Below are 144,179 nucleotides of genomic sequence, written 5' to 3' on the forward strand. Positions count from 1 at the left end.
ATTCACCTTACTAATTATAAGAGGAACGAGTGTCTCCTTCCAGTAGCGCCTGTGCCACTATACATTGAACAATACATATAAAATGTGCCAAATATCTCAATAAAAAGGGTAGCAGTTAGGAGGAAATCCCAAAAAGGGGAACTTCTCCTTGACAGTCTTGCAGTTTGGGATTAAATATGGGGATTAGTATTGGAGAAATCGGCAGGGCTCCAAACTCCTCCTGACATCAGGAAAAACAAAAGAGCCAGAAAGAACTCAAGAATAGTGTAAGAAATTGGGTGATTTGTTGAGGGGGGTGGAGGCCCCACTCAGGCAACAACCACAATCCTTAACAGTGTGAACCATAAAAATCACTAAATCAACCTATGCTTAACCCTCCAGTAGATTGGCATAAAGCAGTCAGGCTTAACTTAGAGGCACAGTGTGAGGTATCTATGCTGCACACAAGCAGTAATGAAGTGAAAACAAAACACAAGAAAAATACCAAACCAATTTATGAAAATAGAATAAAATGCAATGAATGAAATGATACTAAAATAAATTATATCCAATCCGTATGAACAGAGTTATCAATTATACATGCTTTCAGTGCAAAATTGTGACTAAAAGATCAGAGCAATAACTGTGGGTATCTGGTTATGAGTGACCGGGGCCTAGATAAAAGTTAAGGCCTACTACAATGGAGTGCGGGTTGGATACACAAGGCAGATTGAGTCTGTTGTCAGCTTACCTCCGTACTTAGAAGAAATTTTGAAGAAACGTTCCTGAGAAGGTAAAGTTCTGCAGTGTGAGGCAGCAAGCGGTGCCATTGTGGAACCACTGGTTGAGGTTGCAGTGAAGATTGTTACCTTCGGACTTTGTCACTTTTTGGAAAGTCAAGAATCTCCAGCTGAATGAAGCAGCAGGCTGTAGCCAAGAAGGGCTCCACGAGGCTGAATACTTTTGCCTAAAGGTCTCACTTACCAGAATTTGCTGCTGCAGAGAAGAACGCGAAAAAGGAAGAAAAGAAAGAAAAAGTAGCTCTAGCAGGACAAAAAATGCAGTAAATGTATCACTCCACTTTTTATTTGTAGCTGGCGTGTGATAACTCGCCTACTGTAATTGTTTATATTGTTTAAACAGAAAGAGGGAATGAAAAGGTGATTTTCACTCAATGATAAAAAAGGAATTGCTGAGCCAAATCTAGGGATTTACATGTTTGCCTTGTCTATTTCAAGCATGCCCTCGCTACACAAACGCTGTATACATGTTGTGCATGTGCCATCACTCCTGTGTGGCTAGTTTCAAGTAGAGTCACATGAAAATCATGTTCATAGCTGTGTCTCATGCAGAGTAGGCCTGGGCGAAGCACTGCGCTACGCTCGCGTAGTTTGCGAAGTTCGCGCTACTTCGCACTACGCGAACTGCACGTAGCACAGTGTGAACACGCGTAGCGTAGTGTTGCGTAGTGCTGCGGTAATTTTTTGCTTGCTCGCGGTCCTCAACGTCAAGTTGGCGACCGCGAGCAAGCAAAATGACATCCCGGCGAGACTTTTTCCTTGTTCGCGATCGCGAGCATGGAAAATAAACCTCCCGGCGAGATTCCCAACGCGAGGAGGTCAGGTTTCTCATTGCGAGGGGTCGCCTATGCTCGCGACCGCTCACGATGAGAAACTACCAGTTCGCGTTGAGAAAGCTGCCGCTCGAGTAAAAATCTACTCGAGCAGCAGAAAACTACAGCTCGCACTGTGCAAGATGCCATTTTCAATGATTGCACAGTGCCGGTTGCTTGTCCGCACTGTGCAATCATTGAAAACAACATCTTGCACAGTGCGAACATGTTACTACGCAGTTCGCAAAGTGCTACGCGTAGCTCGCGTAGTGCGAACTTCACTTTGCGTAGCTACGCAAAGTGCTACTTCGCGAACTACGCCCACCCTTAATGCAGAGTAAGGCCTTTTTTCGACCTTGTCACAACCCTTGGTTTTTTCCATTACATTTTTTGGGGTACCTAAGCATGGCTTACATCACTGCGATTTGTGGAACTGAACGGCACTTCGAACAGTGTAACTGGGATTGAGTTATTTAATATGATGCACGGCTAGCAAACCTATTTTCTTGACCTCTTCTCTTATGAAATGTTGCATTGCTTACTTCATCGTGCATTAATCATTATGCTAAATATATTGTGTGCTTTCTAAAGCAGATATCGAGGGCAATGAGCATCACTGAGACCCACTTCGAGAGTGGCCCATCTGCTTTGATCTTGCCCCTGACAGCTGTTTCTCCCTGACCACGAGGTGCATCTTTGCACACCCAGCCCAGCCAACCAAACCACTCTACTCCTGGTTCCTCCGGCCAGGTCGTGACGAACCGGCTCTGTTCCCATGCTCTAAGACCTGTTGTGACATTAGCCCCCATTTAGGAGTCTTTGGACTTGCCTGCAAGTTCCCTGTGCAGCCTCTTTTCAGATGCCCCCCCATTCTCTGTAGCGCCAGCTACCAGCCTCACCAGCACTCTGCTCCTGGTAGAACCCGGGAGGTTCTCAACAAACTGCTGGTTGTACTTTGAACCTTGACCCACAACTAGTCTGATCCCAGAAGGTGAACCCATGAAACCGACTGTACCTACCTTTATGCATCTGACTTTTCCTCAAAAAGGATTGCAATGTGCGCAAAAGCGCACTGGTTTGAAACGTTTACTTACCTGTGTATATTTTTATCGAAAACTGTATTTACGTTGAAACAAAGTTCTTGAGTTTGAAATATATAAAAAGAAGTGATATTTTTCTAAATTGGTCTCAGATTTATTCTTTGAGTGTATGTCTCATTTATTGCCTCTATGAGTACAATAAATGCTTAGCGCTACCCACTGATAAGCTTAACTGCTCGCCTATCCTACCACAAAATAGAGAATTTGTATTATCTACGTTAGCCTCTGTAAACCAATTGGGGACCCACTGGACTCTCTGCACAGTGTACTTTGGTTTAGTACACTATTTAGTGATCCAGCTACGTACATTACCTCTTTTTAAAGGCGGAACATTTGTCAGCACAAGAACATAGGGTGTATAGGCAGGGGGCAACTGAATAACCACCTGATAGGGCTTGGTCCCTCTGACTCCGTTTGAAGGGAAAAGGCGGCACAGGTTACCCCCTGAAGAACCAAGAACTGTACTCTATTTATCAGTTGGTGGGGTCTAGAGGGCAAACCATTACAAGTTCTCTGCACAGTGGTCTGAAAATCTGTCCACTTATTATTTATAAGAGGAGAAACCACCAATGGGGCTAAGGAATGCCTCCTATGTTCCCTGGGCTCATTGAGAGAGCAGAAGATTTCTCTATAGGGGAGTTCATGCACAAGTGCAAACCTTGGAATGGGGCAATCACCACATCATGATAGGTGTTGGGCTAGGAACCCATACTAAGCAATCCATTTTCACTTTTTCTCGTGATCGGGAGATACACCCCGAGGTCTCCCCCAACTTCCCCACCATCTCCTCTAAATTAGATGAACATGCGTTAAGCGCATCAAAGGTTTATAGATTTTTTAGTCCAACTCTAGAATTTCACATGACTGTTACATTTATAAGGTTTCAGAGGTGTGACTGTTGTCTGATATAAAGTCCCTTTCTTCCCCCTTTTCCTGGCTTTCCTTCTGGATTAACCCGACAAGATGCAACAAAAGTCTTTTTTGTCACCCTAATTTATTCTTTGGGAAATCCAACCACACAACCACTAAGGGTTTCATCAGAGTCATTTAGTTGCACTCCTGCAGCTTTCTTTTCTGTTGATAAACCATTATAATTATCATTTAATGTGGCTTGAGATAGCATGGCTCTGGACACGACCTCTATCTGTGTTTCCCTCAGAATGATTAAGTGCCAACTGATCCTCCACATTGATGATCACTTCCAATATTACTCCCAATGCCTTATTAAAAAAAGTCAATATTGGGTTATGGGTCCTTGGTCACTTGTCAGCCATGTTGCTTTTCTCTCATTTCCTTTTCCACATATCACTGGCCCCGCAGACCACACAGTGGTGGAGAATATTAACCTTGTGGGACAAGGTGAAATCGTCTCAAGAGATGTAAGAGGAGAAGTCGGTCAGGGGCAGCAAACAAATAAAACATTGGGGGGCCAAGTGTCACGCTCCCCCATTGTTTTTATCAGCCAGACTCTGGGGGATAGCATCCTCAGGCCGAAAGTAGCCCAAGGAAGGGAGTTGTGTGTCTCCCTCCCCCTTAGTATTTAGCGGCTGGGCCCTGGGGATGTGTTCCCTGGGCCCAAAAGTGGCCCAGGAAGAGGGCTGCATGCCCCCTCCGCCTTTGTATTTAGCAGCTGGGCCCTGGGGGTTGGGGTCAATGGAGTTAGAAGCAGCCCATGGAGGGGCCCTTGTGCACCACCTCTCCCACAGTATTCCCTGTCTGGGACATGGCCTATCAGGGGCCTTAAAAAAATAAGCATGGGAGACCACGCTTGTTTTATTTAATTTTATGTTCCTTGGATCCACGGATCATCTTCAAATTTACTGCAAAATTTAAAACAAAACATTTTTGGCCCAAGGTGAGGTTCCTTTGGGATGTCACTATCAAGCCTAGGAGGTCAGGTTATTCCTACCCTGACCCTTTGTTTTTTTTTTTTACCTTTTTTCTTGAGACTTGGAGTCTGAGTCCCAAAATGGCTGCCATCACTTCCTGTTTAAAGTGGTGGCTGCCAATCACGGCATTGCTGTTGACGCTTGGATCCACGACACTGCGGTGAATCTGCATCGCTTGATATCCGTAAATCTTTTTTTGTAACAACTCCAAAACTACTGAACATATTTTTAATCATTACAAAAAGCATTTATATCAAATTACAAAAAGCACTCTTTCTGGACCAACATCTCGTTTTCTGCCAAATGTGTTGTAATTCCGTTCAGCAATTTTGGGCTGTTGTCGCGTCCAAAATACCAATTGGAAATTGAATGGGGAAAACGTGTATTGGAACCCCCCTTTTTATCAGCCCCCGATTGATGAATCATCCCAAAACTTTCCAAACAGCCGCTGAAGAGAGTGGCAAACTAGTTTTGAAAATGTCATGAAGATTCTTCAAACGGTTATAAGGTTATTAGCAAAACAAAAAAAATTTTTCCTATGGAAACTAGGTCCTAACTATAACTACCTTCTGGCTACTGCCAGTAGTTAATACACATATATATATATATATTATTATTTCATATGTAATTTAATAGATATATATAGTTAGGTCTACCTTTCCATGTGAAGAGCGTTTTTTTGCATGCATGTAACTGTGACACGGTGCAACGAATCTTCATGAACCTTTCGCAAACAAATGTTTATCCACCATAGCGCCTACTTGGAAAGTTTGGGGTGATCCATCGAACATGGTTCGAGAGAAAAGGGGGTCCTAAAACCAAATTTCCCCATGCACTTTCCATACACTTTATTAGGCACTGATGCCACAAAAACTGCTCAGCGAAATTGCACCAAATTTGGGAGGAAACTAGATCTTGGTTCAAGAAGTGTGCTTTTTGAAATTTGGTGTAAATTCCTTCAATAGGTTTTTGACATATTGAGGTAGAAATTATTTGTATATCTGGATGGTTGGGTTTGAGGGACTCTCACAAGAGTCCCTCAAACCCAGTTTTAAAAAAAGGGCATTCTGATTAGACAAGGGGTCTTTTTTCCCTTGAGCCAATTTGGAACTCTCCCATCTTACTGAGCACTCTGATTGACTGCCACCCACATAAAGAAAAATGTTTCAGGCAGCCACTACAGGACTCTGCGACAGAGTGCACTGTCCTCCCAGAGGGGGCAAAATATATTTAAACATTTTTTTAAAGCTGCAATACAGCGGCTTTAGAAAAAAGGGAAATTGTGAACAGAGGATGCTGTGGAATATGAATGGGGCGGTGTGCAGCCACGCTCCCTGAGCCTCATCAAGGCCGAGGAAACCCCACTGCAAAGGGCTGAAGTTTAAACATAAGGAAGGGTGCATCCAGCCCACCTTCCCTAAGCCTTAAGAGGCCCCAGGGTCTCCCTCCCATGAGGGTCCAGGGGAGGCCACCTCCGGGATACTGCCAGGTGGAAGTAGACTTTTGCTTCCTTGCCCACACATCCATTGGCAGGGAAAATCAGATTGCTCCTAAAGGGGGGGGAGCAAGCAGAAACAGCTTGTCCGGGGTGGGGGCGGCAATCCTCTTCCTTTAGGGCCCCAAGAGATGGGGTCCCTGGGGCCTCAAGAATGTCAGGGAGGGTGGCCTAATGCCTCTTCACCTTGAAAAAATAAAGGCCACAGGGGATGAAGTCCCCAGGGCTGTAAATGAGTGGATAAAGGGCATGAGTGCTTACCTTCCCTTAAAAAAGGAAAGGCCACTAGGAGCCCTAAAGGCTTCAGGGAGCTGCATGCCCCTCTCCACCTAATAAAAAAAAGCGGGATGGGGTCCCTGAGGTGCATTGTGGATCAGGAAGAGAGGCCTCATGTCTCGTTCCCTTAATTAAAAAAAGGCTTGGGCAATGGGCTTCCCAGGGCCTGCAAAGTCTCTGGAACTGGGACAGTGCACTCCCCTCTCCTTATGGAAAAAAAAAAACACCACCGGGGAATGGGTCCACATGGCCTGCAAAGGCATATTCAACCATTCACAGGCATCCAACCCCGAAAAATTGTCCCCACGCGGTCGGGTTGGATACCTTTGAAAGTTTCAACGCAGGTCCTGCCGCAGGTCGTGTGCAGTGGACGTTGGCTGCATGCCGGGGGTTAGATGTGGGGACTTGTCGCAGGCCATATGAGGCTTGGTGTTGCTTGCCTCTGAGGGGTTGGCCACATCATGAACGGCCTAACCTAAGCAAAGCAAGGTTTAGGCTTGTGTCAATCATGTTTGCAAAGTATAACTTATCCAGAACTTGTTTGATTATTCACACCTAATATGTCCACCAGTGGTTGGTAATCCATCTGAGATTTACAAGCCAATAGTTTTGCCTACATTAAGATGATATACTACTTCCAAGTGATTTTGAATATGTGTCAGCATTTTGGTTTTGTTACTAAAAATATCAAATTTTTTAAAGTATAGTTAAATGATTTCCTACATGCAGTTTCATGTAAAAATAAATGCAATACCATTACATTTTGCAGTTTAAACAACCATGGACTGCTGTTTCGGGGCCTTCATATCAATTGCTGGTAGTCATCTAAACAAACATTTTTCTGAGCTGCTAAAAGTAATTTTGGTTCATGTTCTCATATCTTTCAAGTACACAAAATAGTGATTGATGGAATGCTTGAAATAATCTCGGCCACTGGTATTTACTCTGGCCGCACCCAGTCCATTATTATTTTGCACACCATACCATTTCAATTTGGACCCAGCCATATGCAAATCAGGCTTAATCCTATTCCGATGAGGACAGTCCAGCCCATTTGAGAACAGTAGCTGCCATTTGAGAGAAAGCCTTATATTTTAGTTCAACATGTGTTATATGCACTTCACAAGCTGCTTGGAATTTCAATAAAGAGACTTTATGCATAATGGTAGCCTCTGATCTTGACCTAAACTTTCAGGTTTCTACTTTTTAATCTTTTCAATATATGAAGGTTCTTGATAACTGTCTGTTCACAGCCAATTAGTTTTAAATACATTTTTCTTAAAACACGTGTAAGTCTATAGATGGCAAAATAAAGTTAATTGTTGACATTATTCCATATTAGATGTTAAGGTTTGAGGCCATCTTGCAGATGAGGTTATGTTGTCCTACTATTATCCTGTGTGAATTAAAATGTTTTATGAGTTATACATTACTTTCAATTAATTTGTGGAGTTTGTTTTTTCTATTTCTATAATATTTGACAGAGATATACCATGAAACATTTGCATTTGGAACCAACTCAATGTGCTAGGCTTTCGATTTATGTAAAAATATCTTTCCACCTAAAAACTATAAGGATTGAGTTTGTACATTAAGGGAGATATTCTAGAGAACGTGTGATAACTAGTGCAAAATTTGCCTAACGCAACTTTACACATCGCAGTCTATCGCAAGAAAATAACACTGTGTTAACGTTGTATTATCAAGCGGGCAGCACCAAGTGATAGGCTCACGAAAACGTGCCAAATGAATGTGTTAAAATGAACTTGACGCCGAATAAACGAGAAACACGAACGCGAAAAAAGTTGCGATGTGGCCAATCGTGTTACAAAACCCAGCGATAAACAGCGACAGGCCTGCAATTCCCAAGCGTCATGCGGGAAAATGCACTATAAAAACACTGAAAAACACAAACAAAATAATTTAAACTGCGTAGCACCATTGAGGAAGCCGGAGCAAGTACAGAGGATGACCAGAACCCCACAAGCCCCCAGGAGGACCTGTCTGGGACCTCGAAATCACGGAAGGGCAATGAGAAGAAGACGAGGAAGATGAGGTACAGTTCACAGGAAAACAGGATCATCATCATGGAGGTGATAGAACACCACCAACAACTGTTCGTCACCTCCAACGTCCCTTGGCAAATAAAAATGCAATATGGCAGGCCATCCTGGACAAGGTGAATGCAGTTGGAGTGAGTAAGAGGACAATTGGAGAGGTCAAGAGGCGCTGGAATGATGCGAAGCGCAAAACCAAGAAGTAACTCGCTGCCAACCATCAGGCAGCAATGCAGACTGGAGGTGGCAGTCTAGCGGAACACCAGGAGCTGGATGAGATGGAGGAAATGGTGTCTACAGTCATCAGTGGGGAGACAGTGGCAGGACTTGGGGGTCCGGACACTGCCCGACATGACCTGATACAACAGCACCAAGGTGAGTACCGAACAGGGACTGGGGGACGGGGGGAAATGGGCACAATGGCACAAATGCACAATTAAGTAGAGCACACTGCACACCCATAATGACTCTTGACCATGTCCCTGATCCCCTTGGCACACTGCAGCACACATACAAACAGCAAGTAGGCCCACGTCCACTATGGGCATGAAGGTGGCCCCCAAACAGCACCAATCCCACATCCAACCCATGCACATGTGTGAAAAGCAGCAAATCTGCGTGTCCGTGAGTCACACAGACAATGCAAGTGACACTGCATGACGAATAGCATGGCTGCAGTCCAATAACCATGACATGCTGCACACAACAACACTGAGGTGGCTGAGTGTGGAACACATCCAGAAAGGATCAGGTCACACCCTGACACATCCACGTGCACACACAACCCCTGACGGCAACAACTCATCTGCGGATAGACCATGCTCAAGAGCCCAAATCAGCCAAGTCTGCAACATCTCATCACTGTAGAAGCACAGAAGTCAAAGGCACACCGCCTCAAAGGGATAAGGGGCAGCAAAATCACAGCTGCAGGGGCAACTCACCCACAATGCAGAACACACACATTGCAACAACAGCACATCAACATTGACGACAATGTGGTACGAAGTGCAACACTTTCACTGCAGAACAGAGGACACAACTGGTTCCGCTTGTGCGTAGAAACTGGTCAATCACAACTGGCTTAGCAGGAAACTGTGAGACGAGAGTGTACGCGTACAACCTCACATCCCCGATGTAGTTCAAATGTCCACTGTCCAGCATGAAATAGTTAGCTCCTCCCAAAAAGTCACAATGTACATTGTCATGCAATCTGTATGTAAACATGTACAATGCGTCAACATACATGGAACACACTGTCAACCAGCATCTCCCCTTTACTTTGCAGATGGACAATCAACACCTCCTGCAGAGCAGACCAGACATCTCTTCAGTGATGATGAAGAGGACCCCCTGGACATTTGCCCTGACACCTTCCAATGGCTCGTGGACAGCCTCCGCACCCCACCCCCAGGAGCAGTGCAGGCGAGCTGCATCGAGGTGACCCCACCCCCTGCACAGACCACACAGCAGGAATCACCCACCACCACGGCTGGCTCCCAGCACCTCACCCAAGAACATATGGCATTCCAAGGCCAGGTGTTAGACTGCCAGAAGGAGGTGGCTGAACATGTGCGGGTGGGGTTCGACAACTTGGCAGCCAAACTGGATGACATACGTGGGTGTCTGAGTCACATCAGGGAGCACTTACACTCACTACTGGACACCCACAGCTCACACCATGATGTCCAACAATCCATGCCCGTCACCGCTGGAGACATGCCTCTGAGAAGAGAACAACTGCCTACTCAGAGTGGCCTCAGCGATGTCAACCAAGAGTTGGCACAGATGATGAGAATAATGAAGAACATGCAGCATATGTATGCGGAAAGAATGGCTACCACGGATGCACACCAGCAAAAAGTTGTTGGTATCTTCCATGCCCTGCAGATCCTCATTATGGCATTGCTGCCACTAGGGCAGTCCCAGATGAATGCTGCTGGTACTTCCACACACACTTCTCCGGCCCCTGATGTGTCAGTGGCACACAGTGCTGCAGACCAAACATCAGCACCCACATGTCAGACAGATGACATAGAGGACGAAGATATGGGTGATTCCACCTGTGTATTAAGAAGGAGCGAGTAGCAATCCTCTCCGCCATATGCCCTGTTTCATCTTTGTGCTGTCCTCTGCATCATGTCCTGTGACAACACCTCCCACTGTCCCCCGGAACACTCCGGGACACTCACCTTTGACCTCGACATGGACTGCCATGCTCAGTTTGTTCTACAATGACACAGCAATCACACTGCGGACTGTCTTCTACCTCTTCCGATGTACTTGTCAATCCCTAAATGACTGGCCCTACCCTGGTCTACAATGTCATGTGGTGTTTGCATTTCCATGTACTGCTACAGCTCTGAGAACCCCAACGAATGTGAATAAAACATTCAAATTGACACAGATGTGTCGTGTCCATAATCGATCAAGTTTGAAAATATGAATGAATGTAAGGACATTGATTGAACAAAAAGGTACACCCTGGGAAATGAGAGCAATGCGCATGTGTGACCGTGGCACACATAGGCCGTGAGATGACTGTGAATGTGTGCACTAGCTGTAGCCTCAATGCACAGAAACAACACTCGCGCACTTTCACAACTTTGCCCCATGCAATGTTAGGAATAGGGCTGTGTGTGTAATGTCTGAGTCGTTGGCAGGCCTAGAGTAGTGTCCCCCATCACATTTGACAACAGAACATCTTTTCCCATTCCTACTCACACCAACTGGGTGGATACAGCCTGTAGTATTGGATCACATTGATACACATGGCAAGAAGTTGGACACCATACTCACATTGCTGAAGACACGTAGGGACACAGGTCTATCAGCAACTATATCACCCACAATGTCTGGCTCACAGAGGTGGAGCTGGCAATAGGGACTCACCCTTCAGTGAAATGCGTCAGTCAGTTCCTCCCTCTGTACGGACAATGCTCATTGAGGCACACGCTTTGTCATTCCAATCAACACTCATCACAAATGAACACTAGTGAAGTTGCCTAGACTTAATTTGCATGTGCATGTCAGTACGGGCAAGACAACGGCCAAAACATGCAGACCAATGCAACAGACACTAACAGGCAGCATTTGGTCACGGTACAGTTCCACATGACAGCCGTTGTGCATGTGCCCGGGATGTTCGGACAGTGCGTTGGTGGCTCTCGTATCACCAGCACTCCTCAGGCCTGCGGCAGTTATGTGGATGATATGCCATGGCTCGGAGCAATGAGTCGTATGTGTGTGCAACGTTTGGACGTATGGATAGTTGTGTATGAAAGGGTCAAGGGCATTCCACGCAAGAGTAGCTCTAGACAGGACTTCTGTGTGTGGGGTGTGGATACGTTACTCTTCCATTTGCGATGTGCGTAATGTGGGAGTCATCATCATCTGCTATGGTATCTCTCTCAGGGGTGCCGGCAGCATGCAAGACCAAGGTCGGAGGTGCAGATGTCCTTCCACAATATGTATTGTGACAAAGGTGCTTTCATCCCTGATGTTAGTCTGACAACTGCTTGCATTCTGGAAATGTGATGTGGCTTTCGCGCTGCAAAAGAGGCTAGGCCTTAGGCTTATGATGCACCAATGGCGAAACACACACAACAGTTGGCATGTAAGATCCAAAAGCCCAAGAGGTCTTGTGCTCCTTTTACAATCCCTTTGTGTGCAGCCGCCCTCCGGGTGCATGCAAAATTGCAACATTGTCGATTGCAGGCCGTGTGGCGCCGACACTGGGACAGAGACACACGCATCAGTTGGTTTCCCGTCCATCCCAGAAATTAACCACGCCCAAAGCCCAGGGATAATTATTCAGACCCCTACGCTGGCCTGGTTTATGCCGACCCAACCCACTCGGCTTACGTATAAAGGGGGAGACAACGTCGCTACGTGTCCCAGTTCTTCCCCACTGCCGGAGGTGACATGACTGCATCCGCCTGGCATATCACGGGACTCAATCATAGAGGGGCCATGATTTGCGTTGCACAGAGTTGGTGGCACTGGATACACTGCGGCTGGCACAGGCCTACCGCCATGGGATGGTGACTTTAGGTGCACTGAGGTAGGGGTACCGTAAGTGTTGAGTGGGTGTGCAGACTGAGATAATGCGCCATCCTGGCAGTCCGGACTGGTAAGGATTTGTGTGAGCCCTGCTGGACCGCAGTGTAGGCCCGAGCCAGGGGCAGCGCGGGCCTACCGCCACGTGGCGTTGCCTCGCAGTTCACAGAGTCAGTGGAAGCCTAAAGAGCTGGGTGAGTGTGCAGCTTGCGATGATGCCCTGTGCACTGATATGATCTCTGTCATTGTTTAATAAAGACCCAGAATCAGGCGTGTGACCTTGTGGCCTGCGGTGCGGGGCTGATGTGGAGGCTGTCAAGGTTGCGGGACCTGGGCTTGGAGCTTGTACCGGCACGTGGTGGGCCCTCTTGGAGACACGCCGGTGAGGGAAGGAGAGCAGTAAGGCCTGGTTGCGCAGGGGTGGCTAATCACCGCTGGGCAGCGGGAGGGGCTGGTGTGCAGCAGACTGTGTGCGCAGGTGCGGGTAAGAGCTGATGCCGTGTGCAATGATGTAGACTCTGCCATTCATGATTCGGGTATCTGTTTCAAATATGGGACCTGGTGGACTGCAGTGTATACCGGCAGGTGGTTGGAGACACACTGATGGCAGCAGGTAAGCAGTGAGACCTAGGTCCGCAGTGTGAGCACACTCTCTCCCTCTCCCCCGTTCGCTGTCTCACTCTTTCTCTCTCTTTCTCTCTCTCTTTCTCTTTCTCTTTCTCTTTCTCTTTCTCTTTCTCTCTCTTTCTCGCTCTCTTTCTCTCTCTTTCTCTCCCTTTCTCTCTCTCTCTCTCTCACTTTCTCTTTCTCTCCCTTTCTGGCTCTCTTTCTTGCTCTTTCTCTCTCTCTTTCTCTTTCTCTCTCTTTCTCTCTCTTCCTCTTTCTCTCTCTCTCTTTCTCTTTCTCTCTCTCTTTCTCTTTCTCTTTCTCTCTCTTGCTCTCTCTCTCTCCCTCTCTTCCTTTCACTCTCTCTCTCCCTTTCATGCTCTCTCTCTTTCTCTCTCTCTTTGTACTTGGATGAGCACATGACACACCTTCTCCTCTTTAATTTTTGTCTTGCAGCCTGTGACTTACAGATTGTCCAGAGAAGACCCAACATGACTCTTCCACATAGTTGTATTTGATTTAATTTGAATAAATTGTTTTTTTTTAAATTCAAAGATTAATGACTGATTCGCCTTTTTCTGTCCACACATGATTGTTCATTGTTGTGATTGTGCGACATAAGGCGAATTGTTTTGTTCAGGATTTTGTGCAGTTGATGTGATATCCCTTTGTCCGTGTGGGGGTTGGAGGGGGAGCCCGGGGGTGGTTGAGGTGGGTGTTGTGGCCCTCTTGGGGTTCCGAGTTGCATGATCAATGGCTCCATGGCATCTGTCATTCTGCAGGTTTGGCTCTGGGCTGGGCTCACTTTCATGGTGCAGGTTGTCGTCTGACTTAACACCAGGTAAGAGCCGGTGTTAAATCCCTGGTGCTAAGGTGCCTTATCACATGTTTTGGGAACTTATCACCGATCTGGCTGGTCGTGGAGAATGTTGCGAATTGGTGTTGTCCCGGCTTTTTGCACGGGAACGCCTACTGTGCATCTCATTAGCGTTAGTTGCCGGTGTCATATGTGGCAATGTTTTTTGCGGCTGCTATCGAGGGAAAACTGGTTATTTCAGCTGTTAGCACCAGCTTGTGAATAGTGCGATGAATTTATTGCCACTTTGGTGGCGATAAAGTGCCACTAACTCGGTGATAGGTCCTTGAGAATATGCCCCTAAATGTATTGTCAAGAAAGAGCCAAATTAAATTTGCTAGAAAGTATTGCTTTCTGCTCGTTTTGTATTTCTGATTGAATGGATAGATTGTTTTTATCCCTTTTCCAGTAACTTTTTCACAGAAGTTCATCGCATTTCTATTCAGTTTTTTTAAAGTGGATTAGCATCACATACCCATTGTTGTATTGTTGTATTTTTTAAATGCGGCAGCTGTATTTTTCGAGATCAAATCTGAGAGGAAAATATAATCTGGGTTAATTGTTTGTCAAAAATAGACAGTTTGCGAACAATTAAAATGTAATCAGGTCAGTTTTCTTTAAGTTTAAGTTTGATGTATGGGCTCACTAGACGCTTTTCTCTTCTTACGACATTCAGTAGGCTAACTGATGCCTTTCAGAAAGCATGGTAGCTCCTGATATAAAGCCATAGCATGATTTCTTAGCTGACTAAAAAAAACATAATTTTCGCGCGATTCCAACAAATCGGGGAATCATTTGTAAACATAATTAGAACATTGGAATGTGGAGCACTCCATTGTAGACAATGGAGTGCTCCGTGCTTCTACGGGCCGGTAAAGGCCCGCAGAGCAACATTCCAATGTTTTACAAAAGCCTCTCGAAGCTCGAGGGGATTTAAATCTCCTCGAGCTCCGAGAAGCCTTTGTTTAATTTGTTAGAACATTCTGCCCTCTAGTGGCAGAATGTTCTAATAGCCTTATAGCCCTTCGTAGCAGGGCTATACCGCTATTAAAGTCCCGCTGCTTTTGTTAAAGGCACTCGCCTTCGGCTCGGGCCTTTAACGCTGCAGCGGGCCTTTAACAGCCAGTATAGCCTGCTACGGCGGGATATAAGGCTCTATTAAACACTGAAAATGTCCTTATATCAAGTATGAAAACATTTGCTTACCCATGCTTACAAAATATTTCTATTTCTAATTCCAAAGGACCAACATTTACAACTGTGCACTTTAGATCATAAAATGGAAAGTATTTGTATGAAAGATATTTAGTGTCATTAAAATTACAAAATACACAAGGGCATTTTGAATTTGCTTTTGATTAAGGGCCTAATTACTATCTTTGCGGATGGGATACTCCGTCACAAAAGTGAGGGATTCTCGCCCATCATATTACAAGTTACATTGCATATAATAGACTTGTAATACAGCGGACAGGTATCAGTCAGGTGTGTGATGGAGTAGCCCTGTCCACCAAGATCGTAATCAGGCGCTAAGCAGTAACATGGAAAAAAAATATGGGTACCTTAAAATTGAAAAAGGTTCATTTCAATTAAGATAGAGAAAATTGTGTTTTGGCCTATTATAATACCTTTGATAGCGAATACACCAATGTGTGAGTAATAAGCAGGAGCTAGCAAGACTTACAATGCTTAATAAAATCATAATAGCACACATTGTTTCAGAGCATCAGCCGTTATAAAGAAAGGTTGGTTTTCATGCTTATAATATTCTTGTGTTGTAAATACATCAAATTAAAAGTATGTGTAATCAAAATGACAAATATCATACTATCACAATGATTGTGGAAGCCAACTTACAAATGAATTAAATAACTTATCTGACAAGTATTTTTATTATATAAGTGTGATAAAAATTGAACAAATAAAAAAGTGGTGAATTTTCATAGTGAGGAATACTCTCTAACAAACAAGTGATCAACAGTGGAAACTATGGCATTGGATAGGAGCTCCAACCTAGATCACAAAGAATTCAAGTGGGTGGAGGAGAGAATCATGCACCGAAAGTTGCTGACTCTCATCGCACATGTGAGAAAAGACTAGGTAGAATAGCATGGCCTATTACCCTAGATGTGGGCCTTCTGATAATTTTTCTGATGTAATTATATAACGTTGACCTAGCCTCTGAGACAGAGGAGTGCTTTACAACACATTATTTATTGCACTTCATTCTATTTATAGTATTACAAAGCACTGGCACAGGCATCAGATATCAGAACTTCGTTGTTTAGACATACATAATGGAGAAAAAAAAATATTTTCATATATTTTTCATTTTTAAAAGTGAAAAATTGGGCTACGTGTTTTTTTTTTTTAGTTGGCTCCCCTTGTTCGAAGTCTAGCTGCTTGGATTTACAGTATAAGGACTTAAATAACAGGAATAGATATACTACCGCAGCATAGTGGCACAGGTGCTTGTACTGCAACACATTCTCAAATATTATGGTATTGTTATATTGATTATAAATCCCTATAGCACTAAACCCCCTACAGATATCATCAAATCAAAGTCAAATGCATGTGGAGCATGCTAGGTGCAGACAAAAAATTTCACAGAACGAAAAAGAAATTCTATGCAAATACACACGGCTAAAATTAGCAAAAATAAATATAAAGACAAAAGGAATCGTAAAATCATACCAAACAAAATGGAAATCCTAATGGTGATCAGCTAGAAAGCATGAATTACAAGCGCAGAGTTGCATAGAGCAAAAACCTTTCTGATTGCGTGTAGTGTACAGGCTGAAAAATGTCAGAAAATTTGGGGGCAGATTTATGTTCCCTGGCGCATCCCTGCAAATCAGCATGAATGCGCCAGGGAAGATGCGTCACGCAAGTTTACCCTTGCGCCACAATAGATGCGCCGCATTTACAATGCAGCGCATCGTGGAGCAAGGATAAACAGATGCGTGATGCATCTGGTGGCGGACGGGTGGCGCATTGCTGGAGTTGCGTCGCAAGCGCGACGCAGCTCCAGCAAGACTCGGGGGTGCCCTATCGGTACAATGCTGCGTCAATCCTTACGCCTGCTTCAAGCAGGCGCAGGGATTTGACGCCGCATGGCCGGAAAAGTGAGTGAGTGAAATCTTGTAGATTTCACTCAGCCACTTTTTGGAGGCGTTCCTGCGCCGGAACCCCCCCCCCCCCCCTTGTGAAGGTACGCCCACATGTGGCGCAAGCTTTACAACGTGACGCATCTCCCTAGATGCGTCACATTGTAAATCTGCCACAGCATGGCGCTGGCTTTGCGCCGCCGCTGCGTCACAAAAGTGACGCAACGGCAGCGCAAAAGTGATGCACAGGGCTCATAAATCTGCCCCTTGGAGTGCTGAGGAAAGGGTTGCTTTGGGTTCCTGCGGGAGTAAAGGTGCCCTAGAGGAGCATGGCAAGATTGAGAGCTAAGCAGATGCGGATGGGAAAATAGCTACACAATCATGGATCATTTATCATAGAGAGACATCTCAGTCGTAGGTTCCTCCTAAAATATAGAGTCTGACCCTGAACATGGACCAGTGCTGGACCAAAGATGAGATGATGTTGTATAACAATAAATAATAAAACATAACAAAAAACATAATTAAATAGCAAACAATATGCAAGTAAACGCGTGATAGTATATCCATACTGATGTCTTCAATATGTTCAATGAAATGCAATATTATAATATCCCAGTGATGCTGTCAATGTTTTCATGTATTTTTTATGTCATATAGAACATTCCTTGTGCTCTTCCTGCGTAGTGAATTGAGGTAAGTTATAATTAAGTTCAACTGTGTTTTTTCAACTGACAGTCGTCACCTCATCGAATATCTGTGACTTTCGTACACATGTTTTATGAACAAGATTAACCATAACTTACTTCGACCAATGTTTGTTCATTAAAACTGGGCGTCCTTGTGAAGCATATTGAACTGATATTCTCTCTTTATATAATGTAGTGGTCATATTATTCGGACATGCTCAGTGACCTGTGAGTGCAGAGTTTTCCTTCCAGCTAGGCCCTACATTAGCCCCCATGCTGCCATTGCCTTTGTCTGTACGAGGGGTAGTTTTGGTGTACGACCCGGCCTGTGTCCAGGCCCCTTGTCGGTCCTTGTGCCACTCTATGGGCTGTGGCTGACTTTGGTGTGCATAATGGGCTCCTAGTACTGGGCCTGGCTTCTGGCCAAGCCCTGCCTCAACATCTGTGCCACCCCACCTGCTGTGAATGGCCTTTCACCATGTGCAGTAGGCTCTGGACATAGGGCCAGGCCAAGGAACATGCCCATTTGCCAGCCCTTGTCTATTAGAGTCAGAAGCATGTGGCCTTTGCTGTGCACAATGGGCTCTGAGTCCAGTGCCTAGCACAATGAGATTTGGGCATAGAACCAAGGCTTCTGAAAGATCCAGCACCACCCCTTTTGTTCTCAGCCCTCTATGCATGGCTTTAGCCTTCCACGGTTGGCTCTGGGTGCAGGGCCTTACCTGTGGTCCGGCCCTGCACCAGCCCCTCGCCTCTGCAACCGCGGCACATGGAACTCAAACTGCTGCAACACTATCTAGGTACGGAGACTGCACCTGCCCCCATGCCTTTGGCAGTGCACAGCCTTCTCTTGACCCATCTACCATCAGCATGACCAAGGATTTGTAGCAATGTGGTGTCAACACTGGCTGTGACCAAAGAATACCTCCTGCACCCACTACCCTCTTTTCACTGCTGAAATCCATGCACAGTGAGTTGTGGGGATGCCCAGTTGAGAGGTTTAACAAGAAAAGGTGAGACAGCTGTACAGGGTTATGTGCAGTTTCCTTAGAAAATGTAATCTCGCCCTGCTACACTATGCCAGTGCCTGTGAACAGTTGCTTTAGGATGCCCTTGGGCTGGTTGAAAGGTGTAGCAAAAGGTTCTGTGCCGTCAGCTCAGTGCACTTGTCATTTTGGGTGCATCATATATGTGCTTTCACACATTTTATTTAGTTTCAACTGCATATAGCTCTGTGTCGTGTCCAATGTCATAGAGTGAGAAAGTGTTATCTTCAAATACCTCTTGTGCTGTCTTCAAATGAAGGCACTATGCAAAATACATTATCCTAGCATATGTCGGTGATGTCATTCATGATGTCAGGCAGTCTCATCTCTAATGTTATGTGATGCTACGAGCAGCACATCACAGCGGTGTGTTATAGTTCTAAGAGCTTACTTTAATAGATGAATTTCAAAGGCTTATAAGTTTTGCATTGTTACCATAACGATAATATTGAGGAAATAGATCAACAGTTTACCCCACCAGACCAAAACGAAGGAGTACATCCTTTAGCCATAGAAAGAAGACTTTGTCTTAGGGCCTGGAGCTGGCTGCAGCCTCTGCCCAGTTTCTATTCTGTCACTCGGTGCATGGTGTTCAGGTGTAGCCCTTTGTAAGCCCAGTGGCACACAGCCGAGCTACACACGGGTTTTGGCCATACACCGACACCTCCAGGCTCAGGGCTTGGCCTAGGCCCTGCACCTGCATGCTACACGTAATCAAGATGCAGCCATGCACATTGGGCCTTGGACACCCCTACCCTTTCCACCAAACTAGCTGTACACAGTCTTTGGCCATGTACAGGGAGCTGTATCCAGAACCTTATCTGTAGGCAAGCCAATCCCACCAGAGCCGACCGAGCACAGGAATAACCCATGCATAGAACACTCTGGGCCTCATTTATGAAAAGTGACGCATCGCTGTGTGAAAACAGCGATGCGTCACTTTTCATTGCACCCTCCTTGTGACACCAATGATGCGTCATATTTACAGTTTGACGCATCATGTGGCAAGGAGTTACAGATACGTCAGTGGCGGTAGGAGAGACCGACCGCCACAGATCCGTTGGAGGGTCCGCCATCCTTACAATGGTGGTAGTGCCTGACAAGCACCTCCGTAGGGTTTACGATGTCCCTTCCTGCCGGCCGTTTCACAGCGGTTTACCAGCCATTAAAAGGCAGGCGGGAGGGTACATTGGGGGCCCGTAGCGGCCCCCCAACATGGGCCCTGGGGGGTCATCCACGCACCATGTGACATGTGGTGCCTGCCACATAGTGCAGGGATATGTACAGAGTGTATTTTTGTAGTGCAGCATGTGCTCCAGGCCGCAGCACACACAGCACTACAAAAGATACACATTGCGACCACCGTGAAGGCGGTCGTATCATGATTCCAGTTGCAGGACCGCTGACAGCTATTCGGGTGGTCCTGTTTCTAAAGAAATCGGGGTCAGACATAAATCCCACCAACATCCTAATCAGGCCCGTAGATACAAATGCAATGCTAATAATGATGCAATTTGCAAAATGTTTATAACCCTCAAGTTGCTGACAAAGTGTTTTTGTTATGAAAGTAACGTGTGGATCCTGCTTGTTCTTTTGAATAAGTTTCAAATATCGTAGTAACTGCTGAACTATTTGAATTATTTTGAATGTTGTTGTTGGAACCCTGTTAAACGTTTCACTTGCATATCACTACCAATACAGTCTTCCAGCATTATTGAAGGTTGAAAGTTTGCAACAAACAACAGATTCAGAAGTGGTGAAAGGAATGCTTTAAACAATCTCAACCAAAAGTGACCAATCTATACTACTTTACAGTCCATCCTTCCTGAAGTAGATGCTGTATGCATAACAGGAATGACCATACGTGGGTCCCATGCGTACTGCCCTACAGCACTCCAGCTATATTTCACTGGCAAGGCAAAGAAGCCAATCTAACAAGACAAGGAAATCAGTCTGGGCTTACTTGTGTTTCCTTCTGGAGGTGCCTGTCAGTTTGGGCTTGACTGTTCCTGTTAGAGCTGAAGATAGACGGATTTGCTTGTGTTTGGTCTTTTTTCAGAGTGGCAAAAAGGGCAAACAATAAGGTACTGGGATGCAGCCCTGGTCTTTGTGTAGAGTGGCATAGTGGGCAAACAATGGTGGTCCAGAATGCAGCCCTAAAGGGATCGCCAATGGCTGAGATTAATTCAAACATCACATTCATCACCTTGGTGATCGTTCCATATGTGTGCGAAATCCATGAAAATAATCTTAAACCTAATAACAATTATTCTGGTGGACTGAATATGTCACAGTCATGTTAGATGATGAACTGAATTTAAGAGATTGTGTGCTCCAAAAAATCATTACTTAGGAATCCTACGTCAAGATCTTTGAACGAGTTAATGGGCACTTTGTTTAAGAGTTCCGACCTGCTGATGTTTATCGGGAAATACACTAGGACTTTACAGGAGCATGCAGATTTTGACGTGGTATATACCAATATTTTCTTGTTATTCCACAAAACGTCGTATTTGTGTGTGGTCAAAAGCAATGCAATTAGAGAGGGATTGGTGATAGATGAATTGCTAAGCACAACAGAATTTCATTTCACTATCCTCACAATGTCCTATTGGCTGACATTTTATCATGGAATTCAAAATCTTTAATAGCAACAATATGGCTATAATCCGTGGGAAAATCCAATTGTTCTATCACCTTTAAATGTGGCTGCATTTGATGAATCTGTACTAAAGTTTTTAAAAAAAGAACACAGACATTTATTTTTTACTTTGGACAGTGTTGTGCCTATTACTGAGGAGGAAGTCATGAAGGCATTTCACATTTTTCTTCGAAAAGAAAGACAGAATAATAACCTTTTTTTGCCAGAAGTTAGAACTTGTTCTAACTCGTTACCTCTTTTTGGTTTGCTGTGAATCAGTCTATTGCTGTCTGAAAATAACTCAAAATATGTCAGAAACGTTATAGAGATAGTTTTGTTTTTGTGCAAACCAAGTAAAAAGTCGAAATTGATTTCCAGGTGAGAATTTAATTGGCTGCAAGTGATGACCATTTTTTCAAATATTTTATTGACATTTAAATGTTAACATTCCATAATCGTGTAAACATCTCATAATTTTGAAATCAGTTGCACTAGTGGTCATTTTGCGGCACGTAGAGTAGCAGGTGGCCCGTCAGAGTTACCTCAAAGGGATTCATTTGGAGTGAGGGTCCCTGAAGGGAACCATCTCCGATCATTAATCAGTTACATTCAATTTCGGGGAAAAGGCGGGATAATGGGTCGGTTAGGTCCTTGACGAGATAGCTTTTGTGCAGACTTGCCTGGCAGATGTGTCACCGCTTCACAGTGTGCCTTGTGTGTGGGATTATGTCAATGCTATTCCAGAGGGGCAAATTTTGAAATAGTGTGTGTGCTGGAATAGCCTACGATTGGTGCCCTGTTTGTCTTGTCAGCCTACAATGGTCTATCTTTCTTGTTTCTCAAAATACTGTAGTAAGATGCTATACCACCTGGCCATTAGGTCTGGGACCTCGTCAGCTCTTTGTGACAAAGGAATAGATGTAATTTGCACCTCAATCGATTTGAGTAAATCACTCTACCATACTGTTATTGATGGAACATCACTAGACTTCCAGGCGATGGACAGGTGCTTCCTAATATGACAACAGGCAGGTCTGCAAATTTGCATTCAGTCTTGATCTTCTTCCTCAGAGGCATTAGGCCAGCAATCCCTCGGTTTACACGTTACACTATTTCCTATTAGACTTTCGACCATGTGGGTGATATTTGCCCAATATCGCCCCAATTATCGAAAAAGCTCCAGAACATGTGCATCAAGTCACTTTTCTCAGCTCTACACTTGGGGCAGGCTTTGGGCACCAGTGGATGGTTAGGGAGGTATTGTCCAGAAAGCTGATTTAAGTCTAGCCCTTCTAGATATCGATTTGTGTAACCTATTTTTCATTAACAATCTAAATCCGTCATGTCTTTCTCCATGTCTCCAGCCTATCTGTCCACAGTGGTTGCAAGTCAGTGCAGATATACCAATCAAAGAGGATTACAGTTGCATCACCATGTTCCTGCCCTCACACAGTGGCCACAATGTGTCAAGCACTATGTCTCACCTTTGGCAGTGGTGGACAGGAACAAAGGGCTCACAGTGGTATTGTACGCAGACAATACTCAGTTAGTAGTCGCATGTCATGGACGAGCATGTACGAGATGCTTGTAAGTTTCGGAGTGACCTCGGGGCTGTCGCTGAGCGGAGAACGGCTAACTGTCTCCAGCTCAATGCCAGCAAGTCGCAGGTCTTGTTGGTAGGGCGAGATCCTGAGCTGTGGAGCAAACGCTGGTGTCCAACCACCTTTGGAGGTGCAGGTGCCCCTAAACAGGTGGTAAAAAATGTAGGTTTCTGGGTGGACTCTGCCCTTACCTTTCAGACCCAAACCAAGAAAAGGGCAGGGAACTGCTTTGGCATTTTGCATGGGTTTAAACCGCTGCTGGGGTTTTTTGACCTCCCCATTAGGCAGGTTATTGTGCAGGCTTCCATTCTATCACGATTGGATTACGCTAGTTCACTTTATTTGGGGACAAATAAGGCTGAAATTCTGAGACTGCAGAGGGTTCAAAACACTGCTGCCTGAACTCTTCTTGGCTTGCCCAGAATGTGCTCAACGACTAACGCCATTCGTCAACTACACTGGCTGCCCGTGGCCAAATGGGTAGATTGCAAATCCCGCAGTATTGTTTTTAAAATTTTAATGCTCTCTTGGCCAGGTATTCTGGCCAATTTATTTGCACCATACATTCCTGCTCGCCAACTTCGGTCGATGGGGCAGCATCTGGCGGCTGTGACTCGGGTGAGGAGGGTGAATGCAGGCAGACGTTCCTTTTATACTTTGGCGGCTAAACTTTGGAACAGGCTACCTTTGCATATACGTGGAATGGATAACTATTTGTTATTTTGTAAGGCAATCAAAATATACCTCTTTCCTCCGTCCTAGGCTTTCCTTCTGGTAGCCTTGCAGTTTTCTGCTGTCAGCGCTGGGAAACCACTTTGCTGGGGAAGCTGTCTGCTTTAGAAAACGTTATAACATAACATAACATAACATATGTTGGTCTTCCTGACTTGTCTAATCCAGGTGTTACACATCAGGAACTGACCAATTAAAACAGGTTGGACCTGGGTTTTAAATGTGTGCAGTTTTTCTCTGAGCAATGACTATATTTGATCTGGCAACCCTCTTGATATTTGTGTATCACTAGGCTAATTCACAACACGTGGCCCAGATTTATCAAAGGACTGCATTGCCCTTGCCTCACACAAGATAAATCTGGAGCAGTGCAAGGCAGAGTAAATTACAGCCTTGCGTTACTATGCCCCGGGAAGGCGCTACATGGGTGGAGAGTGGGTGTTCCCATGCATCCACCCATGTATTTTGGTGCATTCCCAGATTTTTCAAGACAGGTAAACCTGAAAATTGTATGCCTTCCCAGTACTGGCGCAACCAGGAGAAATATCCTTATTTCTCCTCATGCGTTCCTCTTTTTAAGTGTACTGCATTCTGCAGCACACTTAGAAAGAGGAAAAACATATAAGGATTGTTTTTGTGTTTGCAGGGGTCCCTTCCTGCATAAAAACAATCCTGTCTGCAATGCAGGCACCCTTGCACCATGGCTCAAGGGTGCCTGCGTTGGCACTAGGCAGCACACAAACCTCCCAGTTGAAGGACGGGGCCCTCTACTGCCAAACGGGTTACTTACAACCACCTGCTAGGCCTTCCCAAAATGAAGAGTCGGTCAGACAGTAGAGAATACAGACTTACATTTATTCAGCATATACTTTGCAGAGGAATCCAATCAGACCTGCACCCTAGAATGACTGCCGAGGGACTGACCCCCCAACAATCTGCGGTGGATAATCATTCCTCTCGTGAGGACCTCAGCCACGTCCATAATGGAAAACTACCGGCCTGAGTCGAACATGAACAAAGAGGCAGAGTAGGATAAGCTAACACCTGCCAGTTGGGTACATGTTATCAAGTCCTCAAGGCCACGGCACTTGGGTCTCAGCATCTCCTAACATGGGAGCAGAAACTACACATTCAGATAAGCATTGACAGGGCACAACGGCCTATTCATTAGCGGGTTAGAAAACATCCTTAAGCAACAGAAAAATAATAACGAAATACAGCGTTCTGCTGAGGCAAGCAACATGAGAAACGAGGTCTAACTGGGGCCCAGTCTAAGCAGCCAAATAGGAATTACGACATACAAAATTGAGTCACACTTGCTAAATGAGGCCTGCACATTATGGGGATAACTCAGCGGGTTGCATAGTGTAAATGCAAATGGCGTCTATTTAGCCACGCACTGCTAACCTAATATGGCATAGAACAAGCACATTGCAGGATGGGGGATTTCAAACCTAACAGAGTGCAAATGGGTAACTATGACACATTCCTACTTTCTGCATTTGACACAATAATGATAGATCTGGCCCTTTGTTTTTTAATCATAATTTGGGAACTTTAAACGGACATACTGAAGAAACTCTTTCCCGTCATACGGTAAGGGAATACCCATAGCAGAATATCATTGTTCTTCACAAAACAAAAATATACATGAGATTTAAAAATGGAAAGTTTGCTTTACAATTCCGAGACACAAAAAGCGAATGACAATCAAACTATACCTCTAACTCTAATTCTACACCAGTACCAGCTTGCAGTCTAATCACTAAGTACAGTATGCAGGTCATAAACGTAAGCCATGCCTTGCTCCAATACCAGGAATCAATGGCTCATGATAATATTGTCACTGTTCAGATAAAGCATTTTCTGGCTAGTGTCAGAGTGTACTCCTCCAACCTGCAAAATGCAAGAACTAGACTCCAAAGGGAAGCTCCGATGGCAACCTGCTCTTTGCATCAGCCACGACCACCTGTGTCTCCTGCCAACATGAAGCACGGATAGTGACCTGCTATTCATGCCGAGAATAATCTGCTTGCTGCATCTGCCTGTACGAACCTCCCGCTGAAACTCCTCACTTGGTAATGGACTGAGAGAGCAGGAAAGCTGTCCTAATATCCAACCATTACTCCATTGCGGTCGGCCTGAAGACTGGATCTTCGATGGTGTATAAGGGTTATGCAAGGATTGCAGGACCTAGTGGTATGACTGAGGGCAGGCTGAGAGTCTATTATGGCATGCTGGTGTTTTGTAGGGACACTCCAAGAGTATGTGATGACATTCCAGTGGTGTTCAAGTAACCTCTGTAGGTAACTGGAAACATTGTGGAAGTCTCTAATGAAGTACTTAGGGTCTCTGAAGACAGGTAAAGAGCCTCTGAGTGGTGTTTAAGTATTAATTGGGAGTACGTGGAGGCTGGATGAGAGTCCTTGGTTAAGTTTAAGGACCATCTGGGTATTGTTGAAGATGGATAATGGGTTGACTATGAGCATCTATTGATAAACACTTGTCACAGTGCTGACTGTGAGTCACTGAGGCGTGAGGAAAGTGTCCAAAAGTATGCTAAGCATCTCTGAGAGAACCCTGGAGTTGGTGATGGAGAGCTGGTGATGTTTAATTGTGAATTATGGGCTGGCCGAAGAATCTAATGTGCAAATGGGTATTTTAAGGCTAGCTGAGTTTCTGGGATGGCATAAAGAGTTTGGGGCTCATTTATGAGCCCCTGCGTCACTTTTGCGCCGCCGGTGCGTCACTTTTTGTGACGCACCAGTGGCGTAAAACATGTGCCATGTTGCGCCATATTTACAAAGTGACGCATCTAGGTAGATGCGTCACTTTGTAAACCCCTGCGCCACATTATACCTGCGCCAGGTATAATGTATGCAAGGGGGGCGTTTTGACGCAACAAAGGGTCGTAGAAGTGACGCAGTGAAATCTACGAGATTTCACTGCGCCACTTCTAGGGTGCAAATGCGTCAATTTCTTGCGCCTGCCTCACAGCAGGCGTAAGACTAACGCAGGCCCTTTCACATGGGGCTTGCCCCATGTGAAAGGACACATTGCTGGAGTTGCGTCACTTTTGTGACACACTCCAGCGATGCGTCACTTTTGCGCCTACAGATACGTCAGAAATACTGACGTATCTGTGACTCCTTGCGACATGATGCGTCATACTGTAAATATGACGCATCACTGGAGTCGCAGGGAGGGCGCAGTGAAAAGTGGCGCATCACTGTTTTCACGCAGTGATGCGTCACTTTTCATAAATGAGGCCCTCTGTAGCTAATACTCCGAGGTACATTGGTGATTTTTAATCATTTACACAATTCAATAGGTTTGGTTGATCAAAGGCATTTTATGTTTTTTGCAGAGGTGTTATTTCAGTGAGATAAAAGACAGTGCATTTCTAAAGTAGTTGATTATTTCAATCTGATTTTTTATAGTCTCCTCGCAGATCTGCTCTTTTAGTGCCTTTTCTGTTGCTCAGTTGGATGGTGATCGTCATACATGCCAGCACTCTCAATTCCGGTGGGAGAGTCCACATCTTTAAGCTAAAGATGATCTGATTTTAGCTTTGGTTTAACTGACATGGTACCAAACATGGCTTAGCAGGATTTTCTCTATATGTTTCTTTCACACCTGAAGGTATATCAGTTCATTTTGTGTGTGTTATTGTTTGTGATGCTGGTGGTTTCTTGTGTGGAAGCTGTCATGTGTATAAGTACCAAGAATAGATGTATTTATGGAGTGGGTAAGTCAGTGTTTGTGGGAGTATGAGACCAGATTTGAGGCGTATGCGTTGCATTCTCCCTGCCGCTCAGGTGAGGTTTTATCTGCAGGTTGAGTTTTGTTGTACTATTTATTGTGAAGGGCAAATTTGTAATGTTACATAACTTTACATTAGTTTAAATGTATACTTTCAATCTTTTTACACATCATAAAAAGAAGACGAGGTACATAAAAAGAAAATAGTGTACCTTAAATTAAGCTAAGAAATGAAGGGGATTCTTTTTGAAGTGCTGGCAGAATAAAATCAAAGATTCAGGTCTAGTGCATCCATAAGTATTACCAAAGTTGCTGCATTATGGTGTTTGCTGGGTCGCACCAAATTACAAGAAAACATCTGCCTTCTTGGGTGTACGGGGAGTGCTCTAATAACAACATATTATTGTGCCTGGAGTATTAAACACCCATCACCGTTTCTGGCAAAGTAAACTGGGCTGCTAATATATCCTGATCTCTCTCATTACTAGGTTGATAGACTATTGTGCAAAGTAGGCTGCCAGCGAGTCTCTTGCTAATGACACTTACAACTTTATTGAAAAATCCTGATACTCTTAGAACCAATAGGAAATATACCACACCACATAAAGGCCAATTACAGTCATGTGTCCCAGGACACTGACAGAAAGGCACATTTGGTTTCGACATGCCGTTCTCAGAAATAGCAGTCTAAAATCCAACTTTACTGTTAAATATGATCTTCAATCACAATTCAAATAAGTGGAATAGTGTTTCTCTACCTGTTGCAAAACTGAAGGTGTCACTTAGTAAGTGTACAGAGATAACCCAGTGTTAGTCTATGGGAGAGTTAGCCTTGCTACAGTGATAAATGACTTTGGACATTTTTCACTGCTAGGAAATGTAAACGTAAAGGTACACATGGCCACATTTTTAAATTCCCTGCCCTGTGAGCCTTTAGGGCCTAACTTAAGGGTGACTTATAAATATTAAAAAGAAAGGTTTAGGCCTGGCCAAAGGTTCATTTTGTTTGTAAGAAAAGGAAGTTTAAAACTGAACCACAGCCTGCTGGCGACAGGCCTGAGATACTGTACAGTGCTACTTTAGTGGCGGGCATAATGCGTGCTACAACCCACACGCAGCATTTAATTTACAAATCCTGAGTACATATAGTACAATTTATTAAGGATGTGTAAGTTAATTAAGTATACCAATCAGGTGTGAATCATTTGTACCATGTTTACAAGAGAGAGCACAAACACTGGTTAGAAGTGGTAACGTATGCAGAGGCCTAAAAGCCAACAAAAACGGGTGCAGTAAAGGAAGACAAAATCTGGGGTGACGCTGCAGAAAGGGCCAGGTCAAACAATCTCCTTACCGTGTCTCAAATGCATACTACAGGAGAGGCAAGAAACACTGTTCATAGCATGTCGTTTTTTAATTCCAGATATAATAGTGGATGATGAAGTACAATAATGAGGTGCACCATGAGCGCTGTACTTATTAATCAGTATTGGTATAGCTGTAGTTGATGGTCAGAGTAGACATAGGTTATGAGAGCTCTCTGAAAGTATCGCTACTGGGCTTTGTGAACAGAGTGCAGAAAAAATCAAAGGATATTGTGGCTTCTGTATGAGGTGTCCTCATTCACGTCTAAATAGTTAAGACATTGAATATTCAATGCTACTAATACTGTAATTACTGAAGGCATTCCTATCATATTTACGTACTACAAGAAGTACATTTAGATTTGTAAACACAGGTGGGCTTAAGGGTATGGATACATTTTCATACAAATGTTGGTGCTCCAGCTAATAGAGAATAAGAATATTTTCATTTATATAGCATACATTGGAAGCTGAATTGTCTCTGTGATTAAAAATAGCTTTTAAATTAATGTAATTTCCTTTCCGCAATTAGTTTGATTGGTTAGGTTTGTGATTTAGGTTCAGCGTGTTCACTGTATAAATAAATCCAATCACATTATTCTATTATCTCTGGAATAAATGTTAATTTTATTTATTCACCATTTATTTGATTAGATGAATTCTATTGTGCTACATTCTTCCCTCACTGCCACTCCAGAGAACCTCCATAAATGGGGCAGGCATAAGGATTTGATACAATGGCGTCCTAGAAGTGGCGCACTGAATTGTTATAGATTTCAATGCTCCACTTCTAGGAGGCTTGGATTCAGGGGAACTCCCACCCTGCATACATTACTGACGCAGGTATAATGTAGCACAGGGAACTGAGAAAGAATGGAGCGGTGCACTACCCTGGTCTTCTGTTTAAGTAACACCAATTAGTCAATTTCCTTTAGTGAAAAAATATTCTTTATTCTGATATTCCAACAAAATTGTGAAAAGAGTCTCAGCCAACGTGTTTCGTTCAGCAGAATGAACTTCGTCAGGGCATGTGTAATAAGGAATATTGACTCCAAAAGGTTCCGTGTTGATGGAATCTCCTGTTAGGAAATAACCAAATGTCGCTGTAGTAGCAGTCACGTGTCAAATGGCGGGTCCGAGGACAGAGAGAGCCTCCTTGATAAGGGCCCAATGGTGAGTTCTGGAGCCGTAGAATGTCCGTGCTCCTTCCTCGCACCGCCTCTGGATGATAGCACAGGGTTTTACAAAGTGACACATCTGCTTAGATATGTCTCTTTATAAATTGGGTGCAACATGGTGCATTTTTTACGCCACCGGTGCGTCACAAAAAGTGACGCACCAGCGGTGCAAAAGTGTCACAAGAGTTCATAAATGAGCCCCTGAGTCTTTTGATGAGTCTCCCCAGTAATCTTGATGGGGCCCATAACACCAGTTACCTGTCCTATCAAGTTTACAAGCAACCCTTAAATACCACAGATATGGAATTTTGCCTCTGGAAACTTTGCGTACCAAATGCATGTGAAACCTCTAGGTTAATCTCTGGGTAAAAATGGCTTAAAATGACTGAATTATTGAATTGACGAGGAAATACTGAATCTCCTATTTTGTGTTCCATTGAATTGTCACCTGAAGCAAATATTCCCCTTCCACCCATGGCTTATTGGTAGTTCTGGGGAGGGAGAAATATCATGCAGAATTCTGACCGACTTGTAAAGGGCCTCACAGAGGAGCGACATGTTATATCTTGGCTACTAATGTTCTATGTTTACCTGCTGTGGGTAAGTCATACCTCATGTAATTTAGAACATAATCCTGTATAAAGGAGGGCACTGTGTGGTAGTAGATCCATGAGTAGCCATTGGAAGGTCCGTTGATGATGAAACTGTAAAATCAGAAGCAATGTCAAATTTGACTTGGTCGCCCAAACTTAAATAGACTTTAACTCCTTTCTAAGCAATGAAAGGCAAGTCGAGGAGTACAGGCGTATAATTGAGAAATTTGATCAAAGATGGATATAGAGGAAAAGCCATGTGCTGAAGGGAATTATTTTCTAAGACAAGAAGGTAAGATCACCTATTGTATGAGCAGGAGGGTTAGTTGTACTTAGAGAAATATCAAACATAGCAATGTATTTTGGACCAATTTCTTATTCTGCTGATATATGGATGTTAGACCTGGCACCTTGGCGTGAGTTTCCCTTCCACTTTTTGATGGTGTGCCTCGATTGTTTTGCTGGTGTTGTCCGCTCAGGGCACTGCGCCACGGCTAATCCGTGCCGCAGTGCAAGTGCTCCCTAGGTAAAGTGTACCTGTAATTGATGTTCATGATTGGTTTATTGGGTTCACTGTCAGTCCCCAGTAAAGGGCACCAGGGGTGCCAGGGCTTGTGAATGCCAATGCTGCTGGTGGGCTTGCAGCGCTGGTTGCGCCACCCACGGAAGCGGCCGTGTAAAGTGTGTCTAGGGTCTGCCACCGCAGACCCTGTGCGCGGTCCGGGACCGTCGCACTGACTGTGCAAGTGTCCCCACTTGCCAGTCCCTAAACCTTCCCTTACCTACATATTAGCCACCCCTCTGGTAGGCCCAAGGGCAGGGTGCATTGTAGGCATAAGGTAGGACATGCCCTGATGTGAGTGGCATGTCCTAGTAGTGAATTACCGCCCTTTCCGTTTTTCACTATTGAAGGCTACCTGCTCTCCATAGGCCAGAATGGGCTGCCGGGATCACGCCAACGCTGTGACCCCAGTGGACTCAGAGAGCATGGTAGAGTGTCAAGTTTGGTATGCCTGAACTCAGAATAATAAAATACTTCTTGTAGTCAAGTTTATTTTAGTATCCTGGGTTTGTAAATACTACTTTTAGAAAGTTAGTATTTACTGACCTGACCATCTCAGTCCGCCTCTGCTGTGTGTGTGTGTGTGTTCTGCCTAGCAACAGTAAGGAGCAGGGTGGGGGGATCCCCAGAGACAGGTTGGCTGCCAGGTGGTGGGTAGAGAGATTACACCTGGATGGGTGGGAGGAGTACACCTTGACTCTTGAATAGACCTGTGCTCTGCCACCACAAAGCCGGCGCCACCCCCTGTGGGGCGGCTGATGTCTCTGCCCTGCTGCTGAAAGGAAAGAGCAGAGTCACCATAACCGAGTGCTCCAGAACTGGACTGAGCCAGGCCTAGGCCCCCTGGCGCTAAAGAACAAAAGAATTGGTGTATAAAAGTAGGAGCCTGGCTCCTAAGAAATCAGAATCCTGTTTACCACAAAGGACCTCTGCCCGACTAGAAGGAGAAGAAGACGCCGGAGGAGCTGGCCTGCTGCTTGCCTTGCTGAGAGAGGAGAGGAAGAGACTTACTGAAAAGACTTTGCTACTTTGTGCTTGAACATTCTCCAAGGGCTTGATCTGAGCTTGCCCCCTGAACTGAACCCCAGGAACAGTGGGTTCTCTGTGCTTCTTGCTCGTCCTCCAATTCGAGCCGTGTGTGCATCCCGCTGGAAAAGAGACTGCGCCCCTCATCGCCCCTCCTAGGGCCGTGACACTCAGAAGCTCGCCTGCCTCCAACCCGTGAGAGCCCCGCTCCGTCCCGAGCCGCTCTCTGTCCCCGGGCCAGGCCGCCTGCATCCCTGTCACCGCCTGCTACTGGAGCGCGCTGACCGCGCTATCACCCCTCCTGCCGGAAGCCGTCCGACGACTGTGATCTACGCCGGGTCACCCAGCTGCACTGACTGTGCCCTGTGGCCCCGCTTCGCTATCCTCGGACATCTCAGGCCGCGCCGCCCCCGCTGTGGAGACCCTCCTGCACCGCCGTGCTAAAGGGTCGCGGGCCGCGCCTGCCTACTTGCCCACACCTGCTGATTGAGGACCCAAGAACACTTCCCAAGCTGAGAGTCGCACCGACCTGTGCCGACTCTCCACATCACGAAAGAAGTTCCAGTATCGGGCTCGGGGCCCGCAACGCCTTATTTCCCCGTTCGCAGGAGTCGATCTCTGTGAGTACTGGAACTACAAGTAAAGAGACTACAAAGTATCCATTTGGAACTACGAACCCAGAACATTTGCCTGCTGTATAACCTGGTGGCCTAGCGAAAACGTTATTGGTCTTGTGATAAGTCTGTTGAGATATATATACCGTATTTTTACATAAAGAAGCGTATTTTTATATATATCCAAGCCTGGTGTCCGTTTCTGGGGGGATTGATGTATTTACTGTGTGTATGATTGTAAGTGCTTAACCAACAACGCCTGAGGAATCGCCTTGGCTGCTCACGCCACGCACCTAGAGGGTGAGCAAGGGTCATTCGCGAGGGGTTATCCTGCGCCCTGACGTGGAGGAGAGGGTTCCTGCTTGACACAAGGGCAACCTTGCGCCAAACAGAGATCCCCGACTCTAACATTGTTGGCAGCGGGTGGGATTTCGGATTTGCACTTGTAATTTGCATACAGTGAATTATTAATCACCAGATAGTGAGAGCAGACCAAATAACGCAGCCACAGGTTTGTAATTGTTGAACTTTGTTGAGACATCTGCCATTACTGCAACCATGCCTGGCTCACACTCCGCTGGGAGGGCCCTCTCTGTGATTTCTGGAATCGATGAGGTGGATTGGGAAAGACTGGAAGGCTACACGATGGAGCAATTGAAAGGCTACAGTGTACAATTCAGAGTCCCCCATGCTGGATGCAAGAGGAAGCCCCAGTACACCAAGGCGTTGAGAGCCTGGAAGGAGTCACGAGACCTACGGAATGCGGGGGACATCGTTCCACCCGACAACCTTGAGGAGCCCAGCAGAGTCCGGTCACCAGAGGAGCTGGCAGACAGGGCAGCAGACAGGGCGCATGCAATAGAGATGGCAAAGTTGGCAGGACAGATGGAAATGGAAAAGCAGAAGTTGGCCCTGGAGGCACAACAACGCCAAATGGATCATGATATCAGATTGAAGGAGTTGGAGCTGAAGGCGAAAAGTTTGGACACCGCTCCTTTTGGTGGCAGCACTCCACCAGCGCAGGTAGAGTCCAAGGTGTACATCCCCAAAGATGTAGTAAAGGAGTATTTCAGAAAGGATGACATAGGGCAGTGGTTTAGGGCCTACGAGGTGGCCATGTCCTCACACCGGGTCCCTGAGAAAGACTGGGGAGCGGGGTTGTGGGGAAGGTTCCTTGCTGAAGGGCGTGACACACTGTTAGATTTACCCTTAGATCTCCAAACCTCATACCCCCATATGAAGGAAGCTTTAATGACCAGGTATGGGTTAACTCCTGAGCTATATAGACAGAGGTTCAGGGAGACCAAGAAGATCCCTGAGAGTACGTATGTGGAATATGTGACCTTTTTCTGCAGAGCGCTGGATGGTTGGGTGAAGGGTAGCAAAGTGAGTGATTATCAAGGGCTGCTTGATTTAATTGCATGGGAGCACTTGTCCAGTCAATGTTTTCCTGAGCTACGCCAGCACCTGATTGATAGCAAGCTGTCCAACCCGAGGAAGCTTGCTGAGGAGGCGGACCGCTGGCTCAGCACCAGGGTCCACAAGGGTCAAGTGGGAGACTCCGCCAAAGGTGGGCAGGGTCCCCAGCAGAAGAGTGGGGGGGACAAGGGTAAACAGAAGGGGTTCCAAAAAGGCCCCCAAAGTAATTCCCAAGGGAACCAGCAGAAGGGTTCTCAGCCTCCCCCACCCTCGCAGCAGAACGGGGCCCCGACAGGTAGACCTGTTCCAAAGGGGCCCTTCAATTGTTATAAGTGTGGTGACCCGGGTCACATTGCCTCTGATCCTAAGTGTCGCCTGTTTGGTAAGACCGCACCCACTGGTGCTCCACCCCGGCAAGTAGCTAGTGTTAACTTTGGGGAGGAAGTAGCAGTCCAGGAGGGTGGGGGTCCCGGGCAGATGACCCTAGTCTCGCTAGGAGACAGTGAGATGGTCCCTGTAACCTACCTGCCCTCTAACACTAAGAAATATGGGCAGGTGGTGACCATCAATGGAAAGAAGGTTGAGGCTCTTAGAGATACAGGAGCCAGCGTGACCTCGGTGAGGCAACACCTGGTGTCTCAAGAGCAGATTGTACCCAATGCCTACTGTAGGGTTGTCAATGCTGACAACGTAGAGAGTCGTTGTCCAATGGCTCAAGTTCCCTTTGAGTGGGGGGAGGTCTCTGGTACTCTACAAGTCGCTGTGAGAACTGACATGCCTGTAGACTGTCTGCTAGGGAACGACCTGGAGAGTTCCCCTTGGGAAAAGGTGGAGAAGACCACGCATCTGAGGATGGTGGGTCTACCCGACTGGGCGTGCGTGACCACCCGGTCCATGGCAGCCAGTAGGGGTGTTGAGAGGGTCCTGGAACCTGAGGGAGAGGTCCAGGGACCGGCCTTAGGGAGAAGGCGCAGGAGGCGCGGGAAACCGGCCCCCGAAGTTCCCACGGCCCAGGAGGAAGTAGACCCTGAGGGGGATGCTCTGGAGCCTACCGGGGAACAGATTGCCGAACTGGGAGATCTGCCTGAGCTGACCCATTGGCAGCAAGAAGGAGGTCCCTCCAGGGAGGAATTCTGCAGGGAGCAGAAAGAATGCCCTTCTCTCGTAGGTATGCGGCAACAGGCTGCAGACCAGGCCAATGGTGTTCAGGCCAAAACACACTACGTGTACTGGGAGAGTGACCTCCTGTATTCCGAGCCTAAGGCTGCTGAACCTGGGTCAGCCCGTGTGCTGGTGGTACCCCAGAAGTTCAGGACCTTCCTACTGGGGCTGGCTCATGATGTGCCGTTAGCAGGACATTTGGGGATGGACAAGACCTATGACAGGCTTGTCACCCACTTTTACTGGCCCCAAATGCACAAGAATTCCGATTCCTACTGCAGAACCTGTCAGACTTGCCAGGCAAGTGGTAAGAGCGGAGGGAAGCACAAGGCTCCTCTGCAACCTTTCCCTGTGGTCGGTACGCCATTCCAACGAGTGGGTATTGACATTGTGGGGCCTCTGGACCCCAAGACAGCCCTGGGCAACAGGTTCATCCTGGTCTTGGTGGACCATGCCACCCGGTACCCTGAAGCCATCCCTCTGAGGACAGTGACGGCCCCCGTGGTGGGACGGGCACTGATGGGAATTTTCTCCCGAGTGGGATTCCCTCTAGAGGTGGTGAGCGACAGGGGGACCAAATTCATATCCACATATATGAAATCCCTGTGGAAGGAGTGTGGGGTAACTTACAAGTTCACCACTCCTTACCACCCCCAAGGAAATGGGTTGGTTGAGAGATTCAACCGAACCCTCAAAGGCATGATCATGGGCCTGGACGGTCCAATGAGGCGTAAGTGGGACGTCCTCTTGCCATGCCTGCTCTTCGCTTACCGAGAGGTGCCGCAGAAGTCTCTAGGGTTCAGCCCCTTTGAGCTTCTGTATGGTCACCCGGTAAGAGGACCTCTAAGTTTGGTAAAGGAAGGCTGGGAGCAATCTCCCAGGAAACCTCCCCAGAATGTATATAGTTACATGCTGGCCTTCCGAAACCAGACTAGGCGTTTCAGGCAACTTGCTGAGGCAAATCTGGAAGCCAGCCAGGAGGAGATGAAGCGGTGGTACGACCGGAATGCCACTCTGGTAGAGCTTCAACCTGGACAAAAGGTGTGGGTCTTGGCCCCAGTGGAGCCTTGTGCACTTCAGGATAAGTGGACAGGTCCATTTGAGGTTGTGGAGCGCAAAAGTCCTATCACCTACTTGGTGGACATGCAGACTCCCAGGAACCCTTTGAGGGTCCTACATGTTAACCGCCTTAAGCCCCACTTAGAGAGGACCGAAGTGGGCATGCTGCTGGCCACTGATGATGGAATGGAAGAGGAGACCGAGCCTCTTCCTGACCTCTTAGTGGCCTCTGAGAAAGATGGGTCAGTGGATGGAGTTAACCTCTCACCCACCCTGACGCCCGAACAACAGGAAGACTGCCGCCACTTGCTGGGACAGTTTTCCGAAAGATTCTCCCTGGTTCCTGGTGTCACAGATTGGTGCGTCCATGATGTGGACACAGGAGACAGCTTACCCGTGAAGCACAAGGCTTACAGGGTAACTGACAGGGTCAGAGCTTGCATTAAGGAGGAGGTCTCCAAAATGCTTGCGCTAGGGGTGGTTGAGTCCTCCAGCAGTCCTTGGTCCAGCCCCGTGGTCTTGGTCCCAAAGGCTGCTGCGCCGGGAGCCACACCTGAACTCCGGTTCTGTGTGGACTACAGAGGACTCAATTCAGTCACGAAGACTGACGCGCACCCCATCCCCAGAGCTGATGAGCTCATTGATCGGCTGGGGGCTGCCCGGTTCCTCAGTACGTTTGATTTAACGTCTGGGTACTGGCAGATCGCCTTGACCGATGGGGCCAAAGAGAGGTCAGCATTCTCTACACCAGATGGGCACTTCCAGTTCCGAGTCATGCCATTTGGGATGAAGAATGCCCCTGCCACCTTTCAGAGGTTGGTCAACCAGGTCCTGGTTGGGCTGGATGCGTTCAGTGCCGCCTACCTGGATGACATCGCAGTGTTCAGTGCCACCTGGCCCGAACACCTGCGCCACCTCTGGGAAGTGTTGATGGCGCTGCGCCGAGCAGGCCTCACGATCAAGGCAAGCAAGTGCCAGATCGGGCAGGGTTCCGTGGTGTACTTGGGACACCAAGTGGGGAGTGGCAAGGTGGCACCCTTGCAACCCAAAATTGAGACCATCCTGGCTTGGGAACCCCCCAAGATGCAGACCGCAGTGAGGGCCTTCCTGGGGCTCACTGGGTACTACAGGAGGTTTGTCAAGGGCTATGGAACGATCGTTGCCCCCTTGACAGAGCTGACTTCCAAGAAGCAGCCCAGGAACGTGATTTGGACTGACACCTGTCAGAAAGCTTTCGACACCCTGAAGACTGCCATGTGCACGGCGCCCGTGCTCTTGGCCCCCGACTTCTCCAAGGAATTCCTAGTCCAGACAGACGCTTCAGAGCATGGTGTAGGGGCTGTTCTCTCACAGATGACTGAGGAGGGCTGGGACCAACCCGTAGCCTTCATCAGTAGGAGGTTACTTCCACGGGAAAGTAGGTGGAGTGCAATTGAGCGAGAAGCATTTGCTGTGGTCTGGGCGCTGAAGAAGCTAAGACCCTACTTGTTTGGGTCTCACTTCCGGGTTCAGACGGACCACAGGCCCCTCAGATGGTTGATGCAAATGAGGGGTGAGAACCCGAAGCTGTTGAGGTGGTCCATCTCCCTACAGGGTATGGACTTTACGGTGGAACACCGTCCTGGTACAGATCACGCCAACGCTGACGGTCTGTCCAGGTATTTCCGCCTTAGTGACGAGGAACCCCCTGGGCAAGGGTAGTTCTCCCCACATTTCAGCTGGAGGGGACACGTGTTAGACCTGGCACCTTGGCGTGAGTTTCCCTTCCACTTTTTGATGGTGTGCCTCGATTGTTTTGCTGGTGTTGTCCGCTCAGGGCACTGCGCCACGGCTAATCCGTGCCGCAGTGCAAGTGCTCCCTAGGTAAAGTGTACCTGTAATTGATGTTCACGATTGGTTTATTGGGTTCACTGTCAGTCCCCAGTAAAGGGCACCAGGGGTGCCAGGGCTTGTGAATGCCAATGCTGCTGGTGGGCTTGCAGCGCTGGTTGCGCCACCCACGGAAGCGGCCGTGTAAAGTGTGTCTAGGGTCTGCCACCGCAGACCCTGTGCGCGGTCCGGGACCGTCGCACTGACTGCGCAAGTGTCCCCACTTGCCAGTCCCTAAACCTTCCCTTACCTACATATTAGCCACCCCTCTGGTAGGCCCAAGGGCAGGGTGCATTGTAGGCATAAGGTAGGACATGCCCTGATGTGAGTGGCATGTCCTAGTAGTGAATTACCGCCCTTTCCGTTTTTCACTATTGAAGGCTACCTGCTCTCCATAGGCCAGAATGGGCTGCCGGGATCACGCCAACGCTGTGACCCCAGTGGACTCAGAGAGCATGGTAGAGTGTCAAGTTTGGTATGCCTGAACTCAGAATAATAAAATACTTCTTGTAGTCAAGTTTATTTTAGTATCCTGGGTTTGTAAATACTACTTTTAGAAAGTTAGTATTTACTGACCTGACCATCTCAGTCCGCCTCTGCTGTGTGTGTGTGTGTTCTGCCTAGCAACAGTAAGGAGCAGGGTGGGGGGATCCCCAGAGACAGGTTGGCTGCCAGGTGGTGGGTAGAGAGATTACACCTGGATGGGTGGGAGGAGTACACCTTGACTCTTGAATAGACCTGTGCTCTGCCACCACAAAGCCGGCGCCACCCCCTGTGGGGCGGCTGATGTCTCTGCCCTGCTGCTGAAAGGAAAGAGCAGAGTCACCATAACCGAGTGCTCCAGAACTGGACTGAGCCAGGCCTAGGCCCCCTGGCGCTAAAGAACAAAAGAATTGGTGTATAAAAGTAGGAGCCTGGCTCCTAAGAAATCAGAATCCTGTTTACCACAAAGGACCTCTGCCCGACTAGAAGGAGAAGAAGACGCCGGAGGAGCTGGCCTGCTGCTTGCCTTGCTGAGAGAGGAGAGGAAGAGACTTACTGAAAAGACTTTGCTACTTTGTGCTTGAACATTCTCCAAGGGCTTGATCTGAGCTTGCCCCCTGAACTGAACCCCAGGAACAGTGGGTTCTCTGTGCTTCTTGCTCGTCCTCCAATTCGAGCCGTGTGTGCATCCCGCTGGAAAAGAGACTGCGCCCCTCATCGCCCCTCCTAGGGCCGTGACACTCAGAAGCTCGCCTGCCTCCAACCCGTGAGAGCCCCGCTCCGTCCCGAGCCGCTCTCTGTCCCCGGGCCAGGCCGCCTGCATCCCTGTCACCGCCTGCTACTGGAGCGCGCTGACCGCGCTATCACCCCTCCTGCCGGAAGCCGTCCGACGACTGTGATCTACGCCGGGTCACCCAGCTGCACTGACTGTGCCCTGTGGCCCCGCTTCGCTATCCTCGGACATCTCAGGCCGCGCCGCCCCCGCTGTGGAGACCCTCCTGCACCGCCGTGCTAAAGGGTCGCGGGCCGCGCCTGCCTACTTGCCCACACCTGCTGATTGAGGACCCAAGAACACTTCCCAAGCTGAGAGTCGCACCGACCTGTGCCGACTCTCCACATCACGAAAGAAGTTCCAGTATCGGGCTCGGGGCCCGCAACGCCTTATTTCCCCGTTCGCAGGAGTCGATCTCTGTGAGTACTGGAACTACAAGTAAAGAGACTACAAAGTATCCATTTGGAACTACGAACCCAGAACATTTGCCTGCTGTATAACCTGGTGGCCTAGCGAAAACGTTATTGGTCTTGTGATAAGTCTGTTGAGATATATATACCGTATTTTTACATAAAGAAGCGTATTTTTATATATATCCAAGCCTGGTGTCCGTTTCTGGGGGGATTGATGTATTTACTGTGTGTATGATTGTAAGTGCTTAACCAACAACGCCTGAGGAATCGCCTTGGCTGCTCACGCCACGCACCTAGAGGGTGAGCAAGGGTCATTCGCGAGGGGTTATCCTGCGCCCTGACGTGGAGGAGAGGGTTCCTGCTTGACACAAGGGCAACCTTGCGCCAACCAGAGATCCCCGACTCTAACAATGGAATTTTGATTCTTTTTCAAAAACATCATGGCAACACAGGTATTAACCAATGCAAGTAGGGATTAGGAGGTATGGCTAGGAAAGGAGACTGGTTAGCAAGATTTGTTGAGATGCAAAGCAGAATGTATCAGTGCCCATTATGAGGATGGGGAACCTTTCAGCGATAATATTAGCAGTTATGTTATAATATTATGAATAGTTTCACTATGGAGAAAGTATTTACTGTTTTGCTTGGTTTTAGTAATAATATATGTTATGCTTTTGCAAAAATGACTGGACAGTTATCATTGTAAATATTTCTGCTCATTATTTTTTTTCTTTTAAAGCAGAGCTATTCTGCATCTAAAGCTAGATCAACTGAAAAAGGTTTTATGCATGAAGTCTTAATTATTAGCAGAATTAAAGCTGATGCTTGTTGCATTTAACTCTGTGAAGGACCTTGCCAACCAGAATGTAATAAAAAATCAAAGTTACTGTAACATCTTTAGAATCAATTTCTAATACACATTGTTAGAGGCTTATAATCAAATACAAGACTAACTCTTCTTTTTGTTTGCATAGTATAGATGTGCATGTGCCAGAAGTTGATTCTCATTTTGTCAAGGCCTCACAGGTGCAACAACCCACCAGAATTCCAGGTTTCAGTAAAAGATGCATAAGGCGCACAATGAAAAACAGTATGTGGTATGTAGTGGTCTGCGCTAGAAAGTAAGTGTACACGAATCACTGTATGTCAAGTACAAACGCAAGTCATATCCCACTGCTTTAGTTAGCAGAGGTGTGCGCCCTGTCCTAGTAGGCACTCTCCCTTCTATTTAGGGTAGGAGAGTTACACACTCAAGATAACCCCTGCCCACCCCCTTGGTAGCTTGGCACGAGCAGTCTGGGCAATGTGGAAAGTATTTGTACATAACACACAGAGTAACACAGTCTAAACAATACAAATGGACACCACACCAGTTTAGAAGAATAACACAATCTTTATCTAAACCAAACAAGACCAAAATGACAAAAATGCAACATACATAACCTCAAAATATAATTTTTGTAAGGTTTAAGCAATTCTGTACATTTAACTCTATGGATGCAGTGATTTTACACAAAGTACATTGGCTGTGCAAAAATCCGCAAAGAAAAATAGCCACAGAGGAGGGAAACGTCAGAAAGACAGCGTAGCATTCTTTTTTTAGTCTCTGCGGAAGCGATGCACCAGTTCTGCTGCACGCAGGAGAAGTGTTGCATCGGTTTCCAGACTGTAAGGGGAAGCGATGCATCAAAATCCAAAGACGATTCTGGTCTGCGGGTGATGCAATGTAAAGCTTAGTGCACAGGTGTGATGTGCAGAAATCCGGACACACTAGAGGTCGCCACAGCAACAAACAGGTGCTGCGTCGATTCTTTCAGCTGCACAGCAAGGCCTGCTTTGGAGTCAGTGCGGTGGCCAGTGACAACTCCTCCCACCACTCTTGCTCAAGAAGGCTCATCAGCCTGATGATGGGCCACCAGAATATGCAGAACACACCTCATCTCCCTTTGTGTGACTGTCTAGAGTGAATGCACAAACAACTCATCTGTCAGTATAAACCAAGCATTGATTCCACAGGCAGGCAGAGACACAGGATGATAAAGCAAAACATGCCCATTTTCTAAAAGTGGCATGTTCAAACCCAAATTAAAAATCATCTTTCCTAAAAGATGGGTTTTTAAATCCTAAGCTCAGAGAGCCCAAATTGCTATCTCTTTCCAATTGAAAGTTACACTTGAAAAAGGTTACAAGTCAGCTCCAATGATAACCTATGGGAGAGCTAGACCGTGAAAACCAAAATTGGCAGTATTTCACTGTCAGGACATGCCAAACACACCAGTGCATGTCCTACCTTTCACATACACTGCGCTCTGCCCATGGGAGTGCTGTGGGCCTACCTTAGGGGTGCCTTACATGTAGATAAACTGAAGGTTTGGACGTGGCCAGTGAGTGCACTTGCCAGGTAGATACAGCAGTTTAAAACTGCACTCACAGACACTGCAATGGCAGGCCTGAGACATGTTTGCAGAGCTACTCATGTGGGTGGCACAATCAGTGCTGCAGGCCCACTAGCGTTTGATTTACAAGCTCTGGGCACACACAGTGCTCTTCACCAAGGACTTACCAGTAAATCAAATATGCCAACCATGGATAAACCAATCACCATTACAATTTACACCAGACACCATATGAACTTTAGCACTGATTAAGTGTCCAGAGTCCTAGAGCCAACAAAAACAGGTCAGAAAAAATAGGAGGAGGAAGGCTTAAAGTTTGGAGATAACTCTGCAAAAAGGGCCAGTTCCAATAGTACGCATGCCTATTTATGTTGGTTATTGGTGGCGTTTTTAAATCTAAAAGTAATATTCTGCATTATTTTTCTACTTAAAACATTTTTGAGGGAATAAAAAAAAAACTCCTAAATCCTCGTGTTTTGCTCATGTTTACTTACTTCCAGCATGAGTTTGCAAGTTTTTGGTAGATTAATTCAAATCAACATAATTTTGCAAATTTGGAGGTTTTAAAAAATGTTTGTAAACAGCTAACACCAACAATTCGTACAGCAATACAGTAGAAATTTTTAGAGAACCTTGGCACCTTAAAGAAAAAGTGTTCGGTCTCCGATTAGAGCTAGGCAGTATTAGGCCATAATGAACAATTGACGGATGTCTGCCTGACATTCATTTTCTAATTGTGCCACTACACCACCTCAATTCCAATAGTGTCAGGAAGACGTCCATGCTTACCTAGGCCCACTCAGCACGGTTTTCTCTTACGTGACTTCCAGGCACAGCAGGACCATCTGTGAAAAGGTAGAAAGCAACAATAACTCTCATGCTACAGGAGAATTCTACAACATTACAGTAACATCGCTATTTTTCAGCCACAACACTCTACTTTGGAAAAATGTCCTCTGGACAGCTGTGACAGGGAGGCACATGGAGGCACAACTGCTGTCTTAGTTTGGCCAGACTTATGCCTGCTGTCTCGAGGGATGCACTTTAAGTGAAAATGCAATGGCAACATAACTGAGAAGTCTACGCTTAGAGGGTGAGTCTCTGTGGGTTTGGTAGAGGTGGGGGCTTTTTCTACTGCAAGGGTTGGCAATTCGCCAAATTCTAAATGGGCTCTTACTTTGCATGACTCCAATATACAAAGGGCCTCATTTATGTGCTTTTGCTGTAGGTTTCCCTTCCTGCAAAAAAACAATCATCCCCTCCACGTAGGAACCCTTGCAACATGGTGCAAAGATGCCTGCGTTGGCACACGGCAGCCTATTGTGCACCGGCGCAGGGGAAAAGGACAGGTATGCGTCGTATCTCATAGATATGGCGCATTCCTGACCTTTTTTTTTTGCCATAGGGCAGCGCAGCAGGAAGGCAAAACACATAAACGAGGTCCTTGGTCTCCCTCCTCTCAAAAAAGAATAAATAAATAGGTTATTAGAGAATTAATGTAATTTGAAGTCGCTATTAGTAAAATAGGACCACCTGAACACCATACAATTTGAATTGAAGGTACCCGAAAAACAAGTTAAAATAAAAATATCTTCAGTTCAATATTGTAACAAATAATTAACTTTATGTTTAAAGGACAATGGCATAATGATGTATGTTAGAAACTGTCGTAAACGCCCGACATTCTCCCTAGGAGAAACCAAAACTAAACATGTGAGCGGCTTGCATATAAAGGTTATTGGTGAGTATGATTTGAAGGGACGTTGGCATAGGTATGTACACATGTCCACCTGTATAAGCACGATAAGTCAACGGTCTGCTCTCAAGAAATCTGTGAAAGTGAGAAAAAATCCCAACTTCAATTTTCTTTGATCAAAGGGAACTGGTTCTAATTGTATTTAAATATGTTTTCTTCATTATTAACGTTTTATATAAACATTACATAGAACTAAGATGCTCTGTTGGTATCTCAAGCCCTAAAGGAGCATACCCTCTAATGATCTACATCTGAAGTTTGGTTGCAGTGCACCACATTTGCAGTATCCATCATAGGCGCCCGTTCTGTGTTTGTGGACCATCTTTCATGTTTATTTGCTCCCACTCACTCCCCTTTAAGTTGATGTTGCTTTGCCTCAATGTCGCCTTCATGGTCATGCGCCTCATTATCTGGGCCTGCTGCGCGAGCCCTGCTACTGATGATGATAATGATAATGTAGTAGTGAGGCTGACAACTGTGGCATATCTAGGCTTGCAACTCTGCAGTTCACACTCGACCCACAATTATAATTGCACAGGTGTTTTGGTCTGCTGGCTCCCTGCTTATGGAGACAAATTTGGTCAATCTAACAGGAACTATCAGGGATCCAGTAGAAACAGCTGAGCAGACGAAGGGACCGCTGCTGCCTTTACATTCTGACAAATGTGTGCTTTAGAAAAGGTAACACATCACATAAATAAGGCTTTATTTAGAGTTTGGTGGACAGGATACTCTGTAAACAAAATGGTGGATTTCCAGTCTGCCATTTTACACAAGTCTTCCAATTAATAGAACTCTGCATACATTGGATGGGACATTCTACATAGTGTGACTGAGTACCCTGTCTGCCAGACGCTAAATAGTGCCCAGAGCTATTTCTTGCTTACCTCTGCCAGTTTGAATAGTAATGATTAATTATTCTCCCTGAATATTACTAAATGATATTTCCGACATGATAGAATGACAATTTCAAATATTCCCAATAAATAAACTGGCAGCAATGCTCATGTTTTGAAGATTTGTCAGAACTTAGTAAGGAGTGCAGCAAAGAAAGTTCCTTTTGGCAGTCCGAAATTATACTGAATGTAGTAGAAGGAAAAGGAGAGATGACCAGAAGAAGCTTTTTATGATAAACTAAGGACCTGATTACAAGTGACCGTATAGATGCGATAATTATCGCACTGAACAAATTACGCAACAGAGGTTTTCGCAATTTATTGTGCACCATAATTTTTACCTTCCTGGGAAACAATATGCTGGTTTTGGTGCGTAATGCACCAAAATCTGAGGGGGTAATTTATGGGCACTTGCGTCACTTTTCGCCGCCTGTGTCACTTTTTGGGACGCACCAGCAGTGTAAAAAATGCACCGTATTTATGATGTGACGCATCTCAGTAGATGCATCACTTTGTAAATCTCTGAGCCACATTATACCTGGGCCAGGTATAATGTATGCGGGGTGCGTACCGATGCAAGAAAGGGTCGTAGAAGTGACGCAGTGAAATCTATGAGATTCGAATGCACCAATTGTAGGACGCAAATGCGTCAATATCTTACGCCTTACTCAAGGCAGGCGTAAAACTGACACAGGTACATTTAACATAGGGGTTGCCCATGTGTAATGACCCGTTGCTGGAGTTGCATAACATGTGTGACACACTCCAGCAGTGCATCATTCATCATTATTGCGACTACGGATACGTCAGAAATACTCACGTATCTGTAACTCGTTGCGACATGATGTGTCATACTGTAAATATGGCGCATCATTGGTGTCGTATGGAGGGTGCAATGAAAAGTGACACATCGCTGTTTTCTCTCAGCGATGCGTCACTTTTCATAAATGAGGGCCTGAGAGTCCCAGAAACTGGCATTTTCACCATTAACACTGGGAAGATTGACCTGCAAAAATGTAATGAAGGGTGCCAACTTTAACGGAACCAGAAATTGCCGGCTGCTCTAAAACTCGCACCGCTTATAATGGGGATCCCTGTGCAAACAGGTGTTTGCTCGCATATGCATTATCACGGGCCATTTGAAACCAGGCCCGAGCTGTGTAAATAAGTTCAAGATTAATTTTATGCAAATTTGTGATTATGATTATTATGTGGATTTCAGAAACTGCAGCATGGGTCCAACCCGTTGCTAGAGACCGACAGCTTATTTGTGTCTGTTTTTAGCACTGCTTCTCTTCCAGCATGCTTTTATTATATCTGCTTTACAATCTCGGACTTTAATGTTATTTAATGATTTCTGCGATTCTTTTACTGATGAATTGCACAACCATGGAATACTATGTCAGATTTGATTCAAATTGGTTGAATTTTATTTGAAATCACGGCGTGATGTCGATCGATCTCCTTCCTTTGCAAACATATCCAGAGGAACGCAGTTTGGGTGCTATCGTTCTGGTTTTCATTTGGTTTGCCTCTGACATCCCAACAAAACTTGGATTTGTATTAATTGTAGCTGGGAAGCTGAGCAGAAACCTTGGGACTGAGTATATCCATTACCAGATAAGTACTGACATTAGGAAGTTTCTAATTTACTTGACCACAGCCATGAATATTGTGTACCAGAGTTGTTTATTTTCTTTATTTTTCATGAAACAGACCTCAAACCACTGTGCATGTTATAGTAATCTGATGAGCTCCAAACACAGCAAAATATGTGAAAATATTTGCTAAAGGAATTCATGGAATGAACTAATGGAGTTATAAATAGCATATGTAATATTCAACTAAAAAACATTCATGTTTATAAAATGTACAAGGATTATAAGAAAGTTAAACCTACTGGGAGTCAAACGTATCTCCTTTCAGGTACCACAAATCCCTGCAGTGGGTGGATGACCCCTCTGTGTTTTACTGTAAGCATACCTAGTCATAACTACTTAGGTTTTCATTATGAGAGGCCAGGGAAAATGACTGGATACTACCCACTTTAGACTTACTTAGACAAGGAGTTCTGGAAATTTCAAGGATGGGGAACACTTGTGAGAGGGACCCTAAAAGCCAACTAAGACATGAGGAACTACTGGTGGAATCTGCGATTTCTCATTTTATGGTTGACTTTCATCTTGCGATTTCAACAGCCAAATTTACCCGGTGAAAATTGACAGATCCGCACAGTTCTCATAGATGTCATGATTCCTTTACAACGGTAACAGCTCTTACCAGCCCCTCTGAATTAAAGGATTACTCGTAATGAGATCAAAGTCTTTCCAAATCCAAAGAGGCACTACAGATTAAACAGCAGATACACCAAGCAAGTTGAAACCTTGATTTGACCCTTTTGATCATTCTTAGAAATATTCACATCCATTCTTGCTCATCCGTAGTTGTGGACAGAATAATGAACAAATGCACACTTTGTGATATTCATTGTACTCAATTTGCGACCCCATTGGGAATCGGAAACAGTCTTGCCCAAGATTAACATGAAAATGCAGTCACATATTGATAAAGTTAAAAGTGAATAATACAATGTTAATTTTCAATAATTTGTCATTATAAATTAACAAAACATTCCTCAAAGGGCCATCCAGTGACTAATATCACAATTAACCTCAAAATGCAATAAGACGTGGAGTGCATTCTGAATATAGAAACCACAATATTGATGGGATATAATATTGAGGACAGAATTTCGAAAATAAAATATTGATAGGAAAGTAACCCTAGATATTCAGTACCTAAATCCACAAAATTGCACCTATGTGGTAAGTAGGTACGTATATGTGGAGTTTGGAATACAACATATATGCTTCCGTATAAGCACTTACCTATCGATATTTTGTCCCTCAATATTTGTCTATCTTGATATTGGTGGTGTCGATATTCAGTAGTACAATCAGATATCATTGCACTAAGCAATACTTATTGCTTGTGATTGCTAGTCATGTTGGACTGGATACAGAGAGTGCTTAATTCCCTTTATGAGATGGCCTCTTTATTTATTCAAATAGAGATTATTTAAAAACTAGGAACATTGAATGAGACATAGCATTTCAGATATTCTTCTAGATGCTCAGATAAAAATGACCACTTCACTGAGATTAATACAGATACTTAATTGCAACTTGTAGATATTACAGTTATACACTACTGGCAGTGGAAATACATTACTGAGGCTGTAACTAATACTGGGCATAAATAATAATGCTGTAAAATCTACATCCAGTGAAAAACATATTCCCATGTATGCAGCAGCTAAACCAATGCTGATAGGTGGCATGCACAGCATACTCCAGTCTAGAACTTAATGCATTCATTGCAGACCGCAAACCACTATCAGATGGAAAGGGCTAATATTTATTCATCATCTCATGTTTCACCAAATGCCATGTTCATGTGACTTGAGGGGCAAACATCTGCCATCTTGGAGCTGGTCGTTTAGTTCTACCAAAGAAAGGATTCATAGTGAGCCTGCTCTTGCATGGGCATGTCTTGGACAGCCAGGATGGTGCAGCATTTTAGACCGGCTCCCACAAGCCCCATGACTATGCTTAGCCATCCTTGCCCAACAGGAGGATTCTTTGCCTCCCTCAATGTGCAGTGTAGTGGGGAAACACTGGGGCCCTTGATTGACCCACTGGACTGGCTCCAGACATGCTTTTGTTCCAAGACAGAAGCTTACTGTGAGGCGTGGGATGGTGGCTGCTTTCTAAGTCACCAAGCTGTGACAACGGCAGGCCTTAGGGGACTAAGACTGAGTGGGCCCTGAGCGCCGCCCTTGGATCTTGGTGGTGCACTGTATTAATGCATTGATCAGCACTGGTGCTCTAGAGGGATGGCATGGCTGCCGGACATTGTGGCACTCTTCCCTACCAAACCTCAGGCCTTGATGCTTTGGGCCTCACACCACCTGACTTGCTGCCACCGAGTCCAGTGGACTACAGGACTCTTGACCAGGACCTCACATTGCCTGTGGGCTACAGTGGAGCCCACGCCTGGAGGTGAGTGCTGATGAGGTGAGAGCAGCTTCCCTGGAGTGTGGGAGTCAGCGATTACCTTGCCTAAGTGGTGGTGCCCTCCCCGGGACACCCGCCACCGCTACCATCTCCCTGGAAGGTGCTGGAGCCTGGGGCTTGTGGGATTCGAGGTTGCTGCCCCCGATTTGCTTTAGTGCGGTGTTCAGGGGTCGTGGGGACCTATCTGTTTCAGACTCTCTTATGGGAGTGAAGAATGACCTTGAGGGTGGAGGACCCAGTCCTGGCAGCACTGGGGTTTGGGGTGGGGATGTTTGCTTCTGGGTATGACACTCCATCATCACCCTCATGCTCAGATCTCTGCTGAGAGAAGACCCCACCTACTACACTGTAACAGAGAAGACTGGACTGGTCCGTGCAACTCTCACACATTGGAGAACCTTGATTGTCACAGAGAGGGTTGCAGATACGAACATGTCTGCACTAGCGGTGCGTCACACTTTCAAACTCTCTCTCTGTATGCCTGAGTGAGGTAACGGGTGACTTACCAATGGTGTAGGCTGCTGATGCTGAGCTTCTAGGGTAAGCGGGCCACTGGTGGTACAACCGCTGACTTCTTCCACCATTATTGGCAGCAGAAGTGGAGATGGGATGGGACAGGCCCATCCTCACCAACACTGGCACAGAGAAAAATGGATCAGTACACAAGGCCTGCCTCTTGAACCCATGGAACTGATGGTTGGCACCCCTCTCGTCGGCCCCCCTCTTTGCAGGCAGATCTCAATATAATCCTTAAGGCCATCCAGGATTCCAGGGAGGCGGTTAAAGACCAAGGTGGGTGAGGACCTTGTGAATGTGCCCCTACTACTCCAAGACCTCCAAAGTGTGGTGCACGAGTGGTTTCTGCCTCCCACGATGACCCCCAGGGATGCTATGTGGGAATTTAAACAAGCTTGATGCCAGACAGTACCATTTTATATCATTCTGTGCCCTCCAGCAGCCTTTCCAGTGGATGCTACAAAGGCTTTGTGATATCCTGCTGGCCCTTCCTTTGGGTACAACACTGATAGGGGCGACTTTAGTCCCATCCCGACCATGTGTGGCACAACTGTGAGCCTCCCCAGCTGGGCCATTGAAAATGATCAACACAAGTCTCTCTATGGGCTAACTCAATGGGTCTTTGCGATGTCTGGAGAACATTGCATCCCAGGGTTCTTGCATATACCTTCTCGTCCGCAGCACACAAAATACTATCACACATTGATCAGATCTGGCTTCCAGCCTCTGACATCCTTCACCTGACGCAAGTGCAAATCCTTCCATACAGCATATCACATCACACTCCCCTACTTCTGGAGATGGAACCTTCTCTGAGACACTTGAGGCCTATGAGATGTCTGAGGAGGAGATTAAGTCATTCTTTAAAATAAACTGTGACACAGTGGCATCCGCTGGGTCCCTCTGGGCATCCAGCAACACTTCACTTAGAGGTTTGATCAAGGAGTACATCTGGGACAAAGAGGCACACAAACTTGCATAGGTGACAGACCTGGAGGCCCATATCCTTTCCTTGGAGCAGAAAATGCATTAATGGCTCTTCGGCTGACCTAGACCACCAACTGGCATTTGTGAGGTCTAGGCTGAAGCATGTTTCATTGGAGAAATCCTGACAGTGCTGGGGACATCGACCCACAGAATGTTAAACATGGAGTCAAGCCCGTCAAACTCCTTTACTGGTTGGCATGTAGGGACACAATGTCGAGAATCATACCGTCTATCTGCGATGCTGCAGACTGCCTCCATGAGCATACCACAGATGTGGCACAGGACTTTGCAGATTACTACCGCACAATACACACCACAACACCCACGCATTTGCGGGAACTTGAGTCTCTGCTATTGTGGGAGATCCCATCGCTCTTGATTCTTCTGTCCTTGGCAAATGACCATGGCCAGCTGCTTATAGTTGAGGATATCAGCGAGGCATTGTCTGCACTAACCCTGGTTAAGATGCCAGGTCCAGTTGGATTCCCAATTGAGTTCCTCAAGCGTTTCCAGTCTCTTCTGCTTCCTCATCCCTTGACAGTATGCACAGAAGAGGCAAACCGAGTATTGTTTCTCCCAGAATTAGACACGCTCACTATTGTCGTGGTGCCCAAGGCAGGTCAGGCTGCAGACCGCTGCTTCTGGTATACGGCCTATCTCCCATATTAACAGTGATTTCAAGTTGTTTGCAAAGGTCTTAGCTATTCAACTGAGTCGGCCGTACCCATCCTGATCCACCCAGATCAATGCGGATTCATGCCAAATAGGAGTACCCGCCACTGTATCTGCAGTGACATAAATGACCTATCCCAATCATGTTGAATCAGTAATCCTACGACTTTATGAAGGCCTTTGACACCATTGCATAGGCCTTTCTGGAGGCAGTGCTTGAGAAGGCAGATTTTCAGCCTTTCTTTTGTAAACTTGTTTGCCTCCTTTATGCCAACCCCACTGCCCTAGTGTGGTTTAACAGGACCCTCTCACCGTCCTTTCCAATCTGCATGGACACATGTCAGGGCTGTCCCCTCTCTACTCTTTTATTTGCTTTGGCGATAGAGCCTCAGTTGTGCTTCATTAGATGTGATGCCCGATTGTGCGGATGGTCCTGGTTAGGGGCCCGGAGGATCGTATAGCTCTAGACGCTGATGATATTCAGCTGTTCCTGGAGGATCTGCAGTCTTCTGGACCTCAATGCTTGGAGATTCTCTATATTTATGGGGAGGCCTCTGGGCCATTGAAGCTGAATACTTGCCGGTACCAGTTGAGGGTGACATAGGCGGGTATTCTTGGTGTTCCATTATCCCACTGCACCACTCATACATCAAGTACCTAGGCATCTACATCTCTCTCCCAACATTGGCATAGAATCTTAACTTACAGCCCCTGATGACTGGGCTGAATAGAGACCTGCAGTGATGGGGCTGGCTACCTCTGAACCCCGTAGGACAAGTAGCTCTGTTAAAAATTATGAATCTTACATGTTTCTAGTATGTCTTTGTGATTTTCCTCCACCTGATTCTTAGGAAATGGTTCCGGACATTGGCAGTCGCTACCTTCTCTGGGCGGGAGGTTGCTGCTGAGTAGCCTTTTTTTAATGGCAGACACTCTCCTTACAATGAGTGTTTGGGAATGACAGACCCCTATGGCTATTATTTAGCTGCTCAACTCGTGACTATAATTGATTGGTTTAGTGGAGGATGAGACTGCTCTACTTATTGAGCAGAACTGAACCTATTGGGCCTTGACAGTCTCCTTGGCATGCTTTATGGTGCCCCAGCCCCCCAAACACTCCCTGATTGCTCCCAGGTGACCCTACTATGCTGGAGGGTGGTGCTTAGATTCATACAATGGGATCGCCAATTCACTGAGATGACCGCGCTATGGCAGGGAACATGGTTGCATCATGTTGCTAGTCTATAAGGAATTGTGCGATAAGACAAAATAGGGATTACCCACCTAGAAGAAGTGTGGCGAGGTGATGTCTTAATGTCATTTCAGGAAATGCAGGAACACTACTAATTCTCCCTCACACAGTTCCATCGATATCTGCAACTACGTCATGCCTTGCCAAGACACATTCCGACAGGTACACAAATTTCAGAATTTAAACCTCTTGAGGCTAAGATCTTGATGGGAAGACTGGGCAAAGGAGCTATCTCTAGGATCTATTGTCTTCTAGTCATTAATGCTCCTGACCACTTTCCGGACATGCGCCTGAGGTGGGAGGTGTGGATGGGAGACTTTGATAATGATGACTGGCATGAGACTCCACTGGCCCCCCAGGGAATTGGCAATCCCTGTGTGCCTCTCCATGATCCAACCTAAATACCTTCATCATACCTATACGACCCCCAGAAGCTGCACTGCTCTGGCAGAACTTCTTAGGCCATGTGTCCATGATGCTCCATCACAGAATCTGACTTCTTTCACATGGTCTGGGTCTATCCCACCACTACCCCCTTCTGGGAGGGAACTCTCAGTGGTTCTAGTTCATCAGATTGACCTTACCCCCCAGGGTCACTCTGATGGGCTTATTGGAAGAGGTTTGTGGACAGAGGATGGAGTGGTCCTTTATTAGAGTGACCATACTGGCGGCAAAGCGAGACATTGCCCACAAATGGATGTCTCCAGAGCCCCCTATGCTGGCGGAATGGAGGAAGGGGGTGGACTGGTCTGCCCACCTGGAACGGCCGATCTTTGAAGAATGGGGATGTTTTCGAAAACACAACAAGATCTGGGGCAAGTTGTGGGAATATCATGGGCTGTATGAGGGGTCTTAATGTATGTGAACTGGATTTGTGCCTCCTGCTTAGACAGTGTGGAATTGTTCATACTGTGTGTTATTACCTTTGACAAATTCAATAAAATTGGTTATAAAAAAAGACTGTTGTCTTGAGTAGTACAGGTTTCTTCTGGATTTAGTGTGAAAAGTCCTGTTCATGGTGGAGGGGGTCGCAAGGAGCAAGGAAAGCGTTGAGGATGGTTGTTGTATAAAAGCAGGCAGAGCATCGCAGACGGTTGTCGCTGTAGTACAAAGAGACTGTGGAGCATTTTGAAATGTTGTTCCTGGAGATTCTTATTGGCATTCAGCTCGGGCTGATGATGCTGTAGCATGAAGTGCAGATCTCATGTTGCCCATCATCTCTGGAGGTTGCTATAATATTAAGAGTCGGATTCCCCAGAGCTTCACTTTGAAGGTTGGCACGGATTTCACAAAGAGCCCAAAACATCTGGATTTCTCCTTTTCTTTGACAGGGTGCTCCACTGATGCCACACCAAGTGTCTGGGACCTGAAGGGTACCTCCAGGCGGATCAGGAACTCACTCCAGCAGAAGCCAGACAGGTCCAGTTTCAGGTCCAAGCAGCAGGTCCAGACAGCAAGTCTGCTGGGCAGATGCTGGGAGGGCCCTGAAGCTTGTTATTTCCCTGTAGATCAGATCAGGTAGTCAGTCAGCTGACCCATGGAGTCACTTCAGCATGGGATGAAGGATGCACATTCAGTCTCCTCAGCAAGTAGGGGGCCTCTGCAGCAGCAGGGCAGCAGGGTGTCCGTCTTCTGTGGTATCTGCTGGTCCAAGGGTGTACTGAAGGTTTGGGTGTGAGGGTCCAATAATTATACCTGTTGCCTGTTGCTCTCTTTGAAGTTGGAGAAGTTTCTTGAGGCTTCCATGCCCTTAGGTGCTTAGAATTTCCTGCCTCCCTGTCCTAGTCCCAGCTTGACTGGGGTCTCAATAGACCAATATCAATCCCCGTGTGAGTGTGCTCAGGCATGGCCTTTGTGATGTGCAAGTGTGGTAGGTGGCAGCTCCGCCCCCCTTTAAAAGCAGAGATGGCCCATCTTGCCAACACCTATTCCTCCCTTGTCTCACTGTCTGGGTGCAATACACAAAGACAAACTGCCAGCTACCCTGAGTCATGTGTCTCACGATACATGCTACAGACACCAACTGGTTAGAAAAAGTAAATGGCAACTTCCTAAAAGTACGGAAAATATGGATTACTGAAGTTAAACAAAATGCGAGCACTATGGATTACTTTGGTTTAATTGAAAACAAATGGTTTACTCGCAAGGAGCGTTTTCCTCATTTAAGCAGTGCAGCAGTTGGTGTTGAAAATAATGCACCTTTTCTTTGTTAACTTCCTAAAAGTGGCATTTTCAAATTGTGACCTAAAATTCAACTTTACCATTACAGAGGTTTGCTTTAAATTATAGTTCCATAGACATCAAACTCGACATTCCTGCCAGCTCCCAATTAAAAGTTACAAAATATTAAATGTTATAAGGGAGCCCAATGTTTTCCTGTGGGAGAGGTAGAACTCACAGTAGTGAAAAACAAATGTAGGAGTTTATCTCTACCAGTCCATATCCTACTTTTTAAATACACTTCACCATGTCCCATGGGCTGTTTAGGGCCTGCCCTAGGGGTGATGTATATGTATTAAAATGGAAGATTTACGTTTAGCAAGAGGTTTATCTTGCCAGGTCGAAATGGCACTTTAAAACTGCACACACAAGCTGCAATGGCAGGCCTGGGAAATGTTTAAAAGGCTACTTAAGTGGGTGGCAAAATCAGTGCTTGCTAGTACCATTAAATTTACTGGCTCAGTGTACAGGTAGTACCACTTTACTAAGGACTTACAAGTAAATAAAAAGTGTCAATTGGGTGTAAGCCAAATTTACCATGTTGTTTTAAAGAGAGAGAAAAAGCACAGCATGTTAGCACTGGTTAGCAGTGCTGACGTGCACAGAGTCCTAAAAGCCAACAAAAAAAGGGTTCTAAAAAACAGGATTGTGAAGGCAAAAAAATGTGGCCATGACCCTACAGAAAGCACCAAGTACAACACAGCTTATGCAAAAAAACTTCCATCATAGTCTGGCTGTCCTATTCAAGAGCAAGCAGTTATGTGTGTGTGTGTGTGTGTGTGTGTAATTATTCAGTTGCTGCATAGCATGAACCTAACCAAAATGCACAGATACAGTTTACAGGTGATTAGTGTGAGTAGACAATGGAGATTAAAAAAGATGTGAGACAAGATGGAAACCTGGTGGACTCTGTGGGTGATTGACAGCTACTTCATCTTGGAAGTAGGAAGAGAGCCAATGGTGGATGTTGCCAGTGATGCCCACTTGAGACTTCAGGGTGTGGATGAGTGTGGCATAGACAACTTTGTCAAAGGTGGCTCAAACGTACAGCAATCTCAATGTTCAGTGCTCAACTTTATCTGGGTATCATCTATGAATCCTCATATAACAATATTGTTTCTAACTGAATTGGTAGTCATGCATGAAATGGTTGGTGGTGATGTGATGTTGGAGTTGAGCATTCACTGCTTGTTTGATTATCTTGCTGATGAAGGGTGAGTGATGGGCAAGTAGTTAATGAAGGCATCAGGATCTAGTATGTGTTTCTTCAGGAACAGGGCTATCTGACCTGTCTTGAGAGCTCTAAAGTAGATTCATTGAATGGGAGAGGCTTTGATGATGCTGATTAGGGTGGCAGAGCTTATCTAGAGATGGGTTTGCTAAAGGACAATTGTAAGACATCATCTTCAAATATGTGGCTTTGTGGGACTTGAGGAGTATCAAGGTGGTGAAGGGTTCAATTTGCTTTTTGTTGGAATGAGGGTGTTCACACGCTCATTTCAGAAATGTACTGAAGTCATTTAAAAGGGTGTCAACATAAGCCATGGATGTGGAAGCGCAAGTGAAGAGTTTGGGCTTCAGGCTGTCATTGAAGAAATCTATGAATGATCTGAAGTTTTATTGTTCTCTTTTGAGGTGACCTTGGTGCACTGGTTGGACAAAGAGCCAGGCAATAAGACTGGCAATGTGGTTGGTGAAGTGGGTGGTCTAGTCTGTTTGTTTGAGAGATTTGGATTGGTTTGCTTTGGTTGATGTTCAGAGGACAAGTGTTGTCAAGTTGAGAGGATGTTGAGAGGATGAGTATTGCAAAGTTTGTTCCAACAATTTAAGCACTGTGGAATTTGCACTTGTGACTACCTATTTTTTGACATTTTACTGAGTGAGCCTTACTACTGGAGACTGTAAATTCGCATTGAATGGACTGAGAGTGCTAACCAATAGTATTCACCTTTAAGATAAGGGCCACTGCTTTGCAGCAAGGGCTGGTTACGTGTGAGCACACATGCAAATGTGTGTGGACTACATGTGTGAGACTCCTGTTTCATGCAGCCCAATATCTAGACACAGGTATCCTGTTACAAGGATCTGGTACTGACGTGGGGTAAACCTTGTACTGTGAGTTGGCATTCATAGTGTGGGTCTAAGGTGCTCACTGATGGACTGTGGTGCTTACACTATATTACACGCTATAGGTAGGGGTGGGTGGAAATCGTAGAGTTTTACTCCACAGTATTCCAGTTACTTAAAACTGCAAGATTCCGTGGAGTTCCACCAATCCCTATTGTCATAGGTCCCACTGAGACAAGTGCAGGCAAAGCACTAAGTTAGATAGTGGAATGTATCATTACTGCAAACCTTTACTGGGCATTCTTTTTATGGACAGCATACAGTGCACTCCAGAGCCTTGGCAATAGCTTCTAAAGCACCCAAAGACCCCTCATAAATACATACCTGTAACACATTGTTAGGAATGTCTGCTCCCCCATGCATTTAATGAGCTTAGTGCTGTCTGAGACACCGCTCCACTGTGCATCTCTGGCGCATTTCAAAAAAGCCTATTGTAGAGGTTTAAATAAATAGCTAACCCCGGGCACAGAACTCCGCTCTGCCCGAGGAGTGTGCGGAGATTTTCCTTCTCCGCATTCCGCAGAGAACGTGGAGAAGGCAAATCTCCGCACACTCCGTAGTGGAGCAGAGTTGGCCAGGCCCCACCTCTACCCCCCCTATTAACAAGTAAGTCAACATTAATTAAAAATAAATTTAAAACCACTTACCTCTGTACTGCGGCGTCCTCTGGCTGCCCTCCTCCTCTTCCTCCGATACGGCGAGGAAGAGAAGGAGGGCAGCTCGGAGACGCCACAGTACTGAGGTAAGTGGATTAAAATGTATTTTCAATTAATTTTGACTAACTTGTTAATAGGGGGTTAGTGGTGGGGGCTGGCCAACTCTGCTCCACTACGTAGTGTGCGGAGATTTGCCTTCTCCATGTTCTCCGTGGAATGCGGAGAAGGAAAATCTCCGCACACTCCTCAGGCAGAGCGGAATTCTATGCCCGGGGTTAGCTATTTATTTAAACCTCTACAATAGGCTTTTTTTAAATGGTGGCATAGCGGCGGGGAGTGCCAAAGAGTTTGTGCGCAACTCCGTGGACCTCTGCGTAGCCCCTCTACGCTCACTACGCCCACTACGCCCAGGGTTATAAATAGCATTACCATGGCTATGATAATGGTACATATCTGTCACATACCACAGACTGGAGGAAAGCACGATCATTCACTTCAGTCTAACCTCAAGCCCTGGAGTCTAAGTTCTTGAAATATGGACGCCAAGGACAGCCAGTCAGGGAATGACATGGCATTTACTGGCAAGCAAGGGACAGTTTTGGGAGGACTGTAAAGCCCGCTAAGCAAGACACTGGTCATAATAAAAAAACACTTTGTTTGCCACTTCGAAAGTGCACACCTCACGAGTAAATGCTATCTGTAATATTGCTGGTGTTCTTGCTTTCTTTCTATCTTTCTTTTTTTCTTTCAGAATTCGTAATTTCCATACAAGGTAGATGATAGTAAGTCCACTTTTAATCCATGTATGAGTCAATGAGTATACAATCCCAACAGCCCTTCACATCAGATGAGATTTCCATACAATCCATGAAAGTTTCCAACATTAATGGTGTTATGTATTCATCTTAAAAGGATCAGGCAACACGTGTTTCATCATGACTTCATAAGGGCTGAAACCAACAATAAAATTGATCGAAACTCAGTAAAAAAGAATTTGAGAAAGATACAAGCATTCACCCTCCAAAGGTGTCCAACATCCAAAATTGAGTGATGAATCTCAAAATTAAAATAGAATCATATATTCAAAGTACTCTACAAGGCAGTGATGAGCAGCGAAACAGAAAAAGTGATTAAAGAAAAAGAAGAGCACAAGAACCGAAAACACACCACATTCCAACATGCAATAAATTCACACCCCCAGAAGTAATATACTCGCAGGTACCTGAACTGACTAAGAACTCGCAACAAATTGCTGAACATTTTAGAGCATTGAAAATAAATAACTCAAAGTATCCTACTGTGATTTATGTTAACGAAATATCATCTCAGAAAGATGTTCATAGAATGAGATTCTATGGTGTTGACCATATAAAAAGTGATGTCAGGGGTGGGAACAGAGAATTGAAACTCAGACGTTGGGAAGCTTCGTGGATGATGAAGCTTCGGGCGGCGGAATTGGGACTTAATATCGGTAATGAGATGCAATATTTCTTAGGAGACTAATACGAGGGTGTATATGAATTTTGGTTTATGTCCCTGATTATTATAATGTGTTTATCTTAGATCACTTTGTGACTGATTAATGTTTTATAATGAAATTAACTGTCTCTTCCATATTCTATTCTTATATTTTTTTGCATAACATTATAGTGTCGTTCCTTTTTTGAGTTCCTATCCTTTCTTCCTCTTCTCATAACAAATTATTAAGTTGTTATGAAACGTGTATCTTTTTTAATGAGTTTTGATCAATGTTCTTTCTTTCTTTCTTTCTTTCTTTCGTTCTTTTTTTCTTTCTTTCTTTCTTTCTTTCTTTCTTTCTTTCTTTCTTTCTTTCTTTCTTTCTTTCTTTCTTTCTTTCTTTCTTTCATACAAACCTAATAAGATATGTATCTTTAGGTATTTTATTGAATGCTGCAAAATGTCATACTTCACTAAAATTCTCACGACAGAAACAATGCTCTAAATTGTATCTATTAACAATAGTGCAACATATCCCATTACATCTATTAAAAAACACTATTCCATTGATACCGAGGCCCTCATTCCGAGTAGCACATTTTAGGGGAGGGAGTACTGCACCCAGTAAAGACTAATACAGCAGTGCACTGTATTTACTCGGTGATATATTACCTCATAATTCTGAGTTCTTGCAGCTCGTAATGGATGGATACGTTGTTAAAACCACATTGACCCCCTCTGTAAACTGTAAACTCGAAGCAATATATTATCTCCCTGTACAGATCCAGACAAGTTAAATTTGCACACTTGTTGTAAACATGATTTTGGGGCAATCTTCAATTTGCACCTAAATTGGAAATAAAAAGTATCAAAATGAGACCTTATATCAGTCTCGGACATTTTTGCAAGAGCCTTGTGAAGCCATGTCTGGGCCATGATGAACCAATAATGATCCGCCTCAAACCCTGTTGCGTACTGCACCCCATTATGATCCCTTGGTGCAGGTCAGCTACGACATCTTTGATTAGATATGAGCCAATGTATTTACTGATTTCTATAAAGTGGCACAAATTCTTTAAAGCCTTATTGTTGAAAGTTCTACCATAACCTATGCATATTAATGTTTATGATTCATTACAGAGAGTTGTGTGCATGGAAAAACAGCATTTCTTGAACAAAATAAATATTTTGTGAATTTAGGGCACGCACTTTCAAAAGGACAAGCTTTGGTGTTCAATAAATATACCTTTGACTGGAGTGTGTTGACTTTTTGATTTTTCTTTATTTACTTTGTTCCCTTCCATCAGTTCAACTTTGCTGATCATTTGATGACAGTAACTGTCTCGGTTTTGGTATGAAATTTGATGCTTGGCTGGTAAAGCTTGTGACAGCCATGTTTACCGGTGGGTCTCAGCATGCTAAAAGCAATATTACTGCCTGGGCTTATTCCCTCATGCCTGCCTTTATGATAATTAGCTGTCGTCAGGTTTTGCTAAAGTTTAAGCTTTATTTTGAGAGAGTGAAAACATCAGATGGTTGCAAACAGATGTGCGGCTGTTGAGAACTTCAGAACATCAGAATAGAGTAAATGGCAGTTTTTTAATATATATATCTTCCTTATTATTTATTCCTTTCATCTTAATTGATTGAAAAATCGTCACAGAAATTACTTGTGAAAATTTTGCACTTCCAATATAAGACTTAATATAAGTATATGATAACAAAACAGAGACAGTAGTCAGTGTCTTGCAAGGGTCAAATTTTCTTTCCAGTATCTCTCATCACAATATGTTGGTGCCATTTCACAATTGCATTTTTGGCTGTAAATGTAAGTTTACTGCTGTAAATTACTCTGTTTACGCCTGCCAAGAAGTCACAAAGGATACCGGGCAGATGCAAATAAAACAATTAATGCAAAATTATTTAATTGACTATATTGCTCGATAACTAAAATCTTTGAAAAATGCCATCATACAAAATAAGATAAAATAATTAAGAAGAAATACACACAAAAAGATCCAATAGCTACCAAATAAAGCATAGAAGTAATAATGGATTAACTGTTGCTGGTTTCTAGTCCACAAGAGAAGAGAAATCCACAATCGAAAACCCCGTGCAATGGGTGGAAAGTGGAAACTACGAGACATGGCTAGGTATTTAAGTTTGGAACCCACATAGATTTGTAGGCACTACTACATCTTGATCTTACCCTTTCCCTCTTTGGAAATTGTAGTGAACCACCTGGCCACTCCGGGCACTATATCCTCAAACGCACACGAATGCCAGATTCAGCCGAGATGCATTACTTAGTGTCAGCGTCTCCGCTGTTTCTGTGCCAGGTGCAGTGCCAGTCCTCAGGTCCATGTCAGCCTATTAATCTACAATGGCGACAAGAGACTGATCGCCTGTGCATGGGCTGATGTCTTGCACTCACATCCTTCGTGGCTGAGCGGAGATGGCATCCAGCCCCGCAGCGCATCGTCACATGACCTCATCTTCACTGAAACGATATCCCAGCGGGCTCAACACATGGCGACTGACATAGCGGCCCTGCAGTGGTCCACATGCTGGCATGCTGAAGCAGGTGTGGGAGAGTCAGTTGAGGGATTAAAGAGGCGTGTGTGCCTAAGGACCTTTGACCCTGATGGAATGTCCTGTGGAGTGCTGCTGCACTACGACCTAGTCATTTGTAGGCCTAGTCATTTGTTTATGCCCTTGTAGGGCGTAAGTCATAAACCCAGACACCCCATATCAAACAGTATAACATATAACCGAGAGGCAGAAGTAAGTGGCACGAGAAGCTAGTGTGGGAAGAAGAAGGACACACACAACATGCTTTTACACATTGTAGTCACAAAAAGCCCTGACACTGCTTGTTCCTGACCCCAAGTAAACTGAGAGTAATCTGTCTCCCACAGCTCATGCTCCGCAAGGTGATCTTCAGGGCAAAAGGTGATCTTCAGGGCAGTCCATTAATCAATCAATGAATCAATCAATCAGGGAGTTTAAACCGGCCTACTCACCTGCGAGGGTCTCAAGGTGCTGGGGGAGGGGTGCAGCTTCGGTTCAGCTGAAAAGCTAGGTCTTGAGGCTCTTCCTAAAGGTGAGCAGAGTGAGGGAGCGTCTAATGTTGACTGGGAGCTCATTCCAGGCTTTGGCTGTGATGTAGGAGAAAGCTCTTCCACCCGCTCTGGTTCTGCGGATGCACAGGGTTTCTGCTAGGGCGAGGTCTGCAGAACGGAAGTTCCTTTTGGGTACATGGAAGGAGACTCTTTTGTTGAGATATTTGGGTCTTCTGTTGTGGAGGGATTTGTGGGCGTGGGTGAGTAGCTTGAAAGTTACTCTCTTCTCGATGGAGAGCCAGTGGAGGTCTCGCAGGTGTTGGGTGATGTGCTCATGCCAAGGGATGCCGAGGACGAGTCTGGTCGTGGTGTTCTGGATGGTCTGGAATTTGCGTAGCAGGGATTTGTTGATTCCAGCATAGAGGGCATTTCCGTACTCCAGTCTGCTTATTATGAGTGCGTGGGTGAAGGTCTTTCTGGCTTCGGGGGGATCCACTTGAAAGTCTTGCGGAGTATGCAGAGGGTGTAGAAATAGGTAGAGGGGACAGTGTTGATATGTCGGGTCATGCTGAGGGAGGAGTCGAGTATGATGCTGAGGTTTTGGGTGAGGTCCAAGGGGGTGGGCGGGGTGCTGAGGGCAGAGGGCCACCAGGAGTTGTCCCACATGGAGGGGGAGGGTCTGAGGACTAGGACTTCTGTCTTCTCCGAGTTGAGTTTCAGACAGCTGCTGCTCATCCAAGCTGCGACGTCTTTCATTGCTTCTTGGAAGCTGAGTCTGGTGGTTTTGGTGTCCTTTATGAGGGAGAGGATGAGCTGGGTGTTGTCAGCGTAGGATGCAATGCTGTGTCCATGCTGTCTGACGATGGTGGTGATGGTGGCCAAGTAGATGTTGAAAAGCGTGGGTCTGAGAGAAGATCCTTGTGGTTCTCTGCAGTTTATCTCTGTGGGTTCGGAGAGGAAAGGTGGGACTCTTATCCTTTGGGTTTTGCCGGTGAGGAAGGTGCAGAGCCAGTCGAGGGTGGTCCCCTGTATTCCGGCATCGTGGAGTCTGGCTGTGAGGGTGCGGTGGGAGATGGTGTCAAAGACTGCGGAGAGGTCGAGTAGGATGAGAGCTGTAGTGTGGCTTTGGTCAAGGAGCTGTAGATGTCATCAGTGGTGACGAGGAGGGTGGTCTCAGTACTGTGGTTGCTGCGGAATCGAGATTGGGAGGGGTCGAGGATGAAGTTCTCTTCAATGAGGTTAGTCAGCTGGGCGTTGACAATCTTCTCAGTGACTTTGGCTGCGAAGGAAAGGAGAGAGAGGGGTCAGTAGTTCTTCAGGTCCTTCGGGTCTGCTGAGGGTTTCTTGAGGAGGGGCTTGACTTTTGTGCATTTTCCAGTAGCCTGGGAAGGTGCTGGATTCGAAAGTGGTGTTGATGGTGCATCGTAGCTGAGTCACAATGGCAGCGGCTACTTTGTGTAAGATGTGCGGAGGGCAGGTCCATGGGGGCTCCTGAGTGGGTGCTCTTCATGGTAGTAGTGGCATCTTCGGTGGTGACCGGGGTCTAGGCAGTGATGGTGGGCCAGCTGTTGTTGCTGGAGGGAAGGGTAGTTTCTGGAGTCTGCTCACTGAAGTTGTCACAGAGGGCTTGCTGCAGGGGTCTTGGGAGGGAGTGACGTCTGTGGCTTCGCTGTGGGGCTTGGTGAATTGTTGGATGATGTTGAAGAGTTGCTTTGAGTTGCTGGAGTTGGTGAGGATTTTGTTCAGAATGAAGGTCTTCTTTTATGATCTTTTGCATTTGTTGTAGTCTGTCATGGCGTTCTTGTAGGCGGACAGGGCTTCCATGGTTTTGCTATTTCTCCATCATTTTTCGAGACGTCTGCAGGAGCATCTGGCTTCTTGGAGGTCGGTGGTGATCCAGGTGGTCTTCTGAGTGCGTTGTCTGTCGGTGGTGCGGAGGGGTGCGAGCTTGTCTGTGCAGTTGGCGGTCCAGTGGTCTAGTTTCATTGGCTGCAGAGTTGGCGTTTGCCGAGATGTGGGGGTCGTGGCTGAGGGTGGCGTTGAGGTGCTCCTCAGTGACCTTGCTCCAGTTCCTTTGTGGGGGGCGAGGAGTGGGTTTGAGAGCGGTGGCGGTGTTGAAAGAATAGTGTACGCAGTGGTGGTCCATCCAGAGGGGCTGCTTGGTGTGGCTGAAATGGATGTTGTTTCCACCTGCGAAGATGGGGTCAAGGGTGTGTCCTGCCTTGTGGGTTGGGGTGGTGATAAGCTGTTCCAGGCCAATGTTGGTGTGGTTGTTCAGGAGGGCAATGGAGTTGGGGTCGCTGAGGTTGTTGAGGTGAAAGGTCAGATCTCCAATGAGTATGTAGTCCATGTTCGCGATGGCATGGGGTGCGATGAGGTCAACAATAGTATTGGTGAACAAAGCACAGGGTCTGGGGGGTCTGTAGGTGAGGGTGCCACGAAGAGTGGTTCTAGGGCTGGTCTGGATTTGGAAGTGAAGGTGTTCGGTGGTGGCAGATGTGTCACTCGTGGTGGAGGAGGAGAGTCGGAGGGAGCTCTCATGTGCGATGGCGAGTCCTCTTTGCGGGTGGTTGGGGCGGTCCTTCCTCAGGATCTTTTAGCGGTCTGGAATGGCGGTGGCGATGTCTGGGGTGGCGTAGGCATTGGTCCAGGTTTTCGTGAAGAAGGCGACGTCTGGCAAAAGGGTGTCGAGGAGGTCCCAGATCTCTACGGCATGTCTGTGCAGGGAGCCCAAGTTGAGGAGGATACACTTCAGGGTTTCGGTGGTGTTGGCGTCTGGCATGGGGGCTGCAACCGTGATGGTGCGGAGTGTGGTGAAGGTTAGCGGCAGTGGTTGCAGGAGAACTGGCCATGGGTGTTGTTCAGTGTGGACAGCTGGCATTTGTTGTTCCTTCCGGGGTTGAGTGCAAGGAGGGCAGCTGAATCGTAGCAGTGTGTGGTTAGAGGTCCAGGGTCCCTGGCACTGGTCGTGGTCGCATTGCAGACAGGCGCAGATGGGCTTTCCTTTGGTGCCCCAGCTGAGCACCTATTAGGCGCATCAGCTGCGCGGCTGCTCAACAGCTGCCTTTACATAGGAAACGGAAGGGAAGCACAGCTGGGAGGCGGGAATCAGCAGGGGAAAGGTGCCGCAGGGGCACCAGCGGCAGGGAAGAAGGAGGGGGAAAACGTCACAGAAAATGGACACGACAACAGGAAAACAGAAAAGAGAGAAAGTTGAACAAGGACAAAAATAAAAAATAAAAGACAGACAAAAACAGAAAGCGAGCACAAACACAAGGACAGACAGACAGCAGCGGACCAGCAGAAGAGAAGGGCTCTCCCACTGGACCACTAGGGATGAGGCGTGGGCAGGAGCCTGACCCAAGCACATCCTCTCTATACAATAGCAATGATCAACTGCCAATCAATCAGGCAGAACTGAGCACAGGTAAATGAGTACAAGCCCCTATACAAAAAACAGGCAGCTCATCAGTACATTCTTCAATGGGGATGCTTTCACCCTTTATTGAATTATGTGATCTAGGTACAGCCACTACACACTGGAAGATGTGGCTCAGTGACCTAATGAACTATTTTTACTCCAGAAGGGAAATAGCCCTGACAGTGAAGCTCTCCCTGCTGCGGACTTTTGGTGGGGAAGAAATATATAAACTTTTGAGAACATCAATGGGTCATCCTCAATATTACTCTTTTCACAATTAAAGTTGGGACGCGAGAGAACAGCTTCCATTCCGTGTTTGATTATTTTTGGTTTTAATGTAACGGAAGTGTGCATAGTGTGCTGAAGTCACTCCAAACAAAAGTGAAAGCAGATTGCGCTAATAGTGCAATCTGCTTCCACTTTTGGTCAGTGCCAAGCGGCATAACTCTGCCCCCCGCCCGCATCAATTTCTACTGAACAAGCAGCACTAGCACTGCCTCTCCCTAGTAGATCCCTGCTTTGGGATCACCTCATCAAGCAGGATCCACTCAAGTAGGCCACCAGGGATAATTTTGTGAGTGGAGGTTGCCCCTTGGCAAGGGACTTGTGAAAGGGCCAGTTCTCCCTTCACCAAAAGGCAAAACAGTATTTCTGCCCCTCCCCTCAGGATGCAATTCGAGGGGGTTTATGCCCGGTATGCACCCTTGAGGATAGAAAGTACACTTGACACCAGCGATTAGTTTCCACTGGGAGGCTCCTTGGTAAAAGACCAGTATCCCCCAAACAATGGCAAGACAGTCTTTTTGCTGCCCCATGAGGGTGTTCATTGGGGTTTTACCTTGAATCTGACCACTTGGGGCTAGAAAGCACCCTAGACACCAGCAATGAATTTTTTGGAGTGGGAGAGGCCACATGTGCAAGGCCTCATGGCCCCTTCTCAGGAAAAGACAACCTTTCTGCCCCCTCCCACCTTTGAGAGCTGATGGGGTCAATTCAAATCGGTGGCTGGGGGGTTGAAAGTCCACTAGACATCAGGGATTTGAAATATAAGGGGTCGAGCATCCTAATCTGGCATAGGGCCATGCCCCACAACAAAGGTGGCAATTCAGTCTTTCGTCCTCCCTGGTAGACAGACTTGTTGGTTTGCCCCAATCACCTCACCTCATGTGGGAAAGGGTCTGTTGACTCACAAAGATTATGCAATGAAAGATGATACAACCCACTGCCCTGTGGCACAGGAGCAATGCCATTGCATTTGTACCCACAAGTATCACAGGAATTGGAATGACTACAGGCAATTGATGTCATAGAGAAAGTGACAGGCCCAGTCCCATGGGGATCCCCCATGGTATCACCTCAAAGATGAAGCAGCCCAGTGTGATACACCTCTCTATTGACTTGTGACTCCCAAACAATGCAGTTAAGGAAGACAGGTACATTATCCCCATTATGGATAACAAACTCCCTAGTCTATAGGATGAGCTGCTGTTGTGCTCTGCACTACCTCTGTCATGCAGGGACACTAGCGAGTTGTCCTCTTTACTGCAATAGAAAATGTTTCTGTTTTTCACATTTGAAAATGGAACTCAGAATATGAGAGAAATGCTTCACTTGCATCCAGAGTTTGATTTTGTTTTGGTTTGCTTTGACTTCAGTAATGTAAGAGCAAATCAAAACCTTAAAAAAAGAGAAGGCAGACCATGCTATTAGTGTAGCCAGCTTTACCTTTTGAACAGTGATGTGAGGGCATAACTTTGTGCCCAACCACTACTCAGCACAGGATATACAGCGCTGGAAAGGGAACTTTCCAAAAGCAGCTGTCACACAAATGTGAGGAAAATGTGTGAATTTAGACAAACGTTGCGCATTATAGGTCAATCACTGCAGGAAAAAGTAGTGGGATCCATGCAAGGCATAACTCCATGGACTCTTTTGGGTGCCTAGTTGTCGAAAATATCGGTTTGTTTGTTGCCTTGGGTGGAGGCTGAGCCTAATTTCCGCAGCTACCTACATCACCAAAAAGGATTGTTTTTGATGCCAGAAATGTGATGATTTTCCATCGTGTTTTTGGGCCTTTACCATGGTGGATGCTAGCCACATCCACATAAGTGGGATATTGTGTTTGTAACTGCCATACCCTTTTTATTGGGAGAATTGTGGAGTAGTAGGGATGTTATGGATCCCAGTAGATTCCAGAACTTTCCCTCACAGAAATGAGATTAAGGTACATGGTTTTAGCTAATATTTGGGGATTTCAGGGCATATTGGATAGCAAAAAGTAGTGGGATCCATGCAAGATGCACCACCCTGAACTCAATAGGTCTTGTGTTGGCCACTAGCCTTTTAGCAATTCTTGTTCTTGTCAATGTTTTTGAAAAACATTATTGTAGGACAAGATGCTGGGCACTTATCATTTTGCACAAAAACATTTGCTAATACCAAAAATGTTCTTTTTGTTTAAAAAAGCGCACATTGCCATAGCACTCTCTGGTACTGAAGGGAACTACTTTGCATGTAGATGTGCTCCTTGTGAAAGGGCAGCAAGACGTAATTCATAGTTAAGTCACCCAGTGGTTCAAGTGGGCTGACATATTGCCCCTTGATGCATGCTGGAGTGGGTGGATGAAAAATGTCAATGACAGAATCATAGATTAATGGAACAAGTCTGGATGAAAACCTGTATAGGTAACTAAGTTAAAACTTAAGGTCTTGGCTAACACTGACCTAAAAAAAGCCAATCAGTATGGCATTGGCTGAGAAAGAAAGAAAGAAAGAAAGAAAGAAAGAAAGAAAGAAAGAAAGAAAGAAAGAAAGAGAGAAAGAAATGTAAGAAAGAAAGTCACGCAATAAAGACGGAAGGGGAGATGAACTAAAGAAGAAAGGAAAGAAGGACGGAAGGAAGGAAGGAAGGAAGGCAGGACCGACAGAGAGGGGTGCAAAGACAGAGCACCCTCATGAGCTTATACTTAGATTACATGTGAGCTGCTGTTACGGTGTGAGAAATCAGTATTCAGATAAACAAAAGGCACTTCAAAAAGATTGTCAGGAGACAGGAAATGATACAGCTGGAATGTGTCATGTGCTCTCATCTGGTATAAAACATTTTGCTATCACATCAGGCTCTACAAACAAAGGCAGCACAAAAGTACAATAAAGTAAAAACAAAAACACTGACATTAAAGAGAACTACCTTGAGTACAGATGTGCTCCTTGTGAAAGGGCTAAATGTGGTCACTCAAAGTGAGGCTAGCCAGAGGCTGAAGTAGGCTGACCCATTGCCCCATGCTGTAGTGGGTAGAAGGAAAATGTGAATGACACAAGAACAGACTAATGGATATTTATGTGAGTATATAATGCCAATAATGTAGTAAAATCAAAAGGTCGTGGCTAACATCAAACCTAAAACGGTTGTTTTTCATGCCAGAAATGTGTTGTTTCAACATCACATTATGGGGTGTTAACTTTGGTGGGTGCTAGGTCCAGAGACTCAAGTATGGTATTCTTTTCTTTGGGAGTGGTGTAGAAACACGAATAGTAGTTCATTTATTATTTCCTATTGGATTTCTTTCCATTAGTGGCTACCCAATGTAAGTAAGCATGCAACAATGAACACATTTTTCAAAAGCTCTATGAATCATTCAAGTATAAGAAACCCCAAATTCAGAGGTGTACAAATACCTTGCTATTATAAAGCTCAATATTTTTTCACATTTGAAAAAAATACATAGGTTTCCTTCAAACCCATTTTTCATTCATCAAATTTTACTATATGCATTGATGAAACATCTGTGTATCACATTTTTTAAGACAACCAGGAAACACATATCTCTGTGACCAGAAGCACCTGGCGGTTGTAACAGTATGGCAGTTTTGTAAATTACGTATCGGGGCAAAGAATTTACAGATCAAAAAATTGTTTCCAATTACCATTTTTTCTAAATGTAGAATTTCTTCTAGTTTACAGAAATATATAGCTTTTCAGGGTCATCCGTGGATTTTGAACCTGTTTTTACCACAAACAGTGAAATTGGTTGAATCTGCAAAAATAGGAAAAATGAACTAGCATTTAGAAAAATGCAATAGCTGTGGTTTAAACAATGGTTTTCTTTTATGACTCAGCTTGCTCCTGAAAACTAGGGGGCATATTTACTATAACTGGCGCATCCCTGCATATCAGCAGGGATGCACCAGTTATTGTGTGCCACAGCTCCGCCACCATGGATGCGCCGCATTTACAATGCCCCTAGGTTGTTAGGCCTCTCATCCTTAGGGTGGTGTTCCCCCAAACATGTGCCTGCTTATCTCCACTTTTTGCTATATCTTTTGAATTTATGACGTTACAACGCATACATTTACAACGCATGCCTTTACAACGCAATTTTTACATTGCAACATCCTTTACAAACAACCAAGTTGCATCTCCTGGTTAAGAGATGTCCCCCTGTGCACAACTATTAATCCCAGTTAAATGGGTAAAGGTTTGATCAAGATAAATAGTCCTCCAATTAAACAATTTACCCTTTTCTGTGATGTTTATTTACACCAAAATCCGATATTTCTTCATATCAAATTTTGTGCCTTTTTTTAGGTGAAAGTCTATACGCTTTTTAATACATCAAACCCGATGCATTTCGGGCAACCATGTGCCCCTCATCAGGGGGAAAACATCTGTAATGAAACAAATAAACAGCGCTTACATTAAGAAAGCACTCCAAGGGAGTGTATGACAATACAATGAGAATGTAAAACCTTATTCCGCACAACTGCAAAAAGAAATAACAAAGAGTCAGAAACATCTAGACGAGTGGTGAAAAAGAAGTTCTTAGACTGTTAAGAAAAATGGTGCACGTGCGGGCGTAGTGAAATCAGAGTGAACCGGTGGACCTTAATTTTTTTTACCACAAGCTTGAGTGATGCAACTTAACGGTAAGAAAAATGGTGCGCGTTCGGGCATAGTGAAATCAGAGTGAACCGGTGGACCTTAAAACTTTGAACCACAAGCTGGAGTGATGCAACTTAACGGTGGTTGTGCATCATGGTAAACATGTGTTGGTAAAAAGAAGTGTAACATATACACAAACGTGTGTATCACTAATGGCAGTGATGAAGTGGATGGAACACATGCAAGTCCGTGCACGGCGAGCAGCGGTATGTAAAATATACAAGCTCTATGTTTACTCACGATGCGATTATGATGAACAATGCGCAGCATCCTGAATATAAAACAACCTAGAGTCAATCTGTGCAACTCCCAGGAGTGAGGTTCAGACGATATCGACTAGTTTCAACATTATACTTACGAAATGGTTGTCCCGCTAACTTGCACATAGAGCGTGTCAGTGGATAATGTTAGTAAGACACAAACGGTTTCTGGAAGTTAAGTGCAATCATGATGGTGGGCGGTAACCTCCATTCAGTAGGGTGAGATCAATCATGTGACGCAGTGTGATAGGTTGCAGACGGTATCTAGGCGGAACTAGCTATGAGGATGGATGTTCGGAAGGGTGAAATAAAGCGACTTCTTGAAATGGAGCTAATCTTAAAGTGCAAATTACTAGATCCACACAAAAGTGAACAAACACACTCGCTGGGTATACTGTGATGTTTCTGGGTGTGAATGCATGGTAATCTGGCGGTGCGTGTAAACGAATGAAAGAGTGTGTGTCAGGGTGTAACATGTCGGTGATAGCGCATTCTTTTACATCGCATGCCATTACATCGCATTTTCAGAAACTACCTTTACAACGCATCCCATTACATAGCAGTATACCTTTACAACGCATACCATTACATCGCATTTAAGGTAAGTGTTGGATAGTATAGGGGTAATAATTTCTATTCTAACTCCAGTGAGTGCAACAGTAGGGTAAGTGTTGGATAGTGTAGGGGTAAAAATTACTATTCTAACTCCAGTGAGTGCAACAGTAGGGTAAGTGTTGGATAGTGTAGGGGTAAAAATTACTATTCTTACTCCAGTGAGTGCAACAGTAGGGTATGTGTTGGATAGTGTAAGGGTACTATGCGTTGTAATGGTATGCATTGTAATGACTTGTGATGTAATGCCTGCGTTGTAGTGGCATGCGTTGTAATGACATGCGTTGTAGTGACATGCGAGGTAATGGCTGCGTTGTAGTGACATGCGAAGTAAAGGATGTTGCAATGTAATGACTGCTATGAAAAGGTAGTGCGATTTAATGACTGCATTGTAAAGGTTGTTTCCCATATCTTTTTGTTGGCCTTAGGATTCTGAGCACTTTACCACTACTAACCAGTGCTACGGTGCATGTACTTCTCCCCTAGACATAGTGACATTGGCATATACCTGGCTGGCATATTTAGTTTGCCTATAAGTCCCTTGTAAAGTACTATGCCTTATTCCCAGGGCCTGTAATCTAAATGCTACTAGCAGGCTTGCAGCACTGATTATGCCACCCACAAAAACAGCCTTTCAAACCTGCCTCAGGCCTGCCATTGCAAGACCTGTGTGTAGTTTCCTGCAACTTTGATTTGCCATTTCAAAACACTTGCCAAACCTTAAACTCCCCTTTTATTACACATAGGTCACCCCTAATGTAGGCCCTAGGGAGTCCTATGGGCAGGGTGCTGTGTAACCAAAAAGTAGGACATGTACCTTTAAGCTTTACATGTCCTGGTAGTGACAAACTGCTAAATTAGTTTTTCACTACTGTGAGGTCTACTCCTCTCAGAGCCTAGCATTGGGAATTCTGTAACACACTTTTTTCCTGGTTAGAAATGAGTAGCTAAATCATGTGTATATGTTTTTGAAAGGTAATGATAAATCCTCTTTAGTGGTAAAGTTGGATTTGACATTACTATTTTAGAAATGACACTTTTAGAAAGTGGGCATTTCTCTGCTCTAAATGTTGCTTTGTGTGCCTGCAGCCAGTTTCGAATACACGTCTGGTCTGGGTGACAGATACACCTTATGCATTCCCTCTGGACAGCCACAAACACAAGAAGGTGAGTCTCTTCTGCATTCTGAGCACTCATCTGCATTCATCTGCATTCTGAAGGGTCTTCCTGGACAGGGAGGAATGGGAGGGGCTGACACTTACACTTCAATATGTAGTGTCCTGTCCACATACTAAGCACTAGTTCACCCCCCACATACATAGTTAGCCTGGCAGACAGGACTGGGTTTAAAGGGATCTATGTGCTCATCAGAGAGGTCCTTTGAAGTCATCCCCTACATCAAAGACACTTTTGGGTATAAGTACAGATGCTCTGATCCTAACAAATCAGTAAACTACTGGACCTGGGAAGCACTCTGCTGCGGTATAGACTGCTGTGCTGTAAGGTGTGCAACTTGGCCTTGACTGACTGTTCTGAGGAAATGCTTCTCTGCTTTGCTGAGGTGCCCTGCTGCCTGCTGATCTCTACCCTGCTGAGAACAAGGACTGGACTTATCTCACTTAAACCCAGAGTGACTCCAAGGGCTTGCTGGCTTGCCAACTGTTTTCTGAAGTCTCAGGGACGGGAAACAACCTTTACAACGCAGTCACTACATCGCACTACCTTCAAATAGCAGTCATTACATCACAAAATCCTTTACATCGCATGTCATTACAACGCAGCCATTACATCGCATGTCACTACAACGCATGTCATAACAACGCACGTCACTACAACACAGGCATTACATCGCAAGTCATTACAATGCGTACCATTGCAACTCATAGTACCCTTACACTATCCAACACTTACCCTACTGTTGCACTCACTGGAGTTAGAATAGTAATTTTTACCCCTACACTATCCAACACTTACCCTACTGTTGCACTCACTGGAGTTAGAATAGTAATTGTTACCCTTATACTATCCATCACTTACCTTAAATGCAATGTAATGGTATGCATTGTAATGGTATGCATTATAAAGGTATAATACAATGTAATGGAATGCGTTGTAAAGGTAGTTTCTGTCAATGCGATGTAATGGCATGCAATGTAAAAAAATGCGTTGTAAAGGATGTTGCGATGTGAAAACTGCATTGTAAAGGCATGTATGCATTGTAACATCATAAATTCCTCAGGGACACTAAAGACATCTTGCATCTTGCAATCCAGCCATTGCTGCTGGGCGATGCCATCTGTTAGTCCTACCCTTACCTGAGGTTCCCCCTCCAATCATGGGCCTCAGAAGAGGATTCTGCAGCTGATATCCCAAAAAAAAAACGATGCATTGCCTCGACTGCATGAGAAATTCTGCTGCACCGCACTTTGACGCTGACACAGAAACTATTCAATGACAGCAGATTGAAGCCTTGGGCGCTCCATGGCGACTCTCTGTGTGGCTCAACAATGACGCATTGGATTCACTTCAACTGAGCTCAACAATGACACGGGACCCCCTTTGTGCGGCTCGATGATGATGCAGCAAGCTCTCGATGTCGACAATTGCTTCAGCGGGATATGTGTGGATCCTGTAGCTGACTTGCCCTTCATCACAGTCGGCTTGAACTTTGGATTTTTACCAGTCCCTCACAACCTCAAGTAATCTTTTGACCGCTAGTGACTATTAAGCACCATTTTTAGTTTATTCTTTAAACAATCATATTTTGACCTATAATTATTGCGGTTTTGTTGCTTTGGTATTGTTTTCCTCAGTTAAGTATTCCCTATTTTTCTATACTTGTGTGGAGTCTTTTTGTGTTTTTTTCATACTTTACTCATTGCCTCTTGAGTTAGGCCTGCTGCTCTGTGCCAAGCTACCAGAGGGTGAACACAGGTTAATGTAAAGTGTGTATCTAGCTTACCATGTCACTAGGAGAAGCTCTTGCTCTACATGTACTTCGCTATGTGAGTTTCACAATGCTGGGAGATTTCACTCTCCACCTAGATTGCAGCGATAATTCGGATGAAACCCAATTCATAGAAACCTTAAATATGTTTGATCTTCACCAATTGATCACTTCCCCCACAAAAAGTGCAGGGCACACTCTTGTCCAAGCCTGCTCTAACAATCCCAACATGGTAATGGAATCCCCTATCCAGCAGGCCCGGTCAGACCATATGTTGATCCCTTTCCTACTTAAATCTGAGTCAAGTAATTTATACCCCCTTAAAAGTCAGGAAATGGGGAAGGTTACTGTCCGATCCCAGTTGCAGCACAAATTCATCCTTGTCCACCCCTTCTCTGTCAGGGAATGCAAAAGAGGATGTCATAGCCTTCAATATTTTGATTAACCAAGCTGTGAACATCTCAGCACCAGCAATTTTTCCTACGAAAAAACTTGCGATCTCAGCCATCAGCTCCTTGGTATACTCAGGTCTTTTCATATCAGCGCCTCCTATGTAAACAATCAGAAAGAAAGTGGCGTAAAGCATATAAGGCGGTAGACCTGCAACAGTTTAGAAATGCACTGAAATCCTATCAGAGCCAGATCAATATGGCATAAAAGTATTTTTCTCTACTCAAATCTAATGAAACTCAATCCAACCTATCTTTAAAACTTCCAATGCATTTTTACATCCTAAAGCAATGTCTAGAGATATTCCTCCTTCTCAAACACTATGTAATGAGATATCCTCATTTTTTTAAGGAAAAAATACTCTCCACTCAACAAAGTTTCAGCCCCATCCCACCATTTAAAGGTGATCCGGAGGGGGCACAATCCCCTAACAAGAGCATTCCTGGCTGCTTTTTCCCATCTGGCATTGTCATGGATCAGATCCTTTATTTGTTTATTTGCCTGAAATTTATTTTATAATATGCTGGTTTATAGGTTCTGCTCTCACTTCTTGTAAAAATTTCTTTATACTTTTGGTACTGTGATTTATGTGGCAATGACCACATTCGCATAAACTGACATTGGTTTTGGGATCTCTTATGTTTTATGATACGACATGAATTATCAATGAGATACTATGTCCATATTATGAGCTCTTTTGAACATTGCATTCATTATATACATGGTAATGAAATTGTAGAGTGATAGGCACTTAAACTTCATATAACAGTGATTATATATTTTTTGTTATATAGGCCCTTCTTCTTTTAGTGTGAACTTATTATTGACGTTTTATTATTAGACATGCCGTACATTTCGTAATATTTTCTGCAAAAATTCAACTTTGTAGAATGTTTTGTCTTTGTATGAACATATATATGTTGGTGCTTTGGGTATTGAATTATATTCTGTATATTTTTTTCTATAGCCCTGAAGAAGTCTCCTTTTAGGAGACGAAACGCGTCGGCTATGGCTTTCTCATGCTATCAAGGCTGTGATATTCTATGCCTGTGAAAATATCAAATAAAGAAAAGAATTCCTTTGAAAATCATATCTACGTCTTGGACATTCCTTTAAATACAACGGACTTTTTCTAAATAGTGCTGAACCCTGTTGCATGTATCCTTTATTTTTGACCGCGGACAAATAGTTATGCTAGGACCTTTTTTATCCCCCAAAACAAATGTCACCCATGCGGCCACAGGGCTTATCGCTCAACCCGGTACTTTTTAACATTTATTTGGCTCCCCTGATTGAGTTGGTCATCCCTTTTGGCATTGAAGCCACTTCCTATGCTGACAATACGCAGTTAATCTTGTCTTTGGATAGAGCTTCCATTGGATCATAACACAATTTCAGAAACTGCCTAGGTGAAGTAATTCGACTGATGCAATCCAACCATTTAAAATGTAACACCGACAAAAGGGAGATGATGTTGCTCTGGAATTCCAATTAGAGTCTGGGCCTTATTGTCTCTGTCTCCTCTGTTGCTGTGCCTCGATTTTCTGGGAATAGGGAACCTTGCAAACTAAGGAAATAGTTGAAAATGTGCTCTAGCAAAGGGCTAGAAAAACAAAGGCCATATATAAGTGGAAGGATCTTCCAGTACAAGAGCAGAAACCAGAAGCCCTGGTCAACAGTGCCTTTTTTCCCCAAACCCAGCTTGGAATTAGGAGAGTATCTTACTTTTATTTATCTAGTTCAGTACTGACGTTTCTTAAGTACTAGGCAGCAAAACATCTTCTGCAGACAATCAATTAGGCTTACTAGCCTGCAATTCATACACAGGTCCCTATCCCCATTTTCATAAATGGGTGCCATCTTGGTGCCCTTCCAGGAACTAGGTATTGGTGCTCCACTTGTGATAGTGTTTGACAATGCCAGAAAGTATTTTGCCCAGTTGTCTCTGTCATGTATGAAGACATCCCCCTGTATTCTATTGAGGCCGGCCGCCTTTACATGGGCAAAATTGGCTAATGCAACTTTTGTCACTCAAGCCAAATATCAAGAGCAGCTCTTCCTCTCTAGTAACATTCCACAGAGTGAATTCATGGCCACCTGGATTGCCTTGGCCGATAGAAGAAAAGGCAGCAAAGTGTTAAACCATAAATGTGGCTGTATATATTTTGCTGGCTTCTATACGTCCAATCTAGCTCCGTTCACTACAATACCCCAGAATGTCTCGGAGTCTTTAGCTATACATGTCTGTAGTGACTCATTCCACCTGTTGTGATGCTCATATTGTTTTGCTTTGTGTTGCAATGGTTTTTAAACCTTTCTGACAAACGATATTCCTGTAGTGTCTTTTGAATTTATTGCTATTAATAACTGTCTCCTGGCAAACCTACACTCCTTATTGAAGCATTTACTGTTACTTTCCATATGTCCCCCTGGGAGAACATAAATGATTTTAAAATATGGGCTTATCTGATCAAGCAAGCAGAATGAATAGTTATACATGAGTTTAGATTGTTATTGCTGGTCAGTGTGTCACAGAGATCTAGAGTGGCAGCCAGAAAATCTTGATGGAGAGACATCATTGTTTCAGGTTGCTGAACTACCTTGTTCCACTTCAATAAATGTTTGTTATTTGCCAGCAGGATTTTTTCCAAATCCTAGGTGAGTATGGGTCAGTTGAATGTCTTTCACAAATAGAGGTCATGCTTGAGTAGAGGGGGTTATGATGATCACTGTCAGCCCTCTCCGTGACGGTCATGTCTATTATATATCCCCAGAGCCGGAGGTCAACCAAAATGTATTCTATCTGGCTCTCAAAGTTGGGAATGCTATGAGTAACAGCCCCTTTGCTATAAGATTTCATTCTTCCAGTACATGCTCTGCGGCCATACTCCAGTGTACGAGCTGTCAATTGTAGTACCATTGGAATCCATTTTTTAACGACGATTCATCTTCCTCCTCAGCTGAATTTGCAACACCATTACTCAGGGCCACAATGTAGTATTACAATCACATTTAAGTCTACTTGATGTTGTCTCGTCTCCCAATGTTTGTCAATTATTTGTAACGTTTCAGATTGCCCCCCACCTTGACCCACTAACCATATACATTGTAAAATACAATATTCTGGCCAATCTCCTTATTAAGTGTTAGACCAGGGATCCCTGGTTGGCTGAGGTAGGTACCTTAGGCCAAGAAGGGACCCGCGTTCCAACATCAGGGAAAGGAAGGTCACCTTTTTGGATAGCCCCGCTCACCCCCTCGGTAGCTTGGCACGAGCAGCCAGGCTTATCTTCAATTGTAAAGTATTCGCAACCACGCTCACAATAGCCCAATGATGACACCACAAATAGACTCCACACGAGTTTTGTAAAAAAACAAGTATAAACTTTATGTAAAAAGATATACGATAAGACCACACAATATAAAACCAACATATGAGGTTGTGTAATATTTCTCCTGGCTGGTTGTTAGGCCAGCCAGCCCTTGAAAGTTCTGTTGATATCAATGAGCACGTCTAAACATTCTCCTGTACTCCTAAAATCATATCACATAGTCGTAATGCTAGAATCAGATACTTTAGCAATGTAATAATACTGTCATGCGTAACGTAACAATCAGGCATTTTGCGAGATCAAATAATGCAATGTGTGATACCACCACCAGATATGTCGTTCTGCAAAAATAAGACAATGCATATACACTAATCAGGTAATTTGTTATGCAGGAGAAATGCAACGCGGAATACGCTAATCAGGTAGATCATTATTCAGAAATAATGCAATGCGTCATATGACAATCAGGTAGTTCATTATCCAGATAAAAGGACCATGCGTCATACACTAATCAGGCAGTTTGGTATGCAGGAATAATGCAATGCATAATACTCTAATCTGGTACTCCCTTAAACAGAAATGATGCAATGTGTCATACGACAGTCAGGTACTCCGTGCTTCAGAAATGGAAAAATGCGTAATACACTCGGGCCCCAATCATCGGGCCTTAGGCGGTCTCTCCACCTCTCACAGTTGCCCCTCACACAGTATGATGTAATACCAAAGTGCAGCCTCGCACTCCGGCCCTGCACCACCACTCCTTTGGCGATACGGACCGCTAGACGAGCCTAAGCAGAGGCTTGCGCTGCCAACACGAGAGAGAGGCCAAGAGCGTCTCCCTCCGAGCCCGCGCCCCACCCCAGGAGTCGAAGCACGTTACTGGGGGGGGCACAAGCTCACTCTCCTCTCCTCGGTCAGCAGCTGGGCCTCCGATGCAGCTTTGTGAAATGGCAACGGCTGCACGGGCCGGCAACTCAGCTCCTCCGGGACTGCCGGTCCGGGCCGCTTCACTTACGAAGATCTCAGGCTGCCACAAAGCACACGCACACAGCGTCGCTGAATCTTCCTTCACTCCGGGTGCACAACAACTGGGCACTTGAGTCTCCGGCTGCACGAAGATCACACGCACATCATTGCTGAGACTCACTTTACTCTGGTGCACACGATAACACGGCAAATCCTCACGTATGCCTCACCGTGCACAACGCACCCGCACACAATGGCGTTGAGACTCACTTGGATTCCGGTGCACACGATGAGAAGGCCAATCCTTACGAAAGTCTCGCGGTGCACAACGCACCCTACACAATGGTGTTGAGACTCACTTGGCTTCCAGTGCACACGATGACTAGGCCAATCCTCACGAAAGTCTCATGGTGCACAACGCACCTGCACACAACAGCGTTGAGACTCACTTGGCTTCCGGTGCACACTGTCACTGGACAATACTCACAAAGGGGTTCAGGCTGCACAAAGCACACGCACACCATGTCGCTGATCCTTGCTTGGACTCCAGGTACCCACGATCACAGACCGATCCTCCTGAAGATCTCAGGCTGCACAAAGCACGCACACACAGTGCCACTGAGACTCATTTGGACGTCAGGCGCCTACGATCACAGGTAGTCCTTACGAGGGTCTCAGTCTTCAACAGGCGCGTTCACACAGCGCCGCTGAGACTCTCCTGGAAACTTTTATGTTCCTGTGTTTCCAAACAGGGAGCCAGCTCACCTCAGGCCCTTGGGGATAGTTACTACAGGACACAGCACACCGCAAAGTCCTTCAAGCAGGGGGAGACAGCACACAGCAAAGTCCCTTTAACCTTTCCTTGGTTGAAACAGCAAACTGCAGGCCAGCCCCAGATCACACAGCAAGAGCAGTCCTATCCATCAGTCTCTTCAGTTGTTTCTTCCTTGGCAAAGGTCCTCTTGACCACGAAGTAACTCCAGTCTTGTTCACACTTGATCAAGCCATTTTCCAAAGTTCAGGGCCTTCAGTTCTCTTAGTTATACTCCTCAATGGTTTTGAAGTCTTTGTGCTTCAGGGGGCAGTGACCCCTGCTCAAACCAGTTCTGGGTGCCTCCCTGCCAGTGACACCTCTCTTCCTTTGATTAGTGGGGGTCTGGATTCTCAATCACTCAGCAGGAGATGGGGCAATTGTTTTATAGCAGCAGCCCAGGCCTCTTCACCTCCAGGGGCTTCTCCTCCCCCTACACTCCAGACGCAGGTCAGCCTGTTGCTGTCTCACCTCCTCCCCTGGGTCAAGACATTCCCCAGATCCTATCGCTTTCAAATCCAGACAGTCACTCCACCGCCAGGCAGAGACACACAGAAATGTCAGGGCACAAAAGCACAGCCACTTTTAAAAGAGTGGCTTCTGAACAAACAATGCAAAAAACACCTACATAAAAGGATGTGTTATTACATTGTGAGTTCAGGCATGCTAAACTTCACCTTTCCATCTTAAGCCTTTGGGAAAATAGGCTGGAAAACATATTACACAGCCTTCCCATTCTGTCCTATGGGCAAGATGGCCTTTCCACAGTGAAAAACGAAATGGAGATTATTTCACAGTCAGGACATGACACACACCTTAGTATATGTCCTACCTTTCACATGCACTACACCCTGTCCAGGGGGGGCAGACCTACTATAGGGGTGTCTTAGGTGCACAGAAAGGGGAGAGTAAGATCTGGCAAGTGAGTGCACTTGACAGAACAACATGGCAGTTTCACAAACTGTGCGCAGGCCCTGCAATGGCAGGCCCGAGTTCCCTTTTTAAGGCTACTTGTGTGGGTGGTACAAATAGTGCTGCAGGCCCACTAGTAGCATTTTCATTACCAGCCCTGGCACACATAGTGTACTTTACTAGGGACTTTACAAGTAAGGCAAACATACCAGTCATCGACAACCAATTACCATTATTTTATACAGGGAACACTTACACTTTGACACTGGTTAGCAGTGGTAAAGTGTCCAAAGCATCTAAGTTGGCAACACCATGTCAGAAAAAAGGTCTAGGGGGAAAGCAAAAAGTTTAGGGACTTTAGCCAAGAAGGGCCACGTCCTACATTCAGCAATATACATAAATGTCACGTGACTCAAGCTTCAGAGCTTTTATTGCACAGTTCAATGCAACTCTTACCCAGATTAGTAAGCCTCCAAGAAGCCGGCCACAGACTTTAGCTTCAGTCAGAACCCAGTAGTTGATACATCCGGGTCTGTAGATGGACTCAACGGACCACATTTCTTGAAATATGCAAATATCAAATTTGTCTATGCAAATGTTCTTCTAGTCTGGGAGCTCAACTTTGGACTTCAGTCATGCTATATTCTGGGATACTATTTTTAGCATATCGCTCTTGGCAGTAGCTGACAAAGAAGTGCTGGCTCGGTGGATTCAAAGTGTGGCTAATAGTATCCATATTTCCGTCAGAACGCATCGTATTGGTCAGAGAAGGAGTATTCTGCCTCCTAGGATTCAAGATAAAGCTTGTGTTGTCCATATTTCTAACAATTGGCGCTGTCATAATCAGAGAAGGGGTGTCACTAATTTGAATCCCAGATTGGTCGAGAGTAGCTGGGGCTATGATTGAACCTGAGTATAGAGTCAATCGGGAGCACAGATATAGTGGGGATTTACAGACAGAGGATCACAGTGCAATAAGTGGGGAATTTTATGATACCCAAACAGAATGAGGAAGTCATTCAGAGAGCTTATACGGGTGACAAGAGCCACAAAGCCATCCATTATCTTTTAATTTTTAAGATTTAATTCTACGCATTGTTTTTGGAGCTAGCATTCAAATGCCTCTCAGCCCTGATACATCCCTCAGATCACCAATCTACAATCCCTGACGTATTGTATCCAATGTGTTAGTTTGTTTTTAATGAGTTGTCATCTTCTTGGGCCGCAAAGCAGAGAGTTTGGGTCTATTCACCATGTAAATCTGGGTTATAGTTGGTGTTGTGCACCTGTTATGGTCTTGTAAGTTGGGCCTATCAACTTGTCAGGTCATATAATTTCCAATGTGGAGTGAATTATCTTTTGAATAAGTGAGGTTCCCTATTTGATGTCTGTGATCACTCGCTAAAAGTGTAATGTGACCCAATGATGTTGATGGTAAGGATAACAGAGCTTACCTTGAAAAATAAGTATTACTGCAAATCTTTCATCCATGAGAACCATTGTGGTCTGACCTTTTTAGTGCTTTTTTACATTCCAATAGATGAAGTGTTTATAAGGTAAGTCCCCAAGAGAGACATTCTTGCCATCAAGGAACGACTTACCCAGATCAGGATTAGTTACCACTGAGGACAGGGACTTCACCAGACTGGCTAGAGCTAATACCAAAGTCTTAAGTGCCAGAACCTCATCCTTCAAGCCCCTCAATATAATAGAATCAGGGGCAGATGTGGCCCTTGTTGATGTTCTATTACAGCAGTCTCAACATTGGTCTCAGTGTCCCCTATGACCAAATCATAGTTCTAAAAGGGGCGTAAACTGATTAGTACAAATTACTGTTGATTCTATGGTAATGCTGGTGAATCCAACTGAACATCAACCTCTGGGAGGGCGTCACTTGTATCAGATGTTGATGATGCTAATTTCCTTTGGCATGTTTTCTTTTTAAATAAGTCAAACAGTGTATGTGGAACAGTGTTTGACTTTATGTTACGGCCCCCAGTGCCCTTTTTGACAGTGTTTGAGTGCCAATCATAGATTTCATCTCTTCTATCAATAGGTATATTCAGTGGCGGCTGCCTCAGCATGGGGGTGGTGAGGTGGGGGAATGAATAAAAACATTTTAAAAAAGAAACTTGCCTGCCCTTTGCTGCAGCTGCTGCCGCACGCCTCTCCTCTCCTCCATCCTCTTTGTCTGCACTGGTAGCACCAGAAGCAGACTCTCTGGTCTGAGTGGCCGGTTTGGCTATTCAGGCAGTGCCTGGGAGCCTCTGCATTTTCTCCATCAGGCTGTGCAGCACAGCCAGGTGGAGAATGGGAAGTGTGCATGAATGTTTGGCCGGACCAATAGGTAGTGGGAGTGCAAACCACTCCTCACTATGCTCAGCCCCGCCCTGCCCCAACCTGGCTCCTGTCTTACACAGAAAAATAAAATGATAACGTCTTGTTATTAACATTTTCTTTTTCTTTTTGCACTGCTCAAATAGCAGTGGCGCGAAGCTCCTCCGCCTTAGCGGAGGAGCCACCACTGGGTATATTTCACTAAATATGCAATACCTAGATTTCTTTGCAGCCTTCCTCTGTTTAGGAGCACCTTGTACAGGTTCTGAAGCCTTTCGTTTCCTCATTATAAAAGAAATGTGTTTTGCTGAGAAATTAAAAAAAAGATAAAAAGAATATTACACTCAGTAGGAGTCTAATGGTAACCGCAATTGGCAAAACAAGTCCACTGACCAAATGTTCGAAGTTTTGAGGCCCAGCTCACCCACGGTCAGGCGGGAAACATCCATTACCACGTGGGCATTGCATCGCAATGACTTTACATTGCGGGTAATACAACACAAGTTGTTACAATGACTTTCGCTGGATGGCGCTCTAACCTTAGGAATAGTATGATTTACTATTCCAACACCCTTCCTACTGTACGTAGACTGGTGTTGGAATAGTAAATAATACTATTGCTAAGTCTAGCGCCCTCCAACGCAAGTCGTTGTAACGACTTGCATTGTAAAAACTGTGATGTAATGTTCCACGATCATTTTGATCGCCTTTTAACGTTACATATTCCGGTCAGGTACGGATGGGTGAAGATGGACCCTCTTGTTGCAGGGATTCTGCTTTTGCACAGAACTATGCGTTGGAGACCAGGACCTCAGAGAATTGTGGTGTACCAGAAAACTCCCCTCAGTACCCAGAACCCCTTATCCGACTAGCTTAGTATCCCATTCGTTAGCCTAGATCTAGCTAGGCGGTCCCAATGTATAGACAAACCAGAACAAGCGACTTAGATATTTCTCAGGAGTGGTGGGAATCCGAAATTCCTGTTTGTATCTATTTGTTAGTCCACAACATAATAATACAGACACGGTAAAGTTTAAAGAGTTTATTTTATTAACCTCGTGTCCTAAGATGCAGTACTTTGGCCAACACTAGCAGACTAACAGTACAGATCAGAACCATAAGCATTATTACAATACCATACAAAATGAAAGGAGCAATCATAGTAATAATGACAGTGGTATACAGCCACACTCCTTTCACTAGAATCTAATCCATTATTATTATTAGACTATTAGAAGGTCTCTTAGGCTAACAGGGGGGACCCCATACCGTATAGATCAGCTTAGTAGAATCACATCAAAGGATCAGCTCTCACATGCATCAGCTCTTCTGTTCGAATGAATGTAAAACCAAACTGTTCTGCAATATTAAAGACGCTTGTCCTTCAGATATTGGCAGCTGTATGTATGATATGTCTAAAAAGTGGTACGGTCAATCTAAACACAACACTCTGTACTTTCTAGTGACCCAGACTCGTTCTTTGCATGATGTACAGACCAAGGGCACATTTCACGGTTAAGAATGTTAAACAACAGTTTGTTATCCTGTAAGGCAAAGTCGAGTCAGCATTTCTAAAATGAATAACACATAACAACAGTGTCGTGTGCAGTGCAGCAGAAACGACAAGCCTGCTTGCTAACAATGATCTCGTTTATGCTAACTTAGTGTTGTAAATAGGACGTGGCTTAATCCATCCTACACCCCCCCATGATCGGAGCACGAACCAATAGGGATACACTTATCAAGAACGCAGAGTTCAAGTGATTTAGAACGGAACCAAGGGCATGAACTATAAGTCCATATAAGGTAAGTGTAAAGTCCGTGAAAAAAAAGGAAAAAGTTTCGTATGAAAAACGATGTCCTAAAAATATCAGCAAAACTTTCGTAGAGAATTAAACATCCCAGATGCACCCTGGAGTGACAATGTCAATCAGTCAATCCATAAAGGTATAAGCACCATAAGTTGCAACAGCTTCCAAGAGGAAATCATTGGAGCGTTCCGCAAAAGTATCCGCCATCCAATTTAACAAAGGAAAGGAACACATGTGTTCATCAAGTATCGGAGCATCCAGCACCATGATAGGACAACTGTCAGTGTCCTCGATATAACTCCTTTCAAGGAATTCAATAGCTGCCTCTCCGATATCCCAGTTACCAAGGACTCCGTGTGCAGCACCCAAAGCCATAAACCCGACACCAGAACAATCAAATTCATGAGTCACTAAGGGACACATTAGTTCATCAAAATCTGGGTCAGGTGACGTCAAGTTTGACAGGCACAAGTCCAAAGCCCATTGGAAGGGACAATCTAGGCAATGAAAGACAGGTTGCACACACGTAAAAAAGGGAAACCGGAAAGACAATCCATACTTGACGCTTAATACCGCCAGTGGTAAGGTGCCGTAGTAATCAAGCATCCGGCTACGAAGATGGAGCAATCGAAGCACGCTGTCTTGCAACTCCCGGTGTGCAGCCATATCGAAGTGCGCAAATCAACAAGAGGATCCCAGCCACCAAAGCGAGGAGAAAGGGGAACCCTCCGAAGACACTCGGAAAAATAGAATGTAAAAATGCGAGGATCACACCAAAAACAGTCTATAAAGATGTCACGAGGCCCGAGCCCACAATTTTAAAAAAATGAACAAGGCCAGTCGTAGACGAAGCATTAAAGATAGTTTGAATCAAGGTTCCAAAATGGAGGGGGAGGTCGGTATTTAAAAGAGCTTGTACCTCAGTGCGTGTGTTCGCCACATTAAGAAGAAATGTTTCACGGGACGAAGTCAACGCAACCTCTTTTTTAGACAAAAGAGCCCTTATTCTGCTCATCCTATTGAACTCTGCGTTCAAGGTTGGAATCGCTGGCCAGATGGATATATCAAGTCGGCCTTGTGGGGGTGGGAAAAGGACGTTATTACAGCAAACTACTTTTTGCGAAACAGTCACTATGTAAGGAATACCCACTAGCATCCCACAGCAAGCTTCACTATTTAAAAGCAAATAACTACCGTTGGCAAGCAGCTTAAATGAAGACGTTATAACTGGCATTGGAATCCCCTTTAGGGCACAAGCTAAATTAGGAGCGTGTATATTGCAAGCGCCATGTAATTGTATATGTCTACAAACCACAGAGTGATCAGGAGCGGAAGTGCATTCTTCACCCTTTAAGTAAACCTCCTTGCCATCCCTTACGCATCTGTAAGTGAACGGAAGCGACCAAACTTCGTGCAGGAACGCATCACCAAGTTGTTCATATCTGCCAATGGCATAATGCTTCATGCACAAACTAAATTTGAACAAACTGAACGGTAAAGTGACTAATCCGTGAATAAGCCACACGGCTGAATTTAATTCAGCTACAGAAAAAGGTAAAGGTTCTAATTTTTCAATGTGCAGCAATGCATAAGTTGCATCTTTCATGGACATGAATTGTTGTTTTCTGTCAAATTAAACGGAAGGAACAATGATGAAATATTCATGTAATCCCAAGGGACTTTCCCTGCCTTTAACGTCTGTAATGTCCATGCAAACTGCATAATTGAACGCAACTGATTTTGACCATGATACAACACAGATACATCATCTTGCACAATGTCTACGACAGAAGAAACAATATTATCTACTGTATAAATTCTAGAAGACAAAGTATTAATACTATTATCTATCACAGCCAATACTTTTTCCATATTGGCCTGGTCAATAGCACGTAATCTAGAAGCAGCTTCAATTTGCGACAATTTCCAAATTTCATTGTAAATAGCATAAGCCTATCGTTTTGACCTGCCATATGCAGGTCCCTTAATAAAATCATTCAAATCTATTTTGTTATTTAAGCGTGACAAATGACGTTTAACTGAAGTTAACGTGGAATGTTGCAGCCATGACTGACATAACTTACCTACAGAGTAGGTAGTCACCGTGTGTGAAGATGTGAAACGAGGGTCAACCCTAAGTTGTGTATACCCTGGAGCCAAATCCAGAAACCGACGTTGACAGGAATCTGAGCTTGTTTGCCATACCAACCAACCCTCAGGATTCAATGTTGAAATATTGAAGGTGCCGTTGGAAACAAGTGACTGCAACATAGTAAGGGACAGATCTGAGTGATTCTCCCAACCAGGATAAGCACCCAGATCCGGGATCGAGGGAGAAATTAATTTTTTAGATATAGCCAATCCAAAACAAGTGGTCTGAAAAATAGAAGAATTCAAAAATAATATATGGTTTGGGATAAGACAGGCACGATGCAGAGCTTCTGTTCCTTGTACCTGCCACGGTTTAGTTCCCCAGACCGATTTAAGATCGATAGTAGCTTTCCATACGTCGTAACCTCCAATAGCCAATTCATCCATAAAGGATTTGGAATATAATAATTTTGTGTGTGTCAGTCTGACCTTAGAAGTGGGTTCTACCGCCACCTTAAAATAAAAAGAATCAGGGTTTGACACACTAAAATCCGAAAAGTATTTGAATTTTTTCAATAAAGTGGCAGAACTGCCAGGCATAGGGATAGGACAATGTTCCCATTGAGTGAAATTAACAAAATTTCGAAAAGTATTTGCTCTGTGTAGGAAATGTGTGCCATAATGTTGAAAACAAAACTGCTTGTCATAGTTTGCAGTATTTAAATACAGATCTTCAGCATCAAATGCAGCATAATATTTTAAATCAGAAAACAGTGCTTCTATTGCTTGTACATCCCAATCATCTGAGCGGATGTTTTGTTTAACTACATCACCCATAGAAACCCGAAAAACAGTTGGCACATTAATAACTTCGGTGGGACCATGAATTTGAAAGTTCACTGCATCCCAAGCAATCCCATCACGTACAGGCCAGGCGGTGATGTTCACAAACGTCTGGTCTCTTTTCATGATGTGTGATGAGGAATGGGGGGCCAAAGTTCCATCAATCAATTGAATTGTAGAACGCTCATTCAGGTAGTGTCCATTGATAAGTCTAAAAAACACTACCACAAAGCCAATTGTCATGAATAAAAAAAAACAAATCAGCACCAACCAGATGTAAGTCCAAGGTGCAACCAAAAAATGTCTCTTGAACCAGACAAAAAATGTAGAAATTTTGGAAGGGACAGTGGAAGTCAATGATTCAGTTTCAAAGGAAGAATGGGACTGGGCAAGTGTATTTAATAGGGGCAAAGCGACTTCTGCAGGATAAGCATACTCAGGATCACCAGGCAAACCACCAGCAGAAGGTGGCACAGGCTGATCTGAAACGATAAGCATCTCAATGGAAACCTCAGGCACGATGATAGAGGGTGGCATCACAACAGAGTTTCTCAGCATCAAAGGGCAGGAAACCGAAGGTGTCATACTATGGAGAATCGGCCACCCTGTGTAGCTTGACATTCTCAATTGAAATGTACCTGTTACCCTTGTGACCAGGAAGTGGTGGTAAAACAACTGTACGGGTACCCAATACTCCAAGCACCAGGACTGGTGCACGATAAGAGGGGCCAAACTCCTTCTTGTTCTCCACCTTCTCACGGACCAGGTCACCAACTCGAGGCAGCCAGCCGACTACCGGAATCAGGAGCGCTTCTTCAGATGTAGAGGGCACGTGTTCCTTTGCCAGAGTGTCTCTTGCTTCTTGTAGATTCTGCAATACAGCACAGTGGTCATCTAGGTCAAAAGGCGCGGCTGCCGCCCCCATATCTAGACCATCAAGGTCCGGAACAAACATTCTCACTCCAAAGAGCATCATGTACGGGGTCCGCCCACCCAGAGACCTTCTAGGGAGGTTATTAAGTGCATGTTGGACGTCATACAAGTGGGCAAGCCAGTTCCGGCCTGTACCTAACACCTTGGCTGTCAACGATTGCTTTAGGTCACGGTTCATCCGTTCCACAACACTATTGCCCTCAGGCCGGTATGGAGACGAACATTTGACTTGGACCCCCAAAACTTCTCATTGCTTCTTTGTACGCCTTAGAGGCGAACGCCGGGCCCTGATCAGAGTGAATGGTACCACACGCAAAACTCCCTATAAAGACACGCAATGCTTTGATGACAGTCCTGGCATCAGCACTCCTTTGTGGCCACACCCACAGAAAACGTGTGCACGAATCCACTGCAACCAAGATGTACTTGTACGCAGTATCAGAGGTAAAAGGACCGCAGTGATCCAAATAAACACACGCAAGTGGTTGATTAGATATATGCAGCTGCGTTGGAGGTGGACGCGCAACAGATGAAGGTTTGATCTGCTGGCAAATGTCACAATTAAGTACATAAGCCCGCGCTTGTTTATACAAACCGTACCACCAGTAACGTTGCTGTAAAAGAGACACAGTTGCTGACACTCCAGCATGCGCAGACGCAACACCTTCGTGGGCAGCTGTTATCAAATTTGGTCTGCAGTCCGCGTTGGGAATCAATCTATCACCAACGTCGTTAATCCTCACTAATGGGACGTTATCAGGACTTAAGTGATAATGGTATCGAGAAGGGAAACCTCTAGGGAAGTTTGTCCCTGTCTCAGAAGCAGCAATAGCTGCTAAGATGTCATCATCTATCTTAGATTTTGATCTTGTAACTGCTGCTACTAAATATGTCGCCACTGCTGTTTTAGCTGCCTCGTCAGCCAAACTGTTACCGACAGCATGGACACCAACTCGTTGGTGACCAAGAGTGTGAATTACATTCACAAGTGGCAGACTCCCTTTAAGTTCTGCCACTCGAGCCCAAAGCGTTTTATGCTTCACTGTGCTACATTTGGAATCACGAAAACCATTCATAATCCAAAAAAGCAAATTGTCGTTGTAAGATTGAACACAATAGTAAGAATCACTCACTATAAGAGTAGTGACCCTGTGATCAGCAAACTCAAGTGCAAGCACTAGAGCACAAAGCTCCGCCAACTGCGCGGTATAATCACCCAATGACTGCGTATGCACTGCATCAGATTGGAATTCTCCATTTAAGAAAGTACCTACTACAATTGCGCAAGCCGCTGAATAAGCGTGCCTTGATCCAGTTGCGGGTTGCGCCGACCCGTCAGTGTATATGACACAATGGTATTCCTCGATGGGGCGCAATGACAGAGGAGCAGGATGAACAAATTCATACTCCAAACTCTCTTGAGTCTGCAACGCCGCGTCAAAGATGTATTCGACGTCAGGCGAAGCTAAGGAGGTTGCCCATTGTATCCACCTTGGATGCAAAGCCTTAGAATTTGGTACACTAGCTTTAGTGACTGCTTCGAGAGCAGGAAACGGTGTTACCACCAGCATGCGCTTTCCCTGTGATAGCGCTAGTTCTTTCAGGATCGCCATCTGAACTGCTGTTAAGACTTTTTCAACAGTGGAAAATCGCAGCTCAGCTGAAGTGTACAGATGAGATTTGTAAGCAATGGGGACTGTGTCACCCTCATTGAACGTTAAGTACGTGAAACCTTCCGCGCCTGGAACAATTCTAATGACCAGGTTGGTGTGGTTGTCACGAGTCTTTAAATATTTAGCTGTAAGAAGATCAGTTTGCAAAGTATACAATGCTAATGAATGCTCTGGCAGCCAGCAAGATCTGGTAAAAGTTGGTTGTATCAAGGCATAGAGCGTCTTGATACACTGGGCATAATCAGGAATGTAGGATCGACCGAAATTCAGAAAACCCAGCAGGGATTGTAGTTTTTTCAGTGTCGTAGGGATACGAAGGCGTGCGCATTTCTCAAGGAATTGCGGTGCCAAGCCTCGACCCTCATTATTGAGTTCGTACCCCAAGAACAACACTGTAAACTCAGCAATGTGGGACTTCTTAAAGTTAAACTTGTAACCGAAGTCCGCAAACATAGTCACTATGTTATCCACACGAGCAAGGTGTGGAAGCAACTCGTCATCAGTCAGATAGATGTCATCAACATACGAGTATGCTTCCGGGTCTACCATCTCCAAGAGAGAGACCACGCGAGCAGCAAAAACTCCAGGGCTGTTTTTATAGCCTATTGGGAGCCGTTTGAACAATTTTTGTTTGCTACCCGAGGTAAATGCTGTCCACTCATAACTAAGAGGGGCCAGGTTATGGCAATAAAAACCATTTGATAAGTCGAGCGTAGTTTTAAAACGTTTTCTCACAAGATTATCGACGAGAGCCGAACTATGAGTATTTTGTACCGCACACGTCCGGCAATGCGAGTTTAAATGCCGGTAATCCAAAACTAGGCGGTACGATCCGTCAGGCTTCGTCACAGTGAATAAAGGATTATTCATGGGTGACACACATGTCTCAATCACTCCTTGATATTCCAATTGTTCAAGGATGGACGCTACGTGAGGTCTTGCCTCGCGACGCATGGGATATTGGGGTTGAGGCTGGGGATCGGATCGCAATGGAATCTCGTGATTGGGAGAACATTTATCCCAGCCAACCTGATTACGATATAACGCAGGTGCAAGCACCTGTGCCCACTCCCCGGCTAACCTAGTAAACTCATCCGTGGGCACTGCGTGCCCAAAGGAAGGAAGTATAACTTCCTCTCCCCTTGGAGCGTCCAAAATGAAAGCCGGAGGCCAATCTTTCTCCGCCAAAAGAATATCATATGTGGTGGTAAGATTATCCCAAAAAACCACTTTAATTTTGCGTTGTATGTCACCCTCAATATTAAGGACAATTTCAAATAATCTCTCTGGGGGAGCTACGCGAGTAACAGCAGTTTCAACTGTCACATAAATGTCAGTTGCTGTCGCCTCCAGAAATGGACGCAATGCTTCCTGCACTACTGTAACCTCCGCCGCGCTGTCTAGCAGCGTTAGTGCCCATGTCAGGTTCCGAAGCTGTGTCCTGACCAACTGAGGCATATCTCGCTGAGATAGCAGCAACTTTCTTTTTCTGAAACGGTGGACGTGGTCTGGCAGCGTCTTCCTGCTTGCCTTTACCGTCAGTCTGGCGGGGCTGGTCTCGACCTTGAGCACCCCGTCCTCTCCCACGATCTCCACCACCAGTGTGCGAAGTCGATGTTTCCTGTGAAGAACGAGGAGAGCGTTGTTCAGAAACCTGAAATCTATCAGGTGACTTAATACGAGTACGATCGCGCAAATCATAAGTGCGTTCACTATACGACTGTACGGGTGAGGCAGGACGAGAAACCTGTTTCTGTTGCTGCTTCTCTTGTTTTTTGGCTCACCAACTTTGTTTAGGAAAGTTGGGCTTTTCGTCTTTTGTAGACGAACTCACCTTAGTTTGCTGCACTACATCAGGAATTTTGATGGTGGGTTTCACGCCTAATGCACTACGTCCAACCATCATTTAGGCTTTCGCAATAATTTTCGCGAACTCCCTTGGCTTATCGGCATCAGCCACAAGTTCCAGCATATTACCAACTTGGAACTGCATGGCATCTCCTTTGAGGTTGCCCATTACCATGGAACAAACCACATCGAAACTGTCGACAAGCCTTAATCCCAACTCAATTGCTGCCTCCGCACCATGACTTTCTTGAACTTTCTTGATGACGAAGGGTAGTACAGACATAGACGGAGTGCCGTAGCACTTCGAATAGGTCACAGCAAAGACCTTGCCCCAATTGTCACAATCAACAAGTTCAGGGACCAGGTCCTTCGGCAAAGTAATGGTGAGTATCCTGTGTTTATCCACAGGTGTAGTGTTTGGAAACACGGCTTCTAATTGATCAAATTTTTCCGCAAGCCAGTAAGGAAATTCATCCTTACTGAGGGGGCGCTTGCCGACAACCGCGTTAACCATAACAGGGCTAATCACCACCGCGTGATGGTGATCCGTCCCGTGCCCAGCAACCGCAGGTGCTCCCACCTGAACTGTGCGTGACACATACTGCACTAAAGCCCTATGGACCGCAATCAGGGCTGTGTGTAGCGTTTGTAAATCACCCACTCCCACCGTCAGGTAGCGTGGGTGCGGAGTATATCCGGCAAGTACCGGCCAAGTGGCCCCTGCAATCGACAACGGGCCCCTTCTCGCCGATACGACCTCATGGGGGAGGGCGCCATTAAACCAAATTGTATGTTGCCAGGCAGAAATAGGAATTTCTAGTGTCCTATATGGGGCATAAGCCGCAGGCACAGGTGAGGCTGTATAGTAGTGGAACAAATTATCGTCCGTATCCACCTCTTCAAAGGTCACCCATGAGTAAAACAACTCATACGGGTAGGTGGTATCAGCACTGACCACAAAGACCACGGCCATCCCGTCATCAGGTACCCCATAAGCCCTCAAATGAGCACGCAGAGGAACCCTACTATGAGCGGGAATATTAATCGCCATAAGGACACCCTAAAGAGTAACAACGATATTCACAGTAGCACTTGGGCTCAAAAACTATAACCTTTTTAATTTTCAAGCTTGATAGAACCTTTCGTCGAAACCTAGGTAGGTTAAACCGTCACTCAAGTTTTCCGGAAACGAGAGTGAGGGTAGTTGTGGACTAAAATCAAGTACTACTAAAGCGTCTCAGATCTTAAGACCAAACGTTAGGTGCGCCATGTTGCAGGGATTCTGCTTTTGCACAGAACTATGCGTTGGAGACCAGGACCTCAGAGAATTGTGGTGTACCAGAAAACTCCCCTCAGAACCCAGAACCCCTTATCCGACTAGCTTAGTATCCCATTCGTTAGCCTAGATCTAGCTAGGCGGTCCCAATGTATAGACAAACCAGAACAAGCGACTTAGATATTTCTCAGGAGTGGTGGGAATCCGAAATACCTGTTCGTATCTATTTGTTAGTCCACAACATAATAATACAGACACGGTAAAGTTTAAAGAGTTTATTTTATAAACCTCGCGTCCTAAGATGCAGTACTTTGGCTAACACTAGCAGACTAACAGTACAGATCAGAACCATAAGCATTATTACAATACCATACAAAATGAAAGGAGCAATCATACTAATAATGACAGTGGTATACAGCCACACTCCTTTCACTAGAATCTAACACATTATTATTATTAGACTATTAGAAGGTCTCTTAGGCTAACAGGGGGGACCCCATACCGTATAGATCAGCTTAGTAGAATCACATCAAAGGATCAGCTCTCGCATGCATCAGCTCGAGTGTTCGAATGAATGTAAAACCAAACTGTTCTGCAATATTAAAGACGCTTGTCCTTCAGATATTGGCAGCTGTATGTATGATATGTCTAAAAAGTGGTACGATCAATCTAAACACAACACTCTGTACTTTCTAGTGACCCAGACTCGTTCTTTGCATGATGTACAGACCAAGGGCACATTTCACGGTTAAGAATGTTAAACAACAGTTTGTTATCCTGTAAGGCAAAGTCGAGTCAGCATTTCTAAAATGAATAACACATAACAACAGTGTCGTGTGCAGTGCAGCAGAAACAACAAGCCTGCTTGCTAACAATGATCTCATTTATGCTAACTTAGTGTTGTAAATAGGGCGTGGCTTAATCCATCCTACACTCTCTGGGCCCAGTATTTGCCCGGCCACCTATCCCGACGTATTACATGCTCATCCTGCACCATGGGGAGTGAACCACATTTAAGACAGCTCAACAGAGCACCTTCTCCTTTCAGTCAGCCCCCATTGCACCCTGAGCTCAGCAGTCCATGCCTGGGTGTTATAAAAGCAGGTGATTGCTGGTCCCGCGCTGCTGGGGGGGCAGCGGAGTGGTGAACCACACTTAAGAGTCCTCAACAGGTCTCATTTTCCTTCCTGTAAGCCGCTGTTGCACCCTGGGCTCAGCAGTCCATGGCCAGGTGTTTTTAAAAAATAGTGATTAGTGCTGCCAAGGGGAATTAAATGGACTTAAGAGTGCTGTACGGAGCCCCTCCTTCGTCCTGTCAGCTCCTGTTGCACCCTGAGCTCAGCAGTCCATGCTCTTGTGAGTGAACTGTGCAAGAACACTCAACCCTAACTTTACTTTTAGCTCAGAAGTTCATTACAGGGTGTTTTCAAAGTAGAGATTGCTTCCATAATTCCATCTAAATGTTGACGGGGTGAACCAATAGGCTGTACAGAAAAATACACATTCTGCTGACCTGAGCAGTGCCTGGGACCAAGTCACTAGCAGAATGAATGCGTTGTCTCCCGTAGGAGTAACGTCCTTTACACAGCACTCCGTTGTTGTCAAGATTCAAATAATGGTGATCCAGTTAATAATAAGTTCTTTCGCAAAATGTTCTTTAATTCAAATTGTAAACAATTTCTTTAACATTCATACTATTTCTAGCATAGTATAACCCATGTTGGTTTTCGACAAGTTCATAATCAAGTTCAAAGTATTTCAGCCCTATGAATTTCGGGCGAACCCTTCTTCAGGGGTCTTACATTTCTGAAAGCATAAAACATTATGTTCAAGTAACCAGATACAACACAACTTTCATGAAAATAGTCAAAACATATTGAGCTAGCACCCATTTTGATATTAAAAAGAAGTACAATGGTTTGTGAGCGGAAGAGTGCCGGACTATGAAGATGTAAAATTCATGCATTAAGGTAATGGCGGACTTGTGTGTTTGTGCGGGAACTATTTCAAACAGAAAACGTGAATTGTGACTGTAACGACGTGAATTTCGAGGATGGGACAAAACTCCTGTTTAAACGTGATTAACCCCTTCAGCGCTGCGCGGATTTCCGCGCAGTGCTGAAGGTTCTGAGCGCGGGCGGGGCCATGACGGAACGGTTCCGTCATAAGCACAGCCCAACCGACGTGCATGACGGAACCGTTCCGTCATAAGCGTCGAAGGGGTTAATGCAAACTGAAAGAACGCGCTTGGGTGTTGAGGATGGTAACAAAACTACCGGGTAAATCAAAATCGGGGGATCAAACTGACCTGTCAAAAGATAAGCGTCAATTTCTGTCAGTCTGTCGTGGCAAACCATAAGTGTTGAAAGAGATTGTCTAAAAAAAGGCAAAAGACATACAGGCATCTTCATTCTTTGAGAACAATTCTGGAAATATATTACCGTTAAATCTTAACGCATGTAAAAGGTCAACACGATGACCATTATAGTTTTAGTCAACACATGTTTCCGCTAACTATACTATTGTTCAGACAGACATTTTTACATTCACGACGGCACAGTCTTTTTTCACTTTTCATTATCACGTGACGAGTGACTCATGGTACCGCGAATATACAAGGAAGTAAACACTTCCTGATTTCTAACGCACGACTTTACAATGCCACTCGACTGACATCCCATTGCGGTAAGACTTCAAACAACCGTCTTTACGGTTTGTACAGCTTCGTAGAACTTTTGTTGTACTCTGTTTACTAATTAGTATCGCCCCCTTTTTTTAGACAATCTCTTTCAACACTTATGGTTTGCCACGACAGACTGACAGAAATTGACGCTTATCTTTTGACAGGTCAGTTTGATCCCTCGTTTTTGATTTACCCGGTAGTTTTGTTACCATCCTCAACACCCAAGCGCGTTCTTTCAGTTCGTATTAATCACGTTTAAACAGGAGTTTTGTCCCATCCTCGAAATTCACGTCGTTACAGTCGCAATTCACGTTTTCTGTTTGAAATAGTTCCCGCACAAACACACAAGTCCGCCATTACCTTAATGCATGAATATTACATCTTCATAGTCCGGCACTCTTCCGCTCACAAACCATTGTACTTCTTTTTAATATCAAAATGGGTGTTAGCTCAATATGTTTTGACTATTTTCATGAAAGTTGTGTTGTATCTGGTTACTTGAACATAATGTTTTATGCTTTCAGAAATGTAAGACCCCTGAAGAAGGGTTCGCCCGAAATGCATAGGGCTGAAACACTTTGAACTTGATTATGAACTTGTCGAAAACCAACATGGGTTATACTATGCTAGAAATAGTATGAATGTTAAAGAAATTGTTTACAATTTGAATTAGAGAACATTTTGCGAAAGAACTTATTTTTAACTGGATCACCATTATTTGAATCTTGACAACAACGGAGTGCTGTGTAAAGGACGTTACTCCTACGGGAGACAACGCATTCCTTCTTATAGTCTTCACCTCCTGGCTCAGGAGGTCATTTACCAGGCACCCTAAATAAATCCAACAGCATCTACCATATACACAAGGAGTGCGACGTTCCACAATCCAATTGGAGTTTCACCAAGTCACTAGCACCCATTAACTAATATTGGTTCTTTGCCATGTCTTTGCCACTTTTTGATATTTGAGATTTCAAAATCTATATCTTTGGTTCTCCTGAGCCCGTGTTTGTTGACTAGATCTTGTTTTGTTTATTACGTTCTTTTAGCATTATGAATTTTTTGTATTGATTTCTTGACTTGTGTGTTGTTTTTGGTGCTGTATAAATATTATGAGTGTATTTTTCTGCAGAAACGCCTGTTGCTTAGTGCCACAGCTGCTAAAGTCAAACCCAGGTTTTCTTAAATAAATCACATTTTTCTTTCAAGACTCTGGGTTTTTAAATTGATACATTGGACTCCCTTACATATAACTTTTGTGTGGGGGAGACAAATGATCTGCGTGATAGGAAACTGTAAAAAATCTGGGTGTGTGGTTTGATAATGGCCTGACCTTCGATAAACAAACGAAAACCGTTGCGGGGATCTGTTTCGGGCTCCTGCGGGCCCTAAAACCTTTGCTCGGGTTCTTCTCTCCCAAGGTGCACCATACTATTGTCCATGCGTCTGTTTTGTCTAGATTGGACTACAGCAATTCCCTTTACCTGGGCGCAAATAAGGATAGCATTAAACGCCTCCAGAGGGTTCAGAATGCGGCAGCACGGATTCTGGTCGCATTGCCTAGATCTTGCTCAGTAGCACATATTCTCCCCAAACTCCACTGGCTGCCGGTTGATAAGAGGATACAATTTAAGGCGCTGTGTATCTCACATAAGATCCTGTCACGACAGGCTCCGCCGGGGCTATTCGATCTGCTGGAGGCCTATGTGCCTAAGCGCTCATTGAGATCCGCCAACCTAGCTCTGGTCTATGCTCCCCGAGTTTGGAGAGCTAGGGCCGGGGGGGGCGCTCCTTCCGCTGGTTGGCAGCGAAACTTTGGAACGCGCTCCCGACCCCTATCAGAACTATCCCTAATCACTTGGCTTTTTGTAAGGCTTTGAAGACATGGCTTTTCCCTACTTCTACTATCTAACTGCTCTGTCTCTCTCCTGAGCTTTTGTCTCTGGTCCTTGGTCTGCGCTGGGATGCCTCATTGCTGAGGCAGCCATGCGCATTACAAATTCACAATAAATAAATTACAAAATGGATAAAGATGTAAAGCTGCCTCCATATTTTTACTTAATTCTTACCCATTTACCACATCACTAGAAATTCCCATAAAGAAGTTAATTTAGAATCCATTGTTAAATGCATCAATAATGGTCCATGATGGTAATCTTGTTTTCCTCAGTCATTGCTGCTGTCTAAAGCTATTTGTCAAAAAATGAACGAGAACAAGGGGTAGAAAGGTTGCAGCTGACATAATTTTGTGGATGTATTTGCTTGAAGCATTTAGCTTCCAGGAACCATTCTCAAAAATAACTGTTAGGCCTCCTGGTATTATTAAGAGAGCAGAGAAGTACAATAGCTGGGACACTGGGCTATAGTGGCCTTGAACGAAAACTCAAAAACCATCAGTGTATATTGAGAACTGATAGAACCACTCAAAATGATCACACATATTGTAAATCTAAGGATATTTAATTCCATTATATAAAAAAAATACCAATAACAACATAAACATAACTTTTAGATACCCAGCATATATGATCAATTCCAACAACTACCATGATCCCTATCAACACACACCCTGTGACCAGATCAATGGCAGAGCCTAGATGTGAGAGCCTCATAGCCAACCCTGCCCACAAAACAAATCCTCTCACAACTGTGGACAAAATCACAATTTTGGTAAATCATAAGCACTTTACCACTGGTTTGCTGGGAAAAAGTGCACAGTTCTAAATGCAATAAAAAAGAGTTTAGCAAATGAAGGCAAGAATCATCAATCAATGTTTGACAGGGGATGAGGTCAAGTGGTGGGGGATTACAGGAGATTGATGTCAGAGCTGTGTCTTTTTGGGGTAAAACTGTTTAATAAAAAAAAAAAAGCGTATGTTTGTACACAGACTTGAGAACCCTAAATGAATGCGTTTTGAATGACAACCATCCATTAATAAATATAAATTACTTAATTTCCATTATAGTACGCATCCACGACCCAAACCAGCTTACAACAGCATTCCACTTACGATTCACCTATCAGCCACCTCATCCCCAGAATATTCTTTACATTGATCTTTCTACCCGGGTCCCTTGTCCTCCATATAACTCATTTAACAGATGAGAAGCAAGCACCTCACTGCTCCCCCAATGGGTTTTTTAAGGTGGTGTACTAACTTATATTTTCCGCGACCAACTTTAATCCTGATAGCCTGCCCAATAAGGTGCAATGTGTGGTTGACATTGGTTCCTAAAGTCCGAAATGCATTGACCTATATCATCCAGGATCAACACCTAACAAGAAAAACAAACACAGAATCCAAATGTTTCCAGAGACCAATACAATAGTCATTGTTTTATGCAATTTAGTTGTGCACTGTATGAGCAGGTCTATTGTAATTAGGCAGTGCGACCTGGAGATGGTTATTCTTCGTTCACCATTGCCAAAGGTTTATTGTGCGTCATTGCGGATACACTGTCTACCTAGATACTAATGCTTCTCCTTAACATTTGTGTTGATTTATTGCAACAGCAACTTCTAAAACACCAGTTGTCACTTTGTTTTCTTCTGTAAAGTATGCAAGTACATTTTAATAAGTAAATACTGATGTGAGAATTACCATTGTCGCTAGTGCAGCACATCAATGCCTCCATTTTAAATTGCACATAGATTATTAGAATAGTAATGATTTATTAAATATTAATATTACGTGAATTTGTAAAGTGCATGGTTACGCCTGCCGGCATGTCCCAGCACTCTGAGAGAAAGGCCAGAGGAAGTAAACAACCTGAAGTCATCCCTATCAGTTGTCAACAGAATCAGTGAGACTGATCTGTTGTAGCCCCCTGTAGACATGTCCTTAGAAAGATTGGAATAACCAAGTTTTACGCCTCTTTCGGAACAGCAGTTCTGAGAGCTCCATCCTCAATTGGAGAGGGAGGGATTTCCAAGCTTATGCTAGTGGCAAAAGAACATCCAGTCAACCTGGCTTCCCTCGACTGAGGGATTGCTGCCAGATTGGGGCCTGAAGATCTGAGGCTGCCACTTTGTTGGTGGCTAATCATCAAAGAGTTCAAATATCATGGACCACTAACATTTTATGGCAAAAGCCCAGGGCTTTAAATAAGATTCTTTCGTTGAGTGGCAACCAATGTAGGGTTACCAAACCTGGACCCTCAGGAACATGTTTCAGAAGATTTAACACTAAGCGGGCTTCATCATTTTGTACTCTCTGTATTTTCCGGAGTCTCCCTTTGGTAGCCCTTAGATATAGGACATTGCAATACTCTAACTGTGAATTGACTGATGCCTGTACAATGTTTCCTGGCAGAGAGCGGAAGAACATCAAAGATTTTCCTTAACATTTTCAGTGTATTAAAACACTTCCCTGCCATGGCGTCTAGCTGGTGTTCTAGAGAGAGCACCGTTTCAAGCCAAACTCCTAGATTCTTGACTTCCTTCGGTACTGGGATTGAACCCATTACATCAGGCCACCATGTTGATATCCAGATGTAGGGAGTCTTCCACACAATGAGAACCTCAGTTTGATTAGCATTTAGTCTGAGGCAGCTATTGGTCATCCAGTTGGTCACGTCCACCGAACACCTTTGAAATTGGGCAGCCAATCCTTCTACCTCCAGGGATAGGGTAATTACTAATTGAGTGTCGTCCATGTAAGACACAATAGTCACATTGTGACACTCAATAATTTCAGCCAATGGGCGCATGTAGATGTTAAATAACATCAGGCTCAAAATATGACCCTGCGGCACCCCCTGTTACAAGGAAATCGGATCTGAAGATTACAGTTTTGGACCATTTGAAAGGAGCGATCTTGGAGAAAAGACACCAGCTATCTTCAAATAAAGGCCCCCACTCCACAGTCACCTAGTAGAAGTAGCCCATGAGATATGGTATCAAAGGCGGTGTTCAGATGCAGCATGATCAGCGCCGCTGTCTGACCTCCATCGGCATAACGTCTCAAGAATTCCATAGCCATCAGTAAAGCTGATTTCGTAGAATGATGCACACGGAAACCAGACTGAGCCGGATGGATAAAATATTTTGCCTCTATAAACTTGGTCAATTGACTATTAACCACTTTTCTTGCCACTTTTGCAAAAAATGATCAGGGAGATGGGTCTTAGGCTTTCCAGTTGTGAAGGATTTAGGAAGGATTTTTTCAACAGGGGCACTACCTTTGCCTGATTCCCTTTCAGAGGCACTTGTCCAGATGAGAAGGACCTGACCATTAGATTTCTCAGATGAGGCAGAATAGCTTTCCATGTCTGAACAAGAATTTTGGTGGGGGTCGGGTCTAGTGGAGACTCTGATTTAATTTTACCCTACAACCCTCAGAGCTCATCCTTGGGGGGAACCTCAAAGCTGAGGAAATCTCCAAACCTAGTTTATGAAGGTCGAAAATCTCTGACCTCCTGCAGAAAAGACTCATAGATTTTTTATATTTTATTAGCAAAGAAGCATGCAATCTCATTACAGCTTTGCACCAAAGGTGGAACACAAGCTGCCACACTCTCCAGAGAGGATAAAGACTTAACTATAGCAAATATATCCGTTGTAGAGTTGGCTGAGGCTCAATTTTCTGGGCATAGAATGCCCTGTGAGAGCAGCGACTTAACTTGTGGTATTGCTGTAGTGCTTCATTGTAATCAATCTTACTATCCACACTATAGTCCCTTCACAATACACTCACCAGGCATTTACAGGACTTCCTGGAGAGAGCTAATTCTTCATTAAATCACTCCACAGAGGGTCGTGTATGTGGCTTTAGATAAGGGTACTAGGCATCAGTAATCCAACTCTCAATGCTGGTATTGGCCAAATCCACATCTTTACATATCACTGGAATAGGTTGATGGGGGATATTTAACAGAGCCTCCAATGACATTCAAGACCATTTATGGGATTAAAAGGGTGAGGTTCTCGTGGGCACAGCAGCCGGTGTGGACAGCCGTTCCTTGAAACTGTACCATCTAATGATCTGACCATATAATATGCAAGGGGGGTTGCACTGTGATAGCAGCAAAATGTGCAAAAATTGGGTTCCAGTGTGTGCCCTAGCTGGTATGTGGGGCCCTGACCTAGCTGTGTCAGTTGCAGTATCTCCAAATCCTCCACCAGCCTGTTAGGTGCAGAGCAATGTTTTGTCATCAAAATGTAAGTTAAAATCCTCTAGCACTAACAGATGTTTTTAGCGTAGCACATAAGATGGCAACAAGTTCGCCAAATCTGAGATAAAATTAATTACTGGTCCAGGTGGGCGATAGATTAGGAAACCAGCAATGATAGATTTACAGGGTAGGGTGAGAGTGAAAAAAGCCACTTCAGAATTGGCTGAATCCAGAAGAGTGATAATTGTGATACCTCCACCTCATTGCGAGGCATGGCCACATCTGACTATGTGATATCCATTGGGGATGGAGATCAAAATATCCAGAGCTGAAGAGTTGAATAGCCAGATTTTGGTTAGAATAATACATCAAGAAACTGTAAAGAGAGAAGATCAAAGATCTCCATCGTATGTCTAGGTAACGAGCAGCAATTAATGGCTAAACAATGCACCGCTTGAGATAATTGTCCACCCTCACATGTAGCTACTGTCTGTAAGCCCACCTCTTAACTCAAAACTACAGTGATTACACGCCAAAATGCCCTTAGAAATATTGAGAGCGTGGCTACATCACTCTGTTGGATACGGAGCAAACTAAAAGAGTTCCTCACTAGAGTATCTGTCTGATAGGAGTTGACCCTGTATGAGCAGGGGTCCTGGCTTCTGGACCCGTCCGGGTACAGACTTGTTTGCCTTAGATGTGCTTTTGTAAAAACAGAGGTACATATGTGAATTTAATTTCAAAAGGTGTCTTTTCTGCACCATTGAAGCTACAAAAAATAATTGAATTGATTTATCCTACTATAGCCTTGTCCTTGGTTGTTTCTGTCATTTCCATTGTTAGCGGGCAATCATTTATTCTAAACTAGACTTAACATCTGCTTATCCTCATGCAAAAATGATAAAGGAATCCAAGTCCTTGAAAATATGTAATATTCCATTTGGATTGTTTTGTTTCAAGATGATACCTGCAAGATTGGCATTGACATTCTATGTGTTCCAGATAGCCATATTTTCACATCGTCAGGGAAATGGATTCCAACATTAAGGGCCTCATGTAGGTAGCATACCAGTTACCACTTCTAAAATACCGAACGATACCGAATCGGTATTTTAGAAGTGGTAACTGGTATGTAGGTAATGAGTCGGTATTTTTTACCGAATCGTTACTAGTCGGTAATTACCGAATCGGTATTTACCGATTCGGTAATGAGGCATACCTTCCCATTGATGGGAAGGTATGCCTCATTACCGAATCGGTAAATACCGATTCGGTAATGGGGGGAACACATACAAGGGTGGCAGGGTGTCACATTGACACCCTGTTGCACCCCTGATTCGGCCATGTGTGCACATGTGGCACACATACATGCCCTAAGGGCATGTATGTATGCCACATTGCACACTGCTACGCGCGTGAAAATGCATTTACACATACATTCATTATTTACCACCAACTATAAGTTGGTGGTAAATACCGACTCTTAAACACACACACACACTCCCCCTACATCTCGATTTTGCTTTCGGAATTTACCGAATCGGTAAAATTACCGATTCGGAAAAGTTACCGATTCGGTAACATTACCGATTCGGTATTATTACCGAATCGGTAATTTTACCGATTCGGTAAATTCCGAAAGCAAAGTTTGTCCCCCTACATACCAATGGCCAAAATACCGGTCGGTAACGGTATAATTACCGAAAATCGGCCGTTACCGACCGGTATTTGGCTTCCTACATGAGGCCCTAAGTATTGAAGATGATGTTTTGATATTGACTAAAGACTAGGCCTGGGCGGTAAATTCCGTTCCGCTCGCGGAATTTGCGGAATTTGGGTAATTTCGCGTTCCGCGGAGAACGCGAAATTGCCCAAAAATCTGCTTTCCGCGACTTCGCGAAATTTTTTGCTTGTTCGCGTTCTCAATATGCGTGTTCGCGAGATATTTCACCCCGAGCACGCAAACAGCGATCGCAAACAGGAAAAAAGTATCGCGAACAAGCAATTCCGCGTGTTCGCGGAATTTCTGCGTGTTCGCGGAGATTTTTTACCGTTTCGCGGAGATTTGCGTAACGCGATTACGCAAATTCCGCCCACCCCTACTAAAGACATGGAATCACATGAAGTTGTTTTACATGACGTGTGTTCTTGCTTGACAAAAAAGGTTTGGTTTGTGCATTGAGAGTGTGCTCTATTCTAGTCTAAAGTTGATTACCTAGGTCACACTATTTTTTCTGAAGGCATACACCTAAAGAAAATCTGGTCAAAGAAACACAGGAGGATTCAGCACCTTGTTCCGTGGGCAAACTTCTATCTTTTTGAAGCCTGAATACATTATATTACAAATTTGTAGAAGACTTTGCAAGTAAATTGATCAGTTGAGGAAGTTCACACAGAAAGTTTGAGACTTCAACTGATGTAAATGCCAATAAAAAAGCTTTTGAATCCAGTCAGCTACCGGCTCCTTACCCACATTGAAACCCTTTTGTGTCGAAGCATGCACAATCACAGTTGATACTAGTATGTATGGACAAGGAGATACTGTGACTCAATGTGCTTAAAACAAGGAAGAGAATGTTGCCTTTGCTTTAGCCATACTAACATCCACTGAAGGCAGTCATGTGTGTCGATAATAACCCATTTTAAAAATAATGGGGCTGATTTACAAATGTAAATTTACATTTTTGTGTAAGTTTATGATTTTCTCATACTCACAAAGTTATGTTACGAGTAGTAACTTTACAATTGTGGAGTCTCTGCACTCATTGCGGAGACTCTGCACATAAAAGATAGGACTCTTTTTATGAGCTGAGTTTCCGCCACTAGTGCAGGTAGACTCCTCAGTGTGACCATTCCTTTGTGAATGCGAAAAAATTGTAAACTTAAACAAAAGTGTACATTTAGCTTTGTGAATCAGACCCAAAATGTGGAGAAAGAAATTTATCCTGAAAACAAATTACAAATCCTTGTTGAGTATTTTGTCACCTAGTGGTGGCATGCATCTACTGTCGATATTGTAGTTTTGTGTTCTAATTTACAGGAGTAACATTTTGAGGATAGATTTGTTCCACAAGGCACAAAAAAACTGCAGATGGTTTGTCATGGTTTTCAATACTTCACTTCATGCCAATGTCAAGAAACAATTTAAAGAGGTTAATGCTATTGCTGCTCTTCACAAAGTTGTGAATGAATCCTTTTAGAGAATCAGAAGATGAATAGTCTAATGTTGAAGGACAATATACTACGTTAAGTAAAGAAACTTATGAACAAACGTTGGCCTGCTGCTTGACCTCCCTAAGGTCAGTTACTGTCATATTGCCATGTTGCACATGAACTTATTATACATTGAGGGCCTCATGTAGGTAAATAAATTTTACCGGTTCTTAAATACCGAGCCGTACCGAATCGGTAAATTAGAATCGGTAAGTTATATGTAGGTAAAAATTCGGTAACAGTTACCGATTCGGTAACATTCGGTAAATACGAATCGGAATTCACCGATTCGGTAAATACCGAGGTGATAATTACCGATTCGGAAAATACCGAGGTGGTATCTACCGAATCGGAAAATACCGAGGTGGTATCTACCGATTCGGAAAATACCGAATCGGTACGTACGGATTCGGTAAATAACATCACATGACTTGACGAAACAGCTAATCCTGTGCAACGACAGCCCACCCAACCAGGAACTGCCCACACCCAGGCAGGTGTACACAATTAGCCGAAGTGGCCACACCCAGGCAGGTGTACATAATTAGCCGACCCTGGAGAGGCCTGGAGTGCAGAGGAGAGGCAGGGAGCAGTTGCATGTGCGAGCGGGAAACGAACAGCATGTCCAGCCAGAGAACACAGAAAGACGGAGGGGAAAGGAGGAGGAAGCTCAAATTCAGCCCCAAGGAACTCCAGGTGCTGGTGGAGGAGGTGGTGAAGCAGCACCAGAAGCTGTTTGGGAGGCAATCCCTGCAAGTGCCTGAGGCCGAAAAGCGCAACATATGGCTGGCCATCCAGGCGCAGGTCAATGCTGTGGGAGTGACCCACAGGGACATTGAGGTCCTCAAAAAGCGCTGGTATGACCTGAGGATTGTGACCAAGAGGAAGATGGGCGACATCCAGAAGGAGGCCAGCCAGACCGGAGGTGGAACCAACAGGGCACCTGCCCTCACCGAACTGGAGGAGCTGGTGGCGGCCACACTCGAGCAAGAGAGCGTCGTGGGTCTTGGGGACGCCGACAGCTCTGCCAGAGCCGCAACACACCAAGGTAAGACGAAAGCACAGCAATGTAGCCTCCCCTACCCCTATCCCACATCCCCCATTGTGAAACGAGAATCACACGGCAGTCCACACGTGTCAGTGCAGACAGGCAATGCATTCCGGGAGATGTAGTCAGGGCAACACTAACCATGACGTAAATGTCACAGGGCAACAAGGCATGTCACGCACTCGAGGCACAAGGAGACAGAGGACAGATTGGAATGTGAAATGATTTATTGTGACGCTTGCAATGCAGCCCTTCGGGGACACTGAGCCAATGTTGTTTTTCTGTCCACAGATGTGACATCATGCAGTACAGGGCATGCTGCAGGGGAGACGGCACACCGGCCACAAAAATCACCTCTAGCCAGCACGAGTTCAGACCAGGGAGCAGGCCCACTTGCAGCCGCACCACCTACGCAGCCAGCCTCGCCGCACACAGAGCCAGCATCACCTCACCGAGAGCCAGCATCACCACCACCAGAGCCAGCATCGCCACTCATGTTCGATTCACCGGCCACATCTCCGCTTGCAGGTGTGAGAATGAGGAGGCGTCCAGCAGCCAGGCTACGAGCCTTAGACACCTCGTCAGATGACAGCATGGGCCCAGAAGACCGCACCGGGCCCCAGGAAGGGAGCCATCCCACTGTGCCCCACACCTCACAGGCAGCACAGACGGGAGCAAGAGGGCGCCGCAGGTCGCGTGTCCAGAGTCCACCAGCACCCACTGACGGCCATGGTGTCTTCTTGGGGCTCGAGGGCCAAATGTTGAAGCAACAGCGCCTGCAATCAAAGGCAGTTATGTCAGTCCAGAGGCACATGCGGGTGATGAAGACAAGCTTAGTCAACATGGACACAAACATTGGCGGCATGGCTGCGGGCATTCGGGACATGTCCCAGTCAATCCAGCAGTTGTGCAGCAAATTAGATGCTGACATCGAAGCACGGCGCCGGGAACGCCAGCGAAGGGACACTACCAGCAGGGCACTCAACCGTCTGGCAACTGCGACTTCCCTACTTTGCCGGCGCTCTGTGACGATGCAGGAGGGCCTAACACAGTGCTGCAGCGACCTGTCTCGGGGGATGGTGCAGGTGACAAGTGCACTAGGGGTGCTATTGAGTATTCAGGCGTCGACAACTGCTGCAGGGGATGCTGCGGAGAGCATCGACACCAGCAGCAGCATCACACCCCCCGTCCCCGAAGCACGCAGGAGCAGCAGGCGGCTTGGGGTTGGCTCTAGTGAGGATGCACAGGCCGTGCAATCCACCACTGCAGCGCGTATGCGCAAACATTGATGTGGCCCTGCTTATCCACTTGCCATTGGGTGACGTAACCCTGGACATACTCATTGTATAGATGGCATATTGCCAGATTGGCCTGTTCATGTGTTCATGGCGTGGTGCCACATTAAGCTACGTCATGGCTTCTCACAACTCGCTGTGTCCCCTCACTTACTCAGAAATAGTTGCATGTGATCTCTGCCCGTCTCTCTCTCCCATCGACTGCAGTTGGCACTCTAGCTGCGCTGCCCTCTGGCTGGCCTGACTCATCCTCGTTGTCCTCAAAATATGTTAGTTCCACATCTGTACCTTTTTTCGTGGCAAGGTTGTGCAGCATTGCACAAGTGGCAATTATCTTGCAGCAGGTGATGGGTTTGTACTGGCGTGCGCCTCCGCTCTTGTGGAGGCAGCGGAACCTGCTCTTCAGTAGTCCAAACGTGCGCTCCACCACATTGCGTGTAGATTTGTGGGCCACGTTGTATCGTCTCTCACTCTGGGTTGCTGGGTGTAGGTAGGGAGTGAGGATGAATGACCGGCATGCATATGCACTGTCGCCTGGATGAGTAAAAGGGAACCATCAGTTACATGCCTCTATACACTCTGATTTGCAGGTTTCAAGGGGCGTCACTGTTACTTACCCAGCAGGTATCCCTCTCCGAATTCGCCGGCACTCAGTCGTGTGTAGATCCCACTATTCTGGAAGATGTAAGAGTCGTGGGTGCTCCCAGGAAACTTTGCAACAATATCTGTGATGATGTTCCCTGCATCACAGATCACCTGCACATTGATGGAGTGGGTGGACTTCCTGTTCCTGTAGATGTGCTCTGTATCAGCTGGTGGACAGATTGGGATGTGTGTACCATCAATACAGCCGATGACATGGGGGAACTGTGCCATGTGATAAAAGTCTGTTTTTGTTTTCTGCAGTGCAGCCTGTGTGTTTGGGAAGCTTATGTAGTGGTGCATTCTCTGCATCATGGCATCCAGGAACTTCCTGAAGAAACGGGACAGGCAACTCTGGGATACACCACCCACCGCAGCTGTCACCACCTGATAACTGCCGGATGCCAGTAGATGTAGGCTGCAGAGCACCTGCACATGTGGTGGTATGGCGTGCGCCCTTCTTGTTGGCTGGTCCAGGAGTGGGTGCAGGTCCCTTATCAGGTCCATGATGGTTTCGGGGTGTAGCCTGTACCTCTCATGTATCTCTGCATCAGTCAGCTGGAATAGTGTGATGCGCTGTCTGTAGATTTGTTCCTCCCGTCGCCACACCCTCAGTCCTGCTGCCTGTAGACGTAGGCGCCTTGCAATGACGTACATGGCGGCCATGTTGTCCACGCTGTTGCATTTTGGGATTGCTTATGTGCATTGTTGATGGTTACCACCTGCTTTCCATCCGTGTTAATTACCGACTCTTATTTACCGATTTTCCTGGATTTCTTAATTACCGACTGCTCCTACATGTCATTTTAAATTTTTACCACTTCATATTTACCACTTCATATTTACCGATCAGTTAATTATGTATTCGGTAAATATGAATCGGTATTTTAGAATTCGGTAACTATGAATCGGTATTTACCGCCTCATATTTACCGAAAAGTGGTTTTTGGACTCCTACATCTCACTTGTCTGAATACCGGTCGGTAACGGCATATTTACCGAAAATCGGCCGTTACCGACCGGTATTTCGCTACCTACATGAGGCCCTGAAACTTTGAAATGAGAGTTAAAAATGTATTCCGCCTGAGGATATAAGACCAGTAATATTGAAAAGTATAACTAATGGGTATATGAGAATGTCAGTCCCTCAAAGTCTTCTGCGAATATGCTTCTGGTTAAGCCGGGCATCAATCGAGGAGCCAACAAATAGGTCAAAATGTGCAATGTTTGTAACACTATTAAAAATAATTCCACAGCTATAAGAGTATCGATGTCAGAAGTTTAATGAGCTAAATATACATGGCAAAAATTTATTTAGTCCATGTGAAAAATTGGGTTGTTGGTTGAGGAGGGTGAAATCCTCCCTCAGCAAAAGCCATAATTCTTGTCATGGTGAACCACACTGTCACTAAATTAACCTGTGCTCAGTCTTCTAGTAGCTTGACATAAAAGCACACAGGCTTAACTTACAGACAATGTGCTAAGTATTTATGCAGTGGACAGGCAGTAATACATCAAAAACACAACATAAGGAAAATTGCCTTAATAACTTACTGTAATGACAAAAGTCCAATCAGTAGAATGGGGGAAATGCAATTTAACAGATTTAAGGTAAGTTTAGTGCCTAAAAGCACAAAACGGCCCTTATGGTTATCTGGTTGTGCGAGACAAGCAGAAATTCTCAAGTTCAGGCTTGCCATGATAGAGCATGGGCCGCATACAGGAACCAGGTTAGTTCAGCTGAAAAAGTTACCTTCTAAATTCCAGCATGAAGAGATCCATTCATGGTGGAGGTGGTTGGGAGGAGCAGGGAGAGTGTCACAGATGGTCATTGCTGTAGCACGAAGAGCAGGCCAGGTGTCGCGGACAGTCATCGCTGTAAAGCTGTAACGTGAAGATCCAATTGAGTATCATGGACGCTCATTGCTGGGGCTTCATGTTGGTGGACACTGCGGGCTGTCGATGCTGTAGCACGAACTTGAGATCTAGCATTGCTGGTCATTGCTGGCGGTCACAGTAGCGCAAAGAGTACGGTTCACCTGGAGCTTTGTATTGCTGGTTGGCGCAGGTGGCAAGTTTTTGGCATGAACTGGAGCGTTCGTGGTCACAAAAAGCCCAAAACTTCAGGAGTTATCCTTTAGAGTTAGAAGGAGCTCATCTGATGCCTCATCAAGGGTCCAGGACCTAGGAGGCATATCGTGGGTATCACAAACTCACTCCAGCAGAGACCAGCAGGGCTCAAGCAGGTCTAGTTGCAGGTCCAGGCAAGTCCTTGCAGCAGGTCGGCTGGGCAGTTGCAAGGACATTTCTGGATCTTGTTTTTTCCCTGTAGCTCAGAGCAGGAGGTCAGTGAGTTGACGCTTGAAGTAACTTCAACCTGGGATGAAGGGTGCTGGTCCAGTCATCATTCTCAGAGCGCAGGGCAGGCCTCAAGCAGCAGGGTAGCCTTCTGGCAGCAGAGCAGTCCTTCTTCTAAGGTATCGACATGCCAATGAATGTGCTGAAGAATTGGGTCCCCTTTATATATCTGATTCCAACATTGAGGTGGAACAACCTTCTGGAGGCTTCTCCCTACAGATGCGCCTAGAATTTACTGCCTCTTTGCCATGGTCCCAGTCTGTCTGCAGGCACAATAGGCTGTTTTGAAGCCATTTGTGTGTGAGCTGAGGCAGTGTATTTGAAGTGCGATTGTGACAAGTTACAGCTCTGCACCCCTCATCAAGTCAAGATGGTCTAGCCTACCAACATTCAAACCCTCTATTTTAAGCCTGTCTGGGAGGGATGCACAAATGCCAACTGCCAACTACAACTAGTCATGGGACACAGGAACAGGCTGCAGGCACAAATGGGTTAGAGCATGAAAATTGGAACATTCAAAAGGTGGCATTTTCGGAACTCTGACTTAAAATCTGACTTTACCATTAAAGAGTGCTTAGAATGACAATTCTTAAGAGACCAACTCGACATTACTACTCATTCTCAATCAAAAGATATCACGTATTAAAAGTAATAATGTAACCTATGGGAGAGATAAGCCTTGCGGAAGTGAAAAGAAAATGTACATATTTTTCACTACCAGGACATGTAAACCATAAAAGTACATTTCCACCTTTTAAGATACACATCACCTTGTCCTATGGGCTGTTTAGGGCCTACCTTAGGGGGGACTTATAAGTAGGGCCACTGGAATAATGCAATTGTGCGGCCGCTGCAATTTTTGCATAATTATATATTTGCCGCATTTGCCACCTAATCCATCATCTGCCGCATAATCTGCAGACGTTAACATAAAAAATTGTTCTAGGTCAAACTGTTCAAAAGTTATGAAAAATGTGACAACACGTGTTGCAGCGCAGTGAAAGGGCCTTTGAAAAGCTGGACTGGTTACCTTTCTGTTGCTCATTGATATAATTGACTGTTAAATTTGTACTAATGTAAAGCAACAAATACCCCGAAAGTGTTACCAAGTTTAAAAATTATGAAATAATGTAGTAATACTATTACAAAATGTGACACATTATGCTGCATAATTTGCCTTTTCTTGTCGCATACTTTACTCAGCACTGCCGCATAATTCCAGTGTCCCTGCGTATAAGTATTAAAAAGAAAGGTATAGGCCTGGCAAAAGTTTTATTTTGCAAGGTTGAAATAGCAGTTTAAATCTGCTGCCAGGCTGCAATGGCAGGTCTGGGATATTTTAAAAGGCTACTTAAGTGGGTGGCACAATCAGCGCTGCAGGCCCAGAAGTAGCATTTAATGTACAGGCCCTGGGTACCTGTAGTACAAGGGCACAAAGTCCTAAAGGCCAACAAAAACTGGGTTTAGAAGCAGGAGGGTTGATCACCAAAAAGTTTGGGGTAAACCTGCAGAGAGGACCAGGCCCAACAATTCAATAGAAAGAATTATTCAAAAGTGGGAAGAGCAGCTGACCTTGTAACAAAGGAGCCAGGTTTGAGTCCCGACCTTGGTTCAACATCCTTTGATTTTGGGCAAATCACTTACGAGGCGATTACGATGTTGGTCGGAGTTGCCTCTGACCAACACTGTCTCGGTACCGACCGACCTCCGATCGGCGGTTCTGACCGCCTGATTACGATGTGACCGAACACTGTACGGACGGATAATCCCATTTCTCTATGGGAGCTTGTGCTACGGCTGAAGAAATTGGGTTTGTGGAAAACCATGCACCCTGTGGCAGGCTCCCATGGGGCCTTCCACACAGTGCATGGATTTATAGGGTGGCACCCTAGGTACCCCCTCGGCCACCAACCGTAGGCCGCAGAGGAAAGGAGGCCCTGCCAGGGGCCTCCAAAGTTGCTTTCCGACAGCCTTTCCATGTCCAAAAGGCCAGCACAGAAAGGCTGTGGTAAACTGACATCGTAATCCCAACGGCAGACACTCGGTCCATAGGGGATTATGGTGTGGTTCCGACCAGCCACAAGACTCCGAGAGCCGGTCAGAACCGCGTCGGAATGACCGGCCGGTTCACGCTCCGACCGCTGACATCTTAATTCGGCAGTCGGACCGCAGACCGACCGTGTTGGTCAGAAAGCCTCTGACCGGGGTTGGAAAGCTTCCAACTAGCGGTCGGAGGCTTTCTGACTGACATCGTAATCGGCCCCTTAGTCTCTGAATGGCTAAAATAGTTTGCAATGTAGATGGTGTTTGTGTAAAACACTCTATTGTACTTTGGTCAAGTTAATGGTATACAAAACTGCAAAACAAATACGGTTTGACTCTGCATAATCTGCAATACAACAGCCAAATAACTCACGGGGTTTCCTAAGAACAGAGGTATATTGGCTTTACTTACAAATTTAACCTTGTGAGAAAAGATATGTACTCCTGATGTCGAAGGTACCAGAACTTCTCTTCTCAAAGTTGCCAAAAGTAATGGAAGAAACAACAGCAACACAAAGGACCTAATAAAAGGTTGAACTGTACTAAAGTATGTTGTGATTGCAGATCATGCAATTCACAAAATAGCGCATTGTTTGATTGCAAAATTACATTTTAGTATTCCTGAAATTCCTTCTGCAATTTGGAAAAGCCCCTGTGAATTGCAAAATGGGTTTTGCAACACTTTCTATGTTGCAATTAGGAAGGGGTGTGACGGGGTCATCCCTTCCTAATTGAGAATTGCAATAAGCTGTATGAATAATTTTAAACTGCAATTGCAGTTGCAAATCATATAAATGTTACCATCTCCTCAATGGAGGAGCTAACAAAATTGCTGTCCCTTTTGGACAGCTTTCTCTTTAAGAATCATGTTGGTTGGCCTCTGGGAGAACAGGCAGTCGACCAGGGGACACTGCGTACTCCAGTCTTGTTTTCAAATGGGAAGTATTTCTTTGAAAGCAGCACCAAGTCCTTTAAAGAACACGGGCTGGTTTAAAAAAAAAGTCTTCTATTTGGGAAAGGAAATACAAGGACAGTGGTCAGTGGTCGCATGCACACCCATGCTCTTATAGCCAATCAAAGGCAATGCTTAATTTGTGCTGGTGGTTATTTTGCAGGGCATTTGAATGTTCCCTCCCTGGGCGTTGTGCTAACTAATTATTAAAATCAAATGTACCTGTTCTTGTTCTCCTTCGGTTCCGATGCCAGTCTGGTATGTCTGGAGGGGCTGACCCACCCAGGTCCAGGCACAATGACTGTATCACGTTAGTGATGTCAGCAGTGCATGCCTGGCACATCCTCATTTCCAAACTCCATTGGATGATTGTAGTTGAGGGTGGGTTGATGGATGAGCTGGCATGGGGCAGGCAGGTTGGGAAAGTTCAGGACGTCGTTGACAAAATTAAAAGTGCGTAGTGTGCACCAACTGCAGTCACTGTGAAACCACGTGTGCAGAGATAAGGGTTGAACTGATGTAAGCATTTTGTTCCCTCCTGGGTCTTGGGAGTTCTGAAAGGTCATAGTGAGGAACGGACGTGATAAGCTTAAGGTGAGATTATAATTACGTCTGGGCAGTGAACTCCGATCCGCTTATGGAGTTTGCAGAGATTTCTGGAATCCATGTTACATGGAGCTTCCAGAGTTCCGAAAAACTTTTTCCCTTGGTCGCGTTCATCAACATCAAGTTGGCGAGCGAGGGAAATCCACCTACTGGTGAGATATTTCCTCGTTCGCAATCGTCAACATCAAGTTGGTGAGCGCAAGCGTAGAAAATCATCTCCTGGCGTGATTTCTCAACGCAGAGAGTCAGATTTCTCATTGTGAGTGGTCACGCATGCTTGCGACAGCTCGCTTTGAGAAACTGTCCGCTTGCGTTTAGAAAGCTGCGCTCGACTAAGATGTACTCGAGTGACGGAAAGGAAGCAGCTCCCACTTGCGCTGTGCATGGTGCCGTTCTCGATGATTGCATAATGCAGACAAGCACCTGGCACTGAAAATCACTGCAAACAGCATTTATCCAATGAACTCCGCCGCTTGCGGAGCTCTGTGTAGTGTGGCAGAGGTTTTTTTTGCACATCGTGAAGTTCTGCTATGCGGGACTCAGCGAACTCCACCCAGGATGAATTATAATAGAATGTTTGAAAGATTCCATTTTTTTCACTGCCTGTCTCCTCTCCGCTCTTCTCCAATAGCCACGTTTACTTTATTTTCACACATACAAAACATTAAATGAAATGCAGCAGAAAATACAACAGTGTCAAGCAAAATTATCATTTAAGAAAAAAGTTCCATACAGTGTTGGCTACCCCTTCCATATTATTTTCTTACATTTCTTTTATCCTTTTCCGAAAATGACACGCTTGTTTTGTGCCAAGAGGCCTTTTAAATGAGAACACAAATTATTTGATTTTCTGTTGTTATAGTTTATTTTCAAAACACTTTGTAGTGCATGTGAGGCTTTGCAAAGAAGTCCTTACATGTCAGAAAACAAGCAAATAAAATGGGAGCTGCAAAAAGCTCGATAAGCAGTGCATTCACATCTTACTGCTATTTGATATCTAGGTTGATACCTAGGTTCCCACACTATGTATTTGTATGTAAATACAACCTTGTGCCTGGAGGATGTGTGTAACATATTCAAGCACACAAAAAGCCCGCCTTAGCCCAAGATACAAGATGTAAGTGGGCGTCCCTTTGTGAAACGCCCTTTGACATTCACTAGCTGTCCGCGACAATTTGATCTGCAGGCGCCCAGCTGACTGATGATTGCTGAAAAGGCACTTGGTGTGATGCTGTTGAATGGTGTCTATGGGTATCACTCGCATTCTTCTGCTAATCTGTTCGCCAATACAGACGAACAATCACTTGAGCAAACACTTCTGTCTACCTGTATGCAGAGTAAAAGACAGAAGGAACCGAGGAAGACAAAGGGCAGCAGGAAACATGTGGATGAGGAAGGGCAGGGTAGCTGATCAGAGAGACGATGCTATATTTATTTATTTATGCGACTTATATAGCGCGCAAATACCCTGGGGTGTCTTGGCGCTGTGGAGTAAATCAGGAGGAAAGCAGCTGAGTGTGCTGACTTACTGATTGAAGAAGCAAGTTTTTACTAGCTTCCTAAATGTCATGAGGGTGGGACTGGTTTTAATCTGGAGGGGGAGGGTATTCCAAAGTCTGGCTGTGGCAACTGTGAAACGTCGGTCTCCCCAGGAGGTTTTCTTAGTGCGGGGGACAGTAAGTAGGTGCGCTATGGAGGAGCGTATAGGTCTGTTCGGGGCGTATGGGCATAGTGCTTTTTTTAGAAACTCTGGTCCTGTGTTGTTGATCGCTTTATACGCAATGCACTGTACTTTAAATTTGGTTTCTTCTTCTGATAGGCAACCAGCGGAGTTGACGTATGGCAGGTGAGATCGATTTGAACTTGGGGGTGCCGGACAAAATTCTGGCCGCTGAGTTCTGAACTAACTGCAACATGTTCAGAACTTTCTCCTGGGCATTTAGGAGGAGTCCGTTGCAGTAGTCTACTATTGACATGATCAGTGTGGACATCAGGATCTTGCCAGCACTGGAGGGGAGGAATGGTAGAAGTTTCCTTATCATTTTTAGGGTGTAGAAGGAGGAAGAGACGACCGCATTTGCGTGGTGAATGAACGAGAGCTTGTCGTCGAACAGTACACCCAAGTTCCTGACCTTAGTGACAGGTTCTGGTGGGGATCCCAGATCATTTGGCCACCAAGTGGGAGACCACCCAGGGGCAAGCTTACCAAAGATCATTACTTCCGTTTTATCGGAGTTGAGTTTTAGGCAGTTGCTTGCCATCCAGGAGCTGATGGCTAGCATTCCCTCCTGGAATCTGGCCGCAACTGCTCCTCCATCGTTGTGTACTGCCAGCAACAGTTGGGTGTCGTTGGCATATGAAGTTAGCCTCATCCCGTGTGCTTTATTGACCCTGGCCAAATCCGACACATAGATGTTAAATAAGGTCGGACTCAGGGAGGATCCCTGGGGCACACCACAGGAAAGAGCAAATACCGGGAAATAGAAGTCGCCTAGTTTACTGATTGGGTGCAGTTGGCGAGGAAAGAGGTTAGAAGGGCTTTGGCGTTGTGGTTAATGCCTATAGAGGGGACACGGTCGATTAGGGTGGCGTGATCGACCGTGTCAAAGGCGGCGGACAGGTCCAATAGTATCAGGACTGCCGCGCCGCCTTGGTCTAGGATCATCCTGATCTCGTCAGTTGCCTTAATAAGGGCCGTCTCGGTCCCATGGCCCTTCCTGAACCCAAATTGGATGTCATCCAAAAGGTGATTGTGATCGATGAACTCAGATAGTTGAATGTTCATAAATTTTTTGAACATTTTTGATGGACACAGGAGGCACGCAATGGGTCTATAGTTTTTGGAGGCTGAGGGATCAAGATTGGATTTTTTTAGGAGAGGTTTGATAGTGGCCTTTTTCCAGACTGAGGGATAGGAGCCTGTGTGGAACATTGAGTTGCAGATGTTGTTAAGGGTGGGAGTTATCGAATCGGGATGAGTTTTAGAATGGAAGGGGGACAAGGGTCAAGAGGGGATCCTGATCTGATGGCAGAGATTAATTCTGATATCTGCTCGGGTGAGACCTGGCTGAATTCAGGGAATACAGTGGCAGCAGTGTTGATGAGAGTATAGCCATTAGGGTGATCAGGGTTACCCTGAGAGGAGAAGTTGGAGTAAATTGTATTGACCTTGTCTGCAAAGAGTTAGCGAGGGAGTTACAGAGGGCTTGAGATGCGTCTATGTTTGGGCTAGTAGGTGGACTGGATAGTTTGTTTACTACTAGGAACAGCTGTTTGGAGGAGTTTTGAGCCAATTTTATTTGTGTCAGGTAGAATTTGCTCTTCTCTGTGATGATGAGATGTTTGTATTTGGCTATCGCGTCCTTATATATCAATTTGTCCTGGTTGTTGTAGTGTTTGCGCCAGTGCCTTTCTACATTTCTGCAGTGTTGCCTTTCGAGTCTGAGCGCCTCTGAGAACCAAGGGGCGGAGGGGGCATTCCGATTGGTATAGGTGTTCTTGAGTGGGGCTAGGGTGCTAAAGGCACTGTGTAGCCAGTGTGAGTAGTTATTGGAGGTTAGCTCGGGGTCTAGTGTGTAAGCGTGTTGCGTAGAGGAAAGGATTGTTTTTAGAAGGTGGGTGTCAATGTTCTTCCATGCTCGAGACTCTTTAGGAGTGCGGGTGCTGGGTTGCGGGAGGTTGGTGTTTCTGGGGAGTGGTCTGTCCAATTGAGGGGGATAACAGATGAAAGGGAGATGTGGGTGTTGTTGGTGAAAAGACCATTGAGTGTGTGGCCAGCCAAGTGGGAGGGTTGTGTCACTAGCTGTAGTAGCCCCGCTGACCTCAGGTCTGTTGTGAAGTAGGAAGAATCCTTGTCATCGAGGGATTCTAGGTAAAAATTGAAGTCTTCCAACATGCTATAGTCGGGGGCTCCAGCTACTGGATCTATCAAGCTGTCTAGGGCTGTGAGGAAATTAGTTCGGGAGCCAGGAGGGCGTTAGAGGAGTGTTCCTTTGAATGATTGGGTGTTAGAGAGAGCAATCGAGAAGGTCAGTGCTTCGCAGACAGGTGACTCCATAGTTTCTATTTTACTTAGGTATTTTTCTCGGTAAATGATGGCTAGGCCGCCTCCCTTCTTTATGGGTCTGCCCTGTCTGAGTACACAATAGCCATCGGGGGTGGCAGTGCAGAAATCTGGTCCAGAGGTGGGGTCACCCCAGGTTTCTGTTACGAATAGGAGGTCTAGGTTATGGTTGGTTAGTAACTCGGCGATTTAGAATTTATGCCTCGGGAGGGATCGTGCGTTTAGAAGGGCGGAGTAAATGTGTTCAGGGTGAGGGGTTTGGGAGAGGGAACTGGGAGGTGGGGGTAGGATAGGTTTTAAGACAGAGTCTATTGCGCGATGAATTAGCAGTGCAATGACTAAACTAACAATCAGGAGGCCCTTTACCAGGTGCTTCCTGCTGCTGTAACCAGTGTGCTGCGTGCGCTTTTACCTCAATGAATTACATCCACAGTGCGATGCGATGGCATGGGGTTTTTATGGTGGTGTAGGTCAGCAGCTAGACTGCTAACCTCCGTTGTGACCGGAAATGTGTGGGGGACACTTCCGGATCTTGCGATCGATCCCTCCACACAATCTGAATAGTCAGCGGTGGACCGGGGAAAACGCAGGGGCACGAGAGGAAATAGGTGAGCACTAAGAAATTAAAATGCTGTTTTGAATTAAAAATGTGCAAGTGACAATAAAACAGGTGACAATAAAACAAACTTGAGAAGCCCTTTTCCAGGCGCTTCAGGCGGCGGTAGAAAGAGTGCTGCTTCCGTTACCTCTTTTAAGACAGAGTCTATTGTGCAATGAATTAGAAGTGCAATGACTAAACTAACAATAAGGAGGCCCTTTACCAGGTGCTTCCTGCTGCTGTAACGAGCATGCTGCATGTGCTTTTACCTCAATTAATTACATCCCCAATAGTCCAATGGAAACTATTTTCTCAAATGGCTGGGCGTACAAGTAAAAGTTGTGAAGATGTATATTTCAGGTGGGACCAATTACACATTTTGACATAGAACAGACAATGAAACAAGGTAAAACCTGTTTAATATTCAATAGTTTGGCGACTCCCTCTTTTGATATCTCAGGATGCGAAGAGGAAGGGCAGGGAAGGCGCGATGCATGCCCCAGTGTGAGAGTCAGGCCCTGACTGATTTCCAGTCTCTCCCCAGCAATGCCTGCTTTCTTAGCCTTCCACACTCTACTCCATCTCTATCCAGCAGTGCTTGACCTCACTCTCTCCATTCACTTCCTGCCTGGACATTATTTCCTCAGCAGTCATTGATCTCCCTCTTTCTCCCAAACCGTTTGCCTACAAACCTTTTGCTCACATCCCTTTTCCTACTTTTGCCCCCTCTCTCCTCAGTGACACCTGCTCTCTCACTCCCCCTGAATGCTTTGTTCTCAGTATTGTCTTCTTTTATCCCCTCCCTCTCATTTGCCCCTCTCTTCTCAGCAGTACCTTCTTTCTATCCTGTCCCTTCTGCTCGCTCTAAAGTTTTGCTCTGCTTTGTAAAAGAGGGTGATTCACTTTCCCTGGTGAGATTGACCACAGCCACAGCCAAATTGTGGTGCAGTGTATGCACAAGATGAAAGTTATATGGCTGTAGTGAGAAAGTGGGTTGTTGATTGAGGAGGGAGGGTGTGAGCCTTTCAGAAGCAGCAGTCGCAATTCCTGTCAGGGTTAAACATAAAAGTTACTAAATTAATCTGTGCTTAACCCTCTGATAGTTTGGCACAAAAGCAGTCAGGCTTAAATTAGAGGCAATGTGTAAAGTATGTTTGCAGCACACAAATAGTAATATTTGAAAACACAACCCAAGAAAAATTCCACACCTATTTAAGAAAAGAGAAAAAATAAAAAAAATGATCTACCACCAAAAGGATAAAAATCTAATTAGTAGAACTGGAGATGTGCTATTTAAAAGAGTTAAGGTAGGTATTGCGCCTTAAAGCACAACGCGCCACCCATGGTCATCTAGTTGTGCAAGATCGGGGCAAATTCACAAGTTCAGGCTGACTGCTATGAAACGGGGACCAAGACATAACCGAGTATTCTCCTTTCCCCAAATCGGCACATAGAGCAGTGGAATATTTTATGTATTTTCCTTTCAGTGCACTAGTAATTTTAGCAAATGTATGCCAAAACTGTGCTTCAAATGAACTTTTTGATTTCTTTTTGGTTCAAAACTTTCTCTTTTCTCTGGAAAGTGGGGCTCCTATCAAAACCTTACTTGGGGAAGGCTCGCTGGCTGAAATTCAGATCAGATATTACATCTATTTTCAGCAGTGCCAGATGTGGGTGTTGGCGAAGCATATTGAGAAGTAGGTAGAGCCAATGGATGGAGTAGCTGCCTCCTAAAAATATTTGAGCACCTGCACTTAATATTTTACAAATTACGCACTGATCAAAGGGTGTTATAAGTAGCAACCTGCTTAATGTATTACAATTCGGAGGGTCATTTTATGACTCCTGCAACTGGAGATTTTCCGATGTGACCTATTGGTAGAGGGATCACATGATAAAATCTGAAATAGGTTGCAAATGGTGTGCAAAATGTGACTACTATTTACAACCTGCCCTCTTGCACATTTTTCCCATAGTTGTGAACCACTGTGGCTTGAGGAAAGAGTTCATAAACACAAAGGCAACCCATGGAAGTGTATGATAGCAAAACACAAAGCCAAGGCATTTAGAATCAGAGTTGGGGAGCCCATGAGACTCGAAACTCTGCAACACTTTGAAAAATGAAGATTCCACTTTTCACGGCCTATATTAGATGTTAAAGGCAACACAGGTAGTGTGAAGAGTCAGGATAACAAAGGCTTTACTATAGGGAGAGGGCACAAGTGGGCTAAAGAACCAGCAAGTACATTGAACAACTGCATATGAAATGTTCTATTGGATGATGAACATTACGTAAAATAGAAGTTTATATATATCCAATAGGGAGGTTGAAGGAGAGTATGCGACAACTCATCTTCTAGGCTTAATTCTGAAACGTGTTGTGATTCTCTCCTAAGAAATGAAATGGGGATTTACTTTGTACTCTTAGGCTATATTGTATGAAGCCTTGGTGTGTGTCTTTAATGTAATGTAAATAACAATAACGTATGAGTTTTCATTAAATGTTCAGATCTTTTAAATGAGGTATTTTATCAACTGGTAATATATACTCATAACAGTTAACTTTATAATCTCTCTGCCTAGTGGTACTAGTAGCAATCCATGTGATAAATGTATTTCTCCTGTTGTTGTTTCTTGGTCTGTGGATTTATGAATTACTTTGGTATATACTGGATTGTGGAGGGGTTATTGTATTTTGGGGTTTTTGGCTTTTATTTTTATTCCTTTAAAATACATCTGCCTCTTAACCCTGTGTTTGGAACCTTTCCTATGCCTCTAGTAACAGAATCCTGTGGTATTGGCGTTTCAAGGGTGACAGTCATGTGGTAAGCGGCAAGAGAAGATGGGATGGAGATGAAGTGAGATGCCTGTACCAGAAGCTTTAATTTAGTCATAGTGTTCAGCATTTCGAGTACATCTCTTACAGAGCAATCATTTGTAACCCCCTGTCCGTTGAGCTGAAAAGAAAGAGAAATGTTCAGAGTTTTTAAAAATATCCGAGTGTGCGGTTGTTATGCAGATCAAGTTCCATCTGTCATCGGTTTTGCATCAGTATCGACAGGAGACCTTGTTGAAGGGTGAGCCTTCCACTTTATAAACAGCAAATTAGACTAGCGAAACGAAAGATGGATTATGGTGCAATAATTTCTGCCAGGGCACACAGAAAAGACTTACAATAAACTAAATTTTTGTTAATTGCAGACACATTTGTGCATATGGCTTGCTCACAGATTCGCAGCAGTTCAAATGCTCTATTAACATTCTTGACCACGGTGGGATTGGTAAGCCTGGCACTTGGGCAATGGGCCGGTATCTAAGTTGCAGCTGTGGGACGCTTTTTCGGCCAGTGTGGTGGCTGATTTAGGCTGTGCTTTTGCTGTTCGGATGCCTCCGGCATCCCAGTGGGTTCCTGAGCATTATTTCAGGAGGCAGATGTGCCTCTTATTACCTCTCTTTTATCAATGAGGCGGAGGTGTTGGAATGGGTGAATATCATGTCAGTGAATACCACAATATATGCAGGCCTGACAACGGCAATACAACATATGCCATAACCTGTGCCTGCATAACAATGTCAATAGCCATAAATGTAATGTCAATATATGCCATAAACTATGCCCACACAACAGTGGCGATACCGGTAGTAACAATATCAATGTCTGCCATAATCCATGCATGAATGACAATGATGTTACCAGTAGAAACAATGTCTATGTACGCTCTGACCTAGACAAGCATAACTGCATTGATATCAGTAAAGACAATGTTGATGTACGTTATGACAACTGTATGCACAATGTTGAGATTGTCAATAAAATTGATACCAGTGACTTCCATAATTTTTTAAGGAGTTCCCCTGAACTCGTATTGCTATCGGATTTGCCAAGATAACCTCCCCATCAACCCCAAGTCTGATCTACATTGTAAGGCAGGGTCCTGCGACCCACGCCTATCGAATTGCAGGTCACAGGTAGATTTTCACGTAGCCCAAAGACAAACATGCACCCAGGGAAAACCCTGATTGATCCCACAGATAGTTGCACCACAAACAGGTCGGAGAAAATTGTGCCCAGTAAAACACATTTAGCCAAAGACTTGCATTTCCCAAAAATACCACAAAGCTAGATACCACATGTTGATAGGAACACTCAGACAATCAGAGCACAAGATGCACACCACATGTAGTGATCACAAGCTCCTCATGACGGAGATCTGGAAACATACACACTGGCCCACACAAGCTCTCCCCCCGAGGTAGATAGCCATCTGCATCTTTATCAGATGCCCAAACTTGTTACATTTATGACTGAGATGCTTTTCACAAATGCAGAAATTACCTTATTGTACCTAATGAGATTTAGATAATGTCAGCCAAACTTTGCACGCTGAGAGACTTTACTTAGATGCATTCTGTCGAGACTCTCCTGGTCGCTGCGTTTAATTAAGCCAACTTGTTCCTGTTTTGCCAAACGCCTCTTGTCTTTTCATTTCTTTAAGGTAATGTCATATCTAAGCAAAAATTTAGGGAGCCAGCCAGGAGTTTATCGAGCCCGACTGCTGACGAAGAACAAGGGCCCCTGCCCGAACTGATTCATCTGTGCAAACAAGATCGGTCAGCAGACACCATAATTGATTAGAAGTTTTGCTGAATCAACTGGAAAGAGGTCTGTCTGAAGACCGCTATCACAAGGGTAAGCGACTAAATCTGATCCTTAGTCCCAGCATGTGGTGTATGGCAAACTAGGACAAGCGCATAGATAATTTTTCCCTAGTCAGCACGCTAGAAAAAGGTGCAGGTAGCTACACTTTTTTTTAGCTTGAACAGTTGTGCTTGACCCAACAGTACACCTATGACTATTGGTGTGTTATATAGGGTTACTTTTTAGCTTGAACAGTTGGAAGTGACACAACAGTACACCTCTGACCCTTGGTGTGCTATATAGGGTCACTTGTTAGCTTGAACAGTTGGGCGTGACACCACAGTTCACCCCCAATCCTTGGTGTGTTATATAGGGACACCACCTCAACCTATTTTTTCTTTTTTGGTTTTCTTAGAGACTTACAGGGTTTCTTAACACTAGGGGGAACTAAAAGAAGTGAACTGTGGATTTTTGTGTTTAGACCGCTGGGCGTCAGGCAGTCGGTATGCACTACCACTGGGTGTGACATAGAGTGTAATTTGGAACGTTAGGGAAAATCAATCTTTGTTGAGATAAGGCTATGCATATTAAACGGAGCATCCGCTCTCTTCGGGCTGCAGGCTCTAGGAGGGGTTTAAGGTTTTTTTGGTCAAAGTAATTGTTTTTTCTGTCAACCTTTTACATTTTTCCATTTTATGCATTTATTGATGCTATGGTGTGTTATATTTTGCAATATGCTACATGTTTAAATGCCATGCCATGTTAGTAAGACTATGCTTTATGAAATAATAACCATTTTTTTTGCAGATCAGGATTTTACGTTTGATAGTTTGCTGCTCTGAACTGACAATTGCATTCCGTCACAGGTTGCTACTTTTTGATTGTTTAGTGTTAAATGTCCTTGTTCTAATGCACCGATTTTTATAGAGCTCGGAACCAGTAGATTGTTTTCGGTACCACCCCGTATACATTGTTTCCCAAAATTAAAGAAGAAATTGTTATTATTTATAGATACACTTGACAATCCGAATTTACTAAATCCTAAAAACAAGTTCCCTGATCCATTATGGGGACTCCATTAAGCCACATGCAAGGGAAGTTCCCCAACCAGGCTTGGAGACTAGAGAGACATTGCCGCAAGTGGCACAACCATACCAAAGCCCATGCATTTCCCTAGCTTGAGAGGGAAACATTCAATTTCACACCATAGAAAACACCATAACTTACATTCAGGGCAAACATGTGGGCGAAGAAAGAGATATGAAAATAGCCCTGTTACGACTATGGGCAGATCACAGGGTGGCCTCGTCACGCAACACATACAAACCCAAAGCTAGCACCATCAGGAAGGAAGGCTCCGATTCCTCCGAATCCGACAGCGAGGGCGAAGCATAGTGTGGGGCCTGCCAATAAAGGGGAAAGGCTCCCCGACTAATATATTGGGACAGGACCTGTTATCCTCCCAGTCAGGGTGATGCCAGATTGTTGAGCCCCTGTCAAGAGGGTAGTCCTGGACTATACGGAAAACCTCCTAGAGTTGTATAAATGGGCATGACAGTGGACCGCCCGTGCTCACCACCTCTTGGTAGAAACACCCGAGAGAGAAGCAGGTAGGGTGGGTAGGGAGCCCGAGACCCATGATCGCAACACCCATAGGCCCACTGCATCCCTGAGGATAAGTGCGAAGCAAACCCAAGAATATGGGGCAATTGGGGTAACAACCAGACCATGCACACCCCCGGGCAAACCTGGTCCATCCTTTGTCACAACCCTGATACATCTCCAAGAGAGGAAGTGGTACAAGCAAGGCTGCACCATGGCAAGGGGTGCATTGCCCACACTTGGTGCCCCCTCCCTGTCACCAAACACGGCACCCGGGTGAACAATTGCAGTAAGAAATAGGGTATGCCCAACTGGTGAAATAACATCCCAAAGCGATATCCACGGCTGCCACATGGGAAAAATCCCTGGGCCGTATAGGCTCCCAACCTCATCTCCTACGTCGGACCCCTTTGCAGTGACCTAGAAACAAGCAAAAGTGCCCCCAAAGGGGACAAAGCAACCTCGGGAAATGCACAGGATGCCAAGTTGGTTGAGGACTCAGCCATAGGTCCCCAAAGGAATCTAACTGAGTACCCAAACCAGAAAGCCAAAAGGGTGTCAAAATCCAAATCTTCAAGAATACCAATATTGTCACTTGAGAAATCAGAGGATCGACCATTGTCAACTAAAAATGTACCCTGAACAGAATAGGATATTACCTGCCCACTACACAGACCCTAGAACAAGCCAAGTACTCGGGGAATCCAAGACCTCAGTACAGCACCCACTCCATACCCACTCCAGAAAGCTCACTACAACAATAAAGCTTAGTGACACAGCATTAGGAAAGACTTTAGCCTTACACACAAGAAAACCTTGAAGCGGCCATACTATGTCGACAGGTAATCCATGCTAGAGCTCACCATCTGGGAATCCACGCTAGAGCTCACCATCTGGGAGCCTCCAGGGGCCCGAGCCCCCACTGCTGTTGATCCCCCAAGGTGCAGTTGGCTGACCACACCCATGGGGTGAGGACAGTCTGACAAGGGAGCGGGGTGACTCCCTCTGCTACACAGAAACAGACACCCAGGTTCCTTTGCCCAAGTCACTAGGGCATGCCCCCGATCAAAAGGACTTCATTCTTCAAATTGTTTCTGGTCTCCTCTAAATGGAGCCCCCCCCCTATAGTTCCAAAACAAGGCAGGCAATCCAGTGACAGTGGACAGGGTTTCCACGCATTTGGGGAAGGGGTTTGAGATGACCATAGTACTCCAGTGGCCATGCACAAACTTGGCACAAAGTTAATGGAGAAATCCACCTGTGTGATCTGCTGGTTCAGTTCACTAACAGCAAACCCCAGTGGCACACCTGACCCACTTTATGGGCCAAACATTCTACCTCCTCCTCCTCTCCCCAGATTCCTTCGAACATACAAAAGGTACGCTCTTCAGAACATGCCCCTTCAAAGCAGCGGGAGTTGCATATTATTGTACAAAAAATCTGTAGTTCCCACCACAGGTGACAGGTCCAAAATATCTCAGATTTGAGGAAGAGGGTCTCCATCAATGACCTTCGCAGCCTACGCACCAGTGAAGGGATAGGCTCATGAAACCATGCCCCTGCTCGTAGATTGATATTCACAGGGCCTTATGGAACATCGTCCATGGAAGGGAGAAAACCCATCCCAGTAATGGTCGCATCCAGCTCATAGGAGCCACAGAGTGGCTTCCCCAGCGATCACATGACCCCAGTCCACAGGGAAACCCATTGAATTCATCAAGCTGAGCACATAAAGTCCCAGCGAGACCCATGAATCTTGACATAAAACCACTACAAACAGACAGAGTTCCAGCCATTTCCCTCCATTTCCCTGCAGGCTCCTACAGAGGTCCACAGATGACCTTCCAACCACTTCCAGTGGGCTTTGTTCAAATTTGTAATACTCAAAAACAAAGATAACCATTCACCGGGACCTGCACAAACCAGCCTCTAAACAGCCCAAAATTCTCGACCCTTCCAGAAGAAGGGTGTAACACAGTAACTCAGCCTAATTAGAGAAAAAACTCATTCCACGCCATGTGCAGAGACCCAAGGGATGCGCACGTGGCATGGAAAAATTTGCCTACAATGCAAACATCTACTTCCCCTCACAACAGCACGCAGCACACACAGGTTAAAAGGACACCCCTTTCCCAATGAAAATGTAACACATTAAAATGGTGCGGCCCCCAGAAAAAGAGTCCCTATCGTAACTAGGAGAGTGGGGAACTCAAATCCTAGCACCTCTTAAGGCAAGTTTAAAATTCACCATTACCCTAAAATTCTAACATCTCTTAAAACAGTTTAAAACTCACCATCCTCCTAAATCTTATCACTTTCTTTTCAGTACCCCATTAGGAAAACAATTTGCACACAGTTAAACCTATTGGATACATCAGTAAAATGTAAATGCAGGTATTTTCCAGACCACGGCCTAACAATGTGTTTTTTCCAAGCTAACATACAAACCGCAGCTCTTATCCTATAGGTCTGTGATTGCGCTGAAAGTGCACCAACACTGCCAGGGGACGCCCTTTCTTTGACCAAAGCTTTCAATAGGACTTTCTTTCTCAAGACCAATCACTCAAGTAATACCAGAGACAAACTGACTTTTGCAACAACCATTTGAGAGACATTTTTTGCACTGCATCAAGACAAGACACCTCTGGGCGCCCAGATGACACACTCCTCACCCAACGACAACCCTACAGCCTACAAATGCTATTTAAGTTATGTATTTTTATATTTCTGTAAATGCTCTATTTAGCAGGGGGGCTCTTGAGCCCCCCCTGGAGCTAGACATATGTCTAAACTCGCAAACTCTACTTCTACATTCTTGCAACACATGCACAGAGACCTCTTTCCCCTCACATACACAAACACTGAACCAAAAACTAGTATTCCTAACACACTACACAGCGCACTCCAACATAACACTTGGTACCAAAACATGAATGCCGTAGGCATTCAAACTGCAAACAGCTCATGTTATATATGTTTACTGATACCCCATGCTGTAGGCATATACAGGCTTTACCTATCCCAGCAGATAGCTCCTGATAGAGCAAATGCCTCGTCCATCTGTACCTAAGTAGGATCGGAGTGAAGATCCAACCCAATAGAGTAGAACCCCATAGGACAATAGTAAACATCACCCGGTATGAGACCAACCCTACTTCACTGTATCTCTTCACCGAACTTAGCGACATTCAAGCTGAGGTAGATAGGATGCACAGAAGACGCACCATAGGGTAGGATACTGTTTGGCCCTGGGACTTTGTAGAAAAGAGGTTCCTGGAGGTAGCCAGAGCACTGTACCAGTTCACAAATACGTCCACTCTTGCCTCCTTCTGTAGTCCTAGGGTGGGCCTTAACATCTTTGGGGCTACCTTCTTTAATGACAAATGGACCCTGGACATGGAATTCCAGTGCAGGGCCGACCTCACGATCACGCAGGGGGGAATGAGTCCCATGGGAGGGAGACTTGATGACCGCGATGGAGGGTGGGGTGTGTGCCAAGATTGGTGCTTCCTGTTGTACTTTTATTCCCAGAAATGATATGGACACTGGGACATTAGCTTGTACCATCGAAGAACTGCATCATCTGCAAGCCGACATGAAGAAGGAGGGAGGTGCCCCAGAGAAGGACTGGTTGCATAGTATCTTTTCTAACACCCCCTTTGGGTGACCAAGCTATTCACGTAATTAATGCCAGTTTTCATTATTGTACTTCTGTTATGTGGTTTACTACAAGTGGGGGTTTCCTGCTGTAAAAACGCAGCCCTCAAATTAGGTAGTATGCACATGGATAAGGAAAAAGTATTGGACACTACAGACACACACTCTTTCAAATAATATAACTGTCATGACTTGTGAGGAAGTCAGAGTAGTTGAAGAATCAGCTAGTGGACGGGGTGTTGGAATGGTTAAGTATGATGTCAATGAATACCATGACATGTGCAGTACTGACAACGGCAATACCAATAAATGCAATGCCAACGTATGCCATAACCTGTGTCTGCATACCAATGTCAATTCCCATAAATTAAATGTCAATGTATGTCATAATCTATGCCCACAAAACAATGTTGATACCGGCAGTAACAATGTAAATGTGTGCCATAATCCATGCACCAGGGTCAATGCTGTTACCAGTAGAAACAGTGTTGATGTGTGCTATGACCTAGGCAAGCATAATTTTGTTAATATCAGCAAAGACAATGTTGATGTACGCTATGACAACTGTATGTACAATGTTGAGAATCTCAATAAAGATGACACCAGTGACTGCCATATTATTTTCAGGAGTTTCAATGAATTTGTATCATTGCTATCGGATTTACCCAAGGTAACATCCCCATCAACCCGAGTCATAGATACGTGGTCAGGCATGTCCTGCGACCCACGCAAATTGAATGACAGGTCCAGGTGGGGTCTCACTTAGCCCAAATGCAAACATACACCCAGGGAAAACTCTGATAGAGCCCACAGATAGATAATTGCCCACAAACAGGTTCAAGAAAACTGTCTTCAATAAAACAGGTTTGGCTAAAGGTTCACATTCCCCAAAAATACCACAAAGCTAGATATCACATGTAGGTAAGAACACTCAGCCAATCAGAACACGACATGAACACCACACGTAGTGATCACGCGCTCCTCAAGACGGACATCTAGACACATACACACTAGCTCTCCTCGAGTTCGGGAGACATCTGAGCCCTTATCAGAGGCCCAAACTTGTTTATGACTGAGATGCTTTTCAGGAATGCAGAAATGTATTTATTGTACCTAATTAGATGTATATAATGTCAGCCAAACTTTGCGTGCCGAGAGACTTTCCTCAGACGCATTCTGTTGAGACTCACCTGGCCACTGCTTTTAATTAAACCAACTTGTTCCTGTTGTGACAAATGCCTCTTGTCTTTTCATTTCTTTAAGGTAAATTCAAATCCGAGAAACAGAGGTGTCATTGCCAGTCTCTCGCTGTGCCAGCCTATTATTGTATGCAGATTGAGCAGAGGTAGGTGGGCCTGATCAGAAGTAGCCTCACTTATATTCAGGTGTAGTTTACCATTGTGAACTAATCCGTGTAAAAAGAGTCATGGCAACTTCTGCATTTTTTTTATCAAAGTGAAGCTAAGAAACGTTGCTCTTTTAGAGACACCCCCTCCTTCTTTCTAGATTGCTTAAAATACTGAAGCAGTGTTTTGCGAAAAGGCGTAATTCACTAATGTGGACCACGTTTTTTAAGGGGTCCTAGGCTTATTTTTTATCTCAATCCAACCCCCTACATAACAACTCTAAAGAGGCGGTGAGAAGTTAACAGGCCCAGACCAAAGTTGCCTTAAACACCAGTAGTTGGCCCCAGTAATGCCCATGAAGGAGGCACGTCAGGAATCAATCTGTGACTGTTCCAAGCCGGCAATTGCTACACAAAAATACATGAAGAAAGGATCAAGGATGAATTTTTATGTAGTGGCAGTCAAGGATATCGCTACTGCTGTATTAAAATGAAATGCAAATACGCGTTTGCGAGTTGAATTTTTCATTTTTCAATAGAAAAGAAGATATTATTTTTGTATGTAGAATTCTCTTGACCTCGGCCCCCAATGAATCCCATTATGGAGAGAGAAAGATGTACACATAACCTTAAAAAGAGTGCATTTTTTAGTGTTTTCAGTGTAAGAAAATCTACCTCCAATGGATATGTAAATACTAACAAAGTAAACATAGAGGTTTGTGGAAGTTCAGTGGCTTTTGCAGGTAGGACTTTCCTGAAAGACAGCGCTTATAATTAATTTGCCAAAAAGGAAATTCCTCTTCACTGGACAATTTTCATATTTGATAAACCTATTTGGAAGGTTAAGATTCTCCCAATTCTTATTCTGTGAATCACTATTGGGAATATTATATTGCCATTGGAATGGTTGGATTACTGAACAATAGTCTTCATGACTTCCTCCCAATAGGTATTAATGCTCAGGTGACTTATTGGTAATCTTCACTTCTACAATTTTCAATACCTGGCTTAATACTTACTGTAGGAGTGAATGTTCCCATTCACTTCCCCAGTTCCACCACTTCCCATGCTGCTTCTTTCGAAACTACTTCCCAGGTAGAGACTCTACCCATAAAGCACCTCCTTTTCATCAACACTTCCTGTTCCTTTTTTAGATGTCCCCTGAAATCTATTGTTAATATAAATCTTAAAAGGGGCTTACAACCCGCCCCTGCTTTCTATTGGTTCCTGTGCTTGCCACTTACTTTTCTTCCATTTCTATTGGTTGTGATACATGTTCTTCCTTGTGTGTTTGTCTTATCAGTTTTCAGTCGCCCAAGTACTGTATTCATCTGCTTTTGAAGCAGAACTTTTTTTGATGTTTGCCTGCACAGCGCTTGCGGGCATAGCCGAGAGCTCTCAACGCAACCGCCTTCTCATTCGTCTCAATGAGGTGCATGCATTCCGACGTGTCAGTTTCATGCCGGTTCTTCCATTTGTCACACTCACACAGCCTCCGCAACAGAGCAATGAGGCATGCACAGACTGTTCTCGCTCTAGTCTTTCTTTAAATGTCTTTATGACTTGCATGCTTTCCGAATACTGCTTCAAATATTACTCGTAAACTATTGTAAATAAGAAACACACATCTATTTTTCTATTCAAAGTAATATTTTGCAACTTGCTTAATTGTAAATGCTAAAATGATAGTGGGCACCAGCACATTCTGCCCTCAGGACGCTGCTAAAGACTAGAAAACAAGAGATAACATTTTACGACCGTGGCCTTAGTTGTGTTGCTCTGAGGAAACGTCTTCCACAGTCCTTTCTACGTGTTTACACTTGTCGGATGGCTGGTGCAGGTGTGTTCTTCTGTGGGAGATTGGAGTAGCAGCTGACAGAGAACGTTCTGTAGAGGCACACAGAGCTGCAACGACAGCCTCTCTGCATTGCCTGACACCCCGTTCCCTGTAAGGTAATAAAAAGGATTCTACCGAGCAGTGACAGTAGCTATTATTTCTTCCAGTGAAGCCCGGCTTCTCTGAGCACTTCAGGCTCACCTCTTCTTGTACTCTGCAGAGACCTATCTCTCTCTGCGTAAAGGTGTGTACTTCCACCTGGTTTTGACAGCCGGGGTAGGTGGCACTGTAGGATAGGATCAGGGAAAAACTGCATTTCGCCAGTCACATTGCCAAGTGTAGTTGCTAGGAATGGACCTTGCTTGATGTTTTCTGACTCGCTCCTCGCAAGTAGCTTAATTATACTGCTGTCACCAATGTGAGTGTACGATCTGCACGCTGCTTTGACTTGCCCATCTTTTTACCTTTACAGTAAGTCTCTGCACCCCTGCTGTTTATAGTTCTACTTATATCTATTATTACTTTGCTACTTTAGTGTGCTCTCACCAGCCAAAACACACAACTACCCTGTCATCACTAGATCTACACTTTGCCATATTATCTGTTCTCTGCGATCATTATTGTGTACTTTATGTCTTTGTAAGTTATGCTTTGCTGACATCAGTTTCACTTTCTGTCTGTATAAAGCAACTGTTACAACAAGGGCTTTAAAAGGGATGATAAAAGTGTGTGTGTGGGGAGTGTTCTAAAATGGGTGTGGCCATGAAAGCTAATACTTTCCCAGAAGGGTGGCCTATGCAATTGAGGGTATGGCTTAAAACAGCTAAACTGAAATCTTGTGCTTTCCATTGCGTGCCACTTGACCACTATTGTGGTTCCTCTATGAGCTTTCTGTTACTGAGTTCTGGGGTAGTGGTCTTCAGACTTTTATAATCTCAGATGAAATCCCTTTCCAACCGTCTTAGCCCTCAGAGAAATGTATATTTTTTTCTTCCCTCAGATCTTCAAGTAAAATTCCATGTCTGTATTTCATACATCATCATCTCTTTTCTGGTTTGCACCTTTTATAGCTCTTTCCTGCATGTACTTTCCTGCACCTTCTTTACTTCCTTACATACACAATGGACTCACTCATTTGTAAGCACTGCATTTGCATTTACTTTAGCACTGTAAATATGTCGAGAGTTGTGTTCCTCCTTTACACACTTTTACACAGAATCACAATTAAAATTGGCTTTCGTGACCTCGGGTTGCAACAGGAAGGTGGTTGGGTTACAAGGGACGGTGTCACGAGATAATATGTAGAGAAGCCAAGTACTGGATGAGCATGTATTCTGAACACCTTTGTGCCCTGCCCAAATGACAGGCACTGTGAGATTTTCGCACTGTCTTTCATCCTCTGCTCCAGAGCTTTCAAACCTTCTGTGTTATACAGTCACCACAACCAGTGGCATAACAAAAGCCCCCACAACCCATGCGGTGCAGGGGGTCCTGGGCTCCAGGGGGCCTCCTCCAGCTCTAGTCTGTGCACGGGTGGGTCTGAGAGTTCATGACTGGGTCTGGAGCTTGGGGGGCCCTCTCCAAGCACTTTGCAGGGGGCCCCTTCAGGTTTTGTTACCTCACTGCCCACAACATAAACTTTCACAGACACTTACAGATGACCCAGTTCATTGGATGGAATATTGGATGTCTGTTATATTTTTTATTCTTTTTTCCAGTTCTCTGGCGGGCTGAGAACATTTCATGGTTCTTTGCAAGTTTAGTTCATGAGGTTGGCACACACATCAAATGTGCTTGCCCAGTAAATGATTTTCTTTTCTTTGTCCTCCACCATTCCCCTAATCTCCCTGCATTAAATTACCACCAGTTACTGAACAATATATTGGCATCCTCAATGAACAAGTCAGAACACTTGTATGGAGTTTCAGTAACTTACATAGCACAACTGCTCACCAAGCTAAATCTTACAACAACAATTCTTTTTAAATATTAATCACATGGGTAAAACCGAAAGTATCTACCAGTGCTTGTGTTGCCAGTCGCTACACTATGAGGACTATTTGAAGGTTTGATGGGGCAACCTTCTTTTGCTATTTAATTGTTCTAAGGCCCCTTTATGTAGTTTACATCTACCTAAGATAAGTGTTTGCTTAAGAGCCTGTTATTGTATTGGCTGCTTGGGTGCCGTACGTTTCAGCTTAACATTGCGTAGCACTATCATTTATGTAATTCAGTGGCTGCTTGTGGCTCAATAGTTATTAATTAGACCCTTCCTCCTTCGCTTAGCGTTCATCAGTTTAATTCTCCCCTTCCCCCGTGCGAAGATCGGATAACTGGAAACCACGTACACTTTCCTGTGGGTTCCCATAAACCACATCAATTTCTCATTAAAGACTGAAAAAGGACTTTTGACAAATGTTTATCTCTCTTAACTTATTTATTTGTACTATGTATGTGCAATGGTTTTATTCAATCAAGCATAATAAATAATTACTTACTTACATACTTATGTACCTTCACCCCATACCCAAGCTTTAAAAACTGAGAAGGGAGATGAGGAGGAATTTATGTGTGCACCAAAGTTTAATTGTGTTTGGTGGATATTGTAAAACCTTGGCTCACTTGAAAAAACAACTCAACACATCCACATATACCTTTCATGCTTTTTTGCTGCATTGACACATTTTTTAACACTCTGGGGTATATTCACAAAAATGTGTGATAAATACCGCAAGGGTAGTGTAACGCAACTTTCAATATCGCGGGAAAATAACCCCCGTGCCAATGTGGAATTCACAACAAGGCAGTAGCATGCGATAGTCACCAGATAACCTGCCAAATCTCCGCGTGAAAATCAACGCGACGCCGCATAAATGCGATACGCGAACGCAAAAAAACATGCAATTAGGCCAACCGCATTTTAATAAGTAGCGAAAACCAGCCACAGGCCTGCAAACCCCATGCGTCTTGCGGAACAATGCACCATAAAAACCACAGAAAAAATACACCAAAAACAATCCAAAGCGCCTAGCAACATGGATGCATCCTGACACAGCGCAGGGGCCAACTCGAACCCCACAACCCCCACAGACTACCAGCAAGGGACAACGGGGTCGGGGAAGGCCAAGGAGAAGAGGGAGAGGAAGACGGGGTGCCGACCGCAGGAAAACAAGACCAGCGTCACGGAGGTGACAGAACACTACCAGCAACTGACCCACTAGCAGACTACCTTGAATGCAGCCGGAGTGTCGAGGAGGCCAACGGAGGAGGCCAAGAGGTGCTGTCAGGACGTGACAACCTAAACTAGGTACAAACCCCCTGCCAACAGGAAGGCAGCAACAGAGACAGGAGGTGGCAGTCTAGCGCCACAGGAGAAGCGGGAGGAAACCCAGGCCACAGTCATTAGTGTGGAGATGGTGCAAGGAGTAGGGAGTATGGACACAGTTCGAGAGGACCAGACAACATCAACAGGGAAAGTAACGAACAGGGACTGGGTGGCCTGGGGGAGATGGGCACAATGACACACATGCACAACGAGGCGTAGCACACTGCACACCCACAATCACCCAGGATCATGCCCCACATCCCCTTGGCACACTGCAGCACACACACATAGGAAGAACAGCACACCCACATCGATGACAATGTGGTACAATGCGCAAAGCCGACACTGCAGAACAGAGGACACAACTGGCTCAGCACATGAACAGAAACATGCCTACCACATCTGACAGAGCAGGAAACTTTGAAATGGAAATGTACGCGTACAAACTCACATCCGTCATGTAGTCCAAATCCATACTGTCCCTCACAAACAGTCACAATGTACATTGCCAAACAGTCTGCATGTAAACCAGAACAATGCACCAACATACATGTCAACACAATGTCAACATGCATCTCCCCTTCACATTGCAGAGGGGCACACAACTCCTCCAGTACAGCACAGAAGACAACACATCTTTGATGCCGGAGAGGACCACCACATCTTCGACACCGATGCCCTACAACATCCCATGGATATCCCACACAAACCACCACCAGGACCAGGGCAGACAAGCTACTCAGAGGAGAACACAGCCCCTGCAACAGACCACACAGCAGAAAGCACACGCAAGCACAGCTGACCCAAAACACTTCACCCACCCACACATGGCACCCCAATGCCATGTGTCAGCATGCCAAAAAGGAGGTGGCCGAACAGGTGTGGGTGGGGTCCCAACCCATGGAAGGTGAATTAGATCACATACGTTGGTGTTTGTTACCCTACAGGGACCACCTACACCCCACACAGGAGACCCACACATGCAGATGCACATTCACAGTACACAACCAGGCTCTGAGGCACGCACATATCAGTCACACACCCATGTTGGCACGGCGTACGACGGCCCTGGCCACTCCCCTTATGAACTGAGTGGGTGATGACATTGCTACATGTCCAAGCTCCAACCCGCTGTCTGCGGTGACACGTCTGCATCCGATATACATAGCACACATAGTAATGTCCTAGGGCCCAGGGCCCTCATGCATACAACAAGACCACAGGGACACACATAGATATCATGTTGAACTGGCTATGGGCACGTGTGCCCGGCCCCTTTATTGGCAGGGCCCCATATACAGTGACGCCTGTGCTGGATGTGTGTGGGGTGAGTGTAAGCCAGTCCGCACAGAATGCTTGGTGCTGGCAACAACTTGAACATTGGACACCAGTGCAACGGAAACAGAAAATACATGCATAACAGAGTCAACTGCACAGCAACATGGTGGGAGCCGGAGTAAGGACAGAGGTCCCCCAATATTCAGTCAGGAGGTTCAGTGAGTTGCAGTGCACTGAGGTAGGGGCACTAGAGATGAGCACGCTCATGTGAAGGAATTGCTAGGATTGTGTCCCTTTGGGTTAGTCCTGATGCAGATGCAGTGGGGTGTGTTACACCTGCATCCATTTCCTCATCATCGTCCTATGTCTCCCACACTGCCTGAGGTGACAGTTGTGTCCGCAGTCTACAGCACAATACCCAGTAATTGTTCCGGGTGTGTGGCTTGACTCCCACCTCCAGTCTGCCTTCCTGCCTTGGGGATGTTGTCTCCTGCCCTCCCATTGTCTGTGCCATCTCCTGTACGCACACTTGACACATCTTCCCCATCATATTCCCAGGTCTTCCCCACTGCATGAGGTGACATAGCTGCCAACATCTCCACAGCACAAAACTCAATCACTAACGGACAATGGCTTGCAATGCACTGAGTCACTGGTACCTGGGTATCAGGCCGATGGCACCATGACAGGTCTGAGCAACTCTGTAGGTCTGTCAGGACCACCGTATCAACTCTGGCAGATGGTGGTTGGAGTTGGTCCTTGAGGTGGAGGCGTGTGCCTCCTGCAGTGATGCGACGTCTGGGCCGGTCAGGACCCGAATCTATGTGTGGGGCCTGGTAGCCCGCAGGTGAGTCCAGAGGCTGTGGACAGCACTGGGCCACAGACACATGGTGTTGATGACCCCAATGCCACAGCTTCAGGAGCCATCCAATATCTCAGAAGAAGGGGTTCCACAAGTACAGAGTTGGTGGCCCCGGATGCACAGTGGCCGGCACAGGGGCCCAGCCATGGGACTGTGACTTGCCGTGCAGTCAGATGGGCCATGCAACCTGAGCGGGTCACCATCAATGTCTGAGGTGTATGTTGCGGAGGGTTTCAGGGGACAGTGGAAGGTGTCCTCCGTTGCATGACGGCGAAAGGGTTGATTTTATCCGGAAACAGCAAATGGAGGAGTGGACTGCGACAGACTTATTGCCACCGCCAATCCGGTATCAGCTGCATGAGGATGAAAACTGCCCCCTAGTTTAGAGACACAGACGTCACCAAAGTTCGACCAGAGAGTGTCCATGATTGTCGGGGAACAGACTTAGTGGCACCGGGGTTGAGAGGGGATGCTGTCTGCGATGATGCCGGTACGCTGATAGGAACTCAGCCATTGCAAAATGAAGTGTCTGTGACCTACTGGACCGCAGTGTAGGCCAGAGGCAGCGGTCAGCATGGCCCATTCACCGAGTATCGCCGGCATAGGTTGGATGGCCCCACCGGCCTGCATAGTTCAGGTTCAGTGGCACCACATGTTGGGACACCTCCGTGTATGTGACCCGGTTTTCATCTGGACTGAGCCACATCTTCCTCTTACTCCTGTCCGTGCGACCACTGGTGTCGGCTCTGCCATTCGTGATTTGCGCCTAGGTGCTGTATGTGGGACCTACTGGTCCGCAGGGTAGTCCTGATCCCTCATCCACGTATCGCCGGCTAGCGTTGAACAGGGTTAGTGGCACCACATGTCACAGGCTGGCGTTGAACAGGGTTAGTGGCACCACGTGTTGCAGGCTAGCGTTGAACAGGGTTAGGGGCACCATGTGTCTCAGGCTGGCGTTGAACAGGGTTAGTGGCATCACGTGTCGCAGGCTGGCTTTGAACAGGGTTAGTGGCACCATGTGTCACAGGCTGGCGTTGGACAGGACTAGTGGCACCACGTGTCGCAGGCTGGCATTGAACAGGGTTAGTGGCACCACGTGTGGAAAGAATCCCATATGGGACTGTGCCTCACTGATCGAAGGGAGTCTTGTGCTGTTGCCGATGGCCCGGATTTGGCGTCACAACCATTCATGACTTAGGACACAGTTTCACACATGGGACCTACTGGGCTGAGGATTAGGCCTGAGGCGGCAGTAGAGTACATCAACGAACAAGGACTAAAGAGGGCCCGTGTCGTGGAGGCCGTGATGGTCTGAGTAGGCTGCCAAGGTCGTGCGACTCGGGCCTGGAGCTTGAGCCAGAACGTGGTGGGCCCTCCTTGACACACACCGGTGTTGGCAGGTGATCAGTGAGGCCTGGCTGCACAGGGGTGGGCCTGGTGGGTTTGTGGTCCGGCAGGCGCACAGCTTCGCAGGCAACTCCGCTCTAGAGGACGGCGTTGGCCTCGTGGTGGGGTGAGAGGCGCCACCCTGGCAGAGACGTTGGGCTTTCTGGAAGAGGACCACGTCCAGGGCTACGTGCTACTTATTCACACCCCTACGCTGGCGTGGTGTATGCCGGGCCATCCCACTCCAGTCATGCTTAGGGGGGGCGTAACAGGCAAGATTTCCGCGAGGTCCCCCACTGGCTGTGGTGACATGGTTGCGTCCACTGTCCTCTACACTCCATACACCAGAGGTGTATGTCGCCATGGATATGGGTGTGTGCTGCATACTGCGGTATGTCCAGTACATCTCCGCCACTCTTGGCATTGTGTACTTTCCCAATGGTACTGCTGCATCCTTCACACATGCCTGTTTGCCACCTCTCCCCACATTCGGCTGTTGTGTGGCTGAGGTGCCATGCCGTTGACGGCTCATGTTCACGGCTTTGCCAGGTAACCATTGTGAGTTGGTCTGTTGTGTCTGGTGGGTGAGCATGTTATTGTGCATGTTGGTTGTGATTTTGTGACGTGTGCATTGCCAGAGTTGTGATTTGCATGGTTGTGGAGTTGAGGTGAGTGGGGTATTCATTTGGAACTTGCCAAGGGGCTGTGCATTTCCCTTGGTGCCATCCTGGTAACGCTGGTTGCTGATGGACTGTCGGAGGATGGAGGAATCATGCACACAGGCTGTGTATTTGAAGGCAACATTGTTGGAGGTTCCACAGTGTTCTGTTGTTGCCTGCATATTGGGGTGGGATGTGTGCTTTCTGTTGCGGTGATTGTGTGCTGTGTCACCAGGGGGCACAGGTGGGACAAGTGTGCTGTGGATTGCCCCCAACACGTGCGTGCATCCTGCTATGGCGTATGATCCTTGCTTGGTCTCCAGCGTGATCTGCGCATTGTGTTGGACGTATGGGGACTGGGGTACCAGGGTGATGGTGATGTCCAGGACAGGTGTGAGGGACTTGGATGTGGCTGGCAGTGAGACTCCTCCGACTCTGGCGGGTGTTGTTTGGGGGGTGCCAGGGGCCAACAGGTGCAGCCAAGCCAGCAGCTTGGTGTGGGATGGGATGCTGGTTGTCTGCTGTGTTGGTACCGTAGGCCTGTTGGGCGATGATGGTCAGGATGTGTGGGGTGGTTGTCCCTTTCAGCCTGTTTTGGACGGTGACATTGTCAGAGGTTGGGTCTGTACAAAAGGGGGTGGTGATGGACGGAGCGTCAGAACCAATCAAACACTCACACCCAGTCAACAGATCTGGGTTTGATCCATCACCATTCTTTAGCCCACTCTGCCACCCCAGTTCAGACATGGCCATATGCAAATCAGTCTGACCCTGTGCCTCATGGGAACAGTCCAGCCCGAACTGCCAAGCCATGCCTTCCCTGGACCAGAAACAAGCTTCCTAGGACCGGTTTCTGGCATTTCAGCCGTCTTCAGCCAGGCTTGCTTGAATCCAGTGGCAAAGTGAGCAAGGGACTCACGTCTGAGCATACCCTGCCAACTTATGGCGAACAAAGCAGTACAAAAGGGGGTGGTGATGGACGGAGCGTCAGAACCAATCAAACACTCACACCCAGTCAACAGATCTGGGTTTGATCCATCACCATTCTTTAGCCCACTCTGCCACCCCAGTTCAGACATGGCCATATGCAAATCAGTCTGACCCTGTGCCTCATGGGAACAGTCCAGCCCGAACTGCCAAGCCATGCCTTCCCTGGACCAGAAACAAGCTTCCTAGGACCGGTTTCTGGCATTTCAGCCGTCTTCAGCCAGGCTTGCTTGAATCCAGTGGCAAAGTGAGCAAGGGACTCACGTCTGAGCATACCCTGCCAACTTATGGCGAACAAAGCAGTACAAAAGGGGGTGGTGATGGACGGAGCGTCAGAACCAATCAAACACTCACACCCAGTCAACAGATCTGGGTTTGATCCATCACCATTCTTTAGCCCACTCTGCCACCCCAGTTCAGACATGGCCATATGCAAATCAGTCTGACCCTGTGCCTCATGGGAACAGTCCAGCCCGAACTGCCAAGCCATGCCTTCCCTGGACCAGAAACAAGATTCCTAGGACCGGTTTCTGGTATTTCAGCCGTCTTCAGCCAGGCTTGCTTGAATCCAGTGGCAAAGTGAGCAAGGGACTCACGTCTGAGCATACCCTGCCAACTTATGGCGAACAAAGCAGTACAAAAGGGGGTGGTGATGGACGGAGCGTCAGAACCAATCAAACACTCACACCCAGTCAACAGATCTGGGTTTGATCCATCACCATTCTTTAGCCCACTCTGCCACCCCAGTTCAGACATGGCCAAATGCAAATCAGTCTGACCCTGTGCCTCATGGGAACAGTCCAGCCCGAACTGCCAAGCCATGCCTTCCCTGGACCAGAAACAAGCTTCCTAGGACCGGTTTCTGGCATTTCAGCCGTCTTCAGCCAGGCTTGCTTGAATCCAGTGGCAAAGTGAGCAAGGGACTCACGTCTGAGCATACCCTGCCAACTTACGGAAAACAAAGCAGTACAAAAGGGGGTGGTGATGGACGGAGCGTCAGAACCAATCAAACACTCACACCCAGTCAACAGATCTGGGTTTGATCCATCACCATTCTTTAGCCCACTCTGCCACCCCAGTTCAGACATGGCCATATGCAAATCAGTCTGACAGAGGTTGGGTCTGTGCAGCTGGTACGCTTCCTGGGGGTCCGCTGTCTTTGTCTGCGCTGCGTCTGTGGTGGTCCAGGGGAGGTGTTCCGGATCTGGGTTGTGGTCCTGGGGTGGTGTCAGTGGGTGTTGTGGCCCTCTTGGCTGTCCGGGCCGCATGATGGGTGGCTCCATGGCATCTGTTGCCCTTCCGATGTGGCCTTGGGCTGGTCTCCCTTTTATGGTGCAGGCTGCCATCCGACTTTACACCAGGTCAGAGCAGGTGTAGATTTCCTGGTGCTAACGCGCCTTATCGCCTGTTTGTGATTTTATCGCAGTTCTGTCTGGTTGTTGAGAATGTTGAGTTGTGATGTTGTCATGGCTTTTGGCACGGGAACACCCACTCTGCATCTCATTAGCGATAGTTGCGGGGGGCCTCTGTGGCGATGTTTTTTGCGGCTGCTATCGCGGGTAAACTGGTGCTGTGGGCTGTTTACAAAGGCTTGTGAATGGGGAGGTATTTTTATCATGACTTTGGCTGCGATAAAGTGACGTTGGTTCGGCAATAGCTCCTTGTGAATATGCCCCTCTCTCTTCTGTTCCAACACATAAAGCAGTCAGCAAAAATCGAAGTCTAACCAATGAAAACAGTATGTAACATAATGCTACTAACCCCGAAACACTGCTGTCCACGTGGCACAACCCATTTTCAGGACATTCCAAAAGAGAGGCAATAGATAATAATTCTGCTTCATCTTTTTTTTTTTATAGTAATATATTTTAGCTTTTAACGGGTCACTTCAATTGAAAAAATATTTAGTAGCAGGTCAAGCAACCTATTGGAGTGGCAAAAACACTGGCGGAATATCAACGAAAGAGAGCAGCGTTCTGGCCTATGTATGTTTCTTTTCTATTTTAAAATGAGTCCTGAATGTGTCCTTGGCAAATGAAATAGTACTCCAGGCAGAAAGAGACCCGCAGGTAGCCCCTGAGATACTTTAAATGGTAATCGGCGCAGCAGGCCATCCTTTGTCACCGAGTGATGACTGAAATCTGCAAAGAGTCCAATAAACACAAATTTACAAGGGGGGCTGACGACCTCCTTTTGCTTTAATACCGCACCAGAACCATTTACCTTTATAAGGCAGCTGCTGTTAATGGGGAGATGGAACTGTGCAGGAAAAAAAGTCTCGGGCTTCATATTTTTTTCTGATGAGTCCATCTGAGATGAATGGGGCCCTGGTGGCACAGAATAATTTAACAGCGAGTCCCTGGTAACTTCATCAGATACTGCCCCTCGGGGACCATAAGGTGTCAGCCTGCTGAGTACAAGCCCTGATGCCGCGCTGTTAAGTGGCTAAAAGTGCAACACTCTGACGAGAGCCGTCCCGAACATCATTTTGTGCTTGCTGTTTTTGCAACAAGAGAATCCCTGTCGCGCCCAGTGTGCTGGCGCGAGGCGCCAGCAGACACATATTTACAGACGTAGCAGCTCAATCATGTAATAGTGCAATCGCCTCCATTCGAATGCGTGCGGGGACGCTGTGGACGACAACATCTTTTCATGTATGCAAAGGCTCGTTAGAGTAGCAAGGGGAAACAATGATGGGTTTCAACCTCTCGCCTTTCCTGGTAGAGACGTTGCTGGAAAAAGAGTGCCCATAATCGATATGCACCCGCGTGTCTATTGTAATACCTCAAGAGGAAAATTGAATGTAGTTAGTGTGAGGTAATGGGTGTCTGGAGGAGAATTTCGCTGCGTGTGACCCTGCTGATCGGTGTATTTCTTAAATAATGTTGTTTACTGTCAGGGCTGGAGGGAAAGCTTTCAGATGCCATAGATTTCGAATGGAGTGCACTTAAAAAATATAAGCTATCAAGCACCTCCAAGTGAATATGTAAAAATGTTAGTGTTCCAGTTTCTGTCTTAGTCTATCATATTTAATCCGCTGATGTTCAAGCCATTTTGTTTGGAGGTGACATTGATTCAAGGACATGTCTGGCTTATGATGTGACATTTTAAAGGAGTTGTCGGTATGGGCAAGTGTGGTTCCTGGGTTTCTAATGCCGATTGGTGTTGTTTATTCGGGCAATTATGACATTAAGGGGCATATTTACAAAAAAATGTCAGCGCGCTTAGCTGCTCTACATTTGGCAGAGCAGCGCTCTGAAATTTGGAAAACGCAGGGATGCACAAGAATACGGTGCACCCCTGTGTTCCTCCTAGCGCCGGTGCAAAAAATGCTGCCAAGCGCTAGCGCAGGCATCTATGCCGCCATGTTGCGGGGATGATTCTTTGTGTGCAAGAAGGGACACCGTCCTGCACATAAGCAATCAATA

The sequence above is a fragment of the Triturus cristatus genome, chromosome 4_1 (assembly GCF_964204655.1).
Source record: "Triturus cristatus chromosome 4_1, aTriCri1.1, whole genome shotgun sequence".
NCBI lineage: Eukaryota > Metazoa > Chordata > Amphibia > Caudata > Salamandridae > Triturus > Triturus cristatus.